General features: G+C 45.7%; 1 protein-coding gene across 1 annotated transcript; it reads left to right on the top strand.

Moving 5' to 3' along the window:
- The first annotated feature begins 52,365 nt into the window (after nucleotides 1–52,365).
- Nucleotides 52,366–136,032, top strand: LOC144766934 (uncharacterized). The gene is made up of 4 exons (XM_078650624.1): nucleotides 52,366–52,394; nucleotides 74,110–74,171; nucleotides 132,575–132,745; nucleotides 133,630–136,032. The coding sequence occupies exons 2-4, from the start codon at nucleotides 74,123–74,125 to the stop codon at nucleotides 133,728–133,730; spliced, it is 321 nt and encodes a 106-aa protein (XP_078506750.1). The 5' UTR covers nucleotides 52,366–52,394; nucleotides 74,110–74,122; the 3' UTR covers nucleotides 133,731–136,032.
- Nucleotides 136,033–144,179: the final 8,147 nt, after the last annotated feature.

Below are 144,179 nucleotides of genomic sequence, written 5' to 3'. Positions count from 1 at the left end.
AACATTTGTACAGACCATTGGCGGCTCATAAGCTATAAAACATTTGACTAGGTAAATATAAAATATGTGCTAATGTTGGTTCTGTTGGGTAGAGAAACTGCTTTACTGTTACATCAATATTTTTACATGAACAAAGAAGAACGCATCTAATTTGAATCAATCAAAAAGCAGTATATTAACAGTATTAGTAATTTTTTTCTTTTTACAATTTTTCAGTTTTAGGTTATAACATATTATGGCTGTCACAAACAAAAAAAGGTTATCGAAAAATGACGCACGACCGACTTATAGGTGATTAGGTGATCTAGAGGTGACAAGGTGCTGTAAGTGAATGAACTATATACAGTCCTTGTCAAGAGGTATCAAAAATGTTCATTTCAGTGGACATCCGTCCCTAAGCACATCAAGAGCAAACTGCCAGCATGCAAAGTGTTGTAGGCTAGGGAGTTTGAGCTTGCCCAAAGGCTCACTCAGGACATGAATCCTCTTGTCAGCTGTGCATGTGTATTAATGCAGCGGGTCTAACATAAAACTCTTCCTTCTTGTCACCACTCCAGGATTTACCTCTTTTATATACTCTTCAGTGGGGCCCATAGCACCGAGAGTCCCGCATACAGACACACAATCAATCAATCCCTGGATCAATGACAATCAGACGAGCTGCAAGACATGCGGGGTACCTTATTAGCCTATACAAATAACTCTATACATTATATACATTCAAATTATAAGCCTAACAGTGCTAAAAATACATTAAGGTACTCTGCTATTTGGTCGATGGACCAACTAGTAGGAATTAGTTGATGGCGATTAAGTCCAGCTCAATCACAGTTTAAACTTTCAACATTTATTTGTCATGACTTGTATTCTAATAACCACAGACTCGTTTTTATTACTTCGCAAAATTTTATCTAGATTCTTTAAAGAGAAAATTTAAATGCATAATTTTTAGTCAAATATATTCTAAGCATTAATTCTATACATTTTAATATATGAAAAATAGAAAGTACTCATTGTCTGTTTCGCTAAACCAAAAAGAAATAGTTCATTCAAACTTACAAGAATTCTGTTTTTCCAGTTGGCAGCGCTTACTTCTACCTACCACAATATTTGGTTATGCCGATAAAGTAGCACTTCCCACTACCTTACCCCTCTAACAAGCAAAAGGCAAACCCGTTTCTCTGGGGATAAAACACATGTGGAGACTATACTGCTCCTGAGAATTAAAGCGAGAGTTTCACAAGAATACCAGTCCCTATTTCATTCAACTTGACTCATACAGAAATTCCCTATCATAACACAATCCTGTGTCACACCAATATTGAAACCAGACAATGCACGATTCTATGCGACTTCTTTGTCACACATATCCACTCCCTACTTCTTGAAAGCTTCAAAATTCCAACTACATATAACGCAATACAAACTCAACATTTGGGGCTAGATGTAGGTAATTCTTTTTTACCACTTCTTAAATACCGAATTTTACCGATTCGGTAGTTAAGAAGTGGTAAAATAGAGGGGGGGGGGGGGTGTAGGTATTTCAGAATCGGTAAATACCGAATCGTTAAGATTCGGTATTTACCGATTCTGTAAATACCGATTCGGTAATGCCCATTGATTCCTATGGGCATTGAAGCCCATAGGAATCAATGGGCATTACCGAATCGGTATTTACCGATTCGGTAAATACCGATTCCAGCAAGGGTGCAGGGGGTGTAACTTTGACACCCTCTAGCACCCCAAAGACGGGCATGTGTGCCATGTGGCACACAGACATGCCCTACGGGCATGTCTGTCTGTCACATGGCTAGGTGTGCATGCACACATGTGCATGCACACCTGGATTCGGTATTTTACCACCCAATTGGATTGGGTGGTAAAATACCGAATCTGTAGGGCCTTTGGGACTCAGAAGAGTCCCACCTACATCTGGGATTTACCGAATCGGTAAAAATACCGATTCGGTACTTTAAAGAATCGGTAAATTTACCGATTCGGTACATTTACCGAATCTGTAAAATGATGCCCCTACATCCCAAATACCCATTTACCGGTCGGTAACGGCCGAAATCGTCCGTTACCGGTCGGTAAATGGCCTCCTACATCTGGCCCATAGTGTTAAACATAAAACATTAATCATCAATAATCTCCAAACTGACCTATAGAAACCATAACTCTGTTACCAAGAAATCTGATGCAGTGAGTCTAACATAAAACTCTTTTTTTATGTCACCACTCCAGGATTTACCTCTTTTATCTACTCTTTGGTGGGGCCCATAGCATAGAGTCACGCACACACACACAATCAATCAATCCCTGGGTCAGTGACAATCAGACAGGCTGCAAGACATGCGAGGAACCTTATTAGCCTATACAAATAACTCTATACTTTATATACATTAAAATTTAAAGCCTTATGGGCTAAATTTGAACGTCTTCTTCTTTCTCCCTTTTCCTTTGCTGAATATCTTTCCTTCTCTCGTAAACCCGCCTCCATTTCTACTCCCATTCATAAATTCACCACTAAATTGCTTCTGTCCTCTTCTCCTTCTCCTCCCATAACCATTGCTGACTTTCTTTCCTCCCCCATCTGGCATAACACCTCCTTACTCATTCGTAATAGACCCTTCTTTTGGAGAACATGGCATAGCAGAGGTTTGCAGTGGATTTCCCAACTCTTCTCTAACTCCTCTTTCGTGCCTTTCCCTACTCTCTGCTCCCTTTATAACTTACCTACCTCCTTTGCCCGCAATTATCAATTGCTTAAGGATACAGTTCTAACAAACTACAACCGCCTTTCTCAGCCTTGTTCCCCTCCTGCTTCATCCACTCGCCCTTCCTCACTTCACTCTTTTTTACGTACTACACCAAGAGCTGCTGCTATCTACAAGTACCTTCATACTGGTGAGTCTATCAGACCCAAATCTAAGGTGGAGGAATCTTGGGAACATGACTTGTCTGTGTCCTGGTCAGTTCCTTTTTGGGACAAAATCTGGATCAAGATCCGCAAATCCTCGAGAGCGGCAACCCTTACGCAGACTTTGTTTTTCACTTACAACAGACTTCTTTTTACACCTTCTGACCTTCACAAACGTTTCCCAACAAGTCCCCACACTTGTTGGTCCTGTTCATCGCCACACGCCACTTTATTTCACATGTTATTTTTATGCACTCCTGTTCACAGTTTTTGGTTGCAGGTTTGGGCTCAAATTAATATGATTTTCCACACTTGTATCCCTTTTTCTCATACAAATATATTCTTGGGTAGCCTTTCATCTTGCTGGGACAATGTTGATTTAAAACCTCAAATTGTTGACTTACTATTGGCAGCTGCCTTTCAACAAATAACGGTCAATTGGAAAGACTTCTCCAATATTTCCTTCAAGGCGTGGTGGTTCAATGTCTGCCATAATCATAGACTTGACACTGCTTTTGTTTTTCCAACATGTATGGCTACAAAACGCATGGACTTATGGCTCCCTGTCACGCTTTATTTGGACTCATGCTCTAAACGTTTGTTTCACCCATCACCTTCGCAACAGGAAGTTCTCAAACCCCCCTAATTGCTTGATGCATTCCTCTTTTATTCTCCAATGTACCATTTTCTTATTCCTTACAATTATTTTCATGTTTCTGATGTTTGCTGTTTGACATACCTTTTCTTTCCCTTCCACTTTCCCTTTCTCTAGTACCCAGACCTATTTTCTCCTCATATTTATATTCCAATGATTGTTTTATTTTGCTCATAGTCTTTAAGTTACTATTCCAATGTATTTCGCTTTGACACCTGATTTCTTCCTTGTTATTATCAAATAAAAATTTCTTGAACTTAAAAAAATTTAAAGCCTGCCAGTTCTAAAAACAACTTCAATGTACTCCGCTATTTGGTCGATGGACCAACTAGTAGGAATCAGTTAATGGCGATTAAGTTCAGCTCAATCACAGTTTAAACGTTCAACATTTATTTGTCATGACTTTTATTCTAATAATCACAGACTTGTTTTTATTACTTCATAAAGTTTTAACTAGATTCATTTAAAGAGAAAATTTAAATGCATAATTTATTAGTCAAATATATTCTAAGCATTAATTTAATACATTTTAATATATGAAAAATAGAAAGTACTCATTATCCCTTGGCCATAGGGCGATGATGAGAATAGTTCACCAGAAACATGAACTGCAGAACACAAGACAGATTCCCAAGCTGACTGTCTGTCCCTCTAACCTCCTCGACGTCTCCCTCCCGTTACAGAATTTCCACAACGGATCTCGTTCCTTTTCCCCATCGGAGTCTAAAGTCCAAAAATTTCAAAGTCTCTTGCACCATGAAGAAAAATCGTCTCAACTGACAGCATGTCGTGCTGAGTAAAGGTGCGAAAAATAACAGCCACACGTTGTTCTGAGCACCCACTCTTTTATACCCTTTCACTAACTTCATATACTCAAATTGAAACTTTTAGGGGCTACAATCATCTCTCATTGGTCCATTGGAGGGGTGGCGATGATCACCTCATGTCCTCCTTGCTCAAACCATTTTGCAAAAGTGCATACTCATACTAGAGGTTCACATGACTTCATCAAATGTTCACATTTGTATTTGTTAAATATCTGCAACATTTTCTCCATGTCCATCTTTCATTGCTCATCCGTTCCCAGGTTTTTTAATATAGTCAATTTTGGCACAACTCCCGTTGCAGGCCAGGCTGGCCTTGACATCTGTCACTCCAGGCACAGGCCATACACTCGTAACTGAGCATCCATTTTCTGTGCATGTGCGGGGGCCATCTTTTATTCAAGTATACCATCGCGTTTTAGCAGCAGCCACTTTTCAGACTAGGCCGATCAGGCCATAAAGGGAACTAATATGAAAACAAACACAACATAAACTAGATATAGTAAATTAACCCTTCTGTTTACCGCCCACCATTCTAATTACCTGTGTTAGGTGCTACCTAGCAAAAGCAACATGTAAAGCGTTTTTTACTTACCATCAGCATTCTATGCCACAAGAAAATTTTACTACATGAACAAATACATGCAATTATTCTCCATCATAGCCCTATGTTAGTTTGACTCACGTCTTATTAATGAATGAGATTTTTCGTAAATAGCAGTTAGTCTTCCCACGTGTAGTGTCTAATATCAGGTGTATTTGTTGATTAGTTTTGCATGCTTCACACAATTAGTAATATTAAAGTTATGAGGTAATAGACTTTGAAGGGGGTACAAACATTTTTAGTTTCTCCCCTGCTCTATCAGTATCCACATCATACCATTTTTTCTGACACACATTTATCCAAGGTTCTTTATTTTTTTATAAATATAATTCCTGTCCTTCCTTCAAATTAACCTTGATTAAATAGTGTGTTTGCCTTGAGCTTTCCAATGGCAGGCATGAGTAGCTCACCCAGCTTGTGCGTCCCTTTTGAATGCTGTGACTGTCTGCTCCGTTTCTGCTATTGAAAATGTATTAATCTTAGACCTCCATTTCCCGGGGGCAGGCAGTGCCACAGAGATTGCCAGCTACGGTTCTGTGTAGGTGCTGTGTTGCTACCTGACAAAAACTACCCCTAGGATGAAGTTGTGTTTGCAGGACCCATAGGCAACAGCTTTGCAACCTCCAATGTAGTGCTCCTACCTCAGGTTCTCTAGCGGCGGCTCCTCCGCTATAGTGGAGGAGCGTGGCCCCCACTGCCAGAAGCCTCACAACTCGAAAATAAAACAATGATAACACAGGTTTATTATTGTTTTATTTTTTAAACGATTCTTTGGAGGCGAGGCCAGATGATGACAGGCTGGAGGGGGAGTGTTTCAGCACTGCTATCAGTGCGCATGTCTGCCTGGCGAGTTATCTTAGGATGTCCAAACCGTCATCTCTCCAACCCGAGCTTCATTGCCAGGTTGGAAACATGCAGGCACAGACTACTAGTCTGTCTTGGACTGCAAATTCGAGGGTGCTAAGGCCAATCCTGGTGCTACTCTCATACAGGAGAGCAGTGCCATGATTGGCCGCAGGGGAGTTTGGTAGCCCGTGCAGTGCAGCAAAAGAGTACAGAATTGGCGATGTGGCTAGCGCTGGGTAAGTGGTATTCTTTTATTTTTTATTCTCACTGTCGTCCAGCATCGTCCCCCTGCCCCTCTGTCCTGAAACCAGCCGCCACTTAGGTTCTCACCAAAACATTGTAGGCAGAATATCATTTGACATACATTTTGTGTACTAAATATTGTTAACAAAAAATAGCAAACCATTTGAATTAATCTTACAAAATTGTCACCCAATGGGATCATATATTTGTAAATGATATTCTAACATACAGCACCCACGAGTATGATGTGAGACCTGCTTTTTATTGATAGTATCACCACAGTTACACAACTTCAGAGCCTGCTGTCCTTTGACCTCAACAGAAGATCAGCCTCGGCTCCACTCACAGTTGGGGCAGGTGGCATCGAATATTAAATCCATTCAACATCAGCGTTTCCCACTTTCCTGCCACTACAGGGGTGCCAGGTCTTGGTTATACTCTTGAATCAAGCTCCTACCTGCATGATGGAGATAAACAATGTGTCTCTTCCTGTGCAAGCATGCTCACGTAAAATGGCTCTGGCAAGACTCCATGAATCATGAATAGAGCTCCCGGTGTTATGGTACTTATTTGTTTAACATTTCCATCTGTATTTATCCATATTTATTTTTGGGCCATTTTATTACTATTTCTCCATATTTATTTTATGTTTTTTATTTCCACATTTATTTAACTGACCAGCATGCACTCATACTTTGATACCTGTCGCATTTTTGCAAATTAGGCAGTCAAATGGAATATATGACGTTATAATGCAAACCATTACAATGCATACTTTTACATCACAGTTATTACAATGCAAATACCATTACTACGCATGTTTTTACATCGCATACCCTTAGAAGGCGATTTCATTGGGTAACATTAAAAGTAGCATTACAATGCAAAACAGTACAACACATACCATTACAACGCATACTACCACAATGCAAATTTACACTAGATTAAAAATGATTTTTTTAAAGGTTAAATGTTTGTTTTATTTAAAAAAAATACTATAATGGGATGCCAGGAAAACAGGTGTCTTTTTTTTTTAAGGGGGGGGGGGGGGAATTAATACAGACAAATACCAAAAAATCATACAAAAAGGAATATAAAATTTGTAATTTCGGAAAATATATTATCTCAATTTAAAAAAGAAATAATTAGAAGCATATATATAAGGCACATTTCAATATAAAAACTCAACAGTCTGTGTCCTAAACCCAATGTACATACAATGCACCCAAAGCACAGATAACGGAAGTCCATCTACTATTTCCATAACAGACCCAGTCCCGTCAACTGCACAAAATGTCTGACATTCTGAAACGGAACGTTAAAACCAACATTTCATACAGCACAAAATAAAAATACATTCTGGTAGGTTGGGATTCACGCGAAAAAAACTTGGTAAAACATATTTTCTTTCAAATTATTGATTAACCCCTAAAAAGTGTATAAAAGAAGCCGACCACCATTTTGTATTCAGTGGTGCACTGACTTTCATGGTGACCACATGCAGCAAAAGTTGGAGGAGACTTCACAAGACTTTTTAATCGTACACTGCCATCTACTGACAGAAGTAAGTGTACGTTTAACACAAAACACCTTCAGAATGAAAACAAATATCTCAAGTACGTGTATTATTTAAAAAAAATATTTTCATTACTTCAAAATCAGCCCCAAGTCATCTACAGACATCTTGAAATCTATATTTTCATTTAAAATTAAGTGAATATCAAACTACATGTATTTCTAACAAAAAACTTATTAACAAAATGAAAATATTATTCATTTTTAATTGTTTAAATTACTACACAGATTGAACAAACACCAACAACAATTACAAATTGAAGAAATCAATAATTTGGCAAATCAACTGTAAGTAAACATTATAATATTTTTCACACAAAATAATAAAGCTTTGTAAATTTAAAACATAAATTGGCAAGTAATAGTCAGTAAAAGAGGGTAACCTTTTAAAGCAAAATCCACCAGATGTTTGCCTCATGGAACGTCCTGGACAGTGGTGGGGGGCAAAATTAGTATTCTAACTCCACCAGGTGTTTGTCGCAGGGAAGATGCTGGTCAGCGGTGGGGGCGGGGGGGGGGGGGTGAAATGACTATTCTAACTCCGCCAGGTGATTGAGTCAGGGAAAGTGCTGGTCAGTGGTGGGGGGCAAAATTACTATTCTAACTCCGCCAAAGGATTGCCTCAGTGAAGGTGCTGGACAGTGGTGATGGGCTAAATTGCTATCTAACTCCACCAGGTGATTGATTTAGGGAAAGTGCTAGTCAGTGGTGGGGCAAAATGCCTATTCTAATTCCGCCAAGAGATTGCCTCAGGGAAGGTGCTGGACAGTGGTGGGGGCAAAATTACTATTCTTACATGTAAAGGTGCTTGGCTCTTGAAAGGTGTTGGAAAGTGCTGAGGTACAAAATGGAAGTTAATTGACATTAATCATTTTAAAGTTGAACATATAATCAAGAAACTTTTTTTCACCGGTTTAACTATTCTGTAAAAACAACCATCCAAAAATTACCACCAGCTGAACTTCCACCAAATCTCTCCAGCAGTAAGTGAAAACGCGAAAGGCCTTTCATAGGTAAATTATTTAAAAACACTCATGAGACATCCAAAACTAACTAGCCTAATTCACATAAGTATCCGACAAAAGAGTTACTTGAAAATTCACTTTAAAAGCCAAATGAAAAATTGCAAAAGCAGACTAACCAAACAGAATTTTCAAAAAGGTCAGTAAATCTCATCTTTATCTTTCAGACAAACCAAACAACAATCAGAAAAGAGAATCCCAAATTCAACCCAAACACCAGCAAACAAAAAGCCCAGCACCATCAAAAGGACAAGCAAATAAACAAGAAAAACCTTTAAAAGGTGAGTAAAATTACAAAAGAGACAATAGAAGCCTAATATTTTTTTGCATGACTCTACTACACAACTATTGCACAAAATCTTAGCATGCATAATTAAAGACAGACTCTCTAATAAACAGCATGTTATTTGAAAGGTCAATAGGCAATAAAAAATCTATTAACCTTCAATTTTTATTCCACAGGTTGCAATCAATAAAAAATGTAAAAATCCTAACATTAAAAAAAGATTTCAGACAAAAATCAAGATGGCAACTGGAATACAAGCAACATACATGAAATCCAACAGAGGCAATAGGTTATAGAAGTACAGTGGCTACATTTAGTGTAAGGAGAGATTAACTGAGCCCAGGTGTCATTGGAGGTGTGTGTAATATTACTCATCCCTTTGCACAGGCAGAGTGGTTACTCTTGGTGACACAGTTTAAAGGACCACAGAGTATAACTACATTGCTTCTGCAATGTAGACTGTGGTTAGAGAAAACATAAATCAAATGAAAGACCTTGCATCCACCTCCAATGAACCCAGTGGCTCAGTTTTGAGGGAGGTATCCCAAAACTTTCCAATGCATGTAGCAGGTTGTATGCCCACAATCCCAAACTTACACAGAATTATTCATCATAAAAAACAGGCAATTAACTCCCTACATGTAACACCCCAAACATACTCTGATATTAACATTCCTCCTAAACTGTGACTGTTACTAATGAAACCTTTCTTTTGCATGATACCAAAAACCCTCAAAAAAGAATATTAATATTTAGCACAACCTATAACCTCGTAAAATTACAGACTAGTGATATTTGAATGATCGATGGCACTTTTAAATCAACACCCAATCCATTCATCCAAATATACACTATTCACGCCTACATTAATAACACGGTACAAAAGGGGGTGGTGATGGACCGAGCATCTGTATCAATCAAACACTCACACCCAGTCAAAAGATCTGGGTTTAATCCATCACCGTTCTTTAGCCCACTCTGCCACCCCAGTTCAGACATGGCAATATGCAAATCAATCTGACCCTGTGCCTCATGGGAACAGTCCAGCCGAACTGCCAAGCCATGCCTTCCCTGGACCGTAAACAAGCTACCGAGGACCGGTTTCTGGCATTCCAGCCGTCTTCAGCCCGGCTTGCTTGAATCCAGTGGCAAAGTGAGCAAGGGACTCACGTCTGAGCATACCCTGCCACACTTATGGCGGCCAAAAGCGGTACAAAAGGGGGTGGTGATGGACCGAGCACTTGTGTCAATCAAACACTCACACCCAGTCAAAAGATCTGGGTTTAATCCATCACCGTTCTTTAGCCCACTCTGCCACCCCAGTTCAGACATGGCTATATGCAAATCAGTCTGACCCTGTGCCTCATGGGAACAGTCCAGCCCGAACTGCCAAGCCATGCCTTGGATACTTGATTCCGGTCCAGGAAAGACATGGCTTGGCAGTTCGGGCTGGACTGTTCCCATGAGGCACAGGGTCAAGGCTGATTTGCATATGGCCATGTCTGACCTGGGGTGGTGTGGAGTGCAAAAAAACGATGGATTTAGGCCCAGATCTCTGTACTGGGGTGAATGTATGACATTGTTCTGCATTCTGTCCATCAATTGTTGTTTTTGCATTTGTCACCCCGAGTGGGATGGGTATGCTCAGACGTGAGTCCCATGCTCTCCACACCACTGGAGTCAAGCTATCCAGGCTGATGACGGCTGATAGCCAGAAACCGGTCCTTGGATGCTTGATTCCGGTCCAGGAAAGACATGGCTTGGCAGTTCGGGCTGGACTGTTCCCATGAGGCACAGGGTCAAGGCTGATTTGCATATGGCCATGTTTGACCTGGGGTGGTGTGGAGTGCAAAAAAACGATGGATTTAGGCCCAGATCTCTGTACTGGGGTGCATTTATGACATTGTTCTGCATTCTGTCCATCAATTATTGTTTTTGCATTTGTCACCCCGAGTGGGATGGGTATGCTCAGACGTGAGTCCCATGCTCTCCACACCACTGGAGTCAAGCTATCCATGCTGATAGCCAGAAAACGGTCTTTGGATGCTTGATTCCGGTCCAGGAAAGACATGGCTTGGCAGTTCGGGCTGGACTGTTCCCATGAGGCACAGGGTCAAGGCTGATTTGCATATGGCCATGTCTGACCTGGGTTGGTGTGGAGTGCAAAAAAACGATGAATTTAGGCCCAGATCTCTGTACTGGTGTGAATGTATGACATTGTTCTGCATTCTGTCCATCAATTGTTGTTTTTGCATTTGTCACCCAGAGTGGGATGGGTATGCTCAGACGTGAGTCCCCTGCTCTCCACACCACTGAAGTCAAGCTATCCAGGCTGATGACGGCTGATAGCCAGAAACCGGTCCTTGGATGCTTAATTCCGGTCCAGGAAAGACATGGCTTGGCAGTTCGGGCTGGACTGTTCCCATGAGGCACAGGGTCAAGGCTGATTTGCATATGGCCATGTCTGACCTGGGGTGGTGTGGAGTGCAAAAAAACGATGGATTTAGGCCCAGATCTCTGTACTGGGGTGAATGTATGACATTGTTCTGCATTCTGTCCATCAATTGTTGTTTTTGCATTTGTCACACCGAGTGGGATGGTTATGCTCAGAACGTGAGTCCCATGCTCTCCACACCACTGGAGTCCAGCTATCCAGGCTGATGACGGCTGATAGCCAGAAACCGGTCCTTGGATGCTTGATTCCGGTCCAGGAAAGACATGGCTTGGCAGTTCGGGCTGGACTGTTCCCATGAGGCACAGGGTCAAGGCTGATTTGCATATGGCCATGTCTGACCTGGGGTGGTGTGGAGTGCAAAAAAACGATGGATTTAGGCCCAGATCTCTGTACTGGGGTGAATGTATGACATTGTTCTGCATTCTGTCCATCAATTGTTGTTTTTGCATACATTAATAACACAGCAGTACCTTTATTATACAGTTCACTACCTGGTAAGCAAACCTCAACATACACAGAATTTTTCTCAGTGGTAAAGCTAACACCTTGAACAAAAGTCCTAGAAACGTGTTAATTGACTTTTAATTACCCATGATTACCATACCATCACCAGAGTGTATCCAGATACACAAATTCAAGGACGTTTTTTTCACTTTTCACAGGCATATTGGGGAACAATTCCAAAAACATCCTTAGTTGAGGATTGCATATATGACAGTAAACTGCAATTTGAGGTTAAACAAACCTAACAGCCAGTCCCTTCTGTCTGTGTAGATGAATACTACACATCTATTACTGAATCTGAATATTTTACTTCAAACGCTGAAAAATTGGCACCCCTTCTAAACTACTTTGAGGACACATGGATTGGCCATCTAAGCAGGTCAGGTCACAGGAGGAAGCCACGATTTCATGTGGAGTGGTGGAACTGCTCCACGACCTGCTTTGAGGGAGGTGCAAAAACACCCAATGCCATATAGGTGTCGTTTTTTGGGAAACTTTTAAGATGGAGCAAAGTTTCCAAGAAATGAGAATAGCGCAATCATTGACTGGTAGTCTGAACCCACGAATTTCAAAAAGAACAAAAGAAATGTCAGAGCGACTATTGGTTCAAATTCAACAGTTTATCGATGATGGCTTCAGACTACCTGGACAATATTGCACACATCCTTAATTTCTAGTCTGCACTAACCCCTATTCAACCTAACTTGCCTGTTTTGAAATTCAATTGTACAAATTCAATTGGCATTTTTCTAAAATACATTTTAAATTTAAAATAAAAGTTGTGTTTCCTACTTTAAGTTGTCTTCTTTCTTCAGCTTTTGGACTTTGGAAAAATCCCACATATCACCAAGAGTCTTGTGCAGACTGTAAATCCAGAGAAAATAATCCATAAACCATGTTGAATTGGACTTTGTTAAAAGCCCACATTTCACCAAGAGTCTTGTGCAGTCCGTAAATCCATAGAAAATAATTCATAAACCATGTTGAAATCCAAAACCAAAGTCAAAATTTCAAAAAAGTCCACAGTTTGGAATAGCCATATTTTACAGCAAAATTAGTGGTACAAACAGTACTGTGTCCACCTAGAAAAAGAAGCATCCCCAAAAACAAAATCCCCAAAAATAAATTGGGGACAACATTCGTAACAAGAAATCCATCGATGCAATCCTCTATCCAGAGTAATCAACTATATAGCAATAATCCATTCAGCAAATCTTTTAAAATGTCCCAAAAAATTGATTCTGCCATCCATGCCATCTGTGTTCTTGAACCCCCCACAAAAATGTTTTTAAAATATTGCTTTCTTTACACTTGTGTTTTTTTTTAAAGAAATAACGCCTTCTTTAAAAAAATATATCTTAAACCTAAAATGTCAAGAAAGCAATCAACCCAACATGGGCTTACAACTGCTGCTTGTAATCACAATAGAGAGTGAGGAACTAGAGTGGCCAGTTCACTTCCCCAGGGGATATGTAGTGATCAATAGGTGCTAGCTACTTTGAAACAGTACGTGTTGTATGTGTCTGGTTTGGAAAAACCTATTGGTTTTTAAGAAGGCCCTCACCCATCAACATAGTTGATGGCATGCTTCATCACCGGGCACCACCCGAGGCACCGAGTGTACCTCAGGTGTGCTACGACGCCTGATTACAGCGGAGCGGGATGTGTTTCGTGAGTGTGCAGTGATGGTGTTTAGATTGGGGTTAAAATGCTATCCTGGAGGTCCCAAAAAGTTATATTATTGGCGGGCCCCGGGCAGAGTTAAAAACAGGCTTTATGGACATGGTAGGAGAGACTTATGGTCTCCCACGTCCCGTGTGGTCAACTAGTTTCAGCCAGGCCTTTGGTTAAAACTGGCTTTCGTCAGGACCTATGTGAAAAGGGATGACTGGGGACTAACGTGTTGCGAGCACCCTATGTAAAGCACTCGCTAAGGTGCTATAATTGTTAGAGGAGGTTTTCCTCTCAGTTTGTACTTGTGAAAGGAAAAAACGGGACAAACACATAGACACATAATATGTAAAACACGTTGGTTTTAGGCACATGATTGGTGGTAGCGATACCTTGGTGCCTAAGTAGTGAGCGAGTCAACCGACAGTGATGAGCGGTAGTGTTGGCTGGTGTAAAATATACCAAATAGTAATACTATGCGATAGAGGTGCTCGTACCTGAGGGCGGAATAGCAAGTTGCTAAGGTGACCAAGGCAAATGGTAATAAAGATAAAAAGTGAGAGCTTACTGCCTAACTTCGGGGGACAAACTTCATGAGTCTCTGGCGGGGATCCTAGACTCTCATGCACTTTGGTGATGTCTCCAGATCCGCTGCTACACCTGTTGTGTCCGGCCAGGGACTCCGATGGTACGGGATCTGGAAGCCGGCATGGTTTGAGTAGTCTATTTATGCCGCAGATGAAGCTCGTTGGCGTTGGGCGTGTCTCATGGGTGTATAGCGTCTGTCAAAAGAAGAGATAAGACAGACACAGAAGACATACTATACTCCCTGAGATGTTTGCCGTGGTAAAGTTAAAATTAAAGATGGCATAACAAAACAGTGCAAATAGGTGGCATTGTGGAGAACCACTTGGGAAATGAAAAAATTAATAAACTGAGTTGCTGTCAACGTGTGTATTCAGGCCAAATGTTGGTAGCAAATGGGGTGGCTCCGCGGAGTATAAGTGGGGCTGCTATACTCGCTACGTTACGAGTGTGTTGGCACCCTTCGCATGACATAAAGTATGTAACTGAATAAACTAAGTTGCTGTCAATGTGTGTATTTAGGCCAAAAGTTGGTAGCAAATGCGGTGGCTCAGCGGAGTATAAGCAGGGCTGTTATACTCGCTACATTACGAGTGTGTTGGCACCCTTCGCATGACATAAAGTATGCGACTGCAAAAAATGGGGGGGCATTTCTGTGTGGCCTTGTAGGGGTCAGCGGTGGTGAGTCTAGGTGGGATAGTCCCGTGTAAATCGCGCTCCTGTGTAATCGGGCGCTCCCAAATATGTATGTTGTATTAATGTTTGGTCAATGGAGTGTCTTGCGCATGCTCACATAAAATGAGGCGTGATGGGCACCTCGCAGTGAAACGTGGGGGCAGGGCCTGGGTGTCCACAGCGTCGGTGGAGATATGGATCTGACATGGGAGCCCTTGTGGGTTGGGGGGTTCATAACTAATGCCCAAGGTGGTCATAGTCAGATCATTTTAATCAGAGGGTGCAGTCCTGCTCATGAGTGGGTGAGCTAATGCAGTTGGGCCCCGATGAAGGTGTCAACAGGACAGAGTATGGCCACTGGATCTGGGGTAGAGAATGCAGATTCAGTATGGGGATCAGTGGTTTAGGCTGCTCCACGGTATATTGTCATTTAGCCCATGAATATGCGTTGAAAGACGGTAAATCCAACGTTGCTCCTTTGTGAGGAGTATTTTTTCATTGTTATTTGGATAGGGGGGTATTTGTTCGATGACCGTCCACCGCATATCATTTGGCGTGTGCCCTACTTCTAGGTATTGGTCCATGAGTTTACTGTTGGTCTTTTTGCAGCGGATCGTGCTCCTGTGCTCCATAATTCTGGTCTGCACTTTCCTGGTGGTCATACCAACATATATGAGTTTGCAGGGGCACTCTATGAGGTATATCAAATTGGTAGAGTTGCAGTTGGTGTGTTTCATTTGTTGCCATGTTTTACCTGGCTCCAAGTTGAGGGTCTTGCTGTGCTGTGTAAGGTGGCAAACACTACAGTTACCACAGGGGTAGTGGCCGACTACCATGGGTAGATCCCTTGCCGTGTGCAGTGTGTTCTTTGATGAAGGTGTCGGCGCACTGGATCGGGTTGACGCTAGTTGGTCTTTTAGGCTGCTCGTTTTTTTGTAGGCGAATAAAGGTTGTGTTTAGTTTCTGTTGCCAGTGTTGAGGATCCTCCAATTTTTGCATAATATTTACGCTACCTGATTGGATATGCCGGAACTACAGTTGCATCTAATGCGCAAAAAGTGTGTAATGGGAGATTCTCCCTGAGGGGTCACTGGTGGAAACTCTCAAATTGGAGCAAGGAAATTTAATTCGTATTTCTATTACGGTCAGGTACTAGCACCTCTACCGCATAGTATTACTATTCGGCATATTTTACACCAGCCGACACTACCGCTCATCACTGTCGGTTGACTCGCTCACTACTTAGACACCAAGGTAGCGCTACCACCAATCATGTGCTTAAAACCAATGTGTTTTACATATTATGTGTCTATGTGTTTGTCACATTTTTTCCATTCACAGGTACAAACTGAGAGGAAAACCTCCTCTTACAATTATAGCACCTTAGCGAGTGCTTCACATAGGGTGCTCGCAACACGTTAGTCCCCTATCACCCCTTCACATATAGGTCCTGACGAAAGCCAGTATTACCCAAAGGCCTGGCTGAGACTAGTTGACTACACAGGACGCAGGAGACCATAAGTCTCTCCGACCACGTCCATAAAGCCTTGTTTTTAACTCTGCCTGGGGCCCACCAATAAATAAACATTTTGGGACCTCCATGACAGCATTTTAACCCCACTCTAAACACCTTCACTGCACACTCATGAAACACATCCCGCTCACCTGTAATCAGGCGTCGTAGCACACCTGAGGCACACTCGGTGCCTCGGGTGGGGCCCGATGATGAAACATGCCACCAACTATGTTGGTGGGTGAGGGCCTTCTTAAAAACAAATAGGTTTTTCCCAACCAGACACATACAACATGTACGTCTTACAACTGCTACCTGCATAGGAATGAAAATGTGCATTAAAACATTAAAAACATGCATAAACCTACTATCCTAGTTCTAACGACCTCCTTCCTCTCTTCTTACAATAAACAAAGCCAAGTACAAAATTTTTAATTTGCCTTACCTGAGAGCAGCTCTTCTTTCCATCTGTTCTTGACCGCAAAGCTCTTTTGACTGTAGAAAGTTACATACAACCAGCAACGTCATCATCATTATTAGTAGAAATTAACCCTGGGTGAAGTACTATGGTACGCTCCCGTAGTTGGCGAAGTTTGCACTACTTCGCACTACGCAAATTGCACATAGCACAGTGCAAACATGCGTACCGTAGCGGTAATTTTTTGCTTGCTCGCGGTCCTCAACGTCAAGCTGGTGACCAGGAGTGAGCAAAATGACATCCCGGCAAGACTTTTTCCTCGTTCGCGATCAGCAACATCAAGTTGCCAATTGTGAGCGTGGAAAATAAACCTCCCAGCAAGATTCTCAACACGGGGAGGTCAGGTTTCTCATTGCGAGTGGTCGCGTATGCTTGTGACCGCTCGCAATGAGAAACTACCAGTCCGCGCTGAGAAAGCTGCCCCTCGAGTAGAAATCTACTTGAGCGGCAGAAAACGACCGCTTGCACTGTGCAAGATGCTGTTTGCACTGATTGCACATTGCGGACAAGCATCCGGCACTGTGCAATCAGTGCGAACAGCATTTTGCTCAGTGCACTACGCAGTTCGCGTAGCTACGTGTAGCTCGCGTAGTGCAAAGTGCACTTTGCGTAGCTACGTGTAGCGCTACTACGGAAACTACGGCTGTAGTGAGCAAAATAATGATGGATTAAACCCAGATCTGTGACTGGGGGTGAATGTTATGCCAATGTGCAACATTCCGTCCATCATTTGTTGCTTTTGCATGTGTCACCCCGAGTGGGACGGGTATGCTCAGACGTGAGTCCTGTGCTCTCCATGCCACTGGAATCAAGCTATCCTGACTGATGACGGCTGATAGCCAGAAACCGGTCCTAGGATGCTTGATTCCGGTCCAGGGAAGACATGGCTTGGCAGTTCGGGCTGGGCTGTTCCCATGAGGAACAGGGTCAAGACTGATTTGCATATGGCCATTTCTGAACTGGGGTGGTGTGGTGAGCAAAATAACGATGGATTAAACCCAGATCTGTGACTGTGGGTGAATGTTTTGCCATTGTGCAACATTCCGTCCATCAATTGTTGTTTTTGTATTAATAAACAACCCCACCCAAAACCCCTGTTTCCCTTGCATCCCATCCCAGGGCTTGGTTGTTAAACCTACTTCAAAAATAATTAAAATATTTTTAAATCAAATAAATCTTTTTATATAATTTAACGTTAAAATTACTCAAGTATTAATAAAAATGAATACTCAAGTATTAAAATGAATACCTGGGTATTAATACACTCCCCAACCCATAACTTCTGATTCCCATTCATTCCGTCCCAGGGGATTAGTCTATCCCTTCATTAAGTTATTTATATTTGTTTTAAGGTACAAATACATTTTCTAAAAAACAAATTTCTGTAGAAATTAATATTCAAGTATTAAAATAATACCTGGGTAATAATACTTTACCCCACCCAAAACAGTTGTTTCCCTAGCATCCCATCACATGGGATGGGTGTAATTCCCAACTATATTTAATTTTTTTGTTTCAAATTTTAAAAAGAAGAAATACATTTAACATTTCTAGTATTAGTAAAAATTAATACTTAAGTAGTACATTTATTACATAGATATTAAAGCACTACCCCACCCAAAACCCTTGTTTCCCTTGTATCCCATCCCAAGGGATGAGTGTCAATAAAATAGTTAAAAAAATGTTTTTAATGTAATTAAAATATATTTTTAGAAACACAGCTTTTTATTAAAATGAATACCCAAGTATTAAAATAAATACTTAGGTATCAAAACTCCACCCCAGCCAAAACGTAAAGACATGAAAATTAAAAGAAAACTTACCTTAAAATGCGTTGTAATGGCATGCGATGTACAGGCAGATGTGTTGTAATGGCAAGCGTTGTAATGGCAATTGCTATGTAAACAATGCATTGTAAAGGCAATACGATGCAAAGTACGTTTCCAGTCAAATGTAACAAAACACTACACTGAGAAGTTAATATTAGCATTATATACATATATATGTTAATATATGCCTGTATTTAGGGGAATCTCATCCTGTTTTTAAATACCTATTGAGTCTATCTTCTTAGCAGTTGGTCTGGAATTCATGAAGGACCACAAGGAAAGTCACTCACAAGAAACACAATTTTCTGTATTTTTCTGCTTTTAAAAATAAACACAGGCATGAAATAGATTGTTTTCTGTCTGTATTTATTTGTAAAAATGGAAAACTGGAAGCCTTAATCATGAATGACTGCTACTCTCAACCAATGTCTAACTAACATGGGCTTTGTGTGAACTACCTTTTGTTTCTTACAAAGCTGCCTCTTGCGAGGCCCCAATGTAAGGCAAGTCCATCATTTCAGCCTCTAGTGTGATTCAGAGTCACACAATAGAAGCTCTACTATCTAGCCCAGTTCAGCAGTTTAGCAGGCATTGCCGTCCAAGGAGCGGCTAGACAGGTGTGCTGTCAGCCGTAGGCACAGTGACTGCATTGAGGCTCTTTCTAATTGTAAGAATAGACATTATGAAGCAACAGTGGGCCAACAATTCTTTTATCGTGCGTGCCCTCGGGTAACAATGGTAAGAGATGCAAAGAAGTGGTGGAAGGGAGAAGTGCAGAGAAGAGGTGGAGCAGAGATGTGAAAAAAGAGGGTGCAAGGAGAATCGGACTGGGGCAGAAAATAGGCCCAGGCATCAAAAGAAAGTGGTCCTTATTGGTGAATTGGATAGCTTAAGAAGTGGGCCACATTTGCAAATCAGGGCAACTCTGACCTTGTAAAGATATGCTGTATGGGTGTTTTGAAAGGTATGGGAGACTAAATGAAATTGTGCTTGCTGCAGGCATTGTTTGTGGTTATAGGCATGGGCGGTGAACTTTGCTCCGTTCGCGGGGTTTGCAGAGTTTTCTGCACTTTGCACTCCGTGGAGTTTGTGGAGTGCAGTAAACTCTGCTTCATTATGTGCAGCGGAGTTATTTTCCTGCTCGCAATCGCGAACTGTAAGTTTGTGAGTGCGAGCTGCTGCTCCGGTAGAGTTTCTACCCGAGCAGCAGGAATACCAGCACAAACTGCAGTTCGCACTGCACTCCGCCACTCGCGGAACTTCTCTGAAGTTTTTTGTAACTTCGCAGAGTTTCGCACAGCAAAACTACGTGAATTACGCCCAGGACTGGTTATATAAAGAAAACCAACAGTAAAAACCGTCCCACAAGACCATAAAATTGATCCACAAAGAGCCAAAAAACAACTTATATACTGATCTATCAGCCTTCGGGCACTGCTTGATTGCTCTTTAGGCCTGTCCGACCCTGGGTGCAAGGGGGATGCACCTGATGGAAGCACTGAGGTGAGAGGTGTGAGAGAGAGATTCAGGGGAGAGAAGTTTAGCGGTAACGGTGGTGGCAAAGAAAGACAGAGAAAGTGCAAGGGAGTGAAGACAGCAGGCGTGAAGTGAGAGGGGCTCGGAAATTACATGAGAAGAACAGAATGGATGCACTTGAAGGAAACACAGATGGACAGAACAGGTAAAGTAAGATGGACAGCGGCGGCTCCTCCGCTAAGGTGGAGGAGAGTCGCCCCACTGCTTTTCAACAGTTAAAAAATGAAAAAGAAAATGATAATAACAAAGATTATTATCATCTTCATTTTTCTCGCCTGCAGCCAACCCGAGGGTGGGGCGGGCCGTCCATTCTGACATAACGCAGTTGCAGTAAGGAGAAGGAGTGGCGGCGCTGCTTCAAGTGCGCATTACAGTTTGGCCGGCCATCTGAGGCCGGCCAAACCATCATGGCCACTAACTTACTGAGCTGTACAGCCATGTGGAGAGCAAGCACAGGGTCATGGTCCCTTAATGAGTGCCTAACTAGGGCACTCACGCCAATCACGGCGCTGCTCTCATGTCGGTAATACCAGCATGAGACGAGCCTCTGAATTGGCATAGGGGAGCCTGTGGCATGCTGGGAATCGAGGACCTGAGGTCAGAAGAGCACCAACACAGCAGATGGCAGTTAAGCATTTTTTAAATTATTTTCCCCACGCTTTCCGACCTGCGCTGCCTCCCCTATGATGAAACACCACTTTAATGCTCCAGCAGCCGCCACTGAAGATGGAGACGAGTGAGGCCAATGAAAGGGAGCACCCACAATCAGGTTATGTCATCTATTTGGGGAACTGGGCTCTGGGTTGACTTGAGAAAATTTTACTTGTTGTGTCTAGGTTCAATATGTGGAAGAAGGTACACCTGCACTGACATAAATGTGAATTGTGTATGCTTCACCAGTTGAACAACAGTCTATAGGGTGTCAGGCGGCTCAGTTTCCTAGTTCACTGTCTAATGCCTCACTTCATGGCCAATCACTAATTCCTTTTGACTGAATTTGTTACCTAGTTGGTAGTAGCTGGAGGTCATACTGATCCCTGCAGACACACTCAGCAACCTAATAAGGTAATTAAATGTGTTGCGTTACAAGATCCCAAGATTTAAACTCATATTTTAAAGTGTTATATGTAAACATCTCAGACACATCTGTATATCTGTTATTACATTTATAATAACCACATACTTAAGACATATTTAACAAGTATTGGCATAGCCAATAGGTCTTGCCTTTGGGACCTCATAAGTGTTTAGCCATGCAACAGTTAATGTTGTTGCACCAAGGATATTGTGCTGCATAGCTAAAAATGTATACGTTCCCACAAGCGAGACCTATTGGCTATGCCAATGCTCTCTGCCCCCTAACACACTTTTTTAAAAAACTTTAATAAGCGTGGCACCATCTTTATGGACACCACGCTATGCAATGCAATAGGTGTTGCTTTTGGTATTGCCTTTTAATTTTTTTAAAGGCATTGCCATTTACAATGTTAATAGCTCAACATAATGTCATTGCGAGACCTATTGCATTGCAAATGCTTGTTAAGCTATGTCACTAGAGTGAGACCTACCAGCTCACTAATTTTTAAAGTTCCACTGTGGTATGCTTAACTCACCCTTGGCCTACATTGGTTCGGTGTGAAGTGATGCGCAGCGCAGGAGTGGTGTATCTTCACCGGGTGTATGTGTGCCTAGGAAAGGTACAATAGAGGGATACTGCAGTGCTGAATGGATGCGTGCCTATGATTGGTACAGTACATGAAGAATGTAGTGCTATGCAGTGTGTGCAGGTTAAATGCAAGTGATAGGTGTATGTGTGCTTGTGAGTGGTACCATACCCAAAGGTTGCAGTGTGTGCATGTTAATTGCAGGTGCTGGATGTATGTGTGCCTTTGAGTGGTACAGTACATGGTGGACTCAGTACTGTGCAGTGTGTGTATGCTTTTTACATGCACTGGGTGTATGTCTGCCAGTGGGTGGTACAATACTTAATGGGACCACCAGAAACAACTACATTCCTCGTGTTTAGGTTGCTATTACCTATTTGAAATGTTTTTTCATATTACATGGTGTGCTCTGTAGTCTAAACTGATCTTTTACCCACACTCTAAGGTACTCTGTTCACTAAAACAATTATAAATATTGTGTGGCACTTTAGCAGCTCATAGATGCTGAAGGATCTGGAATACCATGTCCTAGGGGACTCTGCCACCTCTAGAGGGACCTGTGTGTGTACAGGGAGAAGAGGGTGTGCCTTGGTCAGGGGGTGGGACAGGGAGGGTGGGGGGTTTGAACCAGTGCTTGAAATGGAAAAACTGAAGTGAAGGTACTCTGAACAAGAGTACCTGCTTGTTTCTGAGAAGTGCCTGTACGCTCCAATTAAATGTATTACGTCACTCTTGAACAGTGCTGGTACTCTACATCTCAAAATAAAAAAGTGCTGGTACTCAGTACCGGGCAGTACCAGCCTATTTAAAGCACTGGTTTGAACATCCCCTGCTCTGCATAAACAGCCACAGCTACCCTCACACACAGCAATAACCTTACATCACCTCTCAAGTCCATGGGAAGTTTAATTATTTTATTTATTTGAGTTTTACATAGCGCTAGCTAGACACCAATGTATCAGAGCACTTTACAAGTCATGTGATAAAGTTTACAAGAGGTATATGAGGGGAATACTATGAGTCCACCTAACACAACCAAGATAAAAGCACACCTGTACAAAGCATCCACACCTAAGCCAGAAATGCCTTTTGTGCATGGGTTTCCAGCTCACCAAGTGAGTTTACCACTTCAGTGTGTGGCACTGTGATGAGGCATGAAAGCGAGTGAGTTGTCAGGCCTCATGTTCCCTTGGACCACTTTGGAACTCACACCACACACGTAGTTGAATAAACCGCTGACCTTACTTTTGTCAACACAGCAATGTGACAGAGACTGGGTCTTCCACACACCAAACATTTAAGTAGTGTAGGAATTCATTTGGTATCTTACTATGCCTTTGCATGCCTGATCCTCGACATCCCTCGCCGCAGCCCCATCACACCCCACCTGAGACCTGCACTTGCTCCCGGTCAACAAGAGGATAACCTTCAAGCTCCTCACCCACACACACAAGGCACTCCACAACACCGGACCAGCATACCTCAATAGACGACTCACCTTCTACACCCCCAACCGCCAGCTCCACTCCGCCGACCTCGCCCTAACCACCGTCCCCCGCATCCAAAGAGCGACATCTGGCGGCAGATCGTTCTACCACCTCACCGCCAAGACTTGGAACACCCTCCCCATCCTCCTATTGCAGACCCAGGACCTGCTAACCTTCGGAAGACTACTCAAGACCTGGCTATTTCAGCAGTAGCAGCATATTGCTGTAGATTTATAACAGAATTGTAAATTCTGACATGCAGCTCTCACAAGGGCTCTTTAGATATGGGGGTCTCTAGTTGGCAATGGCTTGAACCAAGTAGGGACCCTTGCTTCTAGTCAAGGTAAAGGAGTTACACCCTTAGACAACCCTACTCACCCCCTTGGTAGCTTTGCATGAGCAGGCAGGCTTATCTCAGAGGAAGTGTAAAGCATTTGTGCACACATACAGTAACACAGTGAAAACACTACAAATAAACACCAAACCAATTTAGAAAAATAGGAAGTCTTTTTCTAAACAAAACAATACCAAAACGACAAAAATCCACCATACCTTTATCAAGATTTTCCCCAAAATAGGTTATTCATCAAAATAAAGCTTGTGGGAACAAGTAGCTCCACCTGGGGCTAGAACGACATCGCAACAGATGGAAATCCCAAAGTACGGCGCCGTCCGGGAGGTATGTGGCGTCGGGCCCGGAGGCACATGAAGCCCCAAAGAATAGTATTATGGCAAACGATGAAGAGAAGGACGGTGAACGGTGTCGGGAAGGTGATGCTCCGTTGGTGCCAGGTGGCGTTGGCTCCTTACAAACACTGGGGAGATGAAACGTTGGTTCCTTACTGCGATGCAAGGGAGGTGAATCATTGGTTCCGTACTGTTGCCCGGGAGGTGATGTTGCGGTTCCCTACAACGAGGCGGGATCCATGTATTCTGGATTTCACCGACTTCAGGTATTGGCTCCGCGAGGATGAGACACCGGCGTCGGTGAGGTTGAGGCTGCGAGTCGAGGTGAGTATTTCTTAAGACAGATTTTTCTTGATAATCAAGAAAACATATAGAAAAATAACTTTACACAGCACAGTAGTTTAGGATGATTCAAAATGTGTTCTGTACACTTCACAAAGATTTCAATTTCATGGCATGGTAACCGCAACAACGATTATTGGCGTTCAGGACTAAGATGAAAGTTATTTTTCTATTTGTTTTCTGGATCATCATGAAAAATGTGTCTTACGAAATGTTCTTGCATTAATTACACTATTGTCCGCCCTCCACCGTAACGGTCAACTGGACCGACCGCAAGAGGTGCGGCGGTCCCGCTGTACCTATCAGGATGCGACCGCCACCATGGCAGTCGCATCATTTATATTTAACATTGTGGTGGGCAGTGCTGTATTCAGCACCCGCCACAATGTTAAACAGGCATGTTGTGCATTTACATGCACATCGTGACAGGCACTGCGCAGTGCCTGCCACGTTGTGCATGCAAATGCAAGGGGGTACCATAGGTACACCCCATGTGCCCCCCAACATCCTGGGGCCCGCAACAGGCCCCCACAGTCATGCACCCCAGGCCTATCTATGGCGGCAACGCTGCCACGGAAAGGATGCTCCCCGCCTGCATCATATTATGGATGGCGGTGTCTTGCAGACACCGCCACTATATCAGGCCTCTTTTCCCCCTGTCACCTGTGTGACTGGCGGAAAACTGGAGGATGGTCTTTCCGTCCGCCGGGGTCCCCCCTGCCATACTAATAAGGCGGGGGAAATGGGAGGCGGGTGGTGTATAATGGCTGGCGGATCGCCACCACCATACAGGCGGTGGCGATCCGCCCGCCATTATAATAGACCCTTTGATGTAGAATATGTAACTGTGGAGTGGCCCTGAAGAAGCGACATGTGTGTCATGAAACACGTGTTGGCCCTTTTTGTTTACATACATTTCTTGAAGAATAAAGTAAAGAGAATTTTGAATCTTCATTACGACTCATCAATCGACTTTTTTGACTGCAAGACCTCAAAATTGAGAATTTTTGGTATATTTATATGAGGGACCTGAAGGTTTGATCCTGCAGTTATTTTTGAGGTTGTGTCCAACCCTTGAAGAGCCTCTGTTTCCCACAAGATTGCCACATAGTTCACTTTGCAATATCATCTAACTTTGCTGTCAAATAAAGTAAACACCAATCTCCATGTTAAAAGAATGAACAGCCATTTGCCAAAAGATATTGCCTAACATTTGACCTCTGTATTTGATGCACAGCAAATGTTACCAGAGAGAAACAAAATGTAAAGGCATCTTTATTGCTCATTTTCCTTCTGAACTCCAGCACAGTATTTTGGGGGTGCTGCAGTATCCCCACACTCCTACTTAGAGCATCTAAGGGTCAAACTTCATAAACAAAAGTATGGGAGCTGTGATTCCGAGTACAGTGAGGGGGGGCAGTGAGTGTGGGGTGTCAGGATCAAAGTCATGGCTAAAAAGAACAAAATATTAACTATTTTGTTTGCCTTGCAAATAAAATATAATGAATATGCCTCCTTACCCCACGTGCTTTTTTTACGCATGCCATTACAATGCGGTCATTACAACGGCCGCGTTGTAACAACGCATGCCATTACTCCTCAAGTCAGAACACCGACTTACTCTGTGGGGGCCTGGATATTGGAATAGTATAATTTACTATTCCAACTCCAGTCTGTGCAACAGTAGGGAAGGTGTTGGATTTTAAATCCAACACCTTCTGACCCCTACAGCAAGTCGCTGTTCCCACTTGTGGAGTAATGGCATGCATTGTACCAACGAGTTTGTTGTAACAACCGCGTTGTAATGGCATGCAGTGTTCCGGTTTCGGGGTAAACGATGTTTACCAAATATAATGCACACACCTTAAATGAAAAATAAATGCAATTTAAATTATTCTATGGGTAAACGCATTTGTTGGGAAGAAAGCATTGGTTGGGTATTGCGATTACTTCAGATACTTTTGGGTGTAATCGGGTAGTCCCTGAGTTGAATCTCGTTCAGTGCATTAGGGAAAAAGTGACATGTAGTTATAGTGCTAGGAGGTCTAAGCCTGTGACAGAAAGCACCTTCAATATGTCATTAGTTTAAAAATATACTACGCACAGTACAAGGTTGTACACAGTATAAATTACGCTGTGCTAAAGTATGCAAAATGATTGGTTAAAAGTTTATTGTGCTTTAGTAAGAGGCTAACTGTACAGTGTATATTTGATAGGTTTCCAATAAAAGGACAAATAGATTTGATGAATTAAAGGCCTGTACTGGCCCCTGGTATCCTGTAAATTTGCTGATTACCCAATTACACACATTTGCATTTCTTTCAGGGACCAGGAATCCTGGAGTGAAGGCGAGTTCAGCTGCCTCTCCTTTTATTCATTCACAGTACAGGCAATGCTGCTTCTCTCCTCTCAACCGTTCAGGATCGGTTGTTTTTTTAATAAAAAGTAAGGGAACGGTTTTGATCGAATAAATGAAGCTTGGGAGCATAGTTCCACTGCGGCCTCTGCTTTAGAGTACCTGTATGCTCCTGAGAGAAGGGCTGATAATCTTCCGCTAAACGTATTGTAGCAGTGCTCTCCTCAGTGGTTAATTAAAAAAAAAAAGTGCTGGGGATCCTGTGGGGCTCTTGTCAGGAGGCAGCTTGCATGAGCCCATTTCTCCTGATAGCACCACCTAAAACAGAACTATGAAAGTGGATCGAGGATGTGGCGTAATGGCCAGAGCTTCGACTTCGGAGCTGGGGAACGAGGTTCAAGTCTCTGCATCAGGTTCAACATTCTGTGATTCAGGGCAAATGACTTAATCTCCCCGTGCCCATGAAAAGCGCCGGTGTTGATGATTAGGTGCTGGTGCAGAGCACTGGAAACCACAAGCTCAAATTGAGCACTGCCCTTCCTTTAATATGAAAGAAGTGCAGGTACTCAGTCCTGGACAGTACCAGTCCTTTTAAAGCACTGACTGCAAGCCTTCCTCGTGCACAGAGAACAGGTATAAGAAGGGGGCAACAGCAGGGTGCCCATGCTTTGTACTCAGAGAACCAGCACACGCCACAGTACTGCAATCGCCCCACAAGCACAAAAGATATGGCGTGGGCCGGGAAGGCAAAGTCGGACCCTATAGGGGCCCGCGGGAAATGCCTCACAGCAGCGGGATCATCCAAGGCAAACAAGGAAACGGGCAAAAAAGGATGCGCCTGGATTGGGCACGTCCTTTGAAACCTCCAATTGGATAAGGAGGGCGGCACGGGTCCCCCTTTGACCCACAAAGAAGCTCACCTTCGCATCGGACCTTTGTGGATCGCAGGCGCCGTCAGGAAACCGACCTCAGCCCCAGGAAGCCTGTGGACGACGCTTCTAGCCATCGAGAAAGAGTGTAGTCAGGGCGATGGGGCACAAAGCCCGCTTATCGTAATGAGGACATAAAGCAGCCGTGGCCGGTAGTGGGAGTACCTGCCGGGCGGTGACGTGGGGAGGGGTAGTAATGTATGGATTACGGACCTTAACAGGTAAGTAAACATATAAATAAATAAAACTAATTTCGTTGCGCGCACTGCATCGCATGCCATTACTCCTCAAGTCAGATGCAGTGCATACATTACTACCCCCCCCCCCAACCTGCCCTGTGGTAGCGATCTAGTGTTCCGACTCCGGAACTGGATATGGTGGGACAGGAAGCGGAAGGCGGCCATATTGTTTGCTTGGCGCCGACCGCAAGAAGGACAGTCAGAGCCCCGGCGCTCCGGAATAAAGATACACATTCCCTTCATTAAATGCGTGCGTTTCCATCTTTATTACAATGGCGACGAGTTGGGGGATTTGACACCCGAACGCACACGCGACACCATCACGAGCGCACGCATTTTGCGTGATACATCGAAATCTCACCAGAGCGCGGCAGAGGAGCCGACCAGAAGTAGCAAATTGGCGCGAAGGGGAGCCAGCACACCCCCAAGCCAGAGTGGCGCCCTAATCTGCCACCAGGGCTCAGGAAAAGACACTGCCCAGTGGTACCACGCCCAAAGTGGACAGAGAGCACGGCAGGGCATCAGAGGACACCCAGGCGGAGGCACAAGGGTACCCAGCACAACAGACCACTGTGGTCTCTTGTTAGTGTCCGGGCACCCTGGCAGAGCGGCATACACTGGCGGAAACAACAGGCTCATCGCACCCAGGGGCAGGAGGCAGCCCACAGGCATTATCCAACCCCACTCAGAGTAGACAAGGGGAGGAAAGCGACGAAGAGAACAGGGAGGAGGACGAAGGGGGACAGGACGCCCCAGGGAGTCCGACCAGACGGACAGTCGCTTCAGCAGGAGCCAGAAGGACCGCGCCAGCGATGGCTGCCCAGAGCACGTCCCTCACTCAACTGGTACCATTCCTAACGAAAAGTGGCGAACCAGAAAGGAAATGGGAAGACTGGAAGAGGTACTTCCTTAACTATCTGGAGGCACTGGAAGAAGAGGGTGACACCCCGTTTACAAGCAAAAGGAAGAAGAAGATCTTGCTTCATAACTTAGGCCCAGAAGGGCTCAGGATATATGACACCATTGTGAAAGGGGAGAGAGGAGCAGCGGACACTGAGGTGTTTGATCACGCCATCGCCGACCTAGACGCGCATTACAGACCGGTAGTGTGCGTCGCCATCGACAGATTCAACTTCTTTCAGAGGAAGCAGAAAAGCGGCGAGACAGTGGACGAGTACGTCGTAGCGTTGCGGAAGTTAGCCCTCACGTGCAAATTTGGGGGACTGCATGATGAACTAATCAGGGACCAGATAATCATGCACACTTCCAGCTCTCACATACAAGAAAAGTTGTGGGTGAATGGCGACGCTCCCCTCAAAGAAATCTGGGCGATGGTCAAGAAGGCCGAGTTATCGAGGAGGTGTGCCCAGGCGGCGAAGAGAGACGTCCAAGAGTCGCAAACCGTATGCAAGGTAATGGCGCCAAATAGAAATGACCGTTGGAAGCCGAACGAGACACGGAGGAACCAAGGAGGAGGTAGACCTGATTTCACCACCAGACTACAGGCGGACAGCAAGTCCCACAGAGGAGGAAAAACACAGTGTTACGGTGTGGTAGCAATGCCCATCTAGGTAACGACAAGGCGTGCCCCGCCTTCAGAGCTAAATGCTCTACTGCAACATCTTCGGACATTACGAAAAAGTATGTCGCAGGAAACCCAAGAACGCCATGGTACGCTTAGTGGACCAAGAACAGCGGGAAGAGTCCAGCGATCAGGAAGACACGGTGGAAGAAGAGGAATTTCTGTACATTGATGTCCAGATACTAGAAATGGATGGCTCCAACTCGGATAGACCCCGGCTCGACATGCACATAGGGGGGATACCCCTGGAGATGATCGCAGACAGTGGAGCGCCCATATCCATCGTTCAAAGACAAGTTTGGGAGGACAACTTTGCATCCAAAATAAAAGAATCCCTTCTACCCATGGATGTGAGGCCAGTCACATACACTGGACAAAAGATTCCCATGTTGGGATACTGTCCACTCATGTTTGAATTCAGAGGCCGTTACGCTAATTGCAAGCTGTATGTCGCAGAGAGAGGCCCATCCGTGCTGAGTTGGAAGGACCAAGGAGCATTGGGGATTCAGCTCAACCCGGGAGGTATTGAGAAAATCTTGCTCATGGATATGGAGATCAAGGAAGATGTGAAGTTGTGGCAGACGGCGTATCCCAAAGTATTCAACGGGCAGATTGGTGAACTGGGCAAATACACACACCTCATGAAGCTTAAAGAGGGAGCAGTGCCGGTGGTGCACAAAGTGAGGAACATCCCGTTCCGCAGTAGAGAGGCAGTACAAACAGAACTGGACAGGCTGGAAAGAGAAGGTGTCATCAGAGCGATTGAAAGCGCTGAGTGGCTATCTCCCCTGGTTGTAGCCCAAAAGCCCAACGGCAAGGTACGTCTCTGCGTGGACCTCAGAGAATTAAACAAGAACATTGTCATAGACAAATTCCCTCTGCCACGCATCAATGAGATGTTGGCGAAGACAAAAGATGTCAAATGGTTCTCCACGGTGGACTTGTCGTCGGCCTATCATCAAGTGAAGCTTCATCCGTCGTGCAGCCACCTCACGTCATTCATCACGCCATTCGGGTGCTACGAGTTCGTGAGGATGCCCTTCGGCCTAGCTTCAGCCGCGGCAGTTTTCCAGAAAATTATGCACAAACTCTTAAAGGACTTGAAAGATGTCCTTTTCTTTCAGGACGACATTCTTGTAATGGGGAAGTCGAGGCAAGATCACAACGTGAAGCTCCACAAGGTGTTGCAGAGACTGCAAGACAACGGGCTAACTGCTGAATGGTCCAAATGCAATTTGAGAGTCCAATCTGTCACGTACCTTGGCCATGAAGTGAGTGGACAAGGAATAACTCCCAAGAAGACTAACATGAAAGCCATTATGGAGGCACCCACTCCGGGAAAGAAGGAAGATGTTCGGTCATTCCTAGGAATGGCCGAGTATTACAGCAAGTTTATTCCACACTTTGCAACGAAAACACACTTTATTCGACAACTGCTCAAGGAAAGAAATAGATTCCAGTGGGGAAAAGAGGAGCAAATGGAATTCGAGGCACTCAAGCAAGAAATGGGCACGGCCATTCCCCTCAAAGGATTCGACCCAAGCGCAGAGTCCATTCTCACCACTGACGCCAGTGACCGCGGCCTAGGGGCGGTACTGATGCAGAAGGCTGAATCCGGGGTGATGTCAACTGTCAGTTTCGCCTCCCGCTCGCTGGCCCCCAACGAAGAGAAGTTCAGCGTGGTGGAGAAAGAAATGCTGGCAGTGGTCTGGGCGGTGGAGAAATTTAGGCAATACTTGTGGGGAGCCAAGTTCCTAGTGAAAACCGACCACAAGCCCCTGGTTCGTGTCCTGACATCAAGCGGACATGATCACGCGACACCCAGAATCGCCAAGATGACCCTCCGGCTATTGGACTACGTCTATGAGGTTGAACACATTCCGGGACCACAGAACAAAGTTGCTGACTTCCTGAGCAGGGCGGCAGCCATGGACGAGGCAAGGAGCGAAGAGAGACAAGAATGGGAAGGCTACGTGGTGGCCACCATCCAGGACACAGAAGAAGTGATAAGCGCCCAGGACTGGGAAAAGGCCTACAAGGAAGACACGGATCTAGAGGCTGTGAAGGGGTACGTCATCCATGGATGGCCAGAAAAAAGGCACTTGAAGGAAGAATTGAAGAGATACTGGGAGGTCAGAGAGGAGCTGTCATTGGCAGAAAATCCAGTGTTCCTACTCCGAGGCGACAAAGTAGTCCCGCCACAGAACATTCTAGATCGTCTGATGTCCTTACTTCATGAAGGGCATCAAGGTATTACGAAAACGAAAGCCCTTGCCAGGCAAGCGTACTGGTGGCCAGCCATCGATGCGCAAGTGGAACGGCATGTGCGCACATGCGAGTCATGCGCGAAGTCAGACAAGTCTCAGAGCATGATGAGACCGCCCTTGGGGAGATTCCCAATCCCGGATGGCCCTTGGGAGATGATATCGGTGGACATAATGGGTCCAGTTCTGGATAAGGAGGGAACGCAGAAGTATGCGGTAGTAATCATTGATAAGTATTCAAAATGGCCAGAATTAGAAGTCTTGGAACATGCAGATCCTGAAGCGGTAATACGTTTCTTGCGTGCCACGTTTGTCAGAGAAGGCATCCCAAAGATCATCACCTGTGACAATGGCCCCCAATTTACTTCAGCGAAGTGGATCGCCTTTACCAACAGAAACGGCATCGAAGTGAAGCACACCCCGATCTATCACCCCGCGGGGAATGGTCAAGTGGAGCGTTTTAATCGTGTGATAATGGGCACAATACAAGCAGCCATTGAGGATGGTCTGTATTGGGAGAAAGAGCTGGAGAAGATGATTTGGGCCTACCGCATCACACCAGGGTGCACAGGCTACAGCCCCTTCAAGATCTTAAGGGGTAGGGAGGCCTTCACCAAAGACAACACAGCATGGAGGAAGTTGGTTGTGCAGAGCAGGTGGTCACCAGCGGTGGTCAGGAAGAATCTAGAGAGAGCACAAGAAGTCTACACTGCTCATTACAACAAAAGACGAAACACTCGAGAGGCAGAACTAGACAAGGGTGATTGGGTAAGGGTGAAGCTGGCCATCATGAAGAGGAAAGGGGAAAGCAAGTTTTCACCTCCCCTCAAGGTGGTGGAGCCCTACGCCCGGTCAGCCCTATTGAGCGACGGAAAGATTTGGTCTATGGACAGAATGGCGAAGTGGAGCAAGATACTGAAGTGGGAAGAGGAGACGGAAGAAGGAGCAGAGCATGTCTTCGAGGAAGGAGAAAGTGAAGGTAGAGAAAGGCAAGGAGAGAAAGTCGATAGTGAAGAAGGACAAACAGTAAGTGAGGAAAGAGAGCAGAAAGAAGCAACAGAGGAAAGAAGCAGAAACGAAGAAGGTAGTGAAAAGAGGGCAAAGGACAGAGAAGGAGAAGGAACGAGAGAGCGTATGGAGAACAAGACGACAGGAGGAGAGAGAAAGGATGAGAGAGTGGAGACTCGAGTAGGAAGAAGAGTAAAGGTACCTGAGAGATTCAAGGACTATGATATGGACTGGAAGTAAGACTTTTGTTACATTGTTTAGATTGCATTAAAGGGGGGAGATATGTGGTAGCGCTCTAGTGTTCCGACTCCGGAACCGGATATGGTGGGACAGGAAGCGGAAGGCGGCCATATTGTTTGCTTGGCGCCGACCGCAAGAAGGACAGTCAGAGCCCCGGCGCTCCGGAATAAAGATACACATTCCCTTCATTAAATGCGTGCGTTTCCATCTTTATTACATGCCCCTCCCCCTCCCCACATCACCGCCCGGCAGGTACTCCCACTACCGGCCGCGGGCTGGCATAAACACATTACAGAAGGGCAGACCAGGCATTGCAAACCTCAGTAACCACTCTGTTGACCCGTTCCCAGGTGCGAGCACACCTCACAGCAGCACGCTGTTACCTTCCCGAAATTGGGCGTGGAACTCGGCAGGGTCGTAACTCTTGCGGTGGGAAACGGGCTTGTGCGGCACTTCTGAGCGCTCAAAGCGCCGATTAAGGCTGCGCCTCCTCACCGCTCATGCGGACTGACCAGTAAAGAGAGCGCGGGAACGGCAGGCTGCACCCTCCACCGCAGTTGGAGTTTCGGCAGTAAAAGTGCGAAGGCAGGCAGAGAGAAAGGCGTGCTTGCTTCCTTGATGCAAAATATAATTAGGGGGGTATGCCCAAATGACCCTCTATACCTGGGCATAAAGCATCAAAGATGTGCAAAAAGAAAAAAGTATGGAGGGATCAATCACTCTCTTATTTTCGTACAAGGCACCATCAATTACCCTGACGTTTTCAATATTTTATGATTATAAATATTAATGATTCCGTTAGATACACACATCATTCGGCATGACTCTGGTACAACAACATAAATACAATACATATACACAATATATACAACGCATACAAAACCCTAATTTATACATATATAATGTACACTCCTCACTCCGAGTGATACATTCCAAGGTAGTCCTCTTAGCGCCAGAGGTATCACACCTCTCTCTTATTTACTTGTGTGCGCCTATAATCTAAAGCCAAATTCATAATTCATTGGACTCCTCATATATCTGTCCTTGATGCGGCCGATCAAAAGGAGGAGGCTGGCCCAATGCAGAAGAAACAGGTAAGACCATGGAAGGGGGTGGATCAGGACGAAGACCTGCAGGAACTTCTGGAAAAAAACAAGGGCTTTGGTGGCACTGAAAGGCAGGGCATGGCTGGACAAACAAATGAATGCAGGTCTGGAAGAGAGGCCAGCACGAGGAGCCACGCAGGCAACACAGAAGAATGCAAGGGTGGAGGCATAACCCCCAAGGCCTGGTGGGAAGGGGCAAGGAGCCAGAATGTCTGCCCCCACCAAACTACGTGAGAAGGGGACAAGGTCAAAGGACGGCAACCCACCTCATCAAAAAAGAGGTACAAAGGAGGAAAAGAAAGGGGCGCCATGAGCACTGCACCTGCACCAGTGGTCGTGCAGGAAGAGAGCAGCGAACCGGAAGGTTACTGCAGCGATAATTCCAGCGTGGCCTGCTGCCACCACGGCGGCCCCCTGGGGGGCAGGAGATGGGACGAATGACCACAGGCCACTGAGCAATGAAGAGCAACAAATGCAAAGTGAAGGAGTGGGTTTGCGTGCCAATGCGTGGGGGCAATATCAGGCCAGCGAAAGGCCGCCAGGGAACATCTCTAACTATGGGACACAATTGGGGGTTAACAACTGCACGGTGCAGAGGCCATGGAGCCCGCAATACCTCTTGCCAGCAAATCAGAGGGACGCACAAGGCGAGGGGAACTTTCAGGGGGAATCCTGGGGCTCGCCCTGCCCAACTACACCCACCCTTGTGGAAGCCATGGTAAGGGCCCAGCTCATATTTCAGCACAGGGCACTACCCGAGCACAATGGTCCCCCAGGAAAGTGGGGATCCCAGAAAGAAAGGGATGAACCACAAAGGTGCCCAAAAAGACGGACCAGCTGTGGTAATGTGACTCCTGTAGAACCAGGGAGTGGGGAAAGCACAGAAGAAGGGGGTTTGACCAGGGCGAGGAGGCATATATTGTCCAGCCAGGACTCGTAGGACAAAGCCCTCCCTGAGATAAAAGTTAAAAGAGCAGGCGAAGCCTGCACGGGCTGTTTGGCAATCAAGCTTAAGCAACATTCCAGCCAACTGGTCAACGGGTTATAGAATATAACCTGTTGGAACATGTCAGAGGAGGAAACACTTTCCTTTTCTGAGGACCACATAAAAAACTTAATTTCGGGACCATCTCCATTCTCCTCCATCAAACTCAGTGCAAACGCACAACAACAAAACGAAAGTGATAAGCTACTAAGGCTACATAAGAAACATACACGCACGGAACTACACGGGCATTTCTTGTTTGAACACCTCAAGGCAGGCACCATCCCTTGGGGTCTTCAAGTAAAAAACGTACCGGTGGTGTTCACAGAGGACCCAGTATACAAAAAGGGTTTTAGCTATATAGCGACTAAGTGTAGTAGGGACCTCATGGTCCATACCGTTGAAACAGCTACGAGAATTTGTCAAAAAGAACAGGAAGAAATCGAGGCATTGATCAAGGCAATAGAAGATAATCATACTGTGACAGAAGCGAAAGCTCTACTCGATAAAATCGACAAGGAGATTGCCACATTTAGGGACAACACTATTAACTTCAGGTCCAACAAATTTGAGAAAGACGTAAAGGCTTTTAAAATTGAGTCAGTCTACCCATATCTTAAAGAGGATTATTATACCCAAATAGAATCACGACGAGCACTATCACAGTACCAGGGGAGGTCCAGAAATAAATTCACAACTTTTTCAGAGAGTTCATCCTCAGAATCTGCAAGTGATTCAGACCCAAGAGAAGGCCCGTCCAAACGTAATAATCCTTTTTTAGAGAAAGGCGAAGGCAGAGGCAGAGTCAGATTCAAACCCCAGCCCCAACCATGGGAAATGAGAACACGAAGGACTCAGTACAAAACTTAAACCTCACCTCTATAGTAAATATATCGAACAAAGTATTAACCAAACATGAAAAGTCTCTTCTAGAATTAGGTCTCAAATTTGTGCCAACAACAAACACTGATCTAACGAATTTGAAAATAGAAGCTCTGGAGTTTTGCCGTAAACTTAGATTGAAGGCATTTTTCCACAACAGAGAGGACAATAGAGTACCAGAACCCTCAAATCTTTCCAACAAATCCACATTTGTTCCCCCTACTTACACAATTCCTAAGGAAATAATAGCCTTTGAACAAATCGTTCTGTCCTCCATCACACAGTTGAGCCAACAAAAAATGTTTCTGAAAAGGAACATTACCAGAGAACAACAAATGGCATTGAATAATCTCCGCAACGATGATTCTATAGTACTTAAACCCGCTGACAAGGGGGGCGCACTAGTGGTGTGGGCTAAGGCAAAATACATTGCTGAAGCAAACAACCATATCAAAAATACTGATTGGTACAGAGAAGTGAAAGAAGATCCCTCTTCACAAATAAGAGCTGAGATTCAAACAAAACTAATAGAGGGCCGCGACAAGGGGATACTAGGAACAAAGGAGTTCCAATATTTGGATAAGAAAAGTTCACGCATTCCCGTTATCTATTTTCTGCCGAAAATACATAAAAACTTAACTGAACCACCCGGGAGACCAATAGTCTCCGGGTGTGATTCTTTATTAGAACCATTGGCCAAATACGTGGATGTGTTCCTTAAACCTTTTCTGCCAAAAGTGACATCGTACCTTAAGGACACTACAGACTTCATTAACAAGGTTGAAGGGGTTCCATTTGATGCAATTCAGGAACTAATGGTATCCTTCGATGTCACCTCCCTCTATACCCAAATCCCTCAGGAAGAGGGATTGGAAGCAATGGAATATTACTTGGACACACGCCCCAGACCACAAAGAGTCCCCACAGATTTCATCATTGATTTGGCACGGATCGCCCTCAAAAGAAATTATTTCAGGTTCATGGACACGTTCTACGTGCAGGTGAAGGGGACCGCCATGGGGTGTCCTTATGCCCCGGAGATGGCGGTCCTCTTCATGGCCCTGTATGAGGAACGCTACATTTACCAGAACAACCCTTTCAAACAAAATATAACAACATGGTATCGTTTTATTGACGATATTTGGTGTCAATGGAAAGGGTCTGAGGATATGTTGGCCCAATTCCATCAGTGGCTCAACACCAGACACCCGGACATAAAGTTCACAATGACACATAGTAGAACATCACTTACCTTCCTTGATGTAGTAGTTTTTCCCAATGAAAACAGATTGACAACTACTTTACATCGTAAAAACACGGACAAAAACACCATCTTACATTATGCAAGCTATCACCCCAAAAGTTTAAAATCTAATCTACCGTACGGACAAATGTTGAGAATTCGTCGCAATTGTTCTCGAAAGGAGGACTTCATGATACACTCCCAAATTCTCAGTGAACAACTACGAGACAGAGGTTATCCATCCAAATTATTAAAACATTCAACCACACGGGCTTGGTACACGCCACGAGAAGAATTACTCAAAAGGAAAGAGACCAAACCTCTTGAAAGGCCGGTCTGTGTGACAACATTCGGCCCATATACCAACAAATTGAAGTCTATCATTTTGAAGAACTGGCACTTGATTATGAATTCGGAAGTCCCAATGGCGAAACCATTGTTCGCCTTAAAGAAAAACAAAAGCATTGCTCAATACATTGTAAGAGCTGACTTAGGAGTCAGCCAAGCAAAAACAGATTTACGCTCACTATGGAAATTACCACCAATAACGGGTCACCATAAATGTGGCACGTGCGTGTCCTGCCCCAACACACTGGAAGGGGAAGAATTTCAATTTAATAACACGCGGTGGATGCATAAAGAGTTCTCGAACTGCAAAACAAGTAACGTAGTTTATGCAATAATGTGCCCTTGTCCCAAGCCATATATCGGGAAAACTACTCAAAAAGTAAATCAGCGAGTAGCACAACACAGATCCAGAATCAGACACAGAGTGTTGACCGCCCCAATGGTACAACACTTTGTGGAACAACAACACACTGAGACAGATTTTAAATGGACAGTACTATCAGCCATTAAAGTTCCCCCCAGAGGAGGAAACATTGATGCCATGTTGTTGAAAAAAGAAGCTTATTTAATTTTAAAATTCAACTGTGTGGTGGATGGGTTGAATGAAATGTCGGAATTACAAAGAGCAAATTACTGAGTCCCCTGCACACCACCTTCAGCAAACACGCACTGTTCTGCAATTGATCTTGCCAGTCACTTTGTCTACACAGCGCTGCACAGCACTGCACTTTGACCATAAAAACTACAAGTCCCATAATGCCTAGCTGCATACTTAAACAGGAAATGAGTTCCGCCGGGCGTCGGTAAACCACATTCGAGTCCCAGCGAAGGTAACCACTCAGACGCGGCTTCACGACGAATCTTTGCAACTGACAAGAGAGCTACCGGTAAAGGTAAGACGCTCTACCATGCGCATGCTGTCAGCCATAACTAGAATAGCTCACACAAAATATACTCAAAAGCTGCTTTGATTTTGTAGAATCCGGAAGCGCGATCAAAGAAAGAAAGGAAGCAATAAGCGATCGGATACGTAATCCCCAGCAGTGGAGCCGCACATGAGACTTCCTCGCTACAATGTAAGTCCCTCTGTTGTAGAACAGGTAACCAAAAAATCGGTCATTGGAATATTGTATTAAATCAACCTTTTATTCCAGTAGACGAAATCATCTCAGAACCTTTAAAGAATTCCACCAACGGGCAATTCAACCGAGTGGGCACACGTAATTTTGAAAACAAGTAAGTGCAGGTCCAGCATATATGTGTACACGAAATGTATACAGTCATTTTAAAACAAAAACTCACTAGACCACCCTCCTTTAATCTCATGATTTAGGTAAGGGTGAAAACTAGGAAATCCGGAAGCCCTGTGCCAAAAACACAGTGAACTCCTACATATAAGAAGAGGTAAATTTTGCATGCTTTATTCCCTAAATACTGACAAAATGAGAATAGGAGATACTAAATGTCCCCCAATTTTACACCGTAGGTACACAGCTCAGCCCTGAGGAAGAACCCTATTAATTGAATAAAGGGTTTGGAAACGCGTCGGCTGTTCGGCTGTCTCAAAGGCAACCTAAATTCCATGGGTTTGCACACGAACATAGGGCGAACTAACCGAAATCATATGGCCCAATGTGTTTGGTCCTAACAATTAAATTTGCTTGATCACAAGGACCTGTACCTTAATAGTTCAAGGTGTATGAAATTTAGTTTGTTCTGTTGTTGAAATAGTGAAAGCATAACTATTATTGAATGTGATGATTTGTTCATTTTTTGAAAGCATTGTTATTCATGACTTATGTTTGTATTGTTTTGACTATTGAAGGAAAGTTTAATCCTCTGTAGTGCAATTTATATGTGAACATCTTTAATTTTGAAAATGTTGAAATGAAAACAATAAACCTTCGGAATCCATGATATGAAGGTACACACCAGCTAAATAAAAAGCGGGTGTGAACTAAACTTGAGCCCTGGCATTCTTGTTTGTTGATACGGTCTGGAAGAGAGGCCAGCACGAGGAGCCACGCAGGCAACACAGAAGAATGCAAGGGTGGAGGCATAACCCCCAAGGCCTGGTGGGAAGGGGCAAGGAGCCAGAATGTCTGCCCCCACCAAACTACGTGAGAAGGGGACAAGGTCAAAGGACGGCAACCCACCTCATCAAAAAAGAGGTACAAAGGAGGAAAAGAAAGGGGCGCCATGAGCACTGCACCTGCACCAGTGGTCGTGCAGGAAGAGAGCAGCGAACCGGAAGGTTACTGCAGCGATAATTCCAGCGGGGCCTGCTGCCACCACGGCGGCCCCCTGGGGGGCAGGAGATGGGACGAATGACCACAGGCCACTGAGCAATGAAGAGCAACAAATGCAAAGTGAAGGAGTGGGTTTGCGTGCCAATGCGTGGGGGCAATATCAGGCCAGCGAAAGGCCGCCAGGGAACATCTCTAACTATGGGACACAATTGGGGGTTAACAACTGCACGGTGCAGAGGCCATGGAGCCCGCAATACCTCTTGCCAGCAAATCAGAGGGACGCACAAGGCGAGGGGAACTTTCAGGGGGAATCCTGGGGCTCGCCCTGCCCAACTACACCCACCCTTGTGGAAGCCATGGTAAGGGCCCAGCTCGTATTTCAGCACAGGGCACTACCCGAGCACAATGGTCCCCCAGGAAAGTGGGGATCCCAGAAAGAAAGGGATGAACCACAAAGGTGCCCAAAAAGACGGACCAGCTGTGGTAATGTGACTCCTGTAGAACCAGGGAGTGGGGAAAGCACAGAAGAAGGGGGTTTGACCAGGGCGAGGGGGCAGCGGCAAACAAAGCAAAGGCAGGCAAGGGGACGCAGGCACTCGCGGGAAAGCAGCGAGTGAGCACTTCGCCCGTCCCCAGGTGACCCCCCATCACCACCCACTTAACAGGGTTAGCCAACTTGTTACCAATCGCAGTGAAGGTTAGGATTTGCAGAAGGAATACATTGACATATTCTCATTATTGGAGGTGCGCCAGGCAGGGTTGGATTTGAGTGTGCAGGATAAGAAGGAGGAGGACAGAAGGGATAGGCGGAAACCCAGGATAGAGCGGTCAATAGAAAATTGGCTGTGGGCCTTTAGAACCCTTTCTTGCATCTTCATAGAAATGTTTCCGCAGAGAGCAGCCGCCTTGTTCGTGCACAAGCAGAAAGTACATGAGGCTCATCAGAAATACCAAGGGGAAGCTAGGTTGAATTACGATGAAGGCTTCAGGGAGAAGATACAGACATGGCGGCCATAAAGTGGGATCACAAGGACATGGAAAGTTTTACTAGTCACATGGTGGCAGCCAGGGAAGTGGTAGGGGTGCGCAAACAGTATTTTTGTCCCTCAAGCTTTCAAGGGATATTTGAAAGCCAAGGGCAGGGGAACAAACCAAGGGCCCCCCCAGGGGGAAAAACAGGGAAGGGGCCCCCTACGACATGCTGGAAATATGACAAAGATGAATGTAAGTGTGGGCACGCCTGCAGGTTTAACCACAGTTGTAGCAAATGAAGCAGCAACCACCCAGCAACCCACTGCAAGCAGTCAAAAGGAGCAGGGGAATATAGGGAACATGGCAACAAGAAGTAACGCGCGGTGCAAGCAGTCGCAGACGGGAGGAGCGGGCAAGGGGACAGGGGGCATTGCCCACTCCCATTAGAATCAGAAGTTTAGTGGCATTACTGAATGATTATCCTAGGAAAAAAGAAAGGTAGCGAATGGCAGACGGCTTCACTTATGGGTTCCCCATAACTTACAAAGGCCAACTGGGCACATGGCTTAGCAACAACCAAAAATCCATTGGGGAAAACCCGGAGTTAGCCAGGCAGAAGGTAAGGAAGGTGGTTCAGCTGGGCAGGGTAGCAAGCAAGTTTGACACCCCCCCCCCCCACCACCAGGACAATTTCATTGTGTCCTCACTGGGGGTGGTGGTGGTACCTGAAAAAGAGGTGGGCAAATTTCACCTCATACACCATTTGTCACACCCACACAGAGATACAGTAAATGACTGGCTGGAGCAGAACTGCTGCTCAGTGGCCTAGGCCTCGCTGGATGATGAAGTGAACTTGATTAAGCAGGCAGTGAGAGGGGTGTTGTTAGCCAAGATAGACATAGAGTCCATTTTCCGACTACTTCCGGTACACCCACAGAGCTACCATCTCTTGGGCTTTCAACTAGATGGGGCATATTACTATGACAGATGCCTACCTTTGGAGTGAATGATATGATGTGCTTATTTTGAGTCATTCAGCAGCTTTCTGGAGTGGGCACTGGGGACACGGCATCCGATCGCATACACTACCGAGACGACTTCCTGTTCATTGGTAAACCGGGATCAGGGGAGTGCGCAGGACTTCTCAGGCAGTTTGAGGGGTTGACGGAGAAGCTGGGAGTCTCATTACTCCCAGGAAAGACCAGGGTATCATTCCTGGAAATTGAGCTGGATTCAGTAGAGGGCATATGCAGGCTGCCTAGCAACAAGTTAACAGAGCTGCGGCACATCATAGGGCAACTGCTGACAAAAAGGAAGGCGACATTGTGCGAGCTTCAGAAGCTGCTAGGTAAATTGAATTTTGTGAACAGGGTAATCCCAGCTGGGAGACCTTTCGCCAGGCAGCTAGCATGGTTGACCAAAGGGATGACACTGAAGCATCATAGAGTGAGGCTCACGCAGGGGGTGAAGAAGGACCTGGAACAATAGGATACCTTTTTATCTGGGTTCAACGGCACAGTCATGTGGTGGGAACATTGAATAATGTCCGAACAGCTGGAGCTTTACATGGACGCGGCCGGCAGCCACGGCTTGGGAGCCATTTTGGGCACTGCTTGGTCTGCAGCACAATGGCCAGACAGCTGGCACAAGCAGGGATCACAGGCAACATTATGCTGTTAGAGCTCAGTCCTATCATAGTGGTGTTTACTATATGGTGCGACAGGTTGGCAAATAGGCAGATTACGCTGTGGTCAGACGATCATGCTGTGGTACAAGCGATTAACCAGGGAACAGCAAAATGCCTGGTGGTGGTAAGACTTTTGCAACACTTAGTCGGCAGCCAGTTGGGCGCAAACATAGCAGAGAGGGCCAGGCACATAGCAGGGGTGGCAAATGCACCAGCTTATGCAATTTCTCGTTTTCAGTGGGGCAGATTCAGGGAGCTGGCCCCCCACGCAGACCCCTGAATGACCCAGGTGCCTGGACACCTGTTGGTCTTGGTGGACATGGCATAAAGATGGTGGTCCACAATGTTTCACAAGAGCACAAGGGCGTTTCAGAGTGGAAAGACCAAGTCCTGGGCCCAAGCACATCTTAGCCCAGTGGCATACTACGTAAAACTGGCCACGGGGAGGGACCCAACAGGACAGTTGATGAAAGGCTCAGGGAGGCTTCAATCCAAGGCTCAGGACAGGAGAAGGCCCCGCGACTTAGTGCTGCATTCATTCCGGATAGGGGCGGCAACAACCACAGCCCATTTAGGGCTCAATGCACTCAATGCTGAGCATATCAAGACACTGGGCCGGTGGGCGTCTGATGCTTTCAAAGGATACATAGGAGTCTGAGCCTTGAATTTTTGCACCCTGCAGGACCGCAAGAGGGCTAGCGTATGGTGTGGATCATGGGACACTCCTACATCACACAGGTGCTGAAGAAATGTGAATCTTCATTCTCAGGGAATACTTACTAATATAACAAAGAACTTGGCACAGAAGCTGTAATATGAAAAGACATCTTTATTAAACTTAACATAGTGAGGCCACGTCACACAGAAGCCGTAGCAACTGAATGAGGTAGTCTGAGGAATACAGAGGACAGAGGCCTTTTATATGTTTTAGGGTTACATGACTCAGTACAAATGTAAGGGGCAGTCCTAGCTTTTGCAAGCATGCAAAAAACCCAACATTCCTTCTTACTCAAGCTGAACAAACCCATATTAAAAACGGGCACATCCCCATCGTAAACAGGCCATAAAGAAAGGAGCAGAGACAGGTGTAAGTAAGATAAGACATAGTTGTATGCAATAAAGGTTTATGATGTCCTGTGCCTTGATGCTTAATCTTGATCAGCTACTGGGAAAAGAACTGGCCTAACAGGTTTTGGCTTCAGGCAGGAGGGTCCCTTCGCTCGGTCATTCAGAAGTCAGCTAAAGTGTACGTGTGCTAAAAGACTTGTTCGGCCGTGGTCATCGGCCTATGTGAGGGCAACCACAAAATGGCTGCCATACACAAAATGGAACTCGACGGTTCAGAACCAATCCCTAAATACGTAGTGAATCCATCGGTGTAATGTGACAAAAACACTCATACTTGTCGTACTAGCTGGTTACGGTTCGCTAATATCAAATTCGTAACGAAACCATGACCTTTATGAAACGGGTTCAGGATTCACGGAACCTCAGACCCTCCTTTTGCCCTTACATAGGCAATAACCTACACTCACGTCAATCTGAGTCCAGGTCTATATTCATCAAATCATCAAGATGTTGCTGAAGCATAATCCTATTACTTAGCAACTCTCTCGGGACAGGTCTCCTTACACACGTATTACCACAAAGGCCATATGTGGCAGGACCAAATAGGGAATACCTCTATCTGTAGTATGTGGTATAAGACCACACACCCAACAATTAGTGATGTTCACTACTAACTGGTGTTGATGCAGAAACTGTACAAAAGGAATTATCAGTAAACTCTGACCTCCTAACTAGTCCATGTTCAGGTAAAATATGGAAAGAATGCAAAGAAGTAGTAGTAGGATGAGACATAGGTTGGGAGGTGGGTACAGATGTCAATTGAGTAGAAAAAAACAATCCCACCCATAAAAGACAACGTCATGTTTAAAAAAAACACTAGAAAACACGTTATTAAGAACATATAGACAACAGGAGAAAGTAGTGACCACTATTACAAACGAAATTATAATTTTTCACAACCCTAAGCAAAAAAAAAGGCAAATCCTAAAATTATCTAGTAACATTTTTTTAGGGCTTCCTATGCATTTCAGGAATTTATTGTATGTTCAAGTGAAACAGTGGTGACCCTCATTAATGCTCTGAGGTGAAAAGGGGATACTCTTCCACAGAGAATGGACTTTATTCTGCTTTTACTAAACAGAATAGTACTTTAAAACACTGCCAGCAAAACAATCAAAAAGTCGTCTCCTAACACCTATTATATGCAATCGCACGGAAACCACTTGTGAAACCAACTATGCCCAGAGTCCGTTCAAAAAGCCTCTCTGGCAGGCTTCTATTGTCCATCAAATCTTCTTTTGTTGTTGCATGGGCCTCTTCATCCAGGCCTTTCATGATCCGTTGGAGTGCCCTCCTGGCAAACACTCATAGCTCATTCAAAAGTCTCAATGTCTCAATGCAGTTCACCAGTATCTCTCCTCTGCGGCAGACACTACAGATATTGTGCTCTTCATTGGTCATGGGCACAGATCATCTCGTGCAGACCCGGGACCATTCTCAGGCTCCAACACTCATCATTCAGTGTCAGAGGACGCTGAGGCTGCTCTTTCATGGGCACCAGAATGTAGTGCCTTTTGCCAATCTTGGATCCTCCGGTGCACTGCACTTCCGTTGGAGCAAAGGAAAAAAAAAAAAGGGGGTGCGTGGCCAAAACTCAGGCCAAAGGGCTCAAGGGACTGCACACTGTCAGAGGTTAACCAGCACATGACAGGCGCTCGGTGCGTGGCCAAAGCTCAGGCCAAGGGGGCTCAAGGGACTGCACACTGTCAGAGGTTAACCAGCACATGACAGGCTCTCTTTTGCACTGAAATTCTGGTTCTGTGGCACAACCAGCTCCTCCTTCTTTTCTGATGTTGAACGCCTTCTGATGAAGCAAGTGTGATGCTTTAAACAGTTCATTGTATAACAAAAGGACTGAAAACAGGTGGCCTGCAATCTTCAAAGGAGTGGCCATACGCCATGGGACAATTTTGGTCTAGAATACACTGTCATTCTCAAAAAGCAATACAAATATAAAGGCAGTAGGCAAAACAGTGCCTCTAGGCTTTTCAATTGGGTTTCCGTGTGAGAGCATATCCTCCATCATCTGAGGGTAGATAGTGACATGGGGATTCTATCTGAATGGATGCCCTCGCACATAGTGGCATCGTCTAATGGAGCAAACACATTTTATCTCAATGACTACATATAGGTGTTCCTAAATTCCTCATCTAGAACATCTCAAAAGAAAAATCGCATAATGCAGATTATCGGGGAAAACAGTCTGGTTATGCAAAAGGGAATTATACATAAGATGGGGGTCCATGGTACATTACTGCAATCTGAAAGTGTGAACCTGAACAATACATTAATAATAATAAAAGCTGACTGGTGAAAGGAATACGGAAAAGAGAAATAGGACTAGGACACAGCTAAAATCCCCAATGACTAGGCACGATGCGCTTGGGTGATAGTCAGGCATGTGGCACAATACCAAGAGTATGGGTGATACACAAAAAAATCACAATAGTATACAAATTTAACTCTACCGCTGGCCGCTACACCATATACGGTAATCTCATCTAATGTTCCAGTTCCTTCTTCAGGGAAAAATGAAACCTGGTTTACTTTACGGTCCAAAGCCATATACTACTTAGGAAGCAGAATAAAACTGACTAATGTAATATAGAAATTAGGTCACCATGTAGAAGAGTCACAAATCTATAATTTATCCTTACGTCCAATCAGGATACATAATTTTAGGGCTGCCTGTTCCTTACAGGAAAGGGGGCAGTAATGTGACTGTAAGTGAAACCTTGTTTCCTGTATATCTTTTTATTTTCCTTCAAATACCATTAAAGCCAATTTTGACATACACTGATGAAGTGTTGTCTGTCTTTCTGTGAAATTTAGTGTGAAAGCAAATCTACCCAATGTTTGTAAATTTGTAATAGTATCATAAGCAGCAACATAAAACATGCAAAAAACGCACAAAACGGACGTCAAGCCATCAGATATACTCGTTGTAAAACAATAGCATATATAAATGAGCGGTGACGCATAATACCGTGTCAGGTTTAAAATCCTTACCCTCCTTTTTGACAGTAGATCACCAATTAGTGGATATCTGCTGTCAAATACAACTTTCAGACACACAGAACCAGCAAGAACAATTCATGATAGAACCAAATACACAAACATGAAAAACGCATGGACATTTCTTTCCAAAGGAGTTGCGCAAACAAAACACCATTTCATTTCAACCAACCAAACTCACGTGTCTTGTTAGGCTTAAAATCCCCCAGAGCAATCCATGAATGATCTGTGAGCAGAAGCGAAAAGAAAAAATACACAGCACACAAAAGAGAGACATTTCTCATACTAAACAGACATCAATTATAACTTTTAAGCAGAAGACAAAACATGATACACATTAACAAACACAAAAATAAATTTCCATTACTTAACTGTTACCATCTTGTCAGTCACCTTGCAACATGAAGCCCTTTTAACTTTCCAAAAGTACAATTGTTTCACTGACACTCCATGTTAGCTTTGTGCCACGATTTTCACTTTGAAAAATACTTCTCAATTGGCAAATCGTTCTTACTTATTCACGTAGGCTTCAAAATTTTAGTAAAAGGCTGCATCTTATTTTTTTGTCTAAGACTTAATGCAACACTTCGTTTTCTGTCAAATAAAAGCGACTAGCAGACATTATTTTTTTAGAGCAGAAATACAAATGTCATGATGTTGGGACTTTTAAAGAAACCTTTTTTATATTTCCCTTTGGAATTAAGTTCTTTAATTTTATTGATGTTCTTATGGAGAAACCAGAAATCCCACCTTTCAGAGGCCTGTTTAGCAAGGTCATTCTGCATTTCACAGAGACAAGGCTCGAATTTAAAAGGTCAAAAATGTCAACATGACAGCCTCCTCCATTGTTTACAGGAAAACTAAAGATAGCATCTTAGCACAACTTGAGCAGCCTGTTCTCCTAGCCCACAGTTTCTGCTCATTCTGAGGCTGACAAAGACAGAAGGCCTACTGCATTTTTTGTGAATGATTCACAGAACCTAATAACACACATACCAGTTTTTAGAACAAATGCTTGTTGCAATGGTACTCATTTCAGCAACTTTAATTGGATCTCACTGGGCCATTTAAAAGTAAACCCAAATGGGGACAACCTGCAAAATTGTATTATACCTAAATGTATGCATTTACTGAAGCCTAAAGCACTTTAAAGCTATTGTAAATGGCAAGAATGCTGTTTTAAATGGTCTATTTTACCCAAATTCGACTTTAATATTAGGGGCACTTAAAAATAAATATCCTATAATTGTTTTACATATTAACCATCCTCAGAATGTCCTATACACATTACAGAGATTAGGGATTAGTCATATCTCATGTAAATCCTTAGAAAAAAGAGTTTTTTACGCCTCGCTAAGTGAAATTCAATATGCTAATGTTCTCATTATGCGGTATAGCGCAACTATAATTAAATTTTAATGCTAGGATGTCATAGTATGAGCATTAAGCTTCATGAATAGTAAAAAACAAATTTTGTAGCACTTATTTTTAATAATTATTTTTCATAATTTAATAATTATTTTTAATAAACCCAATTTTTTTATGATTCCACATATAAAAGCGAGCTGCATCCCTTGCCTATCATTTTAGACGCATTCATTTATAAGCTTAAGCACAGACGCCTAACTTGAAACATGACAAAATGTTTGCGCCACTTTTTATCTTTTTTTTTAAAAAAGGACAATTTTATTTAGCAACAGACCCCAGAATATGCTTACAAACATGCTTAAAGAGAAAAAACCCTTAATTGGAATGCCTTAACCTTAGTTTTGGAACCTTTTGATTCTGAAATGCAAGTATTCACCCGTGTCTAAGTAAATGCTCCTGTTTATTTAGCTTGTCTCTCAGCATTGTAACATGAGCACAAATGGCAGTCTTTTTCAAACAAAAACACATAAATGCATGTTCTATAATATACTTCTGAGTTCAGCAAGACTTTACTTCAGCTGAAGAGTGTTTGCCTGTTAATATATGATGCAATATTTGTAAGCAAAAAATACTATAAGCTTGTTTTCCTACAAAACACACCATTTTCGTTTTTGAGGCTTCTTTATTCCTAGTGTACTTGAATATTTAATTTTATTATTTTAAACATTTAGACATTTTGCGCGCCATGCATTTCGTGAATAGCGCCATCGCTATTCACTTACAAAAGTTGCACTAATGAGAAAACCACATAGACATTTAAACACACTTTTAACCCACATATCAATACTTAGGACAGAAACAAAGGACAGCCCACAGACTGTACTTAAATCAAACCATTTGCAAATACTAGTTGTAAGTCATATTTACAAGAAACGCTTCTCAATTGTGTTTCAAAAGACTGCAAAAACAGCCCAACAGACTGATGTATGTCCAAGAAGTGAAAATACACTAAATTCACTAGCTTTGGCTAGCAGAACACCAAAAATCGTTCTGCATATCTTCATTGACAAAACTGTGCAGAAAAAAGGATCCTTGTTTTGTAATATGTCATATTTTAATTCCCTGGGGATACAAAATCACAAAAGGAAGAAATATGTTTTTAAAATCTAAACCTATTTAGATATTCCCTTTAGGGGAAACCGGCTAATCCAAACGTATACAAAGTTGGCCAACACAAAGCTCCAAATTTGCTAAGATCAGGCATCTTATAGCTCACTAATCTAGCTTCAAACTTCAAGGGGCTATCTCTATCGATACACTCGTAAATATACAAGACCCTCGGTTTTTGAAAATTGCAATCTTCAAATAAAAACTAAGGACAAAACAAACTAAGAACCAACCTAAGGACCAAGGAACAAAGGACTGGGAGCGACCCACTTATACTTAACTCTTACTTTTACTAATCAAAAGGTTATCCAAATTCTAACTGTCAAGTTCTACATGACCTAACGGTCTTTTTAAGAATACTCACGCCAAAAAGGTTCTCAGTCAGGAGTGACATCATGTGGAGGATCAAAATCAGGAAGATCAGAAATATACTGGGCTGCAGAATCAAAGAATCTCCAGAATCCCTGTGCACAGAGTACCTTCTTAGTAGAATCCTGTTCTGTCCTCGTCAGTAGATTTCAGTCTCCCGACAAGATCACTCCCATAGAAAGCCACTTCTCTGATGAGCCCCGCGTTGGGCGCCATTTGAAGAAATGTGAATCTTCATTCTCAGGGAATACTTACTAATATAACAAAGAACTTGGCACAGAAGCTGTAATATGAAAAGACATCTTTATTAAACTTAACATAGTGAGGCCACGTCACACAGAAGCCGTAGCAACTGAATGAGGTAGTCTGAGGAATACAGAGGACAGAGGCCTTTTATATGTTTTAGGGTTACATGACTCAGTACAAAAGTAAGGGGCAGTCCTAGCTTTTGCAAGCATGCAAAAAACCCAACACTCCTTCTTACACAAGCTGAACAAACCCATAATAAAAACGGGCACATCCCCATCGTAAACAGGCCATAAAGAAAGGAGCAGAGACAGGTGTGAGTAAGATAAGACATAGTTGTATGCAATAAAGGTTTATGATGTCCTGTGCCTTGATGCTTAATCTTGGTCAGCTACTGGGAAAAGAACTGGCCTAACAGGTTTTGGCTTCAGGCAGGAGGGTCCCTTCGCTCGGGTCATTCAGAAGTCAGCTAAAGTGTACGTGTGCTAAAAGACTTGTTCGGCCGTGGTCATCGGCCTATGTGAGGGCAACCACAAAATGGCTGCCATACACAAAATGGAACCCGACGGTTCAGAACGAATCCCTAAATACGTAGTGAATCCATCGGTGTAATGTGACGAAAACACTCATACTTGTCGTACTAGCTGGTTACGGTTCGCTAATATCAAATTCGTAACGAAACCATGACCTTTATGAAACGGGTTCAGGATTCACGGAACCTCAGTGCAAGGGTGGGCAATGGCACTGAAGGACTTCCAGGAGATATGGTTACAGAACACAGCAGTAACCTGGTTGGGATGATCAGTCATGAAGTGGGCACAGCTGCTTCGGGCTATGCGGGAGGCGTGGCAGCAGTGCGAATGGCCTGATGCAGTGGTCATTCACTTAGGGGGGAATTATCTGGTGAACAGCGGAAAAAGAGAACTGTTAGGGGAGATGGTGACTGGTTTGGCTGTACTGGTGAGGTTGATTTGCCCGGCAGAGATCATATGGTCCAAGCTGATTGCTCGCCGGGCCTGGAGAGGGGAGATCAACCAGGTTTCAGTGGGCAAGTCTAGGCGCAAGCTAAATATCGTCATGGCTAAGATATGTAGGGTAAGCAGTTTGGGCTTTGTGCGATACGGGCTGATCAACCTTAGGACACCAGGTTACCACTTAGAGGATGGGGTATACTTGACCCGGGTAGTCATGAAAATGTTCCTACTCAACATAGTCAGGGTCCTAGAGCAGTTGGGTTTCTCATAAGTGGGCGCTAGGGGGGTAGCCGCCCCGGTCATTAAACCGGCAGCAGCGTGGCAGAGGCAGCCCAGAAAGTTACCCAGACGAGAGAGTAACATGGTAGAAGAGCTGCTCAAACCGTGTTGTTGGGATGCCTCACGGCAGGGATATGGGGGGGGGGGCAGATGACAGCATACAATGACGGCCAGAGTAAAAGAGATGCTCAGACAGTGTCCTTGGGATGCCACAATGCAGGGTCACAGGGAGCAGGCGGGTGGTCAGCACGGATCCAGGGTGAGCAGAACAGCACTTGCAGTCCAGGCCGCATCTGACAGCCGCCCATAGAGTTGTAAGCAAGTGAAGCCTAGAATCCGTAGTACACTGAGACACTTGCAAAAAAGGACCCTCGCACAGGGTCAGTGCTGTCAATCAGAAAGAGAAACGAATCAGTGGCTCTAAATTGCTATGATAAATATTTATAAAATAAATGTTGGTTTGCGAATGACCAACCAAAAGTTGTTAAATGTATGATCCATAATTGTTAAAAATAAACTGCGGCCTTTGATGCACCTTAGGACGTTGTCCTTGAGTAAATCAAGGGGGGAGAATGCTGCATGGGAAGGCCAGCAATGAGGAGGTGAACTTACATGCCCGAGAGGGGTTACAACGCAGAGGCAATGTACATTTTAATGGTGCAGAGAAACAGCTACAGATCAACAATGCAAGCTTCCTTCACGCAAAGAACATGTACAGCAGGGACAGCAGAACTGGCGGCTTCCAGGGTCAGGCCAGCCGACAGAGCAAACAGGCAGAGTCCGAAGGGAGGATCAGGGACAATTTGGACTGTTTGTGGGCCTGTTTTATGGTCTGCTGGGCAGGTTTTCACTGTTGATTTTCCATGAGATTAGAACAAACTTTGCCTGCAGCAAGCTCAAATCCATAAATTCTTCTATATTTGGCTAAACAGCGTGTCTTTGCAAGTTCAAAACCGCCCGAGTTGAAAACATGGCCCACTTTTTTTTAACCATCTAAATCTCTAATAGGGTAATTTTAATTTTGGGGCTGGGGCCTATTTTCTGTCCCTGTCCGACACTGCAGGCTTGCAGTAGGCACAGAGTAGGACCATGGTAGACATCATCACAGCACAGCACGAGCAGCAGCAGCGTGGGTTTCCCTCACAGGGAGGGGGTGTGGCAAGGGCAGCAGCGCAAACGTCAAAAGACAAACACTGAAGTCTGGAGGAAGGAGCAGGGGGGCGGGGAGGGAAGGTGGGATGAAGGGAGGAAAACGGTGGGTGAAAGGAGGGAGTGCCTTCACTATATAAAAGGAGAGGAGAGCACCAAACATCACCTGAGCGCAGGAAACAGAGAACAGCACAGGTACACCTTACAGGTAATATACTTTATCGCTCCTACGCTGAGTATTAAATGACTGGATAGGGGGCAGCACTGTACTCTGGCAGCGCAAGATGTTCAGTCTGACCGGTCAGTGTGTGAGCGGGATTTGGGCCTGTATGTCTGCCAGTTTCATGAGCTGGTGCTGTAAAAATCTTTAAATAAAGGCTGGGCGGCGAGCAGGCAGCACGGCGCAGGCTGTGGATGCTGTCATCTCACTGCATGCAGCCTGGGTGGACTCATCACACTTTCTAGGAAGAAGAGAAAGGGACGCGTCAGCGTTTTTATCTTTTTTTGACAGGAGATGCGCATTGTAAATGCCATAGTGCCAATATCGGCAACACTGCCCATCCTCCCACAGCAATATCCTGGAGAAATAAACAGACAAGACACCTTTTTTGTGTGGAGAAAATTGCTGCAGGTTTGTTTGCATAACAAATATGCCAACATGGTGGGTTATCTTACGGGCGATCCCAGGTTCCCCACCACTCAGAGACCTCCCAGACAGAAAGCCTTACAAAGGCCAAAGTTGCTCTGTTCACAAATGTGGGCAACTATTTGTACCACCCAGTTCACAAATGTGGAGCACTTTCATTTTGGTACCTGGGATTGTTTTCTGCCTCAGCCCGTACCTGGGACAGCCCAAACGGGGAAGACAGAGCCTGACCCTGGGAGGTGAGAGACAGCCTGACCGTCCCTGGTAAAGAGAGCCTGGTCCTGGGAGGTAAGAGAAAGCCTGACTCTAACTGGAAAAGACAAACAAAATCAGCTAAACCCTAACGGCGAAGGGGAGAAACAAACATCCTTGAACGTCTCCAGCAGAGACAGATTACTCTCCCTTATCCCCCCCCATGCCCCCTCACAGCTGGAAGAGATAGCCAAGGCAAGGCAAAGAAAGACTACTTTTTCAAGGCAAGGGACAGGTTTACCCTCCCAGGTAAGCCTGAGCAGAGAGACAGTCTGATACTCCACCTCAAATAAGAGACAGCCTCATTTAGTAAAAGAGGGAGTTTGACCCATTTAGTCGTAGGTTAGACCCTGACTGTGCCAGAGGGGAAACATCGGTTATATAGCGGTGTTTACACCGCAATACCTTTACAACGCGGGTATTACAACAAAAACCATTATAATGACTTGCAGGATTAGTATGATTTACTATTCCAATACCTTCCCTACTGTATGTAGACTGGAGTTCGAATAGTAAATAATACTATTACTAAGTCCAGCACCCTCCAACCTAAGTTGTTGGTACAACTTGCGTTGTAATGCCTGCATTGAAAAGGTATTGCGGTGTGAACACTGCAATGTAAAATCATATATTTGTGCCAGAGACAGCCTGACCATCTTAACCTAAGAGTGCACAAAATAATCTAGCTGTCCAGCCCTGGAGGAAACAACCTTGACATCCCAGCCCAGAGAGGAGCTAGCACAATAGTCTCATGCAAGAAACAGCGTAACCCTTTCAGAAAAGAGACAGCCCGCCTCTCCCTGGGATGACGTAGCCTGGCCGTGACATTGTACCGTCAGTCCGAATTAGTATTCCAAGAAAGGACATTCTGATCTGCCCAGGATAGAAGCAACCCAACCCTGCCAGCCCAGGGAGGAGATATCCAAACTCTCTCATGATAGAGACAGCCTGCGTCTCATGAAAGAGACAGCCTGCAATTCTGACCATCCCAGTACATGGATCTGAGAGTCCGACTCTCTGATGTACGTGAAAAATTGCCACGGCAAGCGAACCAGCACCAAAGTATATCACCCCTCTGCCTTTTCAATGGAGAGAGGATGTGGCCTTAGGGTCAGAGCTTACTACTTTGGAGTTGGGGAACCAGGTTGGAGCCTCGGTGTCAGCTCAGCATTCTGTGATTCTTGGCAAATTATTAATCTTCACAAGCCTACCAAAAACAAAAACAAATGTGGCTGCCCATGGTGCACGCAGTGGGCCCTGTAAGAGGGAAGCCCCCTTAGTGCCATATTAGACACATCCCCACAGACCAGCTGCTGGGACTCCTTCTCACGGGAGTCCCACCTATGTCCGGCGCCTCTGAGCGTCATTTCCGGTGCGCAGTGGTCTGGGAACAGGTATTTATACCTGCTGCCACCCTCTTTGTTCCCCGCAGTGTATCAACACGCTTGCTAAGTATGTGTTCAATGCAGATCGCAAGCGCTTATAATGTGACTAAGTCATTGGGTTACTTCACTGGTTTGGGAGGTCCTTTGTAGGGCAGTGTATAGGTCAAAATCTATAAGCCTAACAGAACAACAAGTTATTGTTTGTCATCAGGAGCCACGTGGAAACTACAAAGTATAGATTAGAGTGGACCCTTTGGCGAAACTTGGCTGCCCATACCTGGATTTTAGAAGAACGCAGTGTCTCTGTATGCTCTAGCGGAGCGGACTCCCTTCATGACTCGCCGGACCCGCTTCGCGGGTCCCGCAGCGCGTCATCTGTCCTAGGAGGCTGCTGGCTGCTGTGAGATCACTGGGAGGAGTGCGGGGGAGGCGATCATACCAGCGGGGCTGCGAGCAGATAGGCAGGGACTCCAGCGTCCAGGAGCCCCTGCGCGCCCAATCTGCAACACCTGGGCTGCTCTCCCCGCTGGCCACGCCCCCCGCCAACGGAGTGAAAAGCGGGCTTCACTTTTGACCCTGTGGGACCCTTTGGCGAAACTTGGCTGCCCATACCTGGATTTTAGAAGAACGCAGTGTCTCTGTATGCTCTAGCTGAGCGGACTCCCTTCACGATTCGCCGGACCCGCTTCGCGGGTCCCGCAGCGCGTCATCTGTCCTAGGAGGCTGCTGGCTGCTGTGAGATCACTGGGAGGAGTGCGGGGGAGGCGATCATACCAGCGGGGCTGCGAGCAGATAGGCAGGGACTCCAGCGTCCAGGATCCCCTGCGCGCCCAATCTGCAACACCTGGGCTGCTCTCCCCGCTGGCCACGCCCCCCGCCAACGGAGTGAAAAGCGGGCTTCACTTTTGACCCTGTGGGACCCTTTGGCGAAACTTGGCTGCCCATACTGGATTTTAGAAGAACGCAGTGTCTCTGTATGCTCTAGCTGAGCGGACTCCCTTCACGACTCGCCGGACCCGCTTCGCGTCATCTGTCCTAGGAGGCTGCTGGCTGCTGTGTGATCACTGGGAGGAGTGCGGGGGAGGCGATCATACCAGCGGGGCTGCGAGCAGATAGGCAGGGACTCCAGCGTCCAGGAGCCCCTGCGCGCCCAATCTGCAACACCTGGGCTGCTCTCCCCGCTGGCCACGCCCCCCGCCAACGGAGTGAAAAGCGGGCTTCACTTTTGACCCTGTGGGACCCTTTGGCGAAACTTGGCTGCCCATACCTGGATTTTAGAAGAACGCAGTGTCTCTGTATGCTCTAGCTGAGCGGACTCCCTTCACGACTCGCCGGACCCGCTTCGCGGGTCCCGTAGCGCGTCATCTGTCCTAGGAGGCTGCTGGCTGCTGTGAGATCACTGGGAGGAGTGCGGGGGAGGCGATCATACCAGCGGGGCTGCGAGCAGATAGGCAGGGACTCCAGCGTCCAGGAGCCCCTGCGCGCCCAATCTGCAACACCTGGGCTGCTCTCCCCGCTGGCCAGGCCCCCCGCCAATGGAGTGAAAAGCGGGCTTCACTTTTGACCCTGTGGGACCCTTTGGCGAAACTTGGCTGCCCATACCTGGATTTTAGAAGAACGCAGTGTCTCTGTATGCTCTAGCTGAGCGGACTCCCTTCACGACTCGCCGGACCCGCTTCGCGGGTCCCGCAGCGCGTCATCTGTCCTAGGAGGCTGCTGGCTGCTGTGAGATCACTGGGAGGAGTGCAGGGGAGGCGATCATACCAGCGGGGCTGGGAGCAGATAGGCAGGGACTCCAGCGTCCAGGAGCCCCTGCGCGCCCAATCTGCAACACCTGGGATGCTCTCCCCGCTGGCCATGCCCACCCGCCTATCAGCCTATGAGCACACGGTAGTAGAGCTTTTAGGTGTACAGAGCTTCCGCTTCGCGGGAGCGAGCAGGAGCAACCGGGAGAAGCCCGGGACAAGGGCGGGACCGTCTGTGGCCGTCCGTGGTCGGACAAGATTGGGTTGGGCCCAGAGCCCTGTAATATCTTCTTCCTGTCTTTAACTATCCACCTCGCTTGGTACACATTTGTATTTCTACTACCTATATCAAGGGAGGAGGCCCATTGGTATCCAATAGGTAGCATAGTGGACCTATCTATATTTTACGCTTATATACTTTCTCACTTAGCCTCTAAACATGACATTAAGATCTGGGAAAGAACGATTAGTCCACATACAAACCTCTAAGGGCGTTGTTTCTGGTCCCCTTGATGCCTTTATCACTAGAGCTACTGGAATTTTGGAAAAGGAAATCGAAATGGTAGAACAAAGACTGTCCCTCGATTTAGTTACCGGGAAGCGCTCATCAATTGGTGCTCTAGCCTTTGCCAAAAGCCCTGTCTCTCATGCAGCATTCAACTGCATTTCTACCTTGGAGACAGAGGCAATAGTCCACGTGGATGGTGATGGGGCCATCATTTCTCCACCTCATGATAACAGGGAACAGAAATCTTACGTTAATCAGACAAGAGATGGGGATGATAGCCAGTATATTGAGGATGACGAATATAGTCTGTCCAATGCATCCCAATCCTCTGACCTTACTCCCCCCAATTTGTCTGAGCTGCCCCAAATAAGCCCAAAACCAACATCCCGGAAGAGAAAACATGTTTCGAGCCCACAGGGGGAAAAGGTCCAAAAACAGCCCAAAATCGATGTCACAGACAGAGTGAGCTTATCTCTCTCTCAGCCCCCTCAAGGTTTTCCAACGGTGTATTGTCCTTCATTAGCTCCCCTGGGGTCATCTAATCCCTGCCCAACCTGTCTTAATAGTGATGATATCCTGCTGGTCAAAATGGAGGCAATATTAAAAACTATACTGCTTCCGGTCCTAGAGAGAACAAGGCTGATGACCGCCAAAATAGATGCATTGGAAACAGTAGTAAACACCAATTTGGGTCTTCTGCAAAAATTAATAACGCCTACTACTGGGGTGGGGGCTTGTAACCCAACACTGGGTAAAAACCAAACGGCTGGTAAACCTATAGCGATCCCTGTAAGCAAGTCCGTATTTTTAGGGACATCCGCTGTTAATAACAAACCCTTATCAGGGGCAAAGTCCGCTGCTACTTTAACCACCATTAGTAGAGATCCCGTAAGGAATGTACCAAGAGATAAACACTCACCCACCATTAAACAAGACTTAGCGAAACAGTCCATGCTGAAAGGTATGCCAAAACAACCTAATAGTACCCCAGTACAACTACTTAAAAAGGGTAAGGACCAAAATAACTTTCAATCCACTAGGTCTCAGATGATGGATAACCGAAAAATACGTCCCACACCTCGAGTTAACTTACCCCCAGAAGCGTCCCAATATACCATCGTTTTAACTGGTGTGGCCCCTCTAAGAGATGGCACCAAAGAGACCCAAGGGGACCTGCGGAACAAAGTTATATTTTGGTTAAATAAACATCGCCCTCTCCCACCATCATCCCCCACTGAAATCCTCTATGTAAGGAGAGTAGACTGGGTGGGTAAGGGCTCAAAAGACTTAGAAGGGGACTGTATTTTGATTTCTTTTAAAGACCCTTGGGTGGTGGATCGAATACGACGAAAAGCCAGATTTGCCCGTCTAGGCGACGTTCAAACTCTGGACCTTGCTTATTTCTATCCCCATACACACATTAATTATCCAATGGGCCCTAATCAGTGGAAAGCGAGAGAAGGGAGGTTTCAAGGGCCGATAACACCTTACCCTCAACAGTACCCCCCACTCTTTAATCATTTTGGGGCGCTGTCCAATTTAGAATGGATAGATTGACTGTGTTCACCCAGCCCGTTGATTAACCAAATTGATGAGAGCAGGGAAGAAGCACAAATTCCAACTAATTACTTTATGAAATCAAACTCGGGTAACCAGCCCATGCCGCACAAAAATGAAATCATGTTGGTTTCGCCAGCTGGGGAAAGTGTGTTAATTTCCAAAACTGAAGAAAATGGAGTCAGAAACATGCCCTTAAGTGCTAGAATATCTAATCCCCACCCCCCTCCTCATCTAAGTAATAACCCTGTAGAACCCGATACATCGATATCAAATATTGTGTCCTGGAACGTAGCTGGAGCAAAGGCTCGTCTGGTCTCTGAGGATTGGTTAGAGTTCATTGATAAATATGATGTAGTGTTATTACAAGAAACCTGGGCTACTGCACCTATATACAAAGCTGGGTTCATAACTTTTTTTAAACCCGCAATAAAGAGTAACAAAGGGCGTGCCTCGGGGGGACTGACAACGAGGGTTAAACAGGCTTGGGCTATACAACTACAGAACTTTATGTGGAAAATCCCGATATCCTGGTTATTAGGTTGAGCAAGGAAGGTGGCCAGGACATGCTTATTATTAATATCTACTCTCGAGGCCTCCCTTGGAATAAGGGAACATTTATCCTGTTAGCTGGTGACATAAACTGCACTATTGAGCCACTCTATCTAGCCGAGGATAATTGGGGGTTTGTAGAGGACGCTACATGGAAAATACCGGAACTAATGCATAGAAAACCTGTTAAAGCAACGGAGGTTGCCCTGAGCTGGACTGCTTTCTGTCTCACCTGGGGCTTAAGGGCCGCAAATGGACGCACCCAATCGGACCTTGGTGCCAACTTTACATTTGACAATGGTTTGAGAAAAAGTCGCATAGACTACATTTTTTTTAAAATGGAATTCTGGAGCCTGATAGTTGATATGGAAATTGTTACCCGTCCTGAAAGCGACCATAACTCTCTGTCTTTGAAATTAAAATTGTATGATGTGGCGAGATTGGCAGGCCCAGCCCCTAGGGGGCAAGGAGCTGTAACCTTATCAAATGATCGGAGGAGATTGAAATGGTCCACAATATCAGGTGATGTAACTATACAGGCCAGTATAGAGAATGTGGTGAAGCTTGCACTAAACAAAATGATGATAGAGGTCAGTGGGAGGGGATATACCGAACCAAACAAGATTATGGGCATGCATGATCAATGTTTTACTGAGCTTAAGCAACTCCTCTCGAAACCATGTAAGAAAGGCACCGGGCGTCCGCAAGCCACTAGAGCAAAATGGTATAACAAAGACTGTAGGGAGGCCCACAGTACGCTAGTTGAGAAAGTTAAATCTAGAAACATGAGTGCTGTAAAGGAGGCTAGGAAACGGTACAAAAGAGCACAGTGGGAAGCAAAGAGGGTGTGGGAGGATGATTATTGGGAGGATCTCCTGGATGCCAGTAAGTCAAATAATCAGACTAAATTCTGGGACATTGTAAAATATGGAAAGGATGGTGATTCCCGTACTCCATCTAATCATGTGTCCCCTGAAGCCTGGATAACCTATTATTCATCCCAATTTAGTTTAGAAGATACCGATTCTCCCACTACCTTGAATTTGCTATATGTAATGCCCCCCTGTGATACGATCCTGACCTTTACCAATACAGAGACAGAGATATCTTTAGGTTTAACAAAGCGGGGGAAAGCCCCTGGGTTGGATCAAATACCAACCGATCTGTTTAAAGCCAACACTGCTCTTTGGGTACCATACTTAACTAACATAGCTAATGCCATAGCGAAGGGCGCTTGTATCCCCAAAACTTGGAAGGGGGCTGAAATTCTTCCCATACATAAAAAAGGAGACAGGTCTAATCCAGGCAACTACCGCCCGATTAGTTTAATCGACTGCTTCCAAAAAGTCTTCGCCCGTATGATTCTGGCTAGAGTGCAGGGGTGGATGGACCTCGAAAACATACTGTCTCCAATGCAGGCGGGCTTTAGATCTGGTACAAGTACCATCGACCAGGTGTTACGATTTTGTATGATCTTTTGGAAGGTTGTCACGCTTGGCGGTGGTACCATCTTTGCCGCTTTCATAGATCTGAAGTCAGCCTTCGATCTCGTACCAAGGGGTAAATTATGGCAGGTATTGAGGGACCTGGGTATGCCCGGTGAATTACTGGAGATGATTATCAGACTACACGAAGAGAACTATGCCAGGGTAAGGTGGGGAGCACAAGGTCAATATACGGACTCCTTTCCAGTAACTCGAGGAGTTCGTCAGGGGTGCGTTCTCGCTCCCACCCTCTTTTTACTCTTTATTGACCAAGTATTCAAATATTTTGAGTTCACTTACACCGATGCCCCATCTTTGGCAGGGACCAAATTTCCCATGTTGATCTTTGCCGACGACACCCTACTCCTATCTAAGACCCGGGGAGGCCTACAGCGGGCTTTGAACCGTTTTGAGGAGTTTTGTAAAAAAAATGATCTCCAGATAAATGTGGGTAAAACCAAGTTTATGGTTTTATCCAGGAAAAACCTCATACGTAGTAACGTACAAATGAGTGGGGTCAACTTGGAACAAGTTGAAACCATGACGTATCTGGGGGTCACCTTGGACCGTCGTTTGTCTTGGAAAGATCAAATAGCGACCCAGCAGTTAAAACTCGCTCAATTGACTGGATGTCTTTTGCGCGAGCAGAAGAAATCCATCACAAAGCGGGTCATCCCGGCCCTGAGAATTTATGACACCAAAATAAATACAGCTACACTCTACGGGGCCGAGCTATGGGGATTTATGGACCTTTCCAGTCTTTACAGAATCCAGTGTAGATTTCTTCGGAATCTGGTAGGGTTACCCCAATCTACTCCATTGATTCCCCTCTGCCATGATATGGGTTGCCTGCCAATTATGGACATGGCCAGATTTAGAGTAGTGTCCACATGGAGGCGCCTGTGGACCTCCGAGGATCTCGTACTTTTTGCAAAGGAGTTAGCAGAAGTGACGTCTATGGGGGGCTCTGAACGAATCCCATGGCTCCGCTCAGTGAAAAAGAGTCTGTATGATATGGGCTTAATACATCTGTGGGTGTCTCCAGGTACTAATATTTTTCCATCGAAAAAAGAATTCAAGGAATTATTTTGGGCCTCAACCCGTCTCTCCTTGGTAAAAGCTTCCAGCTCTGGGAGCCTAACGGGACGATTTCTAAGCTTTAAGTTGGATCCCGCCCGTGAGACTTACTGGGATTCTATCACCAGACCATTGGACAAAAAACTTTATCATCAGTTTCGGGTGGGTGCCCTACCTTTGAACTCTTTTTCCTCATCCTGGGGCAAAACCTCTTCTAGCTCTTGTAGCTGGTGCCCAGATCATAAAGAAACCGAGGGTCATCTACTGTTTGCCTGTCCCCAGTATTCAGAACCTCGTTCCACGTGGCTAAAACCCCTATTCAAACGACTACCCTGTAGAAAGTCTTCCGATGCAATATGGGTCCTGAAAACAAACACTTCTGACATTTTTGTGATATGCCTGGCAAAATTTTTAGGCTTGGCTTGGGCAATCAGGGCTAGAAGGAACCTATCTTCTTCTTAATTATATTTTGAAATGTTTTGTCTTTTTGCTTTTCTAGTTTCAGGTTTATTTATGTCTTGTGAAATCGACAAAAGTTTAATAACTAGTTTTAACTGTGATTTTAAGTCTAGCGTAAAATTAATAACATGCTTATTGGCTTCTTATATAATCTCTTTATATATAGTGGTGGTTTTGTTTTGTTTTGCGAATGTTTTCATTTTGTCTTTTATGATTTTATTATCGAAATAAAGACACTAAAACCTGAAACCTGATTAGAGTGTGATCAAATTTCCGCTAGTCTTTCAAAGGGTGCTTTAATAGGGTAGGATGACCCATCTGCAAGGGGCAGCGCTGTGCAGCAGGCATGTTGACAGTGGAAACCATCAGGAGAATTCGAGCTTGAACCTGCAGATTGCCTCACATGTCCTCGCTGAATTAGAGGGTCCCTCCTGTACTCTGCTTGAGGTGCCCTGCCTGGGGGCAGACATGTGCCCCACCTGTACTTCCTCTTCAACTTGCCAGTGCAGACATCTTGACCACGTGTATTTCAAGGCTTAGGTCAAATGTAGTTACAACTAAAAATTCTGACAACCGCCTAAGATCACACAATTTGGTCAAGCAGGGAAGCCATGATTAACCCCAAGTTCATGGTTTCACTTTGCACAAGATGTCGTCACCCCCCGAACAAGAAGTAACTGCAGAAACTCTATAATAAGGCTCCAGGCCATCCAACCACTGTTAGATACCTCTTTAGCGGCAACACGTCTAGTTGGCTAATTTGCCTTGAGTCACATGCTAGTGCATTAAGTGAGCGGGTCCAAGTATCTAACTAGTGCGACCAGCAGATGCTCAAACACCAAGGCATCCTCAGCGATGAGTGTTGCTATGCTGTAAGGATAGGAAGGTTAAATAGGACTGCAATGTCCCGTTGGGGTGTCAGCCATGTGGCCACTTGCAGGTTAAATGGTGAGATCCAAAGGGCATAGAAGGGGCCATTGCTATGGCAGAAAACCTGGACAGAGTTATCTGCTGGGTCTGGCGGTGGGTTTGACCTCATGGTCATAGGATCAAACACCATTGGGTTTACTTAGCCTTTCATCCTTCTGAGGTCGTTAAAATGAGTATCATGGATAAAATATTTGTTCTTCAGCGCCAACATGCCTAAGGGGGTACCCATCAGGCTTTAGCCAAATAACCACTTGTGCAAGAAGGATAGATATTGATTTCAAAGGGCATAGGATGGGTGATGACAATGGCAACACAAGACTGTCAGTCTATGCTGAGGAAAAATGATTCGTATTATAAATTATGAAGCTACCAGAAGGTAGGCGGAAACATGGCAGGTACTTGATTCTGGTGGAAGGCAATTCATTCCGGGGATAAACCAAATGAACGAGGTCTAATTTAGGGACTAAGCTACAAGAGTCTCAGGTGGTTAGCACGTAATATCTGAAATAAAATATGAGCAAGAAACCTCCCACCTCTCCTCAGACGCAATCTCCTCCCAGGCTGCAGCAATCTCCTCTCGTGACGTTTCTCGTACCTAACCCATATGATATCTGGTCCCTCTCAAAAGCTCACACGCCCCCTAAAGCCGGAAAAACACGCCTCCAAAGAAGTAATTATTTATACTCTCATTTTTGGCTGACTAAACTAATAATGTTGCTGGCTTTTTGCCGGCCCGTAGCACATCTTTAAACACCAGAAGTTTGCACTCGCTAACGTCGGCCACCCCACCGCACTACACTCACACTGGATGCGTGTCACTAGACCTCTGCCAGGTGTTTGACATGCTGCATTGGGACTATTTGTTTAAAGCACTGGGCAAATTTGGGTTGCCGGATGATTATTTAAAATGGCTCCGTCTGCTATACCAGGCCCCTACGGCTCGGGTCCGCACTGGGGGCCATATCCCAGCTGCGTATCTGATTTTTATGGGGACAAGACAGGGTTGTGCATTATAGCCACTTATATTTATACTGGCGTTGGAGCCCTTAGCTATTAAACTGTGAGTGGAGGTACAGGAGCTGGGTATTCTGATCGGACCCACCGTACATCTTTTTTTCAGCATACGCAGATGACATAATTCTATATGTCAAAGATCTCCAATCGGACTTAACGCCTCTGGCGGAGATTTTCGCTGTCTTTGAATCCATATCGGGACTGACCATTAATACGGTGAAATCTCATTCTTTTTTTTCCATAAGCAGGCGATCCCCATGGGTCTTCCTTTCAGACCAGTGGCAATACACGCTGCACCACAGACATTTAAGTACCTGGGAATACAGGTGTACCGGACTCCCACTGACCTATTGGACGGAAACGTACACAAGGCAATTAGGGCCCTCAGCGCTAGTATTGCCTTTTGGAGTACGCTGCCGCTATCGGTGATAGGTAGTATAGCCATTACAAAAATGGTGGTCCTCCCGAGACTACTCTATTACTTTACAAATCTGCTGATACTACTCACACAACGTACTTTCAAACTCTTAAACACTTTACTAGTCAATCTAATCTGGAGGAACGGCAGACGGAGGATTAGCCTGAAGAAGCTCCAACTTGGTACAGACAAAGGGGGTCTTGGGGTTCTCGATCTTCGGGCCGACTATTACGCCTGCCAGTTACAGTGGCTCTCCTTTTGGACGGCCGGACGTAACCTCCAGGAGATAGGTTACACCGAGCGCGACATAGCGGCGGAGGCCTTGCATATGCTGTTGCTACCGCGTTGTAAACCCCCCCAGCAGCTCCCTACATTACTGCACACAGCACTACAATGCTGAAAAGTGGCACTCCTTTATACAAACACACTCCCTGCCTATGCAGGTAACATTCCCCTAGTAGGCATACCATTGGCTAAAATAAGTAACTAAAATAATAAAAGGAGAATTCAACAGGACAGTTTCAGCATTTCTTTGCTCTTTGTCATCAGCTCGCCATCAGTATGGCTAATACAGTGTGGCATTCTGTACTTTTTCCATGCAAATGTAACAATGTAGGTGCTGAGAAACTTTGACAGAGCACCATCAATCCTTTGCACTTTTTCAACCTAAACCTTTCACTCTTATTTTCACTTTGATCAAATTCAGATGTTTCAGCACAGTATCTCTCAGATCAAAGTTGTTGCACCATACTTTATAAGGATCTTGTGTAGCAGCTGCAATCTGGTGAGCAACTGCACACTCTACATCAACCAGACCTACACAGCAATGGCTAGTGTTCTCATCAGTGATTTCCACAACTGCATTTGCATATGCATTTTCAAGCCACTTTGGTGATCCTGAAACATAGTCTTTTGCAAAAGGTAACTCTGTGCTGCCTATGTGTTCCATCTTATGCTTAAAACTTCAGGCAGATAGCTACAATCCATTCCTTGTCCAATCTGTTATTCTGCACTGATTATCTTTGAGACCTCATTATGATCTGATTTCAGAGAAACTGGCAATCTATACCTGGGCATCAGTTTTTGCAATAACACATTTGCCACTATGCAGTTGTCACTTTTCTCAAAAACAATTCTGATACAACCCTGTTGTTCTGCTTCTGAAACATATTCTTGAGCCTCTTTTAATTCACCTGTGAAGATTCCATTGAATGTATATGCTAACAGAACACAATTTTGTGTAACTGAATTAGCATTTCTCTCTCCCATGACAATAATGACTCCCATTTGAGAAGATATACTGCATGTTATGGTAAGGGCAATCAATTTCGAATTTTGGGCTGAGGTAACTACTGAAAGCCATGAAGCTTTGACCACATAATGTATGAGGAGCACAACATGTGCTGCTTTTAATGTGTCATTGTTATCCTTCAAATATGGGCCATCTACAAAATGGACATTGTTGGGCTGAATCAGACGTTCATCCTTAAAGTCTGCTCTTGGCTTTATGCATATTTTCATGACATTTAGACAATCATATTCAGTTTAATCACAAACCAATGCATTTGCTGACATTCCTGTGAATTTAGGGTCAAACTTCATTGGGAAATACATCATAGACCTTTGAAAACATTCATGTTTTTGAATAGGCACTGTGAGAGCGCAGCCCTCCCTCTCACTGCAAATTGACGTATTTTCTTTCAAATAAACTTTCATTCCTAGTGCTGAGGTGCAACATTTTTTCTCTTTCAGCTCTAGGAATGCTTTTGTGCAATTGTTGTCCAATGGACGTGGATCAGACACATCCTTGTGTGTCAGCCTCATTAAAGGCTTGGCCACTAGGGAAAGGTTTAGCAACCACTCTCTACGGCAGCTAACCATTCCCAAAAAGTTCCTCACTTCTTTCTGAATTTCAAGTGGATTTATCTGGTTAATTATTTCCACTCTTTCTGGTGACACCTTTCTACCTCCCTTTCCAATTATGTGTCCCAGACATTCATTTTCAATTTGACAGTACTCCTGCCTATTCTCATGCAATGGCACTGTGACATTAACTTGACAAAAAATCAATGAAAGTAAGCTGTTCTTCAGCACATGGAATGTGAAAAAATATATTGGCCGGATTCGGTACCACAGGACAACATGGAAAAGTTATGCTATTATTCTCCTGCACTAATCTGTTCTTTTCATTTAGTTTCTGTGACCCTATGATCAGAAAGTTACATAAACTTCCAATCAATTCCATCAAAAATCCTTTTATAGGTAACATTTCTGCAACGGATGGTGTTCTTGAATACATGTCTCTGGTTCTAATTTTAATAGAACATGTTCTGCTCATTTTATTAATCTGGCATCCTTCTCTGTGAACTCTCTTATTTCTGTGTTTATTATTTCTTTCAAATTAGAAGGTAATTTTTCAACTGTCTTTTCTGAAATCAATGCTACAGCTGTCTCCTGTTGGACCAATTTAAAATGGGTTTGTAATTTCTTTGTTTAAAACTCTTCCAACTAAGGGGGTGATTAGGATCGCGGATTTCCCGCATCCTCCGGGCCGGCGTAAGCCACCGCCGGTCCGGAGGATGCGGGAAAACCGCCGCGGATGCTTGAAAGACCCACCGCCAAATTAGGATGGCTGGTGGGTCTTTGAATCTGTCCGCCGCTTTTCCGCCGCAGTCGCCTTCCGACCGTGGCGGAAAAGCATTAACATGGCTGGCGGTGTCTATCAGACACCGCCAGCCATATTATGATGCAGTAGAAAGTATGCTTTTCCACGGCGGCTTTTCTGCCGTGGAAAAGCATACGGGCCTTCACTTCGGGGGCCCGTTGCGGTTGGGGGGTGCACATGGGGGGTACCTATGGTACCCCCCTGCATTTGCGTGAACAAAGCGGCAGGCACCACGCAAATGCCGTGCATGCATTTTTAACATTGCGGCGGGTGCAGCTTGAAGCTGCACCCGCCGCAATGTTAAAAATAGAGGATGTGACCGCCACCCTGGCGGTCACATCCTAATCTGCATGGAGGGACCGCGGCTGCCCCTGCGGACGGTCCCTCCTACTCTATGGTGGCGGACGGACTCAGGTCCGTCCGCCATCATAATCGGCCCCTAAGTCTGTATCTTCCACTGCTTTCACAATGGACTTGGAAAATTCAGAATTGTGAGGGTTAAAACTCTCATTTTCAAGCACAGCAACCTGTTGGACTGGGTTCTGATTTTTTCTCTGGAAATAATTCACATTTGCCTTATTTAAATTAATTTTAGCATTTTCCATATTTTGTGGGACCATCTGTGCTTGAAAAATTCCTACCATTGGTACCTGTTACTGAACTGACATTTGCATTTTCTTAACTGGCATATTTTGCATCTGCATTTCTCTATGTTTTTGTGGTTCATGTTTAAATGTATATTTCTTCTTCCAATGCTCAAACCTGTTATAAAGATGGCAAGAGGACACATTTTCCAGGAGTACAACATCCATACCTGAATTTGCACAAACCAAAACACCTGTACTTCCATCCTGTGTTCTTTTAATCTGTACCAAATCAACATCCTTTGCTGGCACTATGCCCTTCAGGAAAGTAATCACTGCTACGTTTTTTTCCATAACAGAATATGATGGTGCATTCACGCAAACCCTGTCTCCTCACCTGGCCTTTGCACAACAACTTTAGATTCAAACCACAATTCAGTTTGCATGGCAATGTAAAAGAACATTTCCAAATTAATGTACAACTCTTTTAAAATTTCAACAAATCCATCAACTTGTGGGTACCACAGTATAAACTTGTCTCTCAATTGTGGGAATGTGATCTGAATTGCTGCAAGTCACTTTTATTCCGTGGCATAGGAATATGCACTTCTTCCACCTTTTCTCTCAATGAGTAAGCAAAAGCTTCTCCCTCATTTTGTTTATTATTTTACCTAACAAGGTCTGGTGGTTTCTTTTACTTCTCATGTTTTCTTGCCCAATTGTCGCCTAATTTCTCAAACCTATTGCATTTGAAAATATTTTTTATTATTTCTGCAATGTGCAAATGCATTCCTGAAGAACACATTTTCTCATCTCATTTGCTTCATCATCCATATGTACCCTGAAACTTTTCTGATATAGAAAACTTCCTGAAACATTAATTTCATAATTGTGAGCCAAATCTGTCAGTCCATCGTGTGTAGTTACTGCACATGTAGCTGTTTCCTTACCCAGGGAAATTAATTATTTTTCCTGACACTGGTTCACATTTTCATGATTTAAACAGCAGGGACTGTTAATTTCTCCATCTTCAAATGTTGAATTTAAAACATTAAGCTGCATCTCTTTTCCAGGGTCTGGGTTAATATGTTCCCCGATGCTCTCTATCTTTTTAATCACTGCTGCTTCCTCAAAGCAGGTTTGAAAAATCCCATTTTCAAATATATTCATTTTATTCTGGGCTGCAGATATTGTAAAGACCATTTTCCCCTCGCCTTTCAGTGCTTGGACTGTCTGGGGTAATTTCTGTTCAATAATCTGTGAATTCTGAGTTTCTGAGATAAACCCTGACAAAATCACTCCTTCTACAGCTCTTTGAACCTTTTGAGTAGCGACCATATTAATTGGGACAGTCACAATTTTTCTAGGCATTACCTGTGCATCTGCAGTTTGTAATTCTTGGACTGAATCAGTCACATTTGAAGCAGTAGTCCCTGGAGATATCACTGTCAGTGCTGAATCAACAGGTAGTGGGTCAATCTGAAATGCCTGCACAGCTCTGTCTGTCTTTCTCTCTGTTCAAAAGAAGCAGTAGCCACTGTAGTACTTACTGGTACACTATTTTCAGTATTTTTAATGGGAACCACATAAAGTGGTGGACACTCAGTTAACAATGCATCTATTATTTCATCCACTGAGTCATTATTTATTTGAAGCTTTTTATCATCATTAATTCCCTTGTCCTGCATCTGGTGCTTTACCTTTTTATCCTCACTTGCTTTGTCTCTTGCTGTCTTTTCCCACATGCTTAAGGCCTCAAATTGTGCAGCTCTAGATGGTGTCTTTATTTTACATAACACTTTCCTTAATTTGTCAATAATTTGCAATTCAAAAGTACCATCTTTTGGAAACCTCAAAGGACCTTCTTTATCAGTAATCTAGCACCATTGGTGATCCCACATACATGTATTTTGTCCCAAATTGGTAGACATAAAATGCACAGGTGTTCTTTCAGGAGCATCACCATTTAAAAAATGAATGTTTCACTTTACCTTCCAACAATTTCTTTAAACCTTCAAACAATTTAATTTTTGCAGTAGCTCAATGCAATTTCCTTTCCCCAATGCTGTCAGTCTATATTTCAGTCATTTTTACGCCTACCACTGACCCTCCACAAAATCTTACTGCAGTATTTTTCTGAGTTTTTCTTAAGCAAAATTCTGTTAGTAACAACATACAAACATTCGCAACTCTGTCTGTTCCACTAAATAAAGGATAGATGTATTTTCACTGTGAGTAACACATTCCGCTTACTCTTCACAAAATAAGAACTTCTGGTTACTCTTCAAACACTGCGAGTAAATCTATTCCGCTTACCCTTCACTCAAGCTCAGAAGAACCTGCTACTGCTTCAGTGTAACCCTTTCTAGGTGATATAACACCAAGGTTTCACCAGTGAACTCTTTGCTATCAATCACTCTCACTTTTACACAGGAAATAGTCCCTAATTTAACGCTGCCAGCCCTACCTAGTTTCTCAGTGTTATTCCAACAGACGAGTAACCGCAGAGCAGTGTGGCTTTCATTTACCACCCTCTATTCCTTCCCGGGATTTCCAGACAGCATACAACAAGACACTAACTTTTCAAGTTAAGAACATATAATCAATAACCAAAAAAATCTGTCATATGAAATTACCAATATAATCAATAACACCATCAATTCAAATGAGCAAAATTTCACCAACAGTCAAAAAAATCTTACTATTTTCAACACTCAAAAATACATCTCAGCACATTAACAACATTTCACAACCCTATTGATACTCACACCACTCCAGCAATCACCTTCTTCCATCACCTTCCAGTACTGCTTTGCCAGTCTTCAGGTTCTGAGCATTGGAATGAGGACTTGGACATTTATCTAACTTGGGCAATTATTTTACTTCCCTCCTAAGGTCAAAGATCCATAAGTTGAATAGTTGATGGTGATATCAATAATCCTTAATCACCAAACTAATCAATAATGACCATCCTCAGGCTACCAGAAACTGATCCAGCGGTAATTTCATGGTAATTTCTAAATGCAAAACCTCACCTACCTCTATTTACCGCTGAAAAGGTGTTTGTGCCCTTGACACCGTGTATTACCTTCAGGAGACTTTGCATGAACATGAACAGTCAAAAATGCAATTATTATTTAAGCCAATAAAGAGAGTTGTTGAGTATTTTAAAGGGTTTTATTTTCTTAGTTAAAATGAGGGTTCTTTGACTTTTTATTCATTAGTCAAATATCAGGTTACAGAATTTCAAAATTAGAAAAAATAGCATTAATACAGAACATATTACAGTCTGCATATAAAAGCATTACATGTAGAAAAGAAAATGTGGCACAAATGTCAGTCAAAACTCTTAAAGTGTTTTTAAGAAAAGAGTGAGTCTTCCCCGGCTAATCAATAATTACTAATTTGCAAAAATCTCCCATAAATAGAAATAAATGCATAGGGCAAATAAATTCTTCCAAAAACTAGTTAATTAGTCAAAGCATAAATTTAGAGTTTTAGCACCTACATCTAAAAAACCCTTTCTATCTGTTGCTCTCTCTGCCCTTGTCTGTGATTTAGGAGTAAGACAGCTGCCCTTCACAAGTCCACAGAGGAATGTGATCTGCCTTGCCAAAAATATGAAGTGCAAGGACTTCTCTGAAAAAAAATATGAGCAAGAAACCCGCTACCTCTCCTCAGTCGCAATCTCCTCCCAGGCTGCAGCAATCTCCTCTCACGACGTTTCTCGTACCTAACCCATATGATGTCTGGTCTAATCTGCTCCCTCTCAAAAGCTCACATGCCCCCTAAAGCCAGAAAAAACACGCCTCCAAAGAGGTCATTATTTATACTCTAATTCTTGGCTGACTAAACTAATAATGTTGCATTTTTCAGTAAAGCTTGCACCTGATTTGTTAACCAAGATGGCATGAAGGTCTCACCATCCTGTTCTCATTGCAAATTCCAAACCATACCAGTTTTAACAAAAGAAGCGTTAATGATTAATACAATTATATGTTATAGCAACATTTGCTAGGAAAAATGTTTCAGTCTATTTCCTCCTTCCTGTCACATCGCACACAGGAATGGATACTTTAACTAACACTGGTACATTGGCACGATCACAAGAATGTACAGTTCACAGTGGCCTTGACTCCTTCTGTACTTGAGGGAAGCTGGTATAATTTGCGCATGCTCTCTTCTTTTCAATGCACTTTACAGCCTTGCTGGATTTACAGGCAGCCATTTTATCTTAGATCCAAAAACAAAACAAACACAAAAATAGTATTAATTTACAAAATATTACCATTATGTTTACCTCCCCCATACTAATACCCTGTATAAATGATTACCTAGCAAAGCTATTAGTTTGAAACAGGTTTTCTTATTATCTGTGCACAACATGCAACAATTTACAATGTGCAACATAGCATAAAACATGCACTAGTGTACATTTTCAAAGCACATACAGTTAATACATACTCATAGCAACATGCTCTAATGGTTTAGATAGCTTTTCTTGCAAAAAAGCGTTTGCCACACGTGTAGTGTTTGGTGCATGGTTAATTAACACACATTATAAAAAGATGTGTTATGAACTGAAATATTTGTCTAAATATGCAACAAAGCCAAAGTCTCTTAAGACAGGAATAGGGAGTGTAGATTACAAGAAAAAGAGCTGGGAAGAGAGAACACATTCTATGGTTATCCTCAAAGCTAAAAAAGGCCACTTAATTCACAAGTTTTCTCTACACTGCAAAAACACATTAATTCAGCACAAGCATTTCAGACTGACTAGGCCTCATTTCATGTGTTCATGTGCCATGTGTTTTCCACTTACACCAAAATGTGTGTGTCAATTTAAATGCAGTCTGTCTGAAGCACAAAACCAAAGCAATGCCTGACTCCAGATGAAATCTGCCCTCCATCAGGCTCCTCACAGAATAGACAGCCAGCCCTACTCTTCCATGCAGTAGACAGCCTCCTTTCCTGGCGAATGACTGCAGGGGTGCCCAGTAAGTCCCCCAAGACTTTTGTTACTGTTATGCATGTTGTTAAATGCCCCCAATCCATGATCATTCTTGATTAATTTATAAAAAGGGAAACACAGGAAATCAAACATTTTAGGGCCCTGTCCCGACAAATACCGAGGTTGCTAAATTCTAAGGCTGTCCAGTCTTGAGTCCACTGCATTCCTCTTTTTTTCACCACTCTACAATTCTTGTCTCTTTATCCGCAATTTCTCCCTTTGTCCTGTCTTTCTTCTCCTTATTTTTGCTTTTCGGCCATTCTCCCTCTTACTCTGAAGATGAAAAGTGACTTGTCCCCAGAATGTGTGCTGGTCACTTACGGCTCGTCATTGTTATGAATAGTGGGGTGGGCAGAGGCGGGCATACATGAGCATACCCACTTCCATTCATCGATTCACCAGTGCGTACACTCTCTGACACCCATCCACTCAACAACGCGCACACTCTCTGACACCCATCCACTCACCAGCGCGCACACTCGCTGGCATCCATCCACTCACCAATGCGCACACTCTCTGACATCCATCCACTCACCAGAGTGCACACTCGCTGGCATCCATCCACTCACCAATGCGCACACTCTCTGACATCCATCCACTCACCAGAGTGCACACTCGCTGACATAAATCCACTCACCAACGCGCACATACATCCATAGATACACGCTTGTACCCAAACATTCAAAAAGCACTTACCGGGCTTTGGACAGCAGGGCCAGCAGGAAGTGGGGGAAGTACAGCCGCGGTCAGTAGTGGGAGCACCCACCAGGCGGTGACGTGGGGAGGGTGAGGGGCAGGGTGGGAGGTAGTAATCTATGGATTTCGGAGGTTCACAGGTAAGTAAACATATAAATAAATAAAATGAATTTCATTGCATGCACTGCATCCCCAAATGCGATGCAGTGCGTGAAACGAAATTCATTTTATTTATTTATATGTTTACTTACCTGTAAACCTCAGAAATCCATAGATTATTACCTCCCACCCTGCCCCTCCCCCTCCCCACGTCACCGCCCGGCAGGTACTCCCATTACCAACCTTGGCTGGGGAAGTACGAAGGCACCGCAAGGGGGGAAGGGAAACATAGAAGATCTCCTACCTACTCTCATTGGTTAACATTGTATTGGGTCAGCCTTAAGAGGGGAGGACCTTCCCTCACATACTGGGGTGGGGTCAGTGATACTTGCTGACCCCACTCCACTCTGTGATGATAGACAGGGATAGACAGTCATCCCTGAGCACTTCAGCACTTAAACCTGACTCTGTCTGTGGCGCTTCCTCTCATCATGAGGGGGAGGACCTCACAAGGCTTCACTGAACTGATAAGGTCACTGCACTCAAGTGCCTATGCACTAGCCCATGTAAAGCACTTCACTGCCTGACCCTGACAATGATGAGTGTCTGTAAGGCTGACCTTTGCTCAGACTGACAGACACAAATCGTGCTTTGGAAAATGGAGGGAGGAGGAGCCCTGCCACCCACAATGAATGGCCATGCCAGGTGCTGGTGCCCACCACCTGCAAATAAAAGCAAAAATTAAGAACTAGGGAAGCTCCTCGTGTTTCCAAATCTTTTTCTAATGATGACATTGTAGTAACTCAGACACTAACACCAGCTTCTACCTACCAACTTCTAGGACTGAGGACAAAATGAGGGCCCTGTTGATCTGCGTGCTGGCTGCCGCCTTTTTCGTGCAAGGTGAGTAGGTCTCCTACATTAGGGGGAAATGGGGTAGAAATGGGTGGGGCAAGGGACTAGAATGAAGATGGGTAAGTGTTCGTAGAAAGCAACTTGCTTCTGCACCTCTGAATCTAAACGCATGGGGCCACTTCTATATTACAGGTCCATTGCTTTTGTGAAATTGTAGACCCCTGAAATTCCCAAGTTTATTAAACTTCATCAGCTTCGCGATCTATTAATAAATGCTACTTAACCGTGCTTAATATGTAAAAGAATAAGTGCTGGTGTCCAAGTTTTGCTCCACAGTCCTTCTTGTATTACCTCCATCTTTGTGAAACTCAACAAAGATTGCTCTGTATGTCCTGCTACTCTGTGAACTAAGGGACTCAGTATGGACCAGGATAGTGGGAGAGAATGGAAATTCTTCATCCCCAAAAATAAGTGTTGGTAGAGCCCACTGGTAACCACTGGCACAAATTAGGAAAGGACTACATTCCTCTATATATTTTTATTCTGTGCCTTCTCAATTTACCAGGGCTTGCCAGCCTCTCCTATGAAATGTATTCATCAAAACTACCCGTGTTCAAAACCCGTACTATTTTATTTCACCTAAGCATGCTCAACCTGCTTTAAAAGGAAGACCCCTGGGAGGCCAGCACCAGCTAATAGTCTCCTTTGTGCATCACCAGCAATCCAGCACAATGCACAACGCTTGCCATGCTTCATCTCCACCGACAGATGTTAGCTGACTCTAACACAAACACTGCTACTCGACTTTCGAACTTGTGCGTCGGCATACATTCTGTCCTGATGCCTCTCGAAAGGTTTTTTCTCTCACCACTTCAAAGCCAATTTTATCAAAGAATTTACACTTTTCCAAATTTGCATCTCCTTCTGGACCATACCATCTCCAACATCTGCTGAATTACGCACAGATTAGAATAAAGAGGCAAGGTGCATAGACAGAATAGGAGAAGATGTTGGGGGGGGGAGTCCGAACTGAAATTTCTATTAGGCTGATCCAGCAAAAGGCCAGGATAAACTTTTTTACATATGAACTTATCATTCACAATGGGCGCATATTTGCATTTGTATTTCCTGACTGTTTCACTGGGGGTCAAGTTTTATTTTCCTTCGATCTGAATTTAGTCTATGTCTAACTAATCTTCACAGATCAATACTCTTCTTTTGGTCAATGGACCATTAGTCAAGTAGTTGATGGTAATATTAACAAAATTCATTAAAATGTTCTTATAACTTTGCAGTAAGTAATCACAGACTCCAGGTAAGATTCAATAATTGTATCTAATAATTCAATCAAAATGAACGCTCATTGGTACAGATTCACAGTGCTAACTCCATCAACTTTCATGGGAGAGAAATATTCATTTATCAAATTTCATTCAAAACCCAGACTCTTTCAACAACCTCCAACACAATGAAAATGATAGATGAAAAGACAAAAGACACAATAATCTCTACTTTTCAGCAAATATTCAACATTTTAAGGAAGAGCGATAGTTACCAAAATGAAACAGGAAATACAACCCTTGGGCAAAAGGATTGATGGCGGTCACCTGATTTAAGAGTCAGGCGACAAAGACTTTAGAACAGGTACAGTATAGGATTATACTTACAATGTCGTTCTAGAAACCCAACTCACCGGAGCGCATCCCTCTCTTACACTCTCTCCTCGATATTTTTCCGCAAATCTTCATTCTAATCAGGCTGTCACTCAGTATTGAATCTTCTCAGTCTGTTCTTCTCAGTAGCATCAACGACTCTCCTTAGCAGCTCTCATCATCTCTTTCTTGCAAATATTTTTAACCTTAAATCACTCAAATTATACCCTTTTGCATGTCCCACCTTCAAAGGTTGCAAATGTCTGTGAATTCTGAACTATGATTGGGCCAGGACAGGGGAGTTGTCATCACCTCATATGGTCATCCTAAAATGTTTAACTGATTCTTTGTTAAGTAAACCATTCCCACTTAATTTATTCACTTCTGTTCCCATATATCTCACACAATAGATAGATATAAAATTTGTATAAAATTTCTTCAGCTGAGGATCTTTTCTCAAGCTCTCGTCCTTGGTTTTTAGCAGGTGACCAATGTCCCGGTCACCGGGTCACTCCGGGTCTGCAATGCGCAGACTCAACTTTCATTAAGTTTTACCCGCCATCTTTCTTTCAGCTTAGAATATCAGGCCTAAAACACTCACTATTAACGAAAGAATCATAAACAGATGTTAATTTCTTAAATATGTAACTATCACTGTTTTACCTCCCCCTTATACTCTATCACGTGTTATTTCTTCTTTGTTATGCAAAGCTTTAGCAGCGAAAAACTTCTTTTAAAATTCAAGCAAGCATATGCCAGACATGCGGTACTTCGAGACCTACTGTTAGCAACTCTGTGCGCATGTGTGAGAGTTTTCTTATCACATGGTTAATCACGTGGTTACTTGCACAGGACAGGTTCGCGCATGGGCAAAGCAATTTTCGGTTCCAAGCAGGATTTCAATTATGTAGCATATTATTCTTTGCTATTTAAGCAAGCAAAAAGCCTTTTTCCCCGTATATGAATGTTGCATGTATGTTTATTTTTATTTATCTATGATTTCTACTTGTTAGTGTCTGTTAACGAGAGGTTGATTCGAGCAAGTTTCTTTTTCTCGAATCCTTGCTCCATCAATAGGCCGACACCTACATTGCACATTATGGGTACATATAACCTTTATAAGGCTCTGCAACCTCCCAATTTGTGTTGGCTATTTTGCATTTATTCAATTTTTGCAATGCTTTTGTAGTAGTGAAGAGTCAGAAAGATTGGCCGTGCAATCCACCGATGGTAGCCGTAACTCTATAGGGCACTTGGTATTCCTCTGAAGGTTCTTTCTTCCTGATACCTGAAGAGGCCTTGAAACCTCATCAGCCACCTAAGTAAAAGTAAAGAGTCCACTCAAGAACATAAACCCAGGTTCTTTGATGTTACCTGAATCACCTCAGGAATCCCCTCTGGTCAGTGTTTCACTAACATAGCCAGAACGTTGTGTCATTACCAGACACCCTAACACCTCTTCTCTGCAGTCCTGATAAACCTCTAAAAGAAACTCGAAAGGCCCCGAAAAATATCCAAGATAATAAACCTACGACCAGAACTGGCCGTTAGTAAGAGAGCGCGCTGGACCAAACCTTTGGCGTCCCCTCCACACTTTTCCTTTGACAAAAGTTATCATAGGTAGACTACTGCAGGGAACCCCAGCTCCCCTCTGGAGGTATGTGTAGGATCGGCCCTGCATTCGTCCAGTGTTTTACGTGGGCTGAAAATGGGGAGGGCCGTCTCTGAAGGGGATGTGGTCTAAGAAGCAGAACTAAGGCCGAGATTCATCAAACAAAAATCCGCTCGTAAAGGGGCAGATTATCAGAATCTGCCCCTTTGCGAGCGGTATTTTTGCATTTGGGATGCATCATCCCAAATGCAAACATCGCAATTTTAGAAATCGCTAAATTACGATTATTTGCATTTAAGGAATCTCAAATTGAGATTCCTTAAATGCAATGCATGAAAGTTTTTAAAATAGCGAATTCGCTAATAGGGCACACAAATTACCATGAAGTACAACTTCATGGTAATTTGCAAAAACTTTGAAAAATGCACTAAGTGCATTTTTCAAAGTTTCATGTTGCGCACACACATGCCCTAAGGGCATATGTGTGCGCAACATATGTGCACATATCAATTTCAGGGGTGCAACAGGGTGTCCTTTGGACACCCCTGCACCCTTGAAATCGCAATCTCAATTTGCGAAACGCTAATTGCGATTCGCAAATTGAGATTGTCTTCCCATTCATTCCTATTGGCCTCTAGGCCCATAGGAATGAATGGGGAGGTATTCCATATTGCGAGTCGCAATTAAGGAATTCTAAGAAATTGCTATTTTTAAAGTGATTCCTTGATGCATTCCATTTTCCTATTCCTTAATAGCGAATCGGTATTTTTCTCTATTAAGGAATCACAAATTGGGTTTTTGATGCATCTGGGGGCTAGAGTCACGTATAACAAACCGCCTCTGTGACTCAGGGTGTGTCTAATACACGTGACCTAGAATCGCTCCTAGCCCAGTTGGTGCATTTTCACAGCCCTACTGTGACAAAAAAGCAGCTTAAGTGAGGTCGCTCAGCTCAGTCCAGAGATTTTAGTTTTAGTTTTTAAAGCACAGTTAAGTCTGGGGCTAGTGTTGGCAGAACCCCCCTATCAACATGGAACACTCCAGGGCACAGGTGCATATTTCAGCATCCATATGCTGAGCACCCTAGCTAAGCTTCTTATGTCTGTGGCCCGCATTTTTGGCCCAGTTGTAGTCGCATTCTAAGGGGTAGTGTTTGATGTGTGGGCATTCATCAGCCTCCTTTGTGCTCCTCTGTTTGGTGTTTCCATGGAATGCCGTTGAATAACAACAGGGACTATGACTTTAATACGTGACTGCAATGTTGTGTTGATTCAAGTGCATGTTTCTGATGCGACATTGTGGTTGTGCTAGGTTGATACTGTAACTGGGGGTCTCTGTGTGTGTATGTATGTATGTGAGTGCTTTGCTCTGTGCATGCATTAGTCGTGTCTGTGCTATGCCTGCAAGTACACCTTGGTATAATATTTTCACTGTACAAAAGCCATCACGGTTGGCCCGGCCTCAAAAAGAGAACATCCCTTTTGTGCACTTTTTCTAAAGCGCTATCTGAAAATGCATACAGGTGTCTGTGCCATGGCCTATCAAAACGCACGTGCAACTCTTCAAGGCTGCAGGCAGGGCTTTAAGTGGAATAAAAAAAACGAGGGGGGGTCTCTCAAAAGGGAGTGGCCGATGTGATTAAGGGAGTGGCTTAGAAACATGTAAACTAAAAATCTGTGCTTAGCATAGTGCACCGCTCTACTGGTATTTTGCTGCTTCTGTCACTGAAACCAGATATACAATACAACAAGTAACATTACACCTAAAAGAAGTCAGGACTGTTGGCTGTACCAGTGGTTGTTATTTGCATAAGATAAAGAAGCAACAACTACGGCTTTGTTGTATATACTATTGAAAATGCTTCAGTTCTGACATAATGAAACTGAAAGAGCCATACCGAGTCTCGTTGAAGTCACAGGCAGTGAAGAGTGGTACTGCCCCAGAGTTGAGATATTTTTTAGGTCTCGCCTACGCACTGCATAGGAGACCTTTAGCCGTCATGCAGCTCTTTTTCCAAGCACATACTCGTGCTTGTGGCGGCATACACCTTGCGGGAGTGCGCAGCGGCACGCCACAATCATGAGTATGTGCTTGGAAAAAGAGCAGACTGCTCTCTCCAGCGCGTGCACACACCTCACGCGGGTGCCGCGCTTGTTGACGTGGAGACTTCCACGGTGCCCAGCACTGTGCCAAGACGCTGTGACGCACGGAAGGAAGCCCCCGCTGTGATGCCAGCACGCACATGTGATGGGAGGCCTGGCTTCTCTCATCATAGTTATCCCGCTTGTAGGACCCCCACCCCTTATATCGTTTGAGTTTTTTGGGAGAGGCATGGTTCCAAAATATTCGATGCTTTTCCTCTTGCCTCATGTCCATCTCTTGTCATGCTGTCACTGGGTCCAGCCTCTGGCCTCCCTGCACTTTTTTTGTCTGTAAGATTTAAATGGACGCAGATCAGTTATCCAGGAGTCGTAGCTGATCATGTGATACTGATGTTGCCATCTTTCCTCGACTCTTGTTATTTCTCCATATAAAAAGGCTAATTTTTGTGTCACGGGCTGCACACTCTCTAATCTGCTGTCATCTCTCTGCCTCCGTCTCTCAACGGCCTCATTACCTTGTCTTCTCCTGCCCTCTCCCCATTCAGAAGACATTTTTAGGTCTCCCTTTTATTCTCTGGCTGTACCCACAATGTGCCTCTCAATTTCTTCCTGATCCGCCTTCTCCGTCTCATCATTCTTTTTATTGCATTCACATGGCTTCTCCCGGTATCTCTGGCCCCTCTTTCTTTCTCTCGTTGCCTCCTCTCCCCCTTCCTTCTCTTTCTCTCTTTCGTCGCCTTCCCCCTCCACCACCCCTCTCTCGCTTTCTCTTGCTCGCTCTCTCTCTCACACTCTAGCACTGGCTTGTCATATCGTGCACAATGCTGGAGTCAAGTGACAGATTGTCTCAATTGGTGGACCACAGATACTTGAGCTTTCTTTGCACATTTGGTCTGACGTCACATGGTGTGACAAGCTTTACAAGCTCGATCAGCATCCAGCGGCTCAATTCTGCTCAGGCAAAGATGGAATGGCAACGTTTTTCAGCCTTTCTCCTACATCGGCATCGGACAACTTAGAGGAGTCCAAGCAGGGGGAATGTTTTTAACATGATGCCCCCACAGTGACTCAAAAAGGACGGTCTCTTGGCTTCCCCTGTAGAAGTCGCTACTAGATGTCACATTATTACGGGCAATATCAGACCATAATTTCCATCGCAGTGAGCTAGGCTGCACGGCCCCATCTGTGTGGTTGCCTCCCACAGCTCCAAGAGAGCTCCAGGATGGATTCCCTGGCGCATGGCATACGTCCACCGGTTGATGCGTCCACTGTCCTTTTAATTGGGCGCTCTGGACTGGTGGCCTCGGGTGTCACCACCGTGTCGTTAGTAACTCGAAGAAGCGAACCGTCCGCATCGCTATGGAAGGAATTCCTACTCAAACCTCTAGATGGCGATCCTCTCATGAGGCGGTGTGCAATGCTTTTATGGAGGTTTCCTCCACTGCCTTAAGAACTTGTCCTGGTATGATGCGCGCAGTGAAAGCTCAGCACGGATGGGACCTGAGCTGTTCAAATGTGATGTCCTGCCATGTGGTTAGCTGAGGCTCTTCATACCACAAGTTTTCCTTGATGTTGGTAACTACCCTCCCCCCCATGTCACCTTACTGCAAACAGCCCTGCGAGTGCCTTTTTATGTCTGAGTTTTACTACAATCTCTGTTGATATCTTTGAACATTTGGTTGTCTGGACACTTGGTCTGCTCCTGGGGCTGCTCCATTGCTGGCACAGGTACTTTACGATTTGAAATGTTCCACAGCGTTCCAACTTGGTAGCTCCAGAGAAGGTTTGGATCCTCTGACAAGCATTAAAAATGAAATAAAATGACAGTAAATTGCCTCATTGTGAATGAACCCCACAATTGAAGTGGAAATGAATAGTGAATAAGGAATTGATAAAATGAAGGATGTTATTTCCTTCAATGCTGTGGGACCACTGTGAAGACAGACACCTGCACCAAGCATTGGCATAGCCAATACGTCTCGCCTTTGGGACCTTATAAGTATTTAGTTATGCACCCCTAAGCCTCTCTCTCCCGCTACAGCGCGAGGTTTTTACACTAGAATTTTGTCCACTCCAGTGGCGACCTTGGCGAACACCTGGCTCGAAATTTGGACAGGCCGCCAAGGCAGTCTAACTCCGTTGCCTTTCTTTTTCTGCTCTCACACTTTTATGTCCGCATTTGTCTTTTCTTCTTCCTTTCATCTCTCTTCCACCTTGATTTTTGCTTTTTGTTTCCCTCTCTGGCCCTTCTCTTTGTCTCTGACCCTTTTGTCCTTGCCTTTTTCTGGTTTCTCCCTCTGACCCATTTATTGATATTCTAACCGCTTATTTCTCTGTCTTTCCTTTCGTAATGCTTCCCTCTCGATCCACTTCTTTTTATTTTCTCTTGTGCTCTGCCCCGCGTTCACATTTCTCTCTTCTCCTCTTTCTTTCACCCTTCCTCACTTCCCTTCTCTGCACCTCCTTCACTCATGCCCCTACTTTCTCACCTCTCTTGCGCACCTATTCTTACACTCTTTCTTTTCTAGCCATCTCTTCCTCTCTCTCGTTGGAATGCGCACCCCCCTAACACTGCTCTATCTGTCTTTTCACTTACTTCTGTAATGTCTTATTTTCATGGATAATGGGGTTTCAATGGCAGCCACAGCAATATGGTTTCTCTTCATACTTCATACCAGTGAGGGTCTTGCTGTTTTGTTGCTTCACTGACATCCAGAGGTCCTAGAGTAGTATTCGTGTACTGAAAGCAATATTTGTGGCCATTTGCATAATAGCTTTAATGTTGACACTGATTGGTTAATGGTCGGCGTTTGGGGTAGGCATTAGGGAGCTCAATATAGGTGTCAATTTTACACAGACCATTTGTAATACTAGCCTAGCCTAAGTGATAGTGTTGCCTATCTATAGGGCAGCGAAGCACCTGCTCTGCTCGGTGTCTTTTAAGGACTTTTTGGACAGTGTGCTTTTAGTACAAAGAGATTGTTTTGCCGTTTCCTTACACCCTCCTACCACAACATGCTTGAAAGAGTGGGGCTTGCAAAACTGGTGGATTATGGGTCTCCATATTTTTATAAGGCACTGCATGCCACAAGCATATCCTCACAGCACTGTTTCTACTTGAACAAGGTCCTCGTAACAGTCCTTGCACTGCACTTATGGGTCTTTGTCCTTTTATTGCTAGGGTGACTGAATAAGCTGCACCCATCCCTCTAACTGTGATTTAAAACCACGAAAGGCCCCACTCTTTCATGGCCTACCCTACACCAAAATCGAGAGACAATTGCCAACTGATAACAAGCCTGCTGGCAGTGACACAGGCTTTTGGTGCATACAAATAACATGCAGACAGTAAGGGTTAACAAGCATTTGCAATGCAATAGGTCTCGTATTATGAAAGTTTGAGCTATTGGTATTGTAAATGACCAATTTTTTATTTAGGTTTTGTTTTTGAAAATAGCGAAATTAATAGCTTTGTCATTTACCATGCCAATAGTTATAACTTTCGCAAATGTGACACCTATAGCATTTGTAATGCAATATGTGTTGTATTTACGTGACTTACATGTATTGATATTACAAATAACAATGGTTTATATTTTTTTAATAACAAATACTTAAATAAAAGTTATTGTAATTTATAATGGCAATAGCTTAAACTTTTGTAAATAACATTTGTGAAGATTATGTTCAGTGTATTTTATTGTGACGAAAATCCAAGAACATATGTCAAATATTAACATCTTTTTCTTACATTTGTAATAAAGCTTGAAACATTGAGATAACATATTTGAACCAGTTGTTGTTGAATGGTTGCACAGATTGATGCTGTGGTGGAGCTCAGTGATGTTGTGGTGCCACAGAGTGATGCTGTGGTGGTGCTGAGTGATGCTGTATGCTATGCTATGTTTTGTTTTGCTATCCTATGTTTTGTTTTGTTATGCTATGCTATGCTGTTTTGTTATGCTATGCTATGTTTTGTTATGCTATGCTATGCTATGTTTTGCTATGCTATGCTATGTTATGCTATGCTATGTTTTGTTATGCTATGCTATGCTTTGTTAAGCCATGCTATGTTTTGCTCTGCTATGCTTTGTTATGCTATGCTATGTTTTGTTGTGTTTTATTATGCTATGCTTTGTTTTGCTATGCTATGATTTGTTATGCTATGCTATGTTTTGCTGTGTTTGGTATGCTATGCTATGTTTTGCTATGCTATTATATGTTTTGTTATGTTTTGTTAAGCCATGCTATGTTTTGTTGTGTTTTGTTATGCTATGCTATGTTTTGTTGTGTTTTGCTAGGCTATGCTTTGTAATGAGATGTTTTGTTATGCTATGCTTTGTTATGCTATGCTTTGTTTTGGTATGCTATGCTTTGTTATGCTATGCTTTGTTATGCTATGTTTTGTTATGCTACGCTAAGCTTTGTTTTGTTATGCTATGCTATGTTGTGTTTTGTTATGCTATGCTATGCTTTGTTGTGTTTTATTATGCTATGCTATGCTATGTTTTGTTATGTATGCTATGCTTTGTTGTGTTTTGCTATGTTTTGTTTTGCTATGTTTTGTTATGCTATGCTTTGTTATGCTATGCTTTGTTATGCTATGCTTTGTTATGCTATGCTTTGTTGTGTTTTGCTATGTTTTGTTTTGCAATGCTATGCTTTGTTATACTATTCTATGTTTTGTTTTGCTATGCTTTGTTTTGTTATGCTATGTTTTGTTATGCTATGGTATGTTTTGTTGTGTTTTGTTATGCTATGCTTTGTTATGCTATGCTATGTTTTCCTATCCTATGCTTTGTTTTGTTATGCTATGCTATGTTTTGTTATGCTATGCTGGTGAGGGTGAGTGAGGGTGAGTGAGGGTGGGTGAGGGTGAGTGAGGATGGGTGAGGGTGAGTGAGGGTGTGTGAGGGTGAGGGTGTGTGAGGGGTGAAGGTGAGTGAGGGTGTGAGGGTGTGTGAGGGTGAAAGAGTGTGTGAGGTGAGAGGGTGTGTGAGGGGGTGTGATGGTGAGTGAGGGCGTGTGAGGGGGTGTGATGGTGAGTGAGGGTGTGAGGGGTGAGGGTTGTGAGGGTGGTGCGGGTGTGAGGGTGTGTGAGGATGAGGGGTTGAGGGTGTGAGGGTGAGGGGGTGTGAAGGTGAGTGAGGGGGTGAGGGTGAGGGGCTGTGAAGGTGAGGGTGGGTGAGGGTGTGAGGATGTGAGGGTGTGTGATGGTGAGGGTGGGTGAGGGTGAGTGAGGGTGGGTGAGGGTGTGAGGGTGGGTGAGGGTGTGAGAGGGTGAGAGGGTGTGAGGATGTGTGAGGGTGAGTGAGGGTGGGTGAGGGGGTGAGTGAGGGTGGATGAAGGTGTGTGAGGGGTGAAGGTGAGTGAGGGTGAGTGCGGGTGTGAGGGTGTGTATTTGCATCTTTTATTGTTTTCAATGTTTCACTGACAAATGCTTTCTGTAACAGTTGTGTAAAGGAGCTCAAGTCCTCGTCAACAATGTAGAACAATCAAGCAATGCACCACGTGAGAAAAATGTGCGTTCTTCAGTCATATGAACCTCCTATCCACTAGTTTGTAACCGACAGAGAAAAAGCCTTTAAACTGTGCGTTAGAACTCTGACTCTGCATTAGCACTTAGCCTCCACTACAAAACCATTATATTGAAAGAAGCTGCATACATCGAGTCTAATTGATGTTACTCAATAATGAGCTAGATAGTTCCTCAAAGCACCTGTGTATAAATAATGACTTAGAACTCAGAAGTGTTTCCGGTTTTACGCTCTTCAAACAATGTCTAGCTATAGGAGGTCTCTTGTTGGGAATAACCAGACTGGTGGCAAATGAACCACAAAAAGCCCATCATTCACTGTGACATCCGCATCAACGGGAAAACAAAATACAGCCACTTTTGTGCTGCTTCCATCCACTCTACAATAATGTTGGAACATTATTTCAGATATTTATTTTTATACAACTGTCTACATTGAAGAAGAAAAAAACTAAGGAACGTATTTCCCTAGGTGCACATACAATATCACTATGTCCTTACATTACAGCCAATGCCCTCCTGCTACACAACGTCGATTACTTTGGGGTTACAATGTTTCTCATTGATATTATGCAATTTGATATTGATAATCGAATTTTATCAAGTAGGATTTTTGGTTAAAACGGCTATCCTGATGCCAATAGCCACGACTGAAACACTGGGCGGCAATTCTGTTCCGGGCCATTGACAAACAAAAGCACAATCAAATGCAAACTGCTTTTCAGAAATTTCTAATCACCCCTTAATTTATTTCATGTGCTAGAATTCATTGGTATACACAATTAAAAAGAAACTACAAAATAATACTCCCGATTACAGTGAAAACATGTTTGTGAACTTTCAAAATAAAAAAGGATGGAAAACAAGGCAGCGCTGGGAGGGGGGCTGGTCACGAAGGAAGGAGAAATGTAAGTCAAGGCGGCCGTGAAGTGTGAAGCAGATCCCTTTGAAGCTCTCGGAGGCAGGAGCAAATGGGAAGGGGAGGAGAAATGCTGCTGGGGTGAATGCCTGAGGCCAGAAGGGTTTCAGAGAAAACAAGGTGCTGTATTATTTGAAATCTCCCCACCTCAGATCCTAATACTCCGAGCGGTCCGCCTCGGTCGGCGTGGCACTACCTGTGCAGCCAGTGGCAAAGATCACACAAGCAGGTTGTCAGTGTTATACCAGGGTCATCTGACAAGTGTTACTGCTGTGGCGATGTTAAAGTAATTTGTTGGACCGGCACTACAGAGTCAGTCACAACAGCTCACCCTGACCAGCCCCAAAGTCTAGTGTTGCGAATAGTAAATTGCGCAGTGCGTCACTGAAAACTACTGGACAGACTGAGACTGTGTGTGACAGGCTGCAGGTTTTCAGCTGTAACATTACATAGCAAGGGAGAGGCAGCTGAAAATGAACACGCGCTAAGCCACTGGCTCACTTACTTTACAAACTACGGCCGCATGATTCAGACTCTCAATCTCAGCAGTACAGTGGTGTGCTCTGGGCTCAGCGGGTGCCGCAGTACATGGGGTCTGGTCCTATTGCGGGGATCGTTCTTATTCTTTTAGGCAAACTTTACTGCGGGGCGAGCAATGCTGGCATTGCCACTGCTGCAGCCTCAATTAACACAAGACACGCGGCCGAAATGGGAAAAAAAAAACGTGAACGTGCGGCAGCCGGTTACCTGTTTTACTTAGCAGGCGGCTGTAGCGAAGTGACTGAAGAAGTAAAGCAAGCAGCGATAGGAAGTTAAGCTGTGGGGAGAGGATCGCAAGGCATGAGCTTATCTGCAAGGACGGGCAGAAAGCGACAGGAAGTGCTAATTAGAAACAAGGCAGCGCTGGGAGGGGGGCTGGGCACGAAGGAAGGAGAAATGTGAGTCACGGCGGCCGTGAAGTGTGAAGCAGATCCCTTTGAAGCTCTCGGAGCAAATGGTGAAAATGCACACGATCTTGCGGTGAGGGAGGGGGGTTGCTCTGTGGTGAGGGAGGGGGAGGGAATTAAAGCGTGGGCGTGCTGAAATTGAACCCTTTGAAGTCACGGCCTGTGGCCGTGAATAAGTGAGGGCGAGGCAGCGGAAGCCTTTGATGAGGCAAATGCTGCTGGCAGGGAAGCCTGTGGGGAAATGCAAGCTCGTGCACGAAGGAGCTTGTGGTCACGTGATTTCACGTGAACTTTTGAAAATCCGGATCGGAAAAAGTGGATGGACGGCATTAGGTCTCTGTACGAGACCTAAAAACCGAGGCATGCGGTTTAGCCTATGTGTGCATGTTTTGTTCAGCCAGCTCCTGGTTGCAGCAGTTGATGTTGGTTGTTGTTTAATTATGTCATTATTATTTCCTAGTGCCAACAAGTAACCCAGATGCACCTTTCTTTCAGACACAAATGCCTATTTTCATTGTTCATAATGCAGCACAAGTCTGAAATCCTTTCATTTTCCAGGTCCGAAAATAACTTTATCCTCCCCGAGGACGCTGCTCTGCAAGAGCTGCAGTATCTATTCTATCGCCACATACTACCAGATGGAGTCCAGATGTTCATACAATATTTGGAAGTAGACTTTCCTCTAGGTAGGTATATTCTGCAACTACAGAGGTTATTGCTCAGAGTTTAGTTCTTGCTTGCCTCTCGTTTGATTTTCCATTGTTTATTTTAGCTTCTCGTCCTATTTTTGTTTCAAAGGGCAACATTTAGAGTACAATTCAGTTAAAGGCAGCTTATATTTTTATACCCTATCAGTTTTCCGTTTCTTTTGCTCCAACTAGTTGCTCTACAACATACATTAAAAACACATTGACAAAGCCAATAGCTCTAGCCTAACACGTATAAGGTCCCAAAGGCGAGACCTATTGGCCATGCCAATGCTTGTTTCACCCTGAGGCTGAGGGCTAAAATGGAGAGCCCGAGAGGGATCCATCTAAAACACCTGCCTCAGATATGGCGGTGCTGAGATCCGGTAGGGCCCAGCCACTTGAAGCCCTGGCCACAGGAGCAAATTATTATAACAATTGCTTTGCAAGCACGCCCGTCAGAATGAGGGCAAAGGAGGCGTTGTTCCTGGATCTCGCATTCACGGCTTCCTTGCTGCAAAATCTTTTTAGAGATTTCAAAGAACAGTTGTTAATGGTGAGGCAGCCAGCAAGGCTAGAATCACAAGATGGCTTCAGATGTTGTGGCTGCTTATTTTGTCTTTCACTGGGGGTATTTTTTATGTGATTTAGGAATAGTTGTGGACTTGTGGGACCTAGCAAGATATTTTTGACTCAAGGGCCCATAAAAACTTGTGAAGGGCATGTGTACAGATTGTGTACTATTGAGAGGTAACTTTGGTTGCAGGTTGTCTTGTAATATATCCTTTTTAGGTAGGGCCTGAGTCAGCGCGCATGACCTGCTTCGCGAGACTTGCTGTAGTGGAATATGGAAGAGAAGCCCCACCCATATTTTTCATTGGCTTGTGTCTTTGTCCTTCGTAAATACTAGTTTCTGATTCAGTAATTGGCTTGTTAGTCCCGCCTTAGTATGACCGTGTCTTCATTTGTAACCTCCCATGGCTACTGGCCCTTTTACTTCGGTTGTTACACAGTGCGTCTTTTTCAGTCTGTAAGCACTAATTTCTTTAATAAGTAGTACTGCAAGCACGGCAGGCTTTCCTACCGCTTGTTTTATTTAGTACATGATGACATCTGCCTTGACAAAAATACCAGCTCAATTTTTAAGCGCATTAAGATTTTCAGATGAGATAGGCGCTTTAGAATGGAACTGAGTGAAGCCACCTTCACTCCGTGAGATTTATAAAGGTGCGCGCAGACAAGAGAAAAGTACAAGCAACCGCGCTCAGGGCTGATCGGTGCAATAAGACAAGCAGTTTGCACTTTCCTGACACGTTTAATTGTTCACTTTCGCTTGCTGTTGCGATGTTGTGCGAACGAATTGCACCTGCATAAAAGCGGATTCGTCATATTTTAGACAGTGACGTTCTTCACTCACGACCCCCCTCCGCCACCGCACCCTCAGTCCTCCCACCAGCCGAAAATGTTCAACTCGAGAAAGTGACAATCCCAAACGAATTTATGATTTTTAAAAAACGAATTAACTCCGTATAATGCTAATTAATTCTCCTAAAATAAGTCAGCAAAAACGCGTTTCGCAAAACACAAGGATTCTTGGAACAAACAATGTAATTTTAACAAAAATAAATCGATCCTGAAAAAGGGAGTGCAAATCTAAATTGTATGTAGTATATTTTCACATGTATTTAACTAATAAAGATACTTTGAAGACACCTTGATATCTATAGGATTTTAGTCACTAACTAGCCACAGTCAGTATTAAACACAACCCGCCTGAAAAGATTAATATTCTGATACAACCACAGTTGCTTCTCTGCAGCCATGTAGCCATCATTACGAATTTTCATCCCTGTAAATCCATCTGCTGTAAGTGTGCTTAGTTATTGGCCTGTCAGTCATGACTGACAGCATGCAGAGACACTTAAAAGAAAATGTAATGTCCATTCCAAAAGCATAAATTCAAACGAGACTTATTGTTATCTATCTGTATTTATGTGTAAAATAATGTGAAAAGGGGAAACTGGGAGAATTAGTAATTGGGGTTGGTAATGGTATAGTCTAGTCTAATCTGGGCATTTGTTAAGCGCATGGCTGCCCAGATGCGCCTCCCAGCACTATGTAGCAATTTTCAAGATTGTATTTAGGTGGTTTAAACAAATAGCAACATTTTTAATTGCTTTATGAAACTCGATTCCCCTTTAGGCTTGCATATCTTCTCAGGTAAAGAGTTCCAAAGTGTGGCTAAAAACAATTGTTTTCTATTCTATACAAGATACAATTGCAGCTTGTGAGGGAAACTGGTTCGTGGTGGTGTGGAGATTAGTGGAAGATTGTGAGAACCCTTACTTCGACCAACCTCCCACAAACATCATATCCCACCAGGATCCGAAAGACCTGTGTATTATAACAAATGCTGCTTGCCTAACACTGAATTATCTTTCTTTCGTGGTCATATTTCACAGCTGACCCAGACACTATGGATGTCTGAGATGACCACAAAGGGGTTCAAACGTGATTTGAAGGTCCAAGGAGAACTCTGGAGTGGACGCTTAACCCACTGACCAATTCAGAGGTATATATCTGTATTTAGATGTTAAACTCCTAGGACCTTATAACGACTGGCCCAGCCAATTGTGATATGCGCAGTAACTGCTGTTACTGCAGCGCTGGCCCTCTGTACTGACGCAGGGCAGCGACCGCAGCTTCAGAACTGGAGCCGGGCAGAGTATCACAAAGGGTGGTTGGTGGGTGTATTGTCTGGAGCACACTTATTTTATTGTCCTACATTTGGGACAGAGAGGAGCAGCTATGCTACATATGACTCTCCATTACTTCTCTGCCCCCGGGAAGCACTTGAAAGCAAGGGCAAATGATGCCAGGGGTCATACATAACATTAAAATATAGATGGGTAAAAAGTTAATCATCAGGATGTTTTCACTTCAAGGTTCTGAGAGACATCATAGCTGCTCAAGCTTTTCTCTTGTTGTTTATTTGATGTGACTCTTTTTATGTGGTCTTCATGCTGCAAAAGTGACGTTTGGATGCTTTTACTGCACAAAATGCAGTAGTATGAAAACCCCTATTTCACGGGGAACTGTGTAATAAGGGGCATATGTCAGGGTTTACTGTAAAATACAGGTTTCATCAGCACAACAGCCCCGAATGATTTTGCAGATCTTTACCTTTGTCACAGCTACTAGGATTAAAGGGAATAGCTATCTAAATGTTTTGGCCACTCAGCCAAATTATGTGGCACATTCGCTATCAGTATTTTTTTCACCCACGTCAGCTACATATAACTTTGTCTGTGAAATATGTAATTTATGTGGCAAATGCCATTAAAACACAATTATTTGATAAAGGCTGCAGCCACATAATTTCATAAATCCTTTGGCCCTTGCCATTTTCCAATGTTTTATCAACAATTTACACAGGAAAGGTTAACCTAAACATTTTAATTTTAGTCAGTGGCCATTGTTAGCAACACTTTCAAGAAAACTGTTTTTCTAGCTAAGTACCCAAAAATAAACATTTAATATAGAAATACATAAGAAGCAAAGTTGTTAAATAGCTTTTGTACCAGATGTACACAGTATAATATTTTATTTATTACCATTGATAAGGGTGGGGTGGAGCATCATAATTTATTTGAGATTTCACCTCTCATGAGTCATGGCCCCTCCCAACAATTAACAATGGTAATAAATAGCATATCACACTCTGCACATCTGCATATATACTATGTATATGTGTGTATACATATTATGCACTGCGCATATAGTTGAGCTACAAATTGAAAGTACACAAAAAGTATTTGTTAATTATTTCATAGAGTAATCTACTTAAATACTGACATTACAAGTTCATATCAAAATACTTTTTCTCACTGTGCATATAACATTTTCTAAAGTGTAAGCTACAAAAATAGATCTTTTAAAAAAAGTATATTAGCTGCAGTGTGAGCTAAATAGTTATATTTAAAAAACAAAATGCATAAAATGTACCCCTTTTATTTAAAATTAGACCACAGCCCAACACAATGAGTCCACGCAAAGGAATAATAAAAAAAATGCCATCTTTAGCTTTAGTTAATACTCAACATGAAATTCTCATATTTCCACCTAAATTACCCCCTTCTTATTCTAGAAAGGGCATTTCCTATGGGTGGATTTGGAAAGAAGATCATCTATTTTACAGTGTTTAGTGAGTCGAGGTAATCTTGTGTGAATGCTTCAGGGGATTTCTCATTCAAATAAACTGGATCTAGACTCAAGTTTTAAAAAGATGCTGATTTCTTACCTATTTTTTCCTTAAAGTAATGGTCATCCCGGGGTGTAAAGTTAGCCAATCATAAAGAAAACACATATTTTAATATGCTTGATCAGTGTACCAGCAAGAACAATTGAGGATGTACTAAAGACAAATCTTAGAAAGCTTTGTCCTTTCCGTTTGTTAGGAAATTTAGTACTCAATATTTTGGTAATAAATCCTAAAATCAGAATCCGAACTCTAGTCTGGTAGTTTCTAGCACTGCACAGCTTTGAAGGAATGGAGCTTTTTCATTACCACGCCTTTAACTTCAGAATACTTTAAATGCCCATTCAGCAATAACATTTAACAGACATACTGCCTAATGGTACCAAATGCAACTGGTTTTACAAGGGCTCCATTTTGATTCCTACCAGCAAGCATTATTGGTTGATATTTTATTGGCCAAAAGACACAATTTTTGCTTTGTCAGCATTGATTCTCAGTTTATTGACATCACAACAGGCTTTTAGAGCATCAGTTTACCTCTGGAGACCTATTAGATTTTGAACCTGTAGTACAAGATCATCTGAAAACAAGAGGGAACAAATATGAGAGCTTCTAATTTTGGGTGAAAAAGAATGTGATTTAGACAATACATCCACAGACTCAGCTAAAAGTAGACACACAGAACAATATAGGAGCCAAAAAACAACTCTGGGGTTTTACAAGTGGCTAACGCCGCCTTAGCAGCAATTTTCCGACGGTTTTGCAGCGAGATTTTGATCGCTGTATGTGCAAGCTGTCGCTAACCTCTATCAGTGGCAGTTTTCCGGTGAAAACGTCAATTCTAAAGTTTGCCACTTCTGTTAGCGACAATGAAATGCAAGGGAGGCGTTCCTGTGCAAAAACGGCTGCTAACCCCACTTCGTGATATTTACAAGGGGATTCCTGAAGTTTGGAGGATGAAAAAAACTGCAGCTAACTGCAGTTAGAGGCAGTTTTTTAAGACCAGAAAATAGCTGGTCTTAAAAATTAAGATAACACTTGGGGCCTCTTTCCAACAGGTTTTGGTGCTGGACAGCGCTACAACGCTACAAGCAATGTTAAGCCTTGGGGAAGAAGCTCACTAGATGGTATTCTCCCTGGAGGATATCACAAGCTGTCATTAATTAACAGATCTTAGTTCCTTAAGGTCTAATTTTACAATCAGATCATCCCCAGGAGCCAATGTGCATTTTGATATTTAGACCCCAAAAAATGCAAATTAGTTTTTTAAAGTTTCAATTCATCTCAAAAGTTATTCTTTTTAGCATTTTGAGAAACATTAAACCAAACCAGTTGCTTATACATAATTCGCAGATTACTAATATTAATCGAGAGCCACTGGTGACTTAGTTTTCAGTTTCTTCATCACTGCATATAATTGAATGGTCACCAATGTCCCCATGCCCCCTAAATGTCTGCCATCCTTGATGTTGTTTGTCAGCTTATTGAACAATATGAATAATCAGGTGACCAGTGACAGCTGCTATCGTACAAGAGTGGTGGTGCAGGGAGGGTATAAACTTACCTTGAATGGCTGGCCGACGCCTCTTCTCTGTTCCTTTCTCTTTTCTCTTTCCTCTTCTCTTCTGGCTCCCGGAAGCAGGAAGCACCCAGGCTCCCTCTCCTAACCAATCATGACGCTGCTGCCACCAGCATGACAGCAGCATCGTGATTGATCTGAGCACCCCAGTTCTATGCACAGACAGGGACTGGGAGCCTGCCTGTGTTCTCCTTCCAGGCTGTACAATACAGCCAGGTGGAGAATATGTTAAGTGCGCATGACTGTTTGGTCGTCATGCATACTCAAAGAGTGCCCACCACTTCTCCCGCCCACTCTGGCCATCCCAGACCCACCCACATGAAACAAACCAACTGAGCCACTGCAGTACAGAAAAATATAACATCACTTTATAATTGTTTTCTTTTTTCTTTTTGAACTGCTCGGAGAGGAGTGGGGCGGCGCTCCTCCACCTTAGCAGAGGAGCCGCTGCTGCAGGTGACTAGGAACAATACTTTCCCTTTCTTTACTAATTTAAAGCTTAGTAATTTACTACTCCATTACTAAGCTTTATTCAATCTATGAACACCTGCATCTCCTTAGTTGAGGCCAGTTTTGAAAATCTCACATAGAGGGATTGCTTCATTGCTAAAATGGTGTCATTACACAATTTTGTCTCATCAAATACTCTTGTCACTTGAGGTCCTGACAATCCAGAACATTTCCATTCCTCAATTTCTTTTGTATTCTCAAAGATCAGTTGCTCATCCGAGTTTACTATCTGTAATCTATCAAAACCAAATTGACTGCAGCTTCCTGACTTTTTGTGGATATCAAGATTGAGCATTGAGTACAGCATCGCTTTTGTTATTTCTGTACTGGATTTAGGGTCTGATTTATTGCTCGGCAGATGGGTAACTCTGTCGCAAACATGATGGATATCTCCTCCGCCATATTACAAATGTCATTGGATATACTGCTCCTGTAATATGGCAAACTTGATAGTTGTCACGTTTGTGATGGAGAATTTTGTTTGGCGAACTCTAAATCATGCCCTTCATATTTACAAAGCCTACAAGTTTGATGCCCTTTGAACAAATATTATCGAGAGAATATGCTGCTAATGTTGAAAGATAGTTGTCTATTTATCAGCCTCATTTCATTCGCTTTCTTACTAGTGCTGGACATTGTCTTAACAGTCTCTGAGGTGTTGAGCAAGACATGTACCTTGAGGCTTTCATTTCTTTCTGTAGGAATGTGTTTTGGTGACTCTCTGCTCTATTAAATTCTTTGCTGATTTATCATTGATGGATAGGATTTGACTGGTTGTAAATTTTTCATTTTTCATTTAGGGCTGGGGTTTAGCCCTGGGACATAGTTGCAGGTAGGGGAAGTATTAGATATATTCTTTCAAACCACATACGCTTTGATGTCAGATTCCCTAATAATTACACTATCGGCAACAGAGTTTTTAGGTCAAGCCTAGAATCAGCGCACATGCGCTGCTCTGCGGGATTTGTAGTGAAGTAGGCAAGAGAAGCCCCACCCACTCTCCGCCCATTGTTACCATTGACTTGTGTCATTGTCCTTTCTAAATGCTGACTTCTGATTCGTAAATAGGCTTGTTAGTCCCTCCTCAGTAACTCCTTGTCTTCATTTGTAACCTCCCATGGCAACTGGCCCTTCTACTTCAGTTGTTACATGGTACATGTTCTTAAGTCTGTTAGCACTATTTTATTTATCAAGTTTCTCTTATTGCAGGCACAATGTGCTTTGTTCACATTCAGTCCGTGGTGCCTTCTTTACAACCCCACCCTCCCTCCAGTTGTCTGTGCCTTCTTTACCCCCTGCACTCCATCCGTCCCGTTGGCTGTGCCTTCTTTACCCCCTCCCTCCTGTTGTCCGTGCCTTCTTTTCACCCCTGCCTCCCTTTGTCCGTGGGGCCTTATTTACCCCCGCCCTCACTCCTGTTGTCCGTGATGCCTACCTATTGCTTATGGCAATGCTTTTTTTTAATATATGCTAATTAAGGGCGGTCACGCGGTGCGCTGCTCACGCAACTCGTTTTAAAAAAAAGATATACTAAATAATGGCGGGCGCGCATTTTGTTAGCCGCTGCTACACCCAACTTGTTTTTTACATTTTTTATTTACATACTAAATAATGGCGGACGCGTGCAACGAGTCGCGCGGCTTACAACTCGAAAAAAGCATTTGCAATGCAATAGGTCTTGCATTTACACGAGTTTGAGCTATTGGCATGTAAATGACAATGCCTTTATTTATGTTTTGGATTTTAAAACATAAATAAAAGGCATTGTCATTTACAATGCCAATAGCTTAAACTTGCGTAAATGTGAGACCTATTGCATTGCAAATGCTTGTTCTACTTCTTTCCACAGATGCTGAATCAGATCAATCTAAAGTTGGTAAGTGTACCAGGTGGTGGATGGTCATTTAAGTTCAAGTGAAAATGCAAAAATCAAATATCTGAATGCAAGGAAAACCAGGACTGGATGTGTTAGCCAAATCTGACTTGGGGCAAGTTGAAATCCTCATTTGTCAGCTCTCTCTTCCTCCTCAGTCTCTGTTCTTCATTTCTACCACCCTATTTCTGCCTCCTCCTTTAGTCCCACTGTCACATTCTTTTTCTTCTTTCCTCTCTTCGTGCCCACTGACTTCACATAGGAGGGAACAAAGAAGAACAATTGTTACTTACCTATAAACAGCTGGTTCTCCAGTATTGGTGTCTTTCATAGAGTCACATGCTTGAATATTCCCCCGTCGCCGCAGTGGGAGCCTCACGGTAAATAAAATAGCAATAAAATCCCAAGAAATATATGTATGAAAAAACATAAGATAGAAAAATACACAATAGAAATAGTTGCAAGAACCAGGTAATAATTTCTCCATAGGAATACATGGAGAGAAAGAAAAAACTTTTCAACATATCACTGTCATTATGTTAGTCCAAACTACAGCCAATCAGGCGCAAGCACCCCCCCCAGAACCTTCTCCTCAGAGGCTCAGGCCCTCAGATTTTCATAGCAAAGTAGTGACAAAAGAGTCTAGGAGGAGAAGCGAGCCTCTGAGGGGAGGCGGGTGGGTCGCATGTGAATCTATGAAAGACACCAATACTGGAGAACCACCTGTTTAGAGGTAAGTAACAATTGTTCTTCTCCAGTATTAGGGTGTCTTTCATAGATTCACATGCTTTAATAGAATAGTGAGCAGTAATAGCTGTTAGCAAGAGCAAAATTAGCAATGCATAGGCATAAACATGCACCAATAGCATAATGATAATAATAATCACAACAATACCATTACATAAACCACATAGGTGGAGGGTAGGAAGCAGAGGCTCACCTTAGTTAAAAAGATTACCAAGCACTGCTTGTCCCCCTGCCGTATCGGCTTCGTTGATCGCTTCAAGGCAATAATGTTTCGTGAACGTGTGCCTGCTGGACCACATAGCTGCTCGGCAAATTTGATGGATCGGCACACCAGCAAACAGGGCGGTAGAGGATGACATCGCCCTGGTGGAATGAGCTCTCACTGCAGAGTGAAGAGGTTTGCCAGCCTGCTGGTGACAGAAGGAGACTGCTGAAGAAATCCAACGTGCAATAGTTGGCTTGGTGACAGGATGCCCCTTGCACATGCGTCCGTAGGCAACGAACAGCTGGTCGGATTTGCGAAAGGGTGCCGTCCTATTGATGTAAAACTTAAGGCATCTCTTAACGTCTGCAGAGTGCAAACGTTGCTCTGCTGGAGATTGAGGATTGGGAAAGAAAGTCTTTAAGAAAACAGGCTCATTTAGGTGAAAGTCAGTGGGCACCTTAGGCATGTAAGCTGGGTTGGTGCGAAGTAGTACACAGTCCGATGTAAACTGTAGAAAAGGTGGCTTAATGGTAAAAGCGTGGACATCACTTACCCACCGTGATGAGGTTAAAGCAAGGCGCAAAGCCACCTTCCAAGTGAGGAATTTTAAATCTGCCTTGTGGGTAGGCTCAAGTGGCACTTTCATTAATTGTGCCAAAACAATGTTGAGATGCCAGGTTGAAGGAGGACGCCTAATGGATGGGAACTTCCTGAACAGTCCTTTGAAGAACTGACGGATAATCCTGGAAGAGCAGAGAGAGGAGGAGCCATCCTGCTGGAAACGAAAAATCACAGCCAAGAAAACTTTCAAGGTGGAGTGGGAGAGCCCAGACTGTGCGAGTTCAGGGAAGAACGGAAGAAGCTGTTCCGGAGTAGAATGCACAGGATGAATGTTGGCAGCCAAGCACCAGTGACAGAAACTCTTCCATTTGAGTTTATAAGTCTTTATTGTAGATGGAGTTCTGGCATTGGCCAGAATGTCTCTACATGCTGGTGGAATGTTTAAATGGGTAAATTCAAGGTGCTCAGGTTCCAGGCGGCTAATCTGAGAGAGGAGGGGTCCGGATGACATATCAGGCATTCGTCCATTGTGAGGAGGTTCGCTCGAGGATGAAGGAGAATGGGATTGCACTGAGACAGAAGCAGCAGTTCCAAGAACCATGCTTGTCGAGGCCATCTGGGAGCGATCAGGAGAATGTGGCACGGCTGTCTCCTCATCTTCCACACCACTCGAGGAACCAGAGGAATCGGCGAAAAGGCGTAAGCGAATAGACCGCACAAATCCATCAAAAGAGCATTCCCAGACAATTCTGGATGGGGAAGCCAACTTGCAAAGGACTGGCATTTCCGGTTCGCCGGGATTGCAAAGAGATCTATACAGGGATGACCCCATTTCCGAAAGATGAAGTCCAAAGTTGGCTGATGCAGCTCCCACTCGTGCGTTGATGATGCAGATCTGCTGAGGGCATCTGCCAGGATGTTCGAAATACCCGGCAGATGAACCGCTGTCAGGGTGACCTGGTGCCGAAGTGCCCAATCCCAGATCGCCTGTGCCAGACGAGACAGGAGAGGAGATTTGGTGCCACCCTGCTTGTTCACGTAGTGCATACTGGTGGTATTGTCCGTTTGGATGAGCACCGATTCCCCCTGGATCAGAAGATGGAATGACTTGAGAGCCAGAAAGATGGCCATCAGCTCCAACCTGTTGATGTGCCAGGAGCGTTGGGACTGAGTCCATTTGCCCTTGATGGATAGCCCCTGAAGGTGTGCTCCCCAACCTTATAAGGAAGCATCCGTGGTCAGTGTGAGGTCCGGAATGGTGGCGAGGAAGGAAGTCCCGGCAGCCATGTTGGACGGCCGTGCGCACCACTGGAGCGCCGCTCCCATCCGGGCGGTCACATGAACGAGATCTTTGAAGGAGCTGGTGACCTGCCGCCATTAACCGTCTAATTCTTCTTGAATAGGACAACTCCTGAGCCTGCAGTTTGGTATCAGAGAGATGCAGGAGGACGCCATTCCCAGAAAAGACTTCAACATATGAATGGAAACTGACTCTTTTGAACAAAGCAGGATACCAGGCGTCGAATTCGCAGTTGTCGCTCGTGAGATACAAATGTCTTGGCTAGTGACGTATCTAGAGTGGCACCTAGAAACGTTCTGCAGCGAGATGGGTCGAGCTGAGACTTCTCGGCATTGATGGAGAGACCGAGGGATTGAAATAGCTCAGGCAAAGGTGAGTGTCTCGAGATTGTTGGCTGTGAGACTGCGACTTGACGAGACAATCATCTAGGAATGGGAAAATTTGAACACCTTGAAGCCGGTGATAAGCCGCTACTGGGGCGAAGACTTTTGTGAAGACACGAGGGGCGGAGCATAGGCCGAAGGGTGGCACCCTGAATTGAAAGTGTCTCCGCCCCTCTCGGAAGCGCAGGTACTTCCGGTGACGAAGAAGAATTGGCACATGGAAATAGGCGTCCTGGGGGTCGATGGTGGTCATGAAGTTGTCCTTGCAGAGAAGACGTAAAATCTCTATCAATGTGAGCATATGGACGGACTGGCACTTCAGGTATTTGTTCAGTGCCCGTAAATTGAGTATTGGACGCCAGTTGCCTGTCTTCTTTAGGATGAGGAAAAACCGGGAATAAAATCCCCTTCCCCTTTGAGACTTGGGGACCACTTCAATGGCACTTTTCTGCATCATGACACTAATTTGCTGGAACAGTTCTTTGAGGTGCGCAGGAGGCGGACCAGTTGGAGGAGAGTGAGGAGGTAATTTTACAAACTCCAAGGCGTGGCCCTTTGATACAATGTCCAGTACCCAACGGTCCAAGGTGATTGAGGACCATTGAGAAAAGAACAGGGCGATTCGCCCTCCAACCTTGCACGGGAAAGGAAAGTCATTGCCTTTTTGAAGTGGAACCTCTATAGGAAGATTTTCCACAATAGGATTTGGAAGTGTGCTGGCGTGAGGTCTGCTGTTGCTGGTTGGAATACCGTTGATTCCCTTGGTTATAAGAGCGGTATTGGCTTGATCCTCCACGAAAAGAAGAAGAGGTGGCGCCGCGTCCACGCGCCCCACGAAAGGGCTGTCTCCAGAACTGTAAAGTGCCCAAAGAGCGAGCTGTTTCAGTATCTTTTTTCATCGTTTGCAGCGCCTCGTCGACACGCTGACCGAATAGTGACTCCCCGTCATAAGGCATGTCTAGAATTTTGGCCTGGACTTCCTGGCGGAAAAAGGTTGATTGAAGCCAACCCTGGCGTTGTAGAACAGCTGCCCCTGCCAGTTGACGGAAGCCAGTGCAGGCAATATCGACGGAGCAATCGATGATCTCCTCCGACGCTCTTTCCCCTTCTTGAAGAATCTTAAGATCCTCCCCCCTGGAGGCTTCCGGAATGAGGGCAACCAAACTGGACATGTCAGACCACATCTGACGGTCGTAGCGCCCCAGTATGGTCAAAGCATTAGCGGCCCTAACAGTAGTGGAGGCCATAGTTCAGAATTTGCGCCCAATAGCATCCAAGCAACGTCCCTCGTGATCCGGAGGAGCTGTAATTGGGGATGAAGGGTTTCTGGAACGGCATTGGATGACCTGAGGGACCACAGAATCTGCCCTTGGCTGCGCCACCAGGCAAGCTGGAGAACCCTGGGGTGCTTTATACTTTTTCTCCAATCGTGGCAGTTGTGCAGGAATGGAGTTAGGCGTCTGCATCAACTTGACTCCTTCATTCCAGATGAAGTCGATGATTGGGACAGTCCAAACTTGCTTGAAGGGTTGACTCTTAAAGTCATACAGAAAACAAACTTCTTCCCTTTGAACCATAGGGAGTTTAAAAGGGAGTGCCGCCCTATCCATGAGTTGATGGAAACCTGCAATGTTGACAGGAAGGGAATCCCCTGGAGTCTCAGGAGGTGGGGACGGCGTTTGGATCTGGTAGTCGTCCCAGTCTTGCATATTGCCATCGCCATCCATATCATCATCATCTCGCAGCTCTCCATCCTCTCCATCTGGACGAAGATTATCATCCTCATCATCTTGATACACAGTAGCATGAATTTGAACTGAAGTTGTAGCTACAGCCGGTGGTGGTGCCGCTTGTGGTGGCGGAGCAGTGGTAGGAGCTGGTGCAGGTGCAGGTGTCGTAGGTAGAGGCGACCCATGACCCGATAGTAGGAAATGTTTGTTGTAGTCTTCCAACATATACTGTAGATTTGTAATAAGGGAAAGAGGCAGTGACACCGCAGGAACTTGAATGGACGGGCCTTCCTCTTGAACATACGCATCCTCATGATCATCTCCATAGTCCTGACACTTTATGACTAGTTCAGAAGGGCTACGTGCTGCCCTGAAATGATCGTCTTCTTCATCCTCAGATGCAGAGTCTGACTCAGAACCTGTCGCAAACATGGGAGAGGGTGGCTGTGTGTCACAGGGTATGCCAAGTTGGTCCAGAGACACTTGGCGACGTTGGTGCAAAGGGTCGGCGGAGGAAACACCAGACCCTTATGAAGGAAGTGGCACCAAAGGTAAGGATGCGAAGGCAGAAGGCACCACCGTCGACGAGGTCGTCGTCGAAGCCGTCGACGATGAGAGAACAGGCATCGACGGAGCCGCCGTCGATGGAGCCACCGTCGATGAGGCCGACGTCGATGAGGCTGTCGTCGACGAAACACTCGTCGATAGAGTAGTCGATGAAGAGGAGATCGTCTTCACAATTCTCGTTGACGTAGATCCTGTCGACAAGAGTGGCTCTACGTCGACGAGAGAGGCTCTTTTTCAACGACGAAGTAATGGGTATCGTCGACGAGACTGTTTTGAAGCTTAGACATACCTTCGTCGACGTAGACGTCGTAGACGGAGCCACCGTCGACGAACCAGAAGCCGATGTCGTCGTCACTGTAGTCATCGACGAACCGGAGACGGCAGATCTCGTCGTCGGGACAATCGTCGACGCTCCCGTCAACGATTTGACACGTTTTGAGGCGGAAACGTGCTTAGAAGAAGCCGTAGACACCTGAGAGCCAGATCTCGGGGGCGTCGCGTAGCAGAAGGAGATGGGGACACCACAGGAGCCTTCAACACTGAGAGTTTCTTCCTCTTCAAGAAGGGAGAAGGCAAATCCTGTACACTGCTACGCTTTGAGGCGGTTTTAGACGTACCTGACACCAGGCTTTCTGCGTCCGAAAGAGCTGAATCCTTGTCCTTCAGCCTTTGTAACCAGAGGAGGAGGCGACCCTCCCCATCCTTCAAGGTTTTTGTGGAGAAAGTCCTGCAGATCTTACATTTGCCTACCTCATGGTCGTGCGGTAGAAAATCTGAGGGCCTGGGCCTCTGAGGAGAAGGTTCTGGAGGGGTGCTTGCGCCTGATTGGCTGTAGTTTGGACTAACATAATGATAGTGATATGTTGCAAAGTTTTTTCTTTCTCTCCATGTATTCCTATGGAGAAATTATTACCTGGTTCTTGCAACTATTTCTATTGTGTATTTTTCTATCTTATGTTTTTTCATACATATATTTCTTGGGATTTTATTGCTATTTTATTTACCGTGAGGCTCCCACTTCAGCGATGGGGAATATTCAAGCATGTGAATCTATGAAAGACACCCTAATACTGGAGAATTACACCTAACACCATTATGTCAATAGCACCTCCTATTAATTTTGAACTGCTCAGTGTCCCTGGTATCGGGAAGACCTAGCCAATCACTGTGCTTTTCTCCAAGGCTGGCAGGGGCTGGTGCCCTATTCGGCTAGGAAATGGGGTTATCTGCCCAACCCTGAACAGGCTGTATCCCATCAATGACCCCCTACTGCCACCACTCTCATCATTGGGTCCAATGAAACATGCAGTGAGCACAACCCTAATCAAACGTTAGAAGGCCCAGTGAATTTACACTTTTTGACCTTGTTAGGATTGACGTGTAAGGCTTTTGAACCATTCATGGCAAACATATTTTATTCTGTAAGCAATTTCTCAAAAGAAAAAAACTGGAGTAAGTGGCTTTGGGTCACCCTCCTTGGCTGTTGACTTCTTCTGCTCTGGAATCTCTAGATATTGGTTTGCACCATTTTTAACCACATTTCAGTGTCACCATTTTTAGGTTGAGCCCAGTGGTGGCTGGCAAGTTAGCAGAGTGGATGGGGGCGGGCAAATGTATGGTAGGTAAGTGCATGCATGCAAGGTGAGTGGCGAGCTTAGAAGAAATAAATAACTACTCACCTTGCTTGCTGCACGACGTTCGATGTCCTCCTCACTCCTGTCCTGTTCTGCTCTGTCTCTTTCGGACTCCAGCAATATCCCCAAACCAATCCTGGCGCTGCTCTCATGCTGGCAACCAGCTTGAGCTTGGCGCAAGGATTGGAGGGAGAGGCCACGCTCAACACTCTCAAGAGCACTTGGAGGCCTGTACTTTCTCAAATCCAGCTATCTAAGGCAGCTGGGTTAGAGAGGTTTAAAATGCGAATGTCTGGCCGGCTGTTGCTGGCCGGCAAAAGAGACATGCACAATTTAAACCAAGTGCACAGCCAGCCCACCACTCTTCCCTCTGCATCAATGGCCCACTCTGTCCTGACACTCGGTTTAAGACGGATGGATAAAAAATAAAATGTTAATAAATTAACTTTATTATCATTTTATTTTTCATTTCTGGGGCTTTTCTGGGGGGGGGGGGCATTTTTGGCAGTGGGAAGACGTTCCTCCGTCCTAATGTAAGAGCCTCTCCTGGTTGAGCCTACCAGACTGCGCAAACTGTCTGCTTCTAAAAGACCTATTGTGGACTTATTATGGGCTTGCCAATCTCTTACAGGGGCAGCAATCCCGCTCACTGATGACCCTATTGTTTCTTTTCTATGCTTGCCTTCTTATTCAATGGATTTCCTTGCCCCAGCCTGTCCATCTTGTGTTTGTCACGCCCCTGGAGCATAGCTTCTTTACCCTATCTCTGACTGACTGGCTTTAATCCTTCTACCACTAACTTCAAGGGAACTACATTTCTCTTCTTTGTTAAGCACTCAATGAGAGTGCATGTGCTCTCCATTTCTGTCCCTCGTGTGCTCCTCCCCTCATCAAATACCCCCACTGTGCTCCATGATGCTTCCTCCCTTGTGTTGCAAGCTCTCTATTTTGGACTTCTCTCCTGCCAAACCCTCTGCCTCCTCTACTCTCTGTGTTGCTTTCTTGCTCGTGCACTTCTTTTCCTTGGCCCCTTTGCTCTCCCGCTTGTGCAGCTTTTCCCCTCCCCAGTGCACTCCTGTTTCTTCCCCCAACCTGCTCCTCCTTTGAACTCATTTTTTTCCTTTATTTGACAATCCATGTTGGATCAGAGGAAAAAAAATCGTCCCGCTTCATGTTGTTGGTGCACTTGCGTAATGACATATGCCATCACACATGCACGCACCTACAAATGACGTCTACCCTACAGCAGCATTATTGCACCTTTTTTGACATGATTGCCCATTTTACATTAGCATCTTGCTAATCTTGTGGTGTTTGAGTGCACCCTTGCACCTCCATTACACTGCATAGGGTCTGTTTAACAGGTAGTGAGCAGCCCAGCAGCAGAGGGGAGCAAGCACTGATAACAGCATCTGAAAAGTGAATGCTTCGAAAAACCAAGCAACCTTTTTTTCTGTAGCATTCATTTTTTTCAGCTTTTAGGTCAAGCGTGAGCCAACGCGCAAGCACTGCTCTGTAAAGAGCTGTAATAGTTCAGTATGGAGAGAAGCTTGTCCACTCCCCCGCCCTTATTTTTCATTGGCTAGTGTGTTTGTCCTTTGTAAATGTTGTCTTCTGGCTCATTATGAGAATAGTTAGTTCCGCCTTAGTACAGCCATGTCGTCATTTGTATCCTCCCATGGCTACTGGCCCCTTTACTTGATTGTTACACAGGGCGTGTACTGTTTCCTTTATTGTGTTTCTCCATTAGGCGGGACAACGTGCTCCCTGTACATTCAGACAGCCGGGATTATGGCAGCCGCTTGGTTGATGACATGTGGCTGCTGTTCTCTACCTTTCAGCGGATCCTGCGCCCGGCTGCAGCAGGGGCGGGCAGTGTGCGGAATGGAAGTGCTGGACCCCTTCCTATCCTCGTCATTTGTTTGCAATGCTATAGGTCTCACATTTAAATGCACGACCTTTTAGGATTGCAAATATTTTTTTTTATTGCCAAGCATGGCTCGCCTTGTTTTGTTACTAATGACGGCCGTGCCTACTTCCGTTGTAAAGAGGCGACACTGCTTGTAGCCACACCTCCGGCTCCTCCTAGTTGCAAACAGCATTCCTGCAGCTGCTCAGGGAGAAGCCGGGCAGTGGACCGCATCAGTCTGCAGGCTCTTGGAACCGAGCCAGCATCTGCATCATGGAGAGCAAGCCTGTTACGTGCCAAGTGGGTGAAAGGCAGAGGGGATCAACTCCTTGTTACCAGTTGTTCCCTTAGCCAACGCTCTCCTGGTAATGTACCCTCCCCGAGACTACCTGTGTTTCACCCTACTCAACCTTGCTGCCACTACTTACACCCCGTACATCCTCTAACAGTCTGTAGGACCGGGCCTTTGTAGCAATCGAAATGAGTAAAGATTTCTACATTTCTACCCGCCACTTTGTGCCATATGTAATGATGATAACTAGCAGCTGCTTGTAACTTTACATCTTTTGTAATGAAAAGTGTTATTTAAAGCGCTCAAAGATTTATCTATTATAAATAGGAGGCCTAAGAGGAGGCCCACCATCCATTTACTTACTTATAATCAGGGCTTCTTGAGTTCCACGGTTGTGACCTCGTCGCTTTTTTTCACATAATTGTGGAATGCCACATTTCAATCAATCAATCAATCATCATCATTTGTAAATCATGCTACATACCTGTGAGGGTCTCAAGGCGCTGGAGGGGGGTTCCTGCTCCTGATCGAAAAGCCAGGTCTTGAGAAGTCTTCTGAAGGCCAGCAGGTCCTGGGTCTGTGGTAGGCTGGTATGTAGATTGTTCCAGGTCTTGGCGGCGAGGTAGGAGAAGGATCTGCTGCCGCCGGTGGTTCTCCGGATCCGTGGAACTGTGGCGAGGGCGAGGTTGGCAGAGCGGAGGCTGCGGATGGGGGTGTAGGAGCTGAGTCGGTCGTTGAGGTATGCTGGTCCAGCGTTGTGTAGGGCTTTGTGTGCGTGGATGAGGAGTTTGAAGGTGATCCTGCTGTTGACGGGGAGCCAATGCAGGCCTCTCAGGTGGGGAGTGATGTGGCTGCGTCGGGGGACGCCGAGGATCAGTCATGGCAAGGCGTTCTGGATGCGTTGCAGCCGTCTCAGGAGCTTGGTTGTTGTTCCAGCGTAGAGGGCGTTCCCGTAGTCCAGTCTGCTGGTGACGAGGGCCTGGGTGACGGTTTTTCTCGTGTCGGAGGGGATCCATTTGAAGATCCTGCAGAGCATTCGGAGGGTGTTGAAGCAGGAAGTGGAGACGGCATTGACCTGCTTTGTCATGGAGAGGGCGGAGCCGAAGATGACCCCCAGGTTGCGTGTGTGGTCGGTGGGTTCTGGGGCTGCTCCTAGCGTTGTTGGCCACCAGGAGTCATCCCAGGCTGAGGGGGTGGAGCCGAGGATGAGGATCTCTGTCTTGTCAGAATTCAGCTTCAGCCTGCTGTCCTTCATCCATTCGGCGACGGCCTTCATTCCTCTGTGAAGGTTGGCTTTGGCGGTGTGGGGGTCTTCAGTGAGGGATATGATTAGCTGGGTGTCGTCGGCGTAGGACATGATGTTGAGGCTATGTTGACGTGCGACGTGGGCAAGTGGTGCCATGAAGATATTGTACAGCATTGGGCTGAGGGATGATCCCTGTGGAACGCCGCAGATGGTCTCGGTGGTCTTGGAGCGGAGTGGTGGGAGACGGACGATCTGGGTTCTGCAGGAGAGGAAGGATGTGGTCCAGGCCAGGGCCTTCTCTTTGATTCCGGCGTCATGGAGGCGTGCTGTTAGGGTGCGGTGGCAGACCGTGTCGAAGGCTGCTGATAGGTCCAGAAGGATGAGGGCGGCTGTTTCTCCTTTGTCCATAAGGATCGTGATGTCGTTGGTGGTGGCGATGAGGGCGGTCCCGGTGCTGTGGTTGCTGCGGACACTGGACTGGGATGAGTCCAGGATGTTGTTGTCTTTGAGGTAGAGGGTCAGCTGTCTGTTGACGATCTTCTCCGTGACTTTCGCCGGGAAAGGGAGCAGAGAGATGGGCCGGAAGTTCTTGAGGTCGTTGGGGTCCGCCTTGGGTTTCTTCAGTAGGGCGTTGATCTCGGCATGCTTCCAGCTCTCTGGGAAGTTTGCTGTCTCGAAGGAGATGTTGATTGTTTTCCGGAGATGGGGTGCGATGGCTGTGCTGGCTTTGTTGAAAACGTGGTGAGGGCATGGGTCAGATGGGGATCCGGAGTGAATGGAGTTAATGGTCTTGATGGTGTCTTCGTTGCTGACGTTGGACCAGGCGGTCAGGCGACTGGTGCGGGTGGTGGTCGAAGGGGTGGTGGTCTCAGCGGTGGATGTGGGGGTGGCGGTGTCGAAGCTGTCGTGGATGTTGGTGATCTTGCGGTGAAAGAAGGTGGCCAGTGAGTTGCACAGGTCTTGTGATGGTGGAATGTCTTTGGTGTTGGAGCTGGGGTTGGAGAGTTCTTTCACGTTGTTGAAGAGCTCTCTGCTGTTGTGTGCGTTGCTGTCTAGGCGGTCTTTGAAGGCGGTCCTCTTGGCGGTCCTGATGAGTTGGTGGTGTCTTCGGGTGGCGTTCTTGTGGGCTGTGTAGCTGTCTGGTGTTCGGTCGCGGAACCAGCTCTTCTCCAGCTTCCGACAGGTGCGCTTGGAGGACCGGAGGTCTTCGGTGAACTATGCGGCTTTCTTGTTGGTGTGATTGGTGGCGGAGGTCTTGAGTGGGGCGAGGTTGTCGGCGCAGTCGTTGATCCACTGTTTGAGGTTGATGTCGGCGTTGTCGGGGTCGGTGGGTTCGGCGGGAGGTCCCAGAGCGAGGGTGGTGATCAGTTGGTCCTCGGTGACCTTGCCCCAGCAGTGGCGTGGCATCTGTTGGGTGCGGTGGTGTGTGGTGGGTTTCCTGAAGGTGAAGTGGACGCATCTGTCCAGTGAAGTTCGGTGGTGTGGTTGAAGGAGACGTGGGGACTTGCGGAGAAGATGGGGTCAAGTGTGTGTCCAGCGGCGTGGGTGGGTGTCGTCACGAGTTGTTTGAGTCTGGGATTGGCGAGGTTGTCGATCAGGGCGGTAGAGTTGGCGTCGTTGTTGTTCTTAAGGTGGAAGTTCAGGTCCCCGAGGAGGATGTAGTCCATGGAGGCGAGGTTGTGCGTGCTGATGAGGTCGGCGATTGAGTCGCTGAACTGTGGTCGGGGTCCGGGTGGTCTGTAGACGAGTGTTCCTCTGAGGGTGGTGTTGGGGTCGGTGTGGATCTGGAAGTGCATGTGCTCGGTGATGAGGGTGTTGTTGGTCTTGCTTGAGACTCTGAGTGTCTCCTTGTGGATGTGGGAGGGAGGGGCAGCTGGGAGGTGGGAGCGGGGCGGCGAAAGGTGAAAACGTGGCTCTTCCCTAAAATCTAACTCCAACTCATGATATCTTCTATCTTCTCTTTCTGGAATTCGGCAGGTAGGTTGGTTCCTTGGGTCGTCATGGTCTCTGTGTGTTTTTCCGTCGTAGCGGGTAGATCACTCTCTGTACGATTTTGCGTTGGCTCGGATCGCAGCGCCTGCCACCAATGTTAGAAAGGCGTACCCAGGGGAGGCAGAAGGTGTCTGACTGACCACCCCTAGGTCTACCCCTCCTTCAGAGAAGGGACCGAGCGATATCGAGGGGCCTCCGACGTGAGGGCCCTCTCCTAGAATCGTACAGCAGAGTAACCACACCACTACAAATGTACACCACACGTAGATAGAGTTTTCAATCTTTATCTGGCAATAAGTATCGTTTCAATATATACAGCAGATCCCGAGATCTGGAAAGTCTTGTGACAAAGGGCAAGGTAGCGGGACAGTCTTATAGATGGTCGGTTGCAAGGAGACTCTACGCACAGCTCTCAATCCTCGAGCTGGGGGCGTTCCGGAAGGTTGGGCTGCGGCAGCGCCAGCAGGCTCCAAGATGGTTCAGCGAGTGTGGACCGCGGCAGCGCCAGCAGGTTCCAAGATGGTTCAGCAAGTGTGGACCGCGGCAGCGCCAGCAGGTTCCAAGATGGTTCAGCGAGTGTGGACCGCGGCAGCGCCAGCAGGTTCCAAGATGGTTCAGCGAGTGTGGACCGCGGCAGCGCCAGCAGGTTCCAAGATGGTTCAGCGAGTGTGGACCGCGGCAGCGCCAGCAGGTTCCAAGATGGTTACAGCGAAGATGGACCGCGGCAGCGCCAGCAGGTTCCAGGTAGAACAGCAAGGTGAGTTCGTCTCAGGGTCAGGCGCGACAGCGTCAGCAGGGCTTCTCGACTCCGGGATACAACTGCCCTCCTACTCCGGGGCTGGCCCAGATATAGGTCTGGAGTCCTTTGATGTCTGGACCCTCTCGCCTGGGGGTCAGAGGGGCCGGGATGATGGTGTCCAGACACCCAGCAGGGGGTGGAGCCAGCGCTCAGGGAGGCCGGAGGCCGATTGAAACCAGGCATCCGGGGACGGTTGGAGAGCCATCGAAACTCCCCTCTCCTTGTCTCTGGTGGAGTGGCCACTCTACCACCCGGAGGGCTCTTGGTGCCTCGATGGCGGGCTCGCTGGGGCCGTGGCCGCGGCTGGGCCGGGACCACGTGTCTGTGACGTGATGGCCCCAAGATGGCGTCGGGCCTGGAATGAGGGTCCGGGGTGGGCACCGGACCGGTAATGCTGGGGCGGCCCGAGTGTGCCGTGTCAGTGGTTGTGGGCCGCCGGGTGGCGGATCTGGTGGTTTGTAGGTCGTGCAGAGGTGTGCCTGAGGCCGACCCGGGCTGGATGGAGGGCCGATGTCGTCCGGGGCCCGCCATGCAGGAGGGGTAGGACCACGCCACGAGGCCGGGTCCAACACACGTCCCCTCTAGCTGAAGGCAGGGGAGAGTCACCCATCTTCTTGGGGATTCTCCTCGCCAAGGCGGAAGAATCTGGAGAGGCCGTCAGCGTTGGCGTGGTCGTTGCCAGGGCGATGCTCCACGGTGAAGTTCATCCCTTGGAGGGAGATGGACCAACGTAGCAACTTCGGGTTCTCGCCCCACATCTGCATCAACCACCGCAGGGGCCGGTGGTCGGTCTGTACTCGGAAGTGGGTGCAGAAGAGGTAGGGCCGGAGCTTCTTTAGGGCCCATACGACGGCGAATGCTTCCCTCTCGATGGTGCTCCATCGTTGTTCTCGGGCCAGCAGGCGCCGTCTGATGAAGGCCACAGGAAGGTCGACTCCATCAGAGTTCATTTGGGAGAGTACGGCCCCAATGCCGTGTTCCGAGGCGTCAGTTTGGACGATGAACTATCGGCTGTAGTCGGGGGCCTGGAGCACCAGGGCGGTGCACATGGCAGTCTTTAGTGTCTCAAAGGCTACTTGGCACTCGGGGGTCCAGTGCACCTTCGGGGTAGTCTCTTGGAGGTTAGTTCTGTGAGGGGCCCCACAATGCTCCCATAGTCCTTTATGAACCGCCGAAAGTATCCAGTGAGCCCCAGGAAGGCTCGGACGGCGGTCTGGGTGACGGGGGGCTCCCAGGCCTGGATGGCGTCGATCTTGGGTTGAAGGGGAGCCACTTGGCCGCTCCCCACTTGGTGTCCCAGATAAGTCACGGACCCTTGACCGATCTGGCACTTGCTGGCTTTTATTGTTAGTCCGGCCCGTTGAAGGGCATTCAGGACCTTCCAGAGGTGGGTCAGGTGCTCGTCCCAACAGAGGCTGTACACCGCAATATCGTCCAGATAGGCGGCACTGAACTCTTCCAGCCCTGCCAGCACCCGATTCACTAGTCTCTGGAAGGTGGCCGGAGCATTCTTCATGCCGAAGGGCATCACGTTGAAGTGGAAGTGGCCATCGGGGGTCAAGAAAGCGGATCGTTCTTGTGCCCCTGGCGTGAGGCCGATTTGCCAGTATCCGGCCGTGAGGTCGAAGGTGCTGAGGTACCTGGCGGCTCCCAGGCGATCGATCAGTTCATCCGCTCGGGGAATGGGATGGGCGTCGGTCCTGGTGACGGCATTCAGTCCCCGGTAGTCGACACAGAACCGCAGCTCTGGGGGCACCCCGGGGGCGGCGGCCTTAGGGACCAGGACGACGGGACTGGCCCATGGACTGTCTGAGGGTTCGACTACCCCTAGGGCTAGCATCTTGGAAACTTCGGCTTGGATGAAGGCCCGGACTCGGTCGGGGACGCGGTAGGCTCGGTGCCGCACGGGCGGACTGTCCCCGGTGTCGACGTCGTGAACACACCACGGGGTGTCTCCGGGGTTGAGGGAAAATAAGTTTGCAAATTGACCCAGCAGTTTCTGGCAGTCCTGGCGCTGTTTGGGTGTCAGCGCGGGAGAGAGGGAGACCCCCTCGACGGAGCCATCTTTCTCGGAGGTGCTCAGGAGGTCTGGTAGAGGCTCGAAGTCGTCCTCTGCTCCGTCATCGGTAGCCAACAACAGGCTCAGTTCGGTGCGGACAAAGTGGGGCTTGAGCCGGTTGGCGTGTAGGACCCGGAGGGGGTTCCGGGGGGACTCCATGTCCACTAGGTAGGTGACGGGCTCTTGCGCTCCACCACTTTGAAGGGCCCCGTCCATTTGTCCTGGAGGGCGCCGGGGTCGACCGGGGACATGACCCAGACCTGCTGGCCCATCTCAAATTCAATGGACGAGGCATTTTCATCATACCAGCGCTTCATCTCCTCTTGACTGGCCTTCAGGTTGGTTTCGGCCAGTTCCCGGAACTTCCGAGTCTGGTTGCGGAGAGTCAAGAGGTATCGGAAAACATCGGGCGGAGTATCGGAGGCGGCCAGCTCCCAGCCTTCCTTGACCAGGCTGAGGGGGCCTCGCACAGGGTGTCCATATAATAGTTCAAAGGGGCTGAACCCCAGGGACTTCTGGGGTACCTCCCGGTAGGCGAACAGGAGGCATGGCAGCAGAACGTCCCATTTGCGCCGGAGGGGCTCTTCTAGGCCCTTGATCATTCCTTTCAGGGTCCTATTAAATCGCTCCACTAGTCCATTCCCTTGAGGGTGATACGGGGTGGTGAACTTATACGCGACCCCGCACTGTTGCCACAGGGACCGCATATATTTCGATATAAAGTTTGTGCCCCGATCACTTACGACCTCTCGGGGGAAGCCGACTCTAGAGAAGATCCCCATTAGCGCCCGACCCACTACGGGGGCTGTGATAGTCCGGAGGGGGATAGCTTCTGGGTAGCGGGTGGCATGGTCCACCAGGACGAGGATGAAGCGGTGCCCCTGAGAGGTTGGAGGATCCAGGGGCCCCACGATGTCGATCCCTACTCGCTCGAAGGGAGTGGTCACCACGGGAAACGGTTGGAGTGGGGCCTTGATTTTCCCCCCACTCTTTCCACTGGCTTGGCAGGTCGGACAGGTTCGGCAGTGGTTGTACACATCGCTGCGCATCTTCGGCCAATAAAAGTGGGTCACCAGGCGGCTGTAGGTTTTGTCCTGCCCCAGGTGCCCGGCGAGGGGCACATCATGTGCCAGGTTTAAGAGAAAGTCTCTGAAGTGGAGGGGGACGACTAGCACTCGTCCGGCCCCCAGCTTGGCGATCTTTTGTTCACTGTACAGGAGGTCCTGGTCCCAATAGATCCAGTGGGACCCCGAGGAGTCTCCTGTGGCTTGCGTGGCGGCTTGTTGTCGGAGTCCCTCAAGGGAAGGACATGTCTTTTGTTCCCGACGGAACTGCTCGCGGGTGGGGCCCCCTTCTTGGCGCCACTGGGCTAGTTCGGGAAGGGGCCCGAGCTCGGGAAGTTCTTCATGGCTGGGGCCCTGCGGCCCCAGTTCGGGTTCGGCTGTGGCAGTGGCGGGTGGCGGAGGTGCCGGCCATTCAGGTTCTTCGGGCAGATTGTCTTCGGTTGGGACGGCATCCCGGGTGGACAGGGATCGGGTCGTTACGCAAACCCATTCAGGAAAGCCTAGCATCCCCAGATGCTCTCTTCGCTCGATCTGTGCCCAGGGGGAACTTTCCAGGTCGTTCCCTAGGAGGCAGTCCACCGGGGCATCGTCTCGGACGGTGACTTTCAGCATGCCGGACACTCCTCCCCACTCGAAGGGGATGCGAGCCATCTGGCACAGGCTCTCGGAATTGTCCGCTGACCGGACAGGGCACAGAACGTGGGGCAAGATTTGTTCTGGGGTCACCAGATGGCAGCGGACGGCAGTTATGCTGGCCCCCGTGTCACGGAGAGCCTCGGCCCGGCGTCCGTTGATGGTGACCCACTGGCGGTACTTCTGGGTGTTGATCGGAATCTGGTCTCGGGGGATCATGTCTTTGTCTCCCAGGGAGGCGAGGCACATGGCCGCGGACTCCCATTCTTCTGGTTCCATAGGGACCTCTTCTTCTTCATCTTTTTCTTCGCTCAGAGCGGCTGCAGTGATTTGTCGACCGGGGGGCCCGGTGGTGCCGGCCCGCTGGTTCATGGGGCAGAGAGGATCATTGGCATAGTGACCCAGACGCTGGCATCTGTGGCACGTAACGTTGGGGCGTGGCCCCGGTCGGGCTGGATGGGCCCCCCTCGGGCTGAAGGCTGGTGTAGAGGAGGCGGGCGAAGACCCCGGCGGGAGGTCTCGGCCTCGGCTGATGCCAGACCCGCCGCCTCGCGGCCGGTGGTTCCCCGGGGACCCTCGCCCGTATTCTCCTGTGGTGTTCCAGTGGACGCGGTTGCTCGCCCACCGATCTGCTTCGACCGCTAGCTTTCGCGGCTCGGTCAACTTGCTGTCGAGGAGGTGCTGTCGTAGTTCAATGAAGCAGTTGTTGGAGAGGTGCTCCCATAACATAAGGTCGACCAACTGCTGGTAGGTAGTGACCTGACTGCCTTTGACCCACACCTCGAAGGCTCTGCTAAAAAAGTTCACATATTCCACCCAAGTGGTACCGGGGATTTTTTTACAGTCTCGGAACCTCTGCCGGTACATTTCGGGGGTGAGTCCGTAGCGCGTGAGTAGGGCCGTTTTCATGTGTTCATAGGAGGTCATTTCGGTGTCAGGGAGTTCCAGCAGGGCGTCCCTCCCTTCGTTGACGAACTTTCCCCACAGGCCGGCGCCCCAATCCTTCAGGGGCACCCGATGGGCGGTCATGGCCACCTCGTAGGCTTTGAACCATTGCTGGATATCATCGTTCTTGTAGTATTCTTTGACTACATCTTTCGGTAGGTGAACCTTGGTGTCCACGAGAGGGGCCGAGGTCTTGGCCCCGGCCGCGCTATCTTCGTTGATCTTGGCTTTGATTTCTAGTTCTCTCAGGCCTCGTTCGTGTTCATATGCTAGTCGTTTTTCTTCGAGGTCACGTTGTCTCCGTTTCTCTTCTAGATCCCCCTCCAGCCGTAGTTGCTCGAGGGCTATCTTTTTCTCCGCTAGCTGGAGTTCTCCGTCTAGCCGGAGTCGTGCAAGCTCCAATTCGTGTAGCCGGTTGCGCTCTCGTTCTCGAGCGTCTTCATAGATGAGGTCCGCGTTTAGTGTTGCGGTTCTTTCCCCCGTTGGGGGTGCGCTGGTTTCCTGTTGCCCGTTCGGGCTATTCTTCTCTTGGGGTGGTCTGTCTCGGGTTTCCACCCAGGCTTGTAGGGCCGATTTGAAGTCCTCTTTTGTGCTCAGGCCAGTGGTAGCGATACTCATGTCTTTACAGAATTGTTTTAGTTCTTTGTGGCTGTATTCTTCTATCTTCTCTTTCTGGAATTCGGCAGGTAGGTTGGTTCCTTGGGTCGTCATGGTCTCTGTGTGTTTTTCCGTCGTAGCGGGTAGATCACTCTCTGTACGATTTTGCGTTGGCTCGGATCGCAGCGCCTGCCACCAATGTTAGAAAGGCGAACCCAGGGGAGGCAGAAGGTGTCTGACTGACCACCCCTAGGTCTACCCCTCCTTCAGAGAAGGGACCGAGCGATGTCGAGGGGCCTCCGACGTGAGGGCCCTCTCCTAGAATCGTACAGCAGAGTAACCACACCACTACAAATGTACACCACACGTAGATAGAGTTTTCAATCTTTATCTGGCAATAAGTATCGTTTCAATATATACAGCAGATCCCGAGATCTGGAAAGTCTCGTGACAAAGGGCAAGGTAGCGGGACAGACTTATAGATGGTCGGTTGCAAGGAGACTCTACGCACAGCTCTCAATCCTCGAGCGGGGGGGTTCCGGAAGGTTGGGCCGCGGCAGCGCCAGCAGGCTCCAAGATGGTTCAGCGAGTGTGGACCGCGGCAGCGCCAGCAGGTTCCAAGATGGTTCAGCAAGTGTGGACCGCGGCAGCGCCAGCAGGTTCCAAGATGGTTCAGCGAGTGTGGACCGCGGCAGCGCCAGCAGGTTCCAAGATGGTTCAGCGAGTGTGGATCGCGGCAGTGCCAGCAGGTTCCAAGATGGTTCAGCGAGTGTGGACCGCGGCAGCGCCAGCAGGTTCCAAGATGGTTCAGCGAGTGTGGACCGCGGCAGCGCCAGCAGGTTCCCAGATGGTTCAGCGAGTGTGGACCGCGGCAGCGCCAGCAGGCTCCAAGGTGGTTACAGCGAAGATGGACCGCGGCAGCGCCAGCAGGTTCCAGGTAGAACAGCAAGGTGAGTTCGTCTCAGGGTCAGCCGTGACAGCATCAGCAGGGCTTCTCGACTCCGGGATACAACTGCCCTCCTACTCCGGTGCTGGCCCAGATATAGGTCTGGAGTCCTTTGATGTCCGGACCCTCTCGCCTGGGGGTCAGAGGGGCCGGGATGATGGTGTCCAGACACCCAGCAGGGGGTGGATCCAGCGCTCAGGGAGGCCGGAGGCCGATCGAAACCAGGCATCCGGGGACGGTTGGAGAGCCATCGAAACTCCCCTCTCCTTGTCTCTGGTGGAGTGGCCACTCTACCACCCGGAGGGCTCTTGGTGCCTCGATGGCGGGCTCGCTGAGGCCGTGGCCGCGGCTGGGCCGGGACCACGTGTCTGTGACGTGATGGCCCCAAGATGGCGTCGGGCCTGGAATGAGGGTCCGGGGTGGGCACCGGACCGGTAATGCTGGGGCGGCCCGAGTGTGCCGTGTCAGTGGTTGTGGGCCGCCGGGTGGCGGATCTGGTGGTTTGTAGGTCGTGCAGAGGTGTGCCTGAGGCGACCCGGGCTGGATGGAGGGCCGATGTCGTCCGGGGCCCGCCATGCAGGAGGGGTAGGACCACGCCACGAGGCCGGGTCCAACAATATCCCTTCTGCCCATGATGCACAGCGTCTAGTAGCTACATGAACACAGCGCCAGGATGCCCGTAGGGTTGCAGAGCGCTCTATAAATACTTAAAATAAATAAATGAATAAATGGGAGCGCGGGGGCGGGGCTGCAAGGGGGCAGCGGCGGGAAGAGCGGGACGGAGAGAAGCCGAGGCTGAAGTGGGCGGGGCAGGATGGTTATACAGCGACGCAGGGCAACAGAAGCGGTGAGAAATGAAATAAAATACAAATACAAATGACACAGTTATAGTAAGTGAAAATAAAATGAAAAGGCACAGTACAAACTTGAGCGCAGAATGGGAGTAGCAGGTACAGACCAGTGATACCAGTGAAGGGGGGGGGAGCTGCGAACTCCCGAGGCGGCAGCAGCTGGCTAGGAGGCAGGAGCACACAGGCGCAGCTGTGCGGTGAGGGGGCAGCCTAACCTGCAAGCAGGTTGAAGGGACGCCAAGGGACATTTACCACATAACCCATCACCTGCGGTGTAATGTGCAGGTTTCAGCAAATACACGTTTCTAGTTGAAAGGAATCCGAACCTGTTAAGCACTACACATTGCATTTCAGCACCTAGATACACTCACAGGTATATAGCAGCGCTCTACAAATTCATATAACAAAACAAATGCAGCTTGAGAGAGATGATGGCCCCCGTTCGCCTGTTGATCGCAGTTTTCACTCATTAAAGATGTGAGCATTCTCAGTTAATGTTAGTGTGACAGACTGGGCAAGGGCCTTCGGAAAATGTAAACATTAAAATGCAGCTCAAAGAAGGGGAAAAAAGTGATGTATGCTCTGTCATGAAACTTCCCACCTTTCACTATTCCTTCTGTGTTCTCAGATTGCATGAATTGGTGCGCAATAAAGTTTTAGCGGAATCAGACATATTCTGCGCCTGATTTTAAGGTCGGAGATCTTTTATCGTAAAGTATCTTGTAATGAGGCGACAAATAATGTTGTATGCAACAATGTTCAGATATGCCAACAAGGATTGTACTTCTAAAATACTTCAAAGTCTGAACTCAAAGTTAATCTAAAACTGAAAGCAATGTTTAAACCCTGCTGGGTGCTACAGAGTGAAACAGACACCCCTGTTATTTCAGGGACATGTACATTGCTTGCTGCTGAATGCAACCTTGTATATGTTTTACACAAACTGTTTTATTCTGGATGTTATAAAGGACAGGGCTAAAGTTAGGCCATTCCCTTGCGTCCATGGAAGACTCAGCCATTACTTGCAGTAATTGACAGTTTCCGTAGGATCTGCTGACTATCCATAGGTTTTACTTAGCCTATGGATTCTCTATGGGCGTGGGACCCCTTTTGTAGCAAGTTGTATTCAGAAAGTTAAAGTAGTCAGATGATGTCACAGCATGTGCTGCATAATGTACTTGTAACGGTGTAATATTCTGAATAATGTGCTGTCTCTTGAAGCATAGTGAAGCCAGTCCTAGTGCCTACTTGTCCTTCCGTTACATCAGTGTACGGGGTCTTTAGAACCACGGCACAGACACCACTTACTTAGGGTGACCAGACATCCCGGTTTTTCCAGAACGGTCCCGGTTGTTGGAGCAGTGTCCCAGTGTCCCAACACTTTGCTGCAAATTAAAGAAATGTTCCGTTTTTTGCGATGTACTTTTAATTTTTTTAAATAATTAATACTTAAATAAAAGTTATTGTAATTTATAATGGCAATAGCTTAAACTTTTGTAAATAACTTTTGTGAAGATTATGTTCAGTGTATTTTATTGTGATGAAATCCAAGAACAGAAGTGAAATATTAACATCTTTTTGTGACATTTGTAATAGAGGTTGAAACATTGAGAGAACATATTTGCACCAGTTGTTGTTGAATGGTTGCACAGATTGATGCTGTGGTGGTGCTGAGTGATGTTGTGGTGGCGACGAGTGATGCTGTGGCGTTCAGTGATGCTGTGGTAGCAAATAGTGATGTTGTGGTGCCCCTGAGTGATGCTGTGGTGGTGCTGAGTGATGCTGTGGTGATGCAATAGATAGATAGATAGATAGATAGATAGATAGATAGATAGATAGATAGATAGATAGATAGATAGATAGATAGATAGATAGATAGAATGAGTGCAATAGATAGAGTGAGGGCGATAGATAGATAGAGGGAGGGAGATAGATAGATAGAGGGAGGGCGATAGATAGATAGAGTGAGGGTGATAGATAGAGTGAGGGCAATAGATAGATAGGTAGAGTGTGGGCGATAGACAGATAGACAGATAGATAGAGTGAGGGCGATGGATAGATAGATAGATAGATAGATAGATAGATAGATAGATAGATAGATAGATAGATAGATAGATAGATAGATAGATAGATAGATAGATAGATAGATAGATAGATAGATAGATAGATAGATAGATAGATAGATAGAGTAATGGCGATAGATAGAGTGAGTGTGACAGACAGACAGATAGAGTGAGGGCGATAGATAGATAGACAGATAGATAGATAGATAGAGTGAGGGCAATAGATAGATAGAGTGAGGGCGATAGATAGATCGAGTGAGGGCGATAGATAGATAGAGTTAGGGCGCTAGATAGATAGAGTGAGGGCGATAGATAGAGTGAGGGGCGATAGATAGATTGATAGAGTGAGGGGCGATAGATAGAGTGAGGGCGATAGATAGAGTGAGGGCGATAGAGAGATAGATAGATAGATAGATAGATAGATAGATAGATAGATAGATAGATAGATAGATAGTGTGAGGGCGATAAAGTGAGGGCAATAGATAGATAGAGTGAGAGCGATAGATAGATAGATAGATAGATAGATAGATAGATAGATAGATAGATAGATAGATAGATAGATAGATAGATAGATAGATAGATAGATAGATAGATAGATAGATAGATAGATAGATAGATAGATAGAGTGAGGGCGATAGATAGGTAGATTGAGTGACGGCGATAGATAGATAGATAGATAGATAGATAGATAGATAGATAGATAGATAGATAGATAGATAGATAGATAGATAGATAGATAGATAGATAGATAGATAGATAGATAGATAGATAGATAGATAGATAGATAGATAGATAGAGTAATGGCGATAGATAGAGTGAGTGTGACAGATAGACAGATAGAGTGAGGGCGATAGATAGATAGACAGATAGATAGATAGATAGATAGATAGATAGATAGATAGATAGATAGATAGATAGATAGATAGATAGATAGATAGATAGATAGATAGATAGATAGATAGATAGATAGATAGATAGATAGATAGATAGATAGATAGATAGATAGATAGATAGATAGATAGATAGATAGATAGATAGAGTGAGGGCAATAGATAGAGTGAGGGCGATAGATAGATCGAGTGAGGGCGATAGATAGATAGAGTTAGGGCGCTAGATAGATAGAGTGAGGGCGATAGATAGAGCGAGGGGCGATAGATAGATTGATAGAGTGAGGGGCGATAGATAGAGTGAGGGCGATAGATAGAGTGAGGGCGATAGATAGATAGATAGATAGATAGATAGATAGATAGATAGATAGATAGATAGATAGATAGATAGATAGATAGATAGATAGATAGTGTGAGGGCGATAAAGTGAGGGCAATAGATAGAGTGAGAGCGATAGATAGATAGATAGATAGATAGATAGATAGATAGATAGATAGATAGATAGATAGATAGATAGATAGAGTGAGGGTGATAGATAGGTAGATTGAGTGACGGCGATAGATAGATAGATAGATAGATAGATAGATAGATAGATAGATAGATAGATAGATAGATAGATAGATAGATAGATAGATAGATAGATAGATAGATAGATAGATAGATAGATAGATAGATAGATAGATAGATAGATAGATAAATAGATAGAGTGAGGGCAATAGATAGATAGATAGAGTGAGGTCGATAGATAGAGTGAGGGCAATAGATAGAGAGATAGAGTGAGGGTGATAGATAGATAGATAGATAGATAGATAGATAGATAGATGATAGATAGATAGATAGATAGATAGATAGATAGATAGATAGATAGATAGATAGATAGATAGATAGATAGATAGAGTGAGGGCGATAGATAGATACATAGAGTGAGGGCGATAGAGAGAGTGAGGGCGATGGATAGATAGATAGAGGGAGGGCGATAGATAGATAGATCGAGTGACGGCAATAGATTGATAGATAGATAGATAGAGTGAGGGCGATAGATAGATAGAGTGAGGGCGATAGATAGATAGAGTGAGGTCAATAGATAGATAGAAAAATGGTTTTGTGTGTGGTTGTGGTTGTGTGTGTGGTTGTGTGTGTAGTGTGTGGTTGTGTGTGTGTGTTTGTGTGTGTGTGTTTGTGTGTGGGGTTGTGTGTGTGGGTTTGTTTGTGTGGGGTTGTGTGTGTGGGGTTGTGTGTGTGGTTGTGTGTGTGTGGTGTTTGGGGTTGTGTGAGTGTGGTTCTGTGTGGTTGTGTGTGTGTGTGTGTGTGGTTGTGTGTGTGGGTGGTTGTGTGTGTGTGGGGTTGTATGTGTGTGGGTTGTGTGTGGGGGGGCTTGTGTGTGTGTGGGGTTGCGTGTGTGGGGGGGTTGTGTGGGGTGTGTGTGTTGGGGGGGTTTGTGTGTGGGGGGTCTGGGTGTGTGTGTGGGGGGGTGGGGTTGTGTGTGTAGGGTTGTATGTGTGTGGCGTTGTGTGTGTGGGGGGGTGGTGTGTGTGTGGGGATGTTGTGTGTGTGTGTGGGGTTGTGTGTGTGGGGGGTTATGTGTGTGGGGGGGTCTGGGTGTGTGTGTGGGGGGGTGGGGGCTGTGTGTGTAGGGTTGTATGTGTGTGGGGTTGTGTGTGTGGGGGGTTGTGTGTGTGGGGGTGTTGTGTGTGTGGGGGGTTGTGTGTGTGGGGTTGTGTGTGTGTGGGGTTGTGTGTGTGAGGTTGTGTGTGTGGGGGGTTGTGTGGGTGTGTGTGTGTGTGTGGGGGGGGGTTGTGTGTGGGGTGTGTGTGTGGGGGTGTGTGGGTGTGAGTTGTGGGGGTGTGAGTTGTGTGTGGGGGGTTGTGTGTGTGGGGTTGTGTGTGTGTGGGGTTGTGTGTGGGGGTGTGGAGTTGTGTGTGTGGGGTTGTGTGTGTGTGTGGGGTTATGTGTGGGGTTGTGTGTGTGGGGTTGTATGTGGGGGGTTGTGTGGGGTGTGTGTGTGTGTGGGGCATTGTGTATGCGTGGGGTTGTGTGTAGGGTTGTGTGTGTGTGGGGTTGTGTGTGGGGGGGTTGTGTGTGTGGGGTTGTGTGTGAGGTTGTGTGTGTGGTTGTTGTGGGGTTGTGTGTGTGGGGGGTTGTGTGTATGTGTGGAGGTGTGTGTGGGGGGGTTGTGTGTGGGGTTGTGTGTGTGGGGTTGTGTGTATGTGGGGTTGTGTGTTTGGGGTTGTGTGTGTGGGGGAGATTGTGTGTGTGTGTGGGTGTTGTGTGTGTGGGGGGCGTTGTGTGTGTGGGGGGGTTGTGTGTGTGTGGGGGTTGTGTGTGGGGGGGTTGTGTGTGTGGGGGGGGATTGTGTGTATGGGGTTGTGTGTGTGTTTGGTTGTGTGTGTGCGGCAGAGTTAATTACACTCTTTGACACGCTCAAATTCTTCAATTGATAGGTCTGTAGAAAGATGAAAATACATTCTTACAAAAAGCCACATTATCCTGGAGGAATCTACGAGCAAATCTCGTTTCCAAATACGCAAATAAAAAGCAAATCAAGAGTGAAACTATTTAAAGTCGCACAAACAGTTCTGTGACAATTAAGGGAAGAAGAAAGCAACATGATGGCCTCAGAGCTTGGGTGTGATCTCACACAGATGAGAAGGGGTGAGCGCATATCCCTGTTTCATGCCTAAAAGTTTAATAAAAAGGGTTTTATTGAATGTTTTGCACACGCTTAGTGAATATTTAGGAAGAAGATGCTTATTTAGTATTAGTTCAGGAAAGTTAAAATAGCCCATGTCTACCACAAGCCCTACTCTGTAGAAATTACAACTATTTCCGCACACTGGACATTTGGCATTCCGTGATACTCAGTCTGCTTCTCTTTGGCATAAGGCCCCAACAGTAAGTGCATCATGCTTAACTCCAGAAGATCAGTATGCAAGATGGCTGCAAACAGTGATGATGAGAGGCAGCTCGCTCCCTAGCTTTCTCCATTTTGATGTCTGGGAAGAGGAGTTTGAAAGTTAAATAGATGGCAAGATATGGAAAAACTAAACAACATTTTCGGAGCAAAACAAAGGAATGATGGAAAATGTGCCTGTCCCTACACTGATAAGTAAACAAAGGGGGAGCGGTGATAGAGAAATAGTGGCATGGCTGAGACGGGTTAGCCACGGAGGCTGAGAAGGGCTCTGGCTTATAGAAATGGAAATAATAAGAGGTGTCGACAGAGCAGGTTAATTTAACCAGCTGAGCTGCAGATCCAGTGACAAAATTATAAAACTTGTGCAGCAAATAATGTTCTGAGGCAGACTTGAAAAGGGATGGTGACAGTTACTAGCAGTTGGACAAACCGTAGCATTTGATCATCTGACCGGATCTGTATCGGAGTTTTTCAACACAACGTGTACTGTCAAAGTGAGAAGACAGAGCTCAAGGAATGGAGCCACATCCCTGAAAGCAAGCTGAACACGTATGATTGCTGTGGAATGTGCCAATAAGGTGGAAAGTGCACCAGGTCTAGATTGGAGGAGGACGCCTTTTTCTATTGCACTTGAAGGAGGTTTGTCATGTAACAGTCATGGGACCTCTCAGGCGGAATTAGAGAACATTACCTTGAAAAAGGAGATCGTAGCCCTCTGTGATATCAGGAAAAGCGATGCGCGCACTGTGCTGGGGGAGGGCCATTAGCCTGTGAGAACTTGCAGCGGAGATCAAAGGAAGGGTGGCAGGGACATTGGTGAGTGAGGGATGAGGGTGTGTGCAGCCTGGTGAGCTGAAGTGGCAGCAGAGGCGGAGCGCGACGCGCGCGCACAAAGTGTCTGGTGGCAAATGGCAGCTGTGCACAATGCGCGTGGTTGTGCTCACATGCACTGTACCTAATCCGCACTTTGGGTGCACTTTTGAAAGCCCTTACTTTAATCTTGCCAACATGCATTGCTAAAGCAATGCCTTAGGCTCGACCTAAAAAAAAGCCGACTGCTGCAGCAGTGCCACCCTTCAATGCTTTTAAAGAGACCTGTTATGGTTCTTTCATAGTATGTCTCTTCATTCCAGCGCTAAGGCATTTTCTATGTTATGTACAGCGAAGCCAAGGTTCTTGCTTATTTCTGTAATGCAGCTAACAACCTTTGACAAAGCCAATAGTGTAGGCTTGTTCTAGGTGTGATGTTACTCGTTATATTGTTGACAAAGCCAATATTCCAGGCTTGTTCCAGGTGTGATGTTACTCGCTATATTGCTGACAAAGCCAATAGTCCAGGTTTGTTCTAGGTGTGATGTTTCTTGTTATATTATTGACAAAGCTAATAGTCCAGGCTTGTTCTAGGTGTGATGTTACTCATTATATTATATATCTGGATACAATGACAGAAGCAGCACATTTTTCGGGTGGGACGCTATGCTAAGTACAGATTGTTTTAGCTTATGTGTTCGGACACACACCTTGTGAGACCCCCACCCCCCTTGTTTTTTCATCCCACTTAAAGCCATGGGTACTTCTGTCAGTCCTACTTTTATGTCTATGACACCTGTCCCAGTTTTTTGTTTTTAGAATCTGGTCACCCTACACTTACTGTATAATGGAAATGTCCCATCATGCACCTGTTATCTTGTAACCAGCTAACATTCAGCTCTGAAAATATGTGATGGCACCTTGAGCCTAGCAACATACATCTACAGCGCAGTGACGTGTCTAAATCCCATAAGACGTTGCATGAGCTGGGAGCCTTTTTAGGTCGAGCCTGGGCAGCCCATGCGCTGCTCTGCGAGGCATGCTGTGTTCAGATATAGACGTGAAGCTCCACCCACTCTCCACTCATATTTTTTATTGGCCTGTGGCATTGTCCATTTTAAACTGTGGCTTTTCATTGGTTAATAGGCTTAGTAGTGGGCCGTGGCCTGAGGCGTCAAGATGGTGGTTGCACTCTAAGAGTGCTCCTGGACCCCTCCGTCATCCTCCTTGCATCTTATGCTCTTTGGCAGTCATACACCACTCCTACCTGCCTGCCCTGATTCCTGGGGCACGGGGCTGCATCCAAAGCTGTTTGTTCCCCTTGTAAGCCCTCTGGGGTGTCCCGCCGGCCCTGGTTTCTCTGGTACCCCTGGGCGACAAAATGGCATCATGCATTGCACCTTGCTGACGCGCCTGGTGCTCCGGCTGCTGTCCCTGCTAGCCATTGGAATTCACTGTGGCATCTGCCCTGCAGTAGACCGCGTCACTGGCCCCCCCCTGCACTCCGTGAGGGTAGAGAGGCGGGGGCGGTCTCCAGCTACAGGCCCAGGTTTGGGGCTCGAGGAGGTGCTCCAGGGTCCCTCATTTCCCTGTTGGGGTGGGGCGGCCACTGGCGCCCCTGACTGGCACTGGCCTTGAGGCGTGCTTGGGGGCCGGAAGTGAAGTAGCTATGGTCCAGCTGGAGCCTTGGAGCGGTGGTACCACACCGGGTGGCGGAGCGAGAGTGGGAGCGGAGGAGCGGCTGCAGACCTGTGGTGGCCATCGATGCACCGCTTCCCCTATCGGCTATCATACCGAGTAGCCGGAAAGAGTGTGAGTGGGGCCGGCGTCCTGCCCTCCTGAGGACCCCTCTCTTTCATCCTTGTGGCGCTGGCCTGGCCCTGGTGCATTCGGTGTGGCGGCTGCTGTATCGGTCGGCAGAGTGCAGGTGTGAGCGGAGCTGATGTCCGGCCCTCCTGGGGCCTCCTCTCCTTCATCCTGGCCTTGAGGGCTGTGCCCCCCTTGCCTTTGTTGCCACCTGCATCCCTGGAGTTGTGACTAAGGGGCCCACCGGCTGTGCTGAACGGGCGGCAGACGCCCCTGGACCTGGGCGGTCCCCTGCACCTGGCAGCCGGCGCGGATCTTTGGGCTGCCCCTGGCCTCCCCTGGGCCCCTTCTCCAGAATAGCAGCAGACCAGTGTGAACACACAAGACTGCACCGGTGAGTGGGGAGTGGGTGGGGGGCCCGGCTGCCTTCTTGTGGGTACCCCCCTCCCGCCGATCCTCCGAGGTGCCGTGGCGGCTTCAGACACCATACTTGGTCCTTGCCTGGCAGAGCTCTAGGGACATTGCTGGCGCTGTGCATCCAGCAAGTCTGCTCACTTCTGCCAGAATCTACCCAGCGGGTCCTGCCCTCCGACCGACCTAGCCCCTGCTGCCCTGTGGAGAGGGGCTGTGGAACGGGGCGCTGTGCTTGGATCTGGGGCGCCCCTGGCCTGTTGGAGCCCTGAGACCTGGGCAACCCGTGCCCAATATACAACCTGTTGGCCACCACTTCAGGCGGTGGGTTGTGGCCTGACTGTCCTCTCTTCGGGTGGCTTTCCCTTCCCTGAGCGATGACAAGCCGGAAGCGCCTAGAGTCTCCATCCTCCCCCTCTCCCGGCCAGTAACATACGTCTGCAGCAGTGTGCGGCATTGGGGCGGTCTGACACGCCTCTGGTCCCCTCCGAGTCCGTCAGTGACGAACCTGCCACAGTCGTCGACCGTCCTAAATCTCGCTCCCACACCTGGATCATTGGCCGAAGTTTTCCATATTCCTGCTTTTGCGGGCCATGTGGCCTGTACGGCAGCGGATCATGGGAAGAGATAGGGTCCCCAAGTCTGTGACAGCCCCCACACAAACCAAAATGGACTGCTTCACAACCCAAGGACCTGATCCACATGGACAAGCAGAAGGCACTCCCCCCATCCTGGTCACGGACCTTGCGACTATTCTGCAGGTCATCACCTCGTCACAGGCCTCGGTGGAGGGGAAGAATTGGGAGGTCAAGGTGGATGTGTCTCTTCTCCGGCAGGATCTCCGTAACACCATGCCCAGATCACCAAAGCAGAGTCCTGAATCTTGGCGGCGGAAGACGATATTCCCCAGCTTAAGGACCAAGTGGCTAGCTTGAGCTCCTACACCGGTGAACTTCACCGGCATGCTGAAGACGCTGAAAATTGCGCACGCCGCAATAACCTCAGACTGGCCGGTTTCCTAGAGGGGGTTGAAAAGAATCAGGCGGCCGCCTTTGTGGAGTCTTGGTTTACCTCCTGGATGCCAAAGGACTCTCTGTCTGCTTGGTTCGTGGTGGAGAGGCCTCACCGAGCCTTTGCTCCATAGCCACTGGCTAGAGCCCCTCCTCGCCCCTTTATCATGAAGATCCTCAACTTCAAAGACCGTGATGCCATCTTAAGCGAAGCACGTTTCCAAGGTCCGTTGAAGTTCCAAAATCACACCATTATGATATTCCCGGACTACACCAAGGAAGTGCAGGACCAAAGTCGATCCTACTTCGAGGTCAAGAAGAAGTTGAGATCCCTGGGCCTCCAATACCACTTGCACTTCCCAGCACGCCTACGGTTTATCTTCCAAAACGCTACACACTTCTTCGACTCCCCCCAAGCGGCCTGGACTTGGTTAACAGAGGAGCGGCCCCTCCGGCAACAACGCGTCCCGCCCCCCGGTCCGCCGGGCTCCCAACCCGCACAGCCCCGGCCGCTGGGGCGCCAGCAGCGATGGCGTACACACTCCAGCAGGAGACGCCGATCCCAAATGGCGTCCCACAGATCCTCCAGCCTAACGGCCTATAGACATCGAAGTTCCTCTGGCTCCTCAGCCTCCACGTCTCAAACTCCAAGCTTCTGGTGGCCCACTGGTGGACCCTCCATCTCTGGGACAGCGGGACCTCCCAGGAACAGACACTGACCTTTCTCGTAGCCCGACCCTATGAAGTGCTGACAACCGACCGCTGAAGCGGATGTCACCCGGAGAACGTGCCCCGACTTCTGGATGATCTGGGGTTCTAGCAGTCTGTTTGCTCTGAGTCTTTGTCTTTCTGCCGAGACACTGTATATCCGCTCATATGGAGGGGTCCTTCCACGATTTTCAACCCTAGCGTTTTAGTTTGGTTTTCTGGTTCTGGGGGGGGGTCGACAGATGCTTCTGGTCTCAAAGTATAGGGTGGGGGAGGGGAGGAGAATGGGGTTGGGAATGTTTGCTCCCAAGGTTTATTATTGTTTTTTGTTGTTTTGCTGCCTCAACACCCACAAAACACTTCTATATGGGTCCATTACACATGGTCCTTCCCACCAGCATGCTTTCGCGCCTCCTTCAGGCCCGCATTTGCCGCCGGCTCTCCGGGGTACGATGAGCCACTGCAACGACCTCCAGCCCCCATGACTGACATACCATCTCCGAAGGCAGCCCTCCAGAATTTATCCTGGAATGTTAATGGCCTACTAGACCGCCACAAACGAACGGCCGTACTGCGTTACCCACAGCGCCTCAATATAAGAGTTCTTCTGCTTCAGGAGATGCACCTGATGGGTAATCACTGCCCCTTCCTAGCGTGTACGGCTACGATAGGGTTTGGCACTCGGTCTTTGCTCGAGGTTCTTGAGGCGTGGCCATAATATTGAAACACACCCTTCCATTTGTGCTTACACAAGTTATGATGACCCGCAGGGCATGTTCGTGATCATTTGCGGTACACTGGGGGGCATTCCCCTTAACCTTATGTCCTTGTACTCACCCCTCTCAATGCTCGCCACGACTCTAAAACAATCAAACGCTCTGCTGTTATTGGGGGCGACTTTAACGCTGTCTCCACCCCGCTTCTCAACACGACAGGTCCTCCATCTACTTCGAGACTGGCGCAAGCCAAACAATTAACAAACTGGGCTGAATCCCTGGGTCTTTGCGATGCATGGCAAATCTGGCACCCACACACTAAACAGTTCACGCACACCTCCGCTGCACACCATACGCAGGCGCGCATAGATGCAATTTTCATTCAGTCTACGGACTGCACCACGATCCAAGACATCTGAATACTCCCGAGAGGTATCTCTGATCATTCCCCACTGCTCCTTAGTACGGTGGCACCTCCCTCTTACTCACACCCAGTGTGGAGCTTTAACGCTTGGAAAAGGAATTCAAGAAGGCAGTGGGATTGGAACTGAAGCAATACTTTGTCACCAATGTGGGGTTGGTTCCTTCTCCGGGTACCCTGTGGGAGGTGGGCAAGGCCACTATTCGTGGATTTGCCAAAGGCCACAACCAACGTCAGCGGCAGGCCCAACTGCTGCAGATCACTTTACTGGAGGCGCAGGCACTGCGCCTTGAGCAATCTCCCTCCACTGATGGCGACGCCGCTCATGAGGGGCGCCTCACGAGCATTCAAGCTGAAATCAAGCAGCTCTCATTGGCCAGAGTTTATGGCTGGGGTGATAAAAATGGCACAATCCTTTATATGCTTGCCACGTACCCCGGAGTGAACTGCATTATCCCAGAAATACTGGATCAGGAGGGGGCAACACAACGGTCCCCGGTGGCTATGGCCAGCGCATTTGAGGCCTTCTACCGTAAACTCTATGCCAAACAAACCCCGGTACGGTCGCTCTGTGAGTTGATGGACGTGGGGGGTGCCCACCTCCCTCAGCTGGACTCTACTGCTCAATCCGATCTTGACCGCCCAATCTCCCACGATGAGATTAATGAGGCTATTGCTTACACCTCGTCAGGTAAGACTCATGGCCCAGACGGCCTCCCCCAGGAATACTATGCAGCATACCGAAGGCCTTCGTGCCTCTCCTCGCTGACCTGTGGGCTGAGGCCTTGGAGAAAAGTTTCTTCCCGCCCGAGATGGACATGGCCACCATTGTGGTCCTCCTGAAGTCACAACGGCCATCTCCCCACTGTGCGGACTATCGTCCCATCTCCTTCATTAACACTGACATTAAATTGCACAATGCAATTCTTGCCCAAAGGCTGAAGACCTACCTTACCATGTTGGTTCACCCGGACCAATGTGGATTCATGCCCCATTGAGGCACCAGACAATGTCTCCGGCGGCTGCACCTGGCCCTGGCTCACCACCAGGTGCTTTCCTCTTACTTGGCGCTCCTTCTCATCGATTTTGAGAAGGCGCTCGACTCCTGGACGTACCTTGACGATGTGGAAGCTGCGATGGGTTTCAGCCCTCGCTTCCGTCAGCTGGTTGGGGTTCTGTGCACTCGGCCTCAAGCGCGCATCTTGGTCAATGGGGTTCTCTCCGACGCTTTCCCCATTCAAAGGGGAACGAGACAGGGATGCCCCCTCTCGCCCCTTCTCTTCGCCTTGGAGAGGGAGCCTCTAGCGACCTTGATTGAGTCAGAGAGTCTCGTTCGAGGATGGGAATGGCCCAACTCTGAAGTGGACAAGATCGATCTTTACGCGGACGATGTCCTGCTCTTCTTACCCGAACCTGCCCAATCAGCTCCTTGTTGTCTCCAGATCCTGCGCTCTTTCAGGCAAACTTCCGGCCTCTGAATGAATTCTAATAAGTCGGTTCTGTTCCCACTCCATCTCTCTAAAGAATGCTACGACTGGCAGTGGACGATACCCCTTCGGTGTCAGTCTTTTAAATATCTTGGGATCTGGGTTGCTCTCTTCCCAGAATTGGGATGGTCCCTCAATGTCACCCCGCTCGTGAAGAAAGCTATGGTGGATCTCCACAGATGGCAGACCCTACCCCTGAATCCCTTGGGGAGGGTCGCCTTGTTTAAAATGATGATTCTTCTCAGATTTCTTTACGTCCTCCAGAACACCCCCTTCTGTTTTCCACTGGCGTGGTTTCGGTAGCTAGACACTATGGCTACTAAATTCCTCTGGGGGGGAGGGAGGGCCCATCTGGGGTTTAATACCTGCCAGATTCCATCATTCGACGGGGGCATGGGGATGACACATTTATACCTATACTACTTGGTGACTTGTCTATTGATTATACATCACTGGTTCAACGGGGGCTGGTCTGACCTGGCCTATAGGCTTGAACTAAGTGAGCGTGGCCTGCCCAAAATTCAGTCCCTAATATACGGGGAATCCATCCCATCCACCTTTCCAGGCGTCACGCGCTCCTCGCTCTCAGCCTGCCGGGCTGCTCTGCGACATACTCAATGGACACACAAACTCACCCAACACATGCCTCTATGGCATGGGACATGGCTCAGGGAGATCAGCAGGTTACAGGGGTTCCGAACATGGGATCTTACAGGGATCTCTCAGCTCGGTGATGTGTGGGCGAGCAGACACATGCACTCTTTTAAAGACCTCCAGTCCAGATACTCCATGCACCCATCACAATTTTATAAATACCTGCAACTGCGACACGCCCTCCACGTACACATACCAGACAATACCAGGATCCCTGAATACAGCCCCCCCCCCCGAGGCACAGACAATGCTAGGCGACTTGGGGAAGGGGGTATTTCCCGCATCTACCGGACACTGGTCAACAACACCCCAACCTCATTATACCGACTCAGGGGCCAAACTCTTGGTCATTCCCTTCAGAGCTACCCGCCAAATTGGACCAGAATATCTCCCTAGGAGATTCACACCATACACCACAGGAAGGATACTTAGATCTACATATGCTAACCTCCTTAAATTACATGGGAGGGAAAACTGCTACAGTATTAGGTGTAAATGCCTGGAATCTTATGCCTAACAAACTGAGAACGATGGTATCAAAAAAACAGTTCAGGAAAGCTCTAAAGACCTGGATCTATGGAATAAGTGAGGAATCCTGTCTTGCCCTTATCTAGGCCCTAACTCCTCAAAAGTTTGGCCGTTATTCTGTATAGCGCCAGGAGGCTCCTTTGGGAGCGACAGTTTGCACTCTAAAAATGCCACATTTAATTTAATTTATTTCAATGGGAGGAGTGTGTGGGTCCTTTGGACTAGGAGGACTGGCGGGATGCCCTCATGCCACCCAAGATGGTCATCACATCCGCTAAACTCTGCTTGATCCAATTATACTATTTGCATATGGCCTACTTAACCCCGAAGCGCCTACATCGAGCCGGCTTCTCCCCATCCGCCTCGTGTACGAGATGCGGTCAGGATCCGTCCGCCTTCTTCAACATGGTGTGGGCATGCCCCCGACTAGCTCAGTTCTGAGGTGAGATCGAAAGTGAACTGACCGAGGTCCTGGGGTGGGAGGTTCCTCACGATCCACGTCACTCCCTTCTCTGGATTACAGATGGACTAGAACGATCCAGGAACAAGAAATTACTTTACAATACAGCCATGGTTGTGGCCAAGCGGGATATAGCCGCCTCCTGGAAGCTTCCCACACCACCAAGTTCTGAGAAGTGGCGAAAGGGGGTGGATTGGTGCATGGCACAAGAAAAACCCATGTATGAGGCACGGGGGTGTCCTAAGAAATACCAGAGGGTATGGGGAAAATGGCTGGGTGCCGTGGAGTAGCCTGATCTTTATACATGATGTTTGTATTCACTGCTGCAAGGTGGGGTTTAAAGGCAATGTCTTCGCTCTTTTAATTGTCTCGCATTACCATTGGTGCAATCCAACGTCGTATTGCTGGTGCTTGTTCTCTGTAAAAACAATAAAATTGTTTATAAAAAAAAAAATAGGCTTAGTAGTCTCTCCTTAGTACTGCCTTCTCCCATTTTGTAACCATCCATGAGGACACACCCTGTTACGTGTGTTGTTGCTCTGTAGGCTTTAACTACAATCCGAGCACTATTTTCTCAAATAGCTTTGTCCTGCCTGCTCTTGCAGGCAGAAAAAGACAGAACACGCTCTCTCCAAATGCCAAACGCATTTGCAATGCTATAGGTCTTGCATTTTCGAGACTTTAAGCTATTGGCATTGTAAATGACAATGTCTTTTATTTATCTGTTTTAAAAGCAAATAAATAAAAGGCATTGTGATTTACAATGCCAATAGCTCAAAGTCTCGTAAAAGCGAGACCTATTGCATTGGAAATGCTTGTTTTTGTTTGCGCTTGCTCCTTAGCACAACAACAAGAATTGGTAAAGCCAATGGCACTTCATGCAAATGTCAGCCTTATTGGTTTTCTTAAATGCAGGAGTATTCTCTGACGATAAACTTTACAATGCACTTTAAATGCAAAAGGGACTACTGAACACCTCATTGCACTTTAAAGGCAGCAGTTTCGAATGAACCTCTTCTGCTGTGATTCAGTGTTGGAAAGATCAGTAACTCTCCCTCTCCACAACCACTTTAAAGGCTGGAGGAGCCAGAGAGTCCACAAATGCACCCAATAATTCATGATGTACCAGGAAGGGAAGCTTTAGAACCAGGCCCAAGGGTGGTCATTCAAGTCAAAGTATGGTAATTAAGAGGCCAACTGGAGGGCATATCGTCCCAGAGGAGGGTGGCAGTGGCAGGCACGGGTAAAGTTGCACTAGTCTCAGGTGGGAGGGAGTATGAGGCCCAAAGTTGGAAGTATTAGGCCCAGGGGTGGCCAGGCCTGTGGGTGGCGGAGCCAGGTCCTGAAGAAGGAGTGGCATGGCCTACTGGCGGTCACACCTGGTCTGAGGAATAGGTTGGTGATATCAGGTCTCCGGCTAGTGATGAACCCATCTCTTTCAGGCTCCTACTCAGCACTGCAGTGCTACGAGTGTATTACCCCACCTTTATGTCTAAAGAAGAAGATGGTGACCTGTCAAGAGGGAGAAGTGTGCCAGCGGGCACAAAGATTGGCCGCCATGCCATCCGACAAGCCAGAGCCTGGGGATGAATTTGGGACCATTGGTGGAGCTAGTGAGTAATGAGTAGCCAGGCGTGACATTCGCCATCTCAGACCTCACCCGTACTTACATCGCAGTCTCACCAGCAGCGACACTCAACATCTCACCCTGTGAATCAGTCACCGCCGCACCAGCTGTAACATTCGCCATCTCTAAGGCAGAGAAATGCACCCTTCAATCCTCAGCTCTAGGATCATTTCCCATCTCACCCACATTCACTCTGATAGCAACATTCAGCATGTCAGGCCTCACCCTCTACAATATTCAAGATCTCACCCGCTTCACCATCTCTATGGCAGTAACATTTACTAGGACAGACCTCAACCGCAGTATCAATTTCCATCTGAGCACCAGTGACACTCACATCACCATCTCACCAGTCGTAACATTGACTATCTCTGACGCTAACATTGACCACGTTACATCTCACCCTCAGTAATATTCGCCATCTCACCATCAGGAGCATCCAGCCCTGTCAAGATTCCCATGTGCTGCTCTAGTCCAGGGTCTTGTAGTCTTTTTTATTCCATTATGAAACAGGAATTCAAATCCCAGAATTAACGGAAAAAACCCCAGGCTGGAGCAGCATATCATGCAGGGACCAGGAAAACCTGACAGCTACTAACCTTACCTGCAGTAACATTCGCTATCTCACCAGCCACAACATTGACTATCACTGTGGCACTGATGGCCACCATGTCAGGCCTCACTCAAGGAAATATTCCTAATTTCGCCCAAGGAAATATTCCTCATTTCGCCCTCAGACGCATTCATCCTCTCTCACATGGCTGCCAAACTCTGGTGCTAATACGCTGAAGCCAGTGTCAGGACAATACTTAGTGCATTTGAAATGAAATTCTTAACCCATTCCTTTCCTCTTCTCTTCTCCTTCTGCAGTCATGCATCGCAAGTGCAACAAAGAGGCCGCTTGCCAGAACGAAACAAAGAACAAGCTGTCAGTGGTGAGCTGCTGCAAAACCAACCTCTGCAACAATTAGGGTCTGACTTCCCCATGCTGCCCATCCATATCCCAGCACAGAATCATTGTATGTCATGGAGTGTAATTATGTGGAATGGTATGTTGTGTTATGGAGAGGTATGTAGTGGGGGTTACTTATGTGGTGTGCTGTTGACTTTTGTGGCATGATGTGGAATGTTGTGGTGTGGATTGGATATATGTGGTATGTTGTGTTATTGTGTTTTTGAGTTGAATTATGTAGTTTGTTGTTGAATTATGTAGTGTGGAATGGAAATATATAGAGATACATTGTGTGGCATGGAGGTGTGTGCACTGAGTGAAAATAATGTTGAGTGGTATTATGTAGCATGATGTGGAGTGTATTTATGTGGAGTGTTGCTATGTGGCATAGACTGGATTTATGTGGAGTGTATTTATGTGGTTTGGAGTAGAGTGTAATTATAAGTTGAATTATGTGGTGTTGAGTGCTGTTATGTGCCACATAATTATATTGTATTGTGAACTGTGTGGGGCTGAATTGTGGAATTGTGTGGCGTTGTGTGGAATTATGTGGCATGGTGTGGTATATAATTGTGTTGAGTGGAATTATGTGGCATGTTGCAGAGTTGTATTTTGTGGAGTGGAATTATGTGTTTTAGTTTTGAGTGTAAATATGTGGCGTGAAGTGTACTTAGGTAGGTTGAAGTGGAATTATGTGTAGTTGAATTGTTTGGAGTTGAATTGTGTTGTGTGGAGTGCAAATATGTCGTTTGCAGTGGTATTAAGTTGTGGGGAGTGCTATTACGTGCTGTGGAATGAGGTTTGGAGTAAAATGGAAATATGTGGTTTTTAATTTTTAGGATTGTAATTATGTATAATTGAATTGTGTAGCATGGAATTATGAGATGTTCAAATGTGCTGTGTGTGGTAGGAGTATGTGGTGTGGATTTGGACAAGCCATGCAAGCAATGTCTTTTATGTCATGGGGTATAAAGTTGTTGATTGTCTCTTTATCTTTGTAAAATTAATCTGGTCTGGTTTTTTTGGCTATATTATTAGTAATGTACTTATGATGTGTGTTTGCAACATTAAACCCGCACCATACTAAAGAGAGTGGTAAAAGAAAAGGTTAAAGAGATTATACAAAAATGAATATGTCTAGGAAGATATTGAGAGATGGATTTGGTTGCCGCTTTCCCTGGTGGGTCGCATCTCGCTGATGAAGATGATTGTATTGCGATGTTATTATTCCTTTTTAACAACATCCCCATGGTAATCCCGAAATTCATCTTCAAACGGTTGAAGGCCTTGATGGTTCGTCTTGCGTGGGCGGGGAAATCTCCCCGTGTTCAGATGAACACACTTTCACTTCCATATTCCATGGGTGGGCTGGGTGCTCCGGATCTCGGATTATATTACAGACCAGCGCAGAGCTCGCATGCCTACTCCTGGTGTCTTGGCCCACATACACTTCCACACCTCCACATCGAGAGAATAGCGATTTATCCCTCCCCCTTCCAAGGCGACTCCCTCAACCCCTCAATAGGCATTATGGGGTATGGGGCTCTATTAATTCGACTGTACACGCTTGGCATGAGTTATTAAAAAGGCAAGCAGGTACAATAGTATACTCCCCTCTTCTCCCTTTGGGCTGGTGACAATGGTTCCCGATGAGCGTTGAGAGCTCGGCAATCCTAGCACTCAAGAACTTTCAGATCCATAATATGGGGGCATTTATTTTCAGATGGCAGGGTCCGAGCTTGGGAAGAGGTCACAGCTGGTAAGCAATGTATGAATATTCTCACTCAATTTCATTATTTCAGGCACGTGATACCATGAAGGCATTGTTGGGTGATGAGTATCTGTAGCCCCCTGATCTCCCCTCTTTCACCTACCTCCTTCATGCCAAGTCTCCAAACAAGTTGGTGTCTAATTTATACAATATGTCCCTGGAGGTTGGACGCACACATTACTCTACAGCTAGAATACAGTGGCAGCTTGACTTAGGCATTCATATAGATGTCAGTAAATGGAGGTACTATTGTGAGGTTACCCAAAAAGTGTAACTAAAAGGCAGACACAGATTGATCCACTTTAAGTATCTTAATAGGGTATATTATACTTCGGAGCGACTGCACAGATATGGTCTGAGAGAATCGGACGGCTGCGAGCACTGAGATTTAGGTGGCGCAGATTTTTTCCACGTAGCATGGTCTGGTAAACAACCTTTACAACACAACTTTTACCACGCAGTGCCTTTACAACGCAACTTTTACAACGCAAACCATTACAACGCATTGCGCTGGGGGCGCTCTAGGATAGGGAATAGGTTTAATGTACTATCCAACACCTTCCCTACTATCCACGGGGACTGGAGTTGGAATAGTAAATTAAACAATTCACTATCCAGCGCCTAAAAGCACTATGCGTTGTAATGGTATGCGTTGTAAAAGCATGCGATGTAAAAGCATGCGTTGTAATGTCATACATTCGCGTGGTCTTGTCCCCAGATTGCAGCCTTTTGGAGCCAGATATTTCAGGACTTGGGGAATATTTTAGGGACTCCTCTCTCCCCTGACAACTTTATTGGGATATACGAAGTCACTGAATAAAGATGTAAAGAAACTCATTGGTTTGGGCTTACTCCTGGCGCTGGGCACGTGGCCCACCTCCCTCAAAGTCTGAATGGGAAAAAGACATGGGGCCTTATTTATGAACGCCTTGCGCCGCCGGTGCGTCACTTTTTCCCATTTTAAAAGTGGCGCACCGGCGGCGCAAGGCTTTCATAAATGAGGCCCCTGATGTTCTGTAACACACAGTCTGACATATACAGTGCGCTCATGCCTCCGCAGAGTCGCCAAAAAAGCTTTTGAGGCCAGTGTAATCAATATATAATGGCTAGGGATGGGGGCGAGGCGAACGATGAATAGTGTCATTAAGTCGAACTATCATTTTTTTTTATATGGTCATGACAAAAAGGCTAATGTTCACTTTGTCAATTCTAACTTGGTGATGTGGAGCTGTCGGTTAAGCTGTGTTGCCAGACATGAAGATGTGTTTCCGTGTTTAAATCCTATCTGAATACAACGTTGTAACAATTTCCTGCTGGTTATTTATTAACTCTTCCTGCTGTAATCTCAAGCGGTGCGGGACTATGGTACACTGCTGTAACTGTTAAATAAAATTCAATAAATACACACAAAAAAATAAAAAAAATATGTCTCTATTCACTACATTTACAGGTTTTCAAAAGCTGAAGCTTAATAATATGTGACAAGGGACTTGTAAAAATATAGTGAGTGATTACAGGTATTAGGGATTCTCACTGCTCATGAGTGGAGCGAACACAGTTGAAGAGTGTTTCGGTGGTAAAATGAAAACATGTCAACAAGCATTGGAAGACCGCATGGCTATTCAAAATGACCATTGTGCACTGTAAGTAGGTTGATCACCTGACTAATATGTTCTTGGTCAGCCAGCTCAGATGCACAACTTGGAAAGAAACGAATTCCAAAATGCTGTATGCATACAGAGAACATAAAACAAGCAGCGGAACCAGGAAGACTAAACACATGAGAGATCATTTGCAGGCCAGCTCTCTAACACTGTATACACTGAACTTGGCACTCTAGTCAACATTTCTACCTTTTAGCAACCCTATTGTCTGAAGACATGCTAATGAAGGTTTTGTGTAGAGGAGCGTTGTTGTTTAAGAACTTCTATCCTGGGTTGCTAAATACAGCCTTGAATCAGCAGGAGAGCTGCCCTCCAAACTTTGATGCAGCTGACAAGTATCTGCCAGTCCATCACTACTGCTGCCGTCTTTTGTAAAAACCTACAATTGAAAATGAAATAGGTCTAGCATGTGTTTAAATTAGAGATATTGGCATTATAAATGACGATGTATTTTACCTATGTGTTGTGGAATGCATATACGTGGTGTGTAGTGGAATTATGTGTGTTGGATTGGATTAGTTAGTTGTGTAATTGTGTGGCATGGAATTTGTGGCATGGAAGGATTTGTGTAGTGGAAAGATGTGGAATGGTGTGCTGTGGAATTAGGTAGATAGTAAAGGTGGTATTTAGTGTACTGGAATATGTGGAGTGGGACAGTGTTATGTAGTGTAATTATGTGGAATGGCATTTTGTGTTGTGGAGTGGTATGTAGTAGAGTTTAATAATATGGTGTGCAGTTGAATTTTGTGGCACGATGTGGAATTGTGTGGTGTGGATTAGATGTATGTGGTGTGTTGTGTAACTGTGTTGTTGAGTTGTATTTTGTGGTTTGGTGTTGAAATATGTGGTGTGCATTGCAAATGTGTGGAGCTGAATTGTGTGGTGTGGAACTGTGTGAATAGCTTTACCTGTTTGGTGACGAAAAAGAAGAAATAGTTAGGAGCTAAGCTTCAGATCTGTGTGTTTGGGTGTAAAAAAAGATTTAGAGCTATTGGCGTTTTAAATGTAAAAGTTTCTTATCTATATGTTATATATTGGAGTGGATGTATGTTTTGTGGAATTATGTGGTTTGGAATTGTTAGTTGTGGCATTGTGTTGCATGGAATTGTGTGGTGTAGTGTGGGTTTGCATAGTGGAATTATGTGGTATAGTGTGCAGTTGTATTTGGATAGTAATTATGCATTTTTGGGTGCATTGAATTATGTGGAGCGGTATTGTGTGTAATACAGTGTAATTATGATGAATGGTATTTTCTGTTGTAAAGTTTCTGTAGAGGAGTTTAATTATGTGGTGCTTTGAATTTTATGGTATGATGTTGAATTATGTGTTGAAAATTGGGTATATGGGGTGTTTAGTGAAATTGTGTTGTGGAATAATGTTTTTGTATTTTAATGATGTGGTGTGGAATGGATATGGGTGTAGTTGAATATATCGCATGGAACAGTGTTGTATAGATTGAAATTATGTTGAGTGGAATTATGTGGCATGGTGTGGAGTGTTTTATATGGATTATTATGTGGTACAGTGTGGGTATTTTAGAGTGTATTAACGTGGAATTGATTAGTGTGTAATTAGGTGGATTAGAATTATGTGGTGTTGAGTGGTATTATGTGGATTGTAATTATGTTGTGTGGTGGTATGGTATGGATTGGCGTTGTATTGAGTGGTGTTGCGTGACTACATGTTTTACAAAGTGAAGAAAAATCCTGCTTTGGATGAGCCCACATACTGAGTTTGGAAACAGGCTTTGTTTAGTCGAGTCTCTGTTGCGCTGTAAAGCACAAATGGGCCTGGCAACACATGGAATGCAAGAAGGGGGAGGCATGCTAGTAAAGGGTCTGCTAAGTTTCTGCCTCCAAGCTGTTGGCTGGTCTCAGGAGGAGGACACTACGAACAATATGTCATTAGGAGGTCACATATTTACCCAAGCCATCAGCACAACTAAAAATAATAATATTTCAGAAGGGGACACCGAGCTACCAAAGGAAGAAAAGAGAGCCTGTCACAATAGGGAAACTAAAGAGCAAAATATTGTTGAAGGCTAAAGATGCTGCTGATGAAGGGTAAAAGCCCAAAACCTGTCCTAAGATGCTTGTTTCCAGTCCAGGGAGGACCTGGCCTGGCAGTTAGGGCTGGACTGTTCCCATTGGGTGCAGGATCAAGACTGATTTGCAACTAGCTGGGTCCAAACTGGAATGGCATGGTGAGCAAAAAAAACTATGTATTTAGGCCCAGATCTCTGTACTGGGGTGAGTGTGTGACATTGTTCTGCATTCTATCCATCAATTGTTCTTTTTGCATTTACAAACCTGTCAGCTCAATGGAAATTATTTGTAAAATGCCATTTGATGTGGGACTACTGAAGTTACATTCTGCAGCACGAGCGAGCGCAATGCTGGCAGAATGAAGAGGGTCAGGACCATGGCCTGAGCTGTCACTGGCATGGAAGGGCATGATTAAACACCAAGGAGGATCTGAGCAAACTGCAAACAAACATTACCTCTTCAAACATAATAGAAGCAATGAAGAATACCAGCATGCACATTGTATTGTGATGTATTTTCTGTTGTATATCGCTTAATAACCATCTCTATGCGCTTTGTATATACATGAGCGAGCAATTTGAAAAACTGAGATATCTGAATTTGTGGAAATGTACCCAGGATAGGAGATGGTGTGACAGCAAAGTGCAGCTGGCTGACTGGAGTAATAAACATGAGCGAAAACAACAGCATTTGAAATTTCAGAGGCTTCTCTGACGTTGAGAAATAAAATGTAATTTATTGCATGCAATGCTCATTAAGTAGTAAAGAAACAAAGGATGTTGGAATTATAAATTTGGAAGATCGTTTCTCCGGTGCTACACACGACAGAACTCAACAATCACAGCAGACTAAACGTTGTCGCATGGAGTGCAGGGTGGGGGCATATACTGTTAGCTCTTAAAATTGTGTCTTCACTTGGTCCTTAAGCAGGCACCGTAATGAGCAAAATCTGCAAAGACGTCTGATGTGTGGACTTGATAAGATCAGATCTTGCATCCAGGCTTTGAAGATGGTCCACGGAAGCACACAGTGCTTGAGAGCAATCCAAAGAGCGCCCACATAGGGCCTAAGTGAACAAGGCACATGAAGGGCATAGATGGCGGGAAGGGGGGGAGAATGACCTGGGGGTGGGGGGGAGAGGGGATCATATTTAAAAGTTATAGCTGTGGTATTCCTGCTACTATGATTACTTACTCCATAGTGACCATTATTGTACATCACTATATTATTCTAGAACCTAGTTGGGTCAGTTGAGCCAGGAGCTGCCTGCCGTGTGGATGTACCTGCGTGTCTCCAATAAAGAAAAGTGAAGAAAGCAATATGGTGGCCAAAGTCTCTCTCCGCAATAATGATGGGAGGAAGTTTGGCAATCACTCCTACAAAGAAGTCAGCAAGAAAACTGCTAACTTCAACAGAAATGGTCAAGATGATAAACGTCCAGTGTGTTACAGATGTGGATACAAAGGCCACAATGCTACAGAGAAATGGTGTCCTGCAATTAAATCTAGATGCACCTTTTGTGGAATTGTTGGCCACTTCTCAAAAGTTTGTAGAAGAAGAATAAACAGAGGTAAAAAGAAAGTGGTTTGTATAGAAGAGAAAAATGATGAAACGGTTGAAGATGATTCATCTTCTGATGATAGTATATTATGAATTAATGGCATAGACGATGCAGGGAATGTTATTTTAAATATCAACACCACAGGAAGGAAGAAACCAATTTGTGAAATAAGTATTGTTGGAGTACCTTTACAAATTGTACCTGATTCAGGTTCGCCTTTCACTATTGTCCAACGCTCTGTAAGGGAGAATACATTTGCTTGTGTTCTGAAACAGAAATTAAAACATCCTGACTTTCATCAGTAACTTTTACTGGTGAAAACATTCCCATGGTAGGTTCTGTCGAAGAAGTCTTTACGTTTAAAGACAGGTCTGCTAAAGACAAGTTATGTCTTGCTGAAAAGGGATCCTCTGTATTAGGGCGGACTGATCAAGGTGAACTAGGAATCATCCTAAACCCTAAATTAGATGACCAAGTCATGCTTTTGGAAGATGGAGACAAGAGGTTCAGTGATGATATGACCAAACAATTTCCCAGTGTTTTTTCAGGAGATGTAGGAAAACTAAATGGATTTACACATAAGATAGTCCTCAAAGAAAATGCAGTTCCAATAAGCCATGAAGATAGGAACATTCCTTTAAGCGTTAGGGAAGGCGTCATGACAGAATTAGATGCATTGGAAAAAAAAGGAATTATAAGGCCAGTAGAAAGTGCGAAATGGTTGGCTCCCTTAGTCGTGGCATGCAAACCTGATGGCTGTTTGGGCTTATGCATCGACTTGAGGGATCTCAACAAGAACATTATAGTTGACAAATTTCCTCTATCTAGAGTAAATGAATTATTGGCACAAACTAAGGGTATCAAATGGTTTTCAACAATAGATCTAACATCTGCCTATCATCAGATCCAATTACACGACAGCAGCAGAAGTTTAACAGCATTCATTACACCTTTTGGATGTTACCGCTTTGTACAGATGCGGTTTGGCCTTGCTTCGCCTGCTGCCGTATTTCAAAGATTAATGCATATATTGTTAAAAGGCATAAAAGGCATAACCTATTTCCAAGACGACATCTTAATAATGGGTCGAAATATAAATGACCATGGTGAAAAACGAAATATAGTACAAAATAAATGAGCAGAAAAAGGTTCAACTGCTAAACTTAAAAAAATGCAAATTTAGAATGAAGTCTGTAACATATCTAGGTCATGAAGTTGGTGGTGATGGTATCTCCCCAAAGAAATGTTTAATTGAGGCTATTGAAAAATCATCTTCATCCAAATCCAAAAATGAAGGAACGATCCATCCTTGGGTTCCAAATTCGTAAAGAATTTTGCAACAAAAACGTAACATTTAAGACAATTGCTTAAAATCAAACAAGAATTTGTCTGGAATAATGAACTTGAATGTGATTTTAAGAAAATTAAGACTGATTTCACTTCTGCTATTCCACTTCAAGCCCTTGACAACCTTGCATATAGCATCATCACGACCGTTGCTAGTGGCAAGGGTCTAGGAGCTGTACTTTCACAAATAAATGATGATGGGAAAGAAGCAACCATCGAATTTGCTTCTCGTTCATTATCTCCAGCTGAGGAAAAGTACTTGGTGATAGAAAAAGAGATGCTAGCCACTGTATGGTCAATGGAAAAATTTAGACAATTTGTTTGGGGTACTAGGTTCACCATCCGTAAGGACCATAAACTGTTGCTTAAAATATTAACTTCTGAAGGAATACTCAAAGCCACCCGAGGATTGCAAAAATGAATGTGAGCTTATTGGACTTCACCTATGATGTTGAGTACTTACCTGGAAAGAGAAATCAAGTGGCGGTCTGCCTTAGTAGATGTCCTTTACCTTATGAGTCTGATTTATGTCTGGATTGGGACGATTTCAACGTGGCTGTTGTATTTGATGACACTTGTGCAATTACTAAAGAGGAATGGGACATTGGTTATTCACACGATGAAGTACTGTGTAAAGCTTCAAGCCTCATCACCAAATGTTGGTCAAGAAAAAATGATCCACAGGGATATCTAAGGGCCATGTGGGAGATCCAGGATGAACTATCTATTGACAACCCAGGTTACATCTGTAGGGGTGAAAGAATTATTGTTCCCACTATACTACGTCCAAAAGTGTTGGAAATAAATCACGAGGGTCATCTTGGCATTATAAAGTTGAAGTCAAGAATCAAAATGTTCTATTGGTGGCCAGGTATGGACAGAGATATTGAAAACTTTGTTAAGCATTGTTCCATTTGTGCTGTTGCAGATAAATCTCAGCGAGTACTTAGACCCACACTTGGCACTAGAGTTCTTCCTGATTGTCCATGGGAAACTCTCAGCATTGACTGGTTAGGTCCAATTGATGATGAAGAAGGAAATCATAAACACATTCTTGTTGTCATTGATGATTATTCTAAATGGCCTGAAATTTAAATTACTGAAGATTTCGATACTAAACAAGTCATCAATTTTTTAGAAAGACTGTTTTTGTGGTAAGGAATTCCCAAAACTATTCTCAGTGACAACGGGCCACAAGTTACATCTGGGAAATATATAATTTTTGTAGAGAGGAATGGCATTTGCAGAAAGAACACACCAGTACATCATCCTGCTGGGAATGAAATTGTTGAAAGGTTCAACAGAGTTATTATGGGTAGCATTCAAGCATCTATGAATGCAGGTAAAAATTGGGAAAAAGGACTCATGAGTACACTTTGAGCTTATAGGATCACACCTACTGGCACAGGTTATAGCCCTTTCAGAATTTTAAGAGGCGGAGAACCTTTTACCAAGGATAATGTAGCTTGGAACATGATGAAAGTATGCAGTAAGTGGTCACCTGCTCTAGTCAGATCCAATTTAATGAAGATGCATGATTCTTGCAAATTTCACTTTGACAAAACACACAACACTAAAGACATTAAATTGAAAACAGGTGATTGGGTGAAAGTAAAACTATCTTCGAAAGTTAGAAAAGGAAAAAGCAAATATTCTGCACCGCTACAAGTAATTTCTCCTTACTCAAAATCTGCCAAACTAAGCTATGGGAATGTTTGGCATTACAACAGAATGGCTTTGTGTGGTGATTCTTGCTCAGGAAAAAACGTGTTAAACTGGTTTCCTCCATGAATTGGATGTGGGATGAAGTCATAAGCTCATCTAATACTAATTATGGATCCTCCAGTTCTCAGCCAGCAAGAGTCATCTCTAATGCTTCAGTTCAACCTTCAAATTGCACTAGTAGATTAACACGAGCTGGTAGAACAATAAGCTTACTGTTGCAAAAAATAGCCGTACACAAGAAGTATTTTTCTTTGGTTTATTCCTTTACTTAAACCCTCTTCAAACTTCAAACAGCAAGGAGAAGTAGACGCAGCCGACAGGCAGCTCTCCCTCATCAATGCCCCCACATTCTTAA

Source organism: Lissotriton helveticus, chromosome 7, assembly GCF_964261635.1.
Source record: "Lissotriton helveticus chromosome 7, aLisHel1.1, whole genome shotgun sequence".
NCBI lineage: Eukaryota > Metazoa > Chordata > Amphibia > Caudata > Salamandridae > Lissotriton > Lissotriton helveticus.
Note: the sequence above shows the minus strand (reverse complement) of the source record. Positions and strands in the feature narration are given on the sequence as shown.

Excerpts from the sequence above, each read along its gene's own strand:
- LOC144766934 (XM_078650624.1), top strand. The coding sequence starts at position 74,123 with ATGAGGGCCCTGTTGATCTGCGTGCTGGCTGCCGCCTTTTTCGTGCAA. Across the intron at positions 74,172-132,574 it reads TGCCGCCTTTTTCGTGCAAG|GCTCCTACTCAGCACTGCAG; the intron begins GTGAGTAGGTCT and ends CATCTCTTTCAG. Across the intron at positions 132,746-133,629 it reads TGGGACCATTGGTGGAGCTA|TCATGCATCGCAAGTGCAAC; the intron begins GTGAGTAATGAG and ends CTCCTTCTGCAG.